This window comes from Watersipora subatra, chromosome 9 (genome assembly GCF_963576615.1).
Source record: "Watersipora subatra chromosome 9, tzWatSuba1.1, whole genome shotgun sequence".
In the NCBI taxonomy this organism is placed as follows: domain Eukaryota; kingdom Metazoa; phylum Bryozoa; class Gymnolaemata; order Cheilostomatida; family Watersiporidae; genus Watersipora; species Watersipora subatra.
The window spans coordinates 8,680,641-8,823,808 of NC_088716.1; the positions used below are offsets into that span (position 1 = coordinate 8,680,641).

General features: G+C 36.9%; 5 protein-coding genes and 1 long non-coding RNA gene across 7 annotated transcripts; 2 read left to right on the forward strand and 4 right to left on the reverse strand.

Annotated features, from left to right (window-relative positions):
• Positions 1–2,027: 2,027 nt before the first annotated feature.
• On the reverse strand, positions 2,028–2,489 carry LOC137404536 (uncharacterized). The gene is made up of 3 exons (XR_010979698.1): positions 2,434–2,489; positions 2,229–2,320; positions 2,028–2,096 (listed from the first exon to the last, which is right to left on the reverse strand). It is a non-coding gene; the product is annotated as an uncharacterized lncRNA (long non-coding RNA).
• A 12,322-nt stretch (positions 2,490–14,811) lies between these two features.
• Positions 14,812–27,776, forward strand: LOC137404508 (monocarboxylate transporter 4-like). The gene is made up of 6 exons (XM_068090735.1): positions 14,812–15,164; positions 19,580–19,747; positions 20,262–20,405; positions 23,137–23,940; positions 26,099–26,224; positions 27,264–27,776. Exons 1-6 carry the CDS (start codon positions 15,014–15,016, stop codon positions 27,431–27,433), a joined length of 1,563 nt encoding a protein of 520 aa, XP_067946836.1. The 5' UTR covers positions 14,812–15,013; the 3' UTR covers positions 27,434–27,776.
• A 126-nt stretch (positions 27,777–27,902) lies between these two features.
• Positions 27,903–61,024, reverse strand: LOC137404506 (uncharacterized). The gene is made up of 14 exons (XM_068090732.1): positions 60,810–61,024; positions 59,735–59,842; positions 57,948–58,093; positions 57,290–57,397; positions 53,419–53,567; positions 51,187–51,296; positions 40,555–40,735; positions 38,884–39,015; positions 38,222–38,324; positions 36,378–36,460; positions 35,927–36,083; positions 32,320–32,493; positions 29,895–30,130; positions 27,903–28,479 (listed from the first exon to the last, which is right to left on the reverse strand). The coding sequence occupies exons 1-14, from the start codon at positions 60,892–60,894 to the stop codon at positions 28,455–28,457; spliced, it is 1,797 nt and encodes a 598-aa protein (XP_067946833.1). The 5' UTR covers positions 60,895–61,024; the 3' UTR covers positions 27,903–28,454.
• Positions 61,025–71,441: 10,417 nt separating this feature from the next.
• Positions 71,442–80,242, reverse strand: LOC137404524 (vacuolar protein sorting-associated protein VTA1 homolog). Its single transcript, XM_068090754.1, has 7 exons — positions 80,136–80,242; positions 79,148–79,242; positions 78,134–78,261; positions 77,655–77,730; positions 75,054–75,165; positions 72,512–72,706; positions 71,442–71,743 (listed from the first exon to the last, which is right to left on the reverse strand). Exons 1-7 carry the CDS (start codon positions 80,239–80,241, stop codon positions 71,607–71,609), a joined length of 849 nt encoding a protein of 282 aa, XP_067946855.1. The 5' UTR covers position 80,242; the 3' UTR covers positions 71,442–71,606.
• Positions 80,243–85,845: 5,603 nt separating this feature from the next.
• Positions 85,846–92,442, reverse strand: LOC137404527 (STING ER exit protein-like). Its single transcript, XM_068090759.1, has 4 exons — positions 92,145–92,442; positions 90,791–90,972; positions 88,834–89,004; positions 85,846–86,378 (listed from the first exon to the last, which is right to left on the reverse strand). Exons 1-4 carry the CDS (start codon positions 92,386–92,388, stop codon positions 86,319–86,321), a joined length of 657 nt encoding a protein of 218 aa, XP_067946860.1. The 5' UTR covers positions 92,389–92,442; the 3' UTR covers positions 85,846–86,318.
• A 15,432-nt stretch (positions 92,443–107,874) lies between these two features.
• Positions 107,875–120,899, forward strand: LOC137404519 (baculoviral IAP repeat-containing protein 7-B-like). 2 transcript variants are annotated; one of them, XM_068090750.1, is made up of 9 exons: positions 107,875–107,925; positions 113,514–113,667; positions 115,267–115,554; positions 115,912–116,004; positions 116,512–116,749; positions 116,866–117,002; positions 119,418–119,490; positions 119,936–120,041; positions 120,241–120,899. In XM_068090750.1, the coding sequence occupies exons 2-9, from the start codon at positions 113,532–113,534 to the stop codon at positions 120,367–120,369; spliced, it is 1,200 nt and encodes a 399-aa protein (XP_067946851.1). In that variant the 5' UTR covers positions 107,875–107,925; positions 113,514–113,531; the 3' UTR covers positions 120,370–120,899. The 2 variants fall into 2 exon arrangements, with proteins under 2 accessions (XP_067946851.1, XP_067946852.1); XM_068090751.1 differs by having other exon boundaries at positions 119,939–120,041.
• Positions 120,900–143,168: the final 22,269 nt, after the last annotated feature.

The following is a 143,168-nucleotide window of genomic DNA, read 5'->3' on the forward strand; positions in this document are numbered from 1 at the left end:
TTCATTCTTCAAAATTATCTTGAAATACTATACAAAAAAGTTATTCAATTCTGTTTGATGACTCAATCCTTTTTGGAAATGAAGTGAATAAATATAAAGAATTATGCAAAGTCTAACTGTGATGTTTATCAATTCTTCCCATTGATATGTAGGAGTTCACTGAAGTAATGATTTGTAACTTGTTGATCATTGGCTTCTCCTCTCAAATATGGATAAAGTCTTGATTCGGTTAATATTATGTTTGAAGGTGTGTTCCAATCAAGTGAGGATAATAATGATAGTTGGACTTTGTCACTCCTTGGTCCGATTTGAGCAGATTCCAAACACGTTCCAATATCGAGTTCGGCAAAAGTCTCATGAAGTTCTTGTCGAGTCAATCCTTCATTTCCATATCGTACTTGCATTATTCTAATACAATGTTGACATCCTTGAGCTCCCTCGAAGCATCTACACTGACTTTCTAAATATGTTACGAAGCGTTTATAGATATAGAATCCGATAACATAGTAAAAAGTTTCTTCAGTAACTCTTCTGATGAATTTTTTTGTGTTTTTCTTTACAACCACTCTTGATAATTGTCCATCCTTAAGATGAGCTGGAATAAACTCCTCTAGAAATATAACCGACATTGTTTCTGTTTTCTTCGTTTTTGGTTCCTTCGCCATCAGAGCTAAATTGAAGAATGGTGGAGAATTCTAGAGGAGTAGACTTAATAACATCCCGAATCTTTTATTATTTTCATCCAACAGTTTTTTCATCTATAATTACATCATCAATTTCATGCTCGATTTCCTCTTCCAGTCTTTCTCCGATTAATGGAAATTGTGCTATATGAAGGAGTCTTCTGAAGAGCAGTTGTTTCGTTTCTTCACGTTGTGTAGGATGAGTCATGTAGTGCCGAATTCTATTCCAAAGCATGGTTTCAAAAATCTTTTCTTCCATCGTTTTAAAATCGATCGCGATAAATCTGTTAATCCATTCTAAATCAACCTCTTTTCCAATTTTACCTTCTCGAATGGTAGCTTCAAGATCAACCCATTCAAAGATCATCTTCAAATCTGAGGGTGTTATCGATATTTCTTTTACAGATATTGTTGATTCCAAACATTCCCTGCATTCCATCGCACTGCAGACACAGTTGGACTTTAATCTTTTCAATGACACAACTTTTCTAAAAGCAGCTGTTCCTAGAATGTAGTATAAACATTCCTCGGTGAGATGTGTACGAATTTGTTCATTTTCGTCAAGTTGAACCAAGATGTTATCCGGGATTATTTCTGCAACCTCGAATGGGACAAAATCTTTAATCAGAATGTTTTGAGCCATGTTACTATGAGAAAGTCTACATTCGAAATGATTTTACATTGGATAGTATATTGAATTTATATGAGCTTAGTTATATATTATTGATATTGTATATACGAAAAGAAGAGTCAATGAAGAAAATAAAATTTTATAGTAATAATACATCGTGGAGCAAAACTCTACTATCATATATACTTAGCAACAAAATCACTTCTAAAAATTATGCTAAAATATATTCTGTGCTCACTCCATCGTTACATACTCTTCTTTTTGAATAAAAATATGTTAATCCTGTTCTAAGTTGAGTGTATGAGAACACTCTATTGTCTTTTTTTACAAAACCTTTGTTTATCCCTTCCTTAGGAAATCTTGATTGTAATACTTTTAAAAAAGTGTCTTTTGTAAAACTATTCGTAGTTTTACTTAATCCTTTACTGCTATGCTTTGTAGAATGAGTTTCATCATTCCAGCAAAAGTAAGTCTTAGAATTTAAGGCTACTATTCCATGACCTGAAAATTCTACTTTGAATAAACCAGGAGTCCTTATATCATATTGATATACTTCTTTGCAACAATTTTGTAATTCCCACAACTTTGTAGGATCAGATTTACAGAGTTGGAAATCATCCGCGTGTCGTTCGCAATACATCCTAGGAAACCATTTTCCATATTCTTTGTAGTATATATCAGCGATCTCTTTTCTAACGATATTATCCATAGGTGCTGAAAGAGCCATGTAGGCACTATCTGTATCCATCGCCACATACTGGAAGTCCTTTCTGTCGAAGTATCTAAAATAAAAAAAATTTCAATCCTTAATTCTTGTTATCTTAGTATTATAATACTCTCATTTCAAAAATTTATCATTCAAATGTTTACCATTATACATATTTTTTCTAGAAGATACAAATAAGATTACTTACCTATCCATGAAGTCATAGTAGAACTCCAACATCCGAAGTTTAGCCAGTTGTAATATGGAGAATCCGATATGTACAGGTATATCCATCTTCATCTGAATAAATATATATATACAGTCTTATTAGATTCCTTTACATATATTACTCCAAGTAAATTTTTCATTATGATTCAATTATATCAATAAGATAATAAATATATACTACTAACCGAAGACTTGTGTTGAGTCAACTCATAGAAGCTATCATCGATTTCCTCCAAAGATTCAAATCTGTGTGATCGTATTCTCAAGGATGCTTCATAATCTCCTTGAATATACTTGACATTTCGATGTTTTAATTTCTCAGTGATTGTTTTCCCGTACGATGAATTTCCAATGAGTTTATTGGTTGTGGCTATCAACTCTTGGTCAGGATCTTTGTCACCAGCTCTTCTAGCATTTGAGACAGATTCTCCAAATGACTTGAAAACTCTTCTAGGGGTGTATTCTATGAGTTGATATATTTTGGTTATAATCATCCCATGATTAAGATACCATTTTGCTAAAGTGGTGAGTAGTAAAATTTTTTGTCCAAACATACTCCCCACCAAAGTTCGTTGTTCTTGAGGTAGCATTCCTTCCTTTTCAGCAAATTCTTTCATACTTTCACTAAGATGATTTCTATTCAAAGATGTATTCTTGAAAATGGGGCTCATTTCTGAAAACTTTTCGTATAAGTTTTCAGGAACAGATATATCGCATTCAATGAATCCATATATCTCCCCTTTTATAATCTGCTGAATAATCTCATCCTCGGTGGCAAAGGAATTGGAAGGATAAAACTCTTCGTTGAAGATACTAATAAAGTTCTTAATCTCGGTGTTATCCTCAATCATCTTGTCCCATTCACACTCCCAGATTCTTACTAAACGATATCCAAGTTCTTTAACATATTCTTCCTTCTTTTTCGTTTCCTCCAGAACTTCACTCATGGGTCGATTCTTATATGGATGTATACTTATTCCTTTGGTCTTGTTACAGTTATGTCCATGCCAGAAACATCCATGAAATTGAAACACTGTATTCGATTCTTCACAATATCCATCAACAGGAAGATTATGTTGTCCAATTCTAAATTCTTTATCATTGTTTTCATGTAAGATTTGAATATTGTCCTTCCAAGTCAAAAATTGTAACCATCCATGAGCAGCCTTGCTATTTTTTCGAGGATGAGTGTATGCAAATCCATTTTCGAATCGCCTTATTCTAGGGTTTCCAGTAGGCATTTCTTGCATCATACTCCACAAATATAATGCATTTGCATCAACTCCTAGAATAAGTTCACAAAGTTTGGATTCCTTTCCAAACTTTCTTTCTCGAGTCAGTGTTTTCTTCGACTCATGAAGTCTGTGAAAAATAATGCTAGGTCCACCTACGATATTGTCCTTGATGGTAAAGTAAATATCTTTATCGTTTTCCTTGATCAGACAGACAGGTTGACAAGTTTTGAAATGATGTGATGAGATTGTCTGATGATGAGAACTCATAGGATGAGGAGGTGAATCTGAAAGTTTCAACATCCATTTTACCGCCAATCCAGGAAGTGAAATGGCGTCTTTCAACATATCGATTCCCATGGTTCTGTAAACTTTTTTTTGTTTTTCTACAGCTTCAACAAATGGTACTACATCGAGATTGTTGTACCATACTAGAAAATCTTTTAACGTTTTCATCTTCTCTTGTTTCCAAATGTTTAAACAGATTTCATAATCAGCATCCGAAATATGTTCATCTCTCAAAGAACTGTAAAAGCATTCTTTAGGTGGTAGAAACGGTTGTTTCAACTTCTCAAGATCATCCATATATTCATAAGGATAGAATCCTTTTTGTTGAGAACATTTGAAAGCTTTGAGATACTTTGCATAGGAAAATCCTGGAGCAATGAAGTTGGAAATATCCAAGAATTTGAATCTTCTTGATTGAATACAGCTCATCTTGTTTGTTCTTTTCACTACAAAATCAAAATCTTCATCTTCTGTGTCTTGAAGACATCGAAGTAGAGGTCCTTTCATCACATTCAGGTCGTAGTTTTGTGAATTAAATCCTAGAATCGGGAATTTGTCGAAATTCACATGAGATGAATTTGTCGAAACGTTCAAATAAATGACGAAATCCCTCTCTTGAATGGTATACTCGAGGATTGGAAAATTTGCAGAATTTAAATCTTTCTTCAACTTTTCCTTGCTTTTCAGCTTTTGCCTTCATCATCTGTCTAATGTAGTAAAGTTTTTTTTCAAGGATATCCCGGGCTTCATCAGCAATTTGGGAAATATACTGAACAAAAAAAGATATACAAGAATCAGTATCTCCCTCACTTACAAAACACTTTGGATCCTTAAATCCGGGTACATTTGAACAAACTGATATACTCATCAATTCGTGTCTCGATGTGAATGTAACCGAATTGGAATTTGGTGGAAGGTCGGATTTTGGAAGATAACACTCGATATCATAGGTGATTAAAAAAGGATAATAAGTATCTTCCTCAGCCACGGATATTCCTATCTCTCGTTTCAGTTGTTCGAAAATTGTAGGTGTTGCCTTAAACTTTCCTCCTTCGAAGATGAAGTTTGTTACTGTTTCTTGACTACATTTATGTCTCTTGAAATTTCCTCTTTTTGTAAAGCTCACTTCACAGGAAGGACAACTAAACCCTTTAGTATAAGCATTAACATCCTTGATGAAACTGAAATGAGAGTTCTGCAAATCGAGGAAGAGTTCCTTTCCCTCTTTTTGGGTCGATGTCCAGATGACTGTTGAGGTTTCATCAGCATTCAGAGATAATACGGTTATACGGATGTCAAAACACTTCTCAAGAGAAATTAAGTCTCCTAACTCAATTCCAGGAAAATTCTTCATCAGATCTTTGGAGGATGAGGAAGGAGAAGAAATGTGTTTCGAGTACTTTTGAAATAGCATCTTCACAAATTGCTGTTTTGGTCTTTGTCTGGTGCAACTACATCGCTTTGAACACTCACACATCTCCTTCAATGCTAAACATCTGAAGAAACAGAGATTGTCTGTGTAAGGAGTGCAGCTCATAGTGATTACATGTCGATTGTTAAGAATGTGAGACGGAAGATCTGAAGCCACTCCTATTTGCCCCATTCCAATCAATTTATAGAAATAGAATGAAATATTGGTAATTACATTCAATTTCCAAGCGTTATTCGGGCGTTCTCGAATCGCTATAGCAGCAAGATCTTGTCTTGTCAATTCTTCAAAAAAATTCTGTAGTTCCTGTCTTGTTGTAATCAGTTTTGCTTTTTTGAAAATTGTAGCATTATTCGATGAAGCATGAAAATATCTTAATTCTCCTGAGGCTTTATGTTCAAGAATGCATCCCACACTACAATTTAATTTAGCTCTTGTTTGTAACCCATTCCAAGTTGTCAACATTTCGTTCCATATTCTTTCCGAATGGTTTGGAGTTGGAAGTTCTGCTTGAGGAATATTTCCATTCCATAAATTTACGTTTAACGTTTCAACAACTCTTCCTCGTCGTCTTTTTGTTTTCATAGCATTCCAATATCTTCTTATTAACTCATCCCATGCCTCATCATCATTAACAGGAATGATATCCTGATTAACTTGTTCTCTTTCATTTTCGATAGGAACGATGGGCTCGACTCTATCATTAATACCAACTAAATTGTCATCATCAGCGTCCACTTCATTTTCGTTTCTTTCGATTTGATTTGTAGGTTGATCAGATAAATATCTATTTTCTTCGATTTCATTTGTATTTTCTTCTTCTGATACATCTGATTCATCGGATTCATCATCAGCAAGATTTCGAGTAATAGGAGTTACTGTTATCTTAGATCGACTAAGATCTCCTCTTCCAATTTGAGTTGAAGCAGAACGAAATGAAGAATGATGAGAAACAATCTTTACTTTTTCGAAAATGAAAGGGGGATTGGAAACTTGTATAATAATCGAGGCATCATCATCATCATCATATTCGTGATATTGTTCCGAAGAATCATTAGTTGATGTTGTAAACGATTCTGAACTTTCATTCGATTGGAGATGAATGTGTTTAACATGTCTTTTGAGGATTGATTTTTTGTTAAATGAAGTCGAACATTCTAAGCAGATATATTTATTAGCTGAAACGGATGATACACTTCTTTCCCTACTTCTGCTTCTTTCTCTATTATCAATTGAAGTGGAAGGAGCAGAATTTTCCGATGAAATTAAATTATGCTCTCGTGAAAGCTTGAACATCTTTGAGGAAGATTTCCAGCTGCCAAGAATTAAAAATCTCATTTTACTATTCTCTCTACATTTATTCATTCATTAAAAATTTTTTCCACCAATTATTGTAAATAAACTCACCTCATCAGATTTGCTCCAGTCTCCTTCTGAATGGGAAGATGCCGGATACATTTCCTTGATGTATTCAAATTTCGGAGATATATAATCCAGTGAAAAAGAGATAATCCAAAGTTCTGAGAGAAGATTATACATAGATATCCAAATTGTAGAATTAATCCAAACTTTTGTGAGATATATAATCCAGTTAGTTCGGAGAAATATAATCCAGTGAAACAGAGATAATCCAAAATTCTGAGAGAAGATTATACATAGATATCCAAATTGTAGAATTAATCCAAACTTTTGTGCGATATATAATCCAATTAGTTCGGAGAAATATAATCCAAAGTTCTGAGAGAAGATTATACGTAGATATCCAAATTGTAGAATTAATCCAAACTTTTGTGAGATATATAATCCAGTTAGTTCGGAGAAATATAATCCAAAGTTCTGAGAGAAGATTATACGTAGATATCCAAATTGTAGAATTAATCCAAACTTTTGTGAGATATATAATCCAGTTAGGTAAAGAAATAGTTCGAAGATCTGAGAATTTCATGTATAATAACTCCAGGAAAAAAGTCTCGATAATGGTGAGCCCATCAAACTTAGCTGTATTTATACTAGTCAAGTTCAAGGAGGTGGAACCCGGACAAAAGTTATAAATCTCTTCTAATCCATCTTGTCTCACTCAACTTTCGTGAAAATTGAATTTCGCGAAAGTGAATTTCGCGAAATTGGATTTCGCGAAATTACACATTATATATATATTATATAGTCAACTTTCGCGAAATTGAATTTCGCGAAAAGTGAATTTCGCGAAATTCAATTTCGCGAAAGTTGACTATATAATATATATATAATGTGTAATTTCGCGAAATCCAATTTCGCGAAATATCTGCTAAGGATCTGCGAAATATCTGCTAATTTCGCGAAAGGAATCTGCTATCATAGGATTTTGCGAAATTACACATTATATATATTATATAGTCAACTTTCGCGAAATTGAATTTCACGAAATTGGATTTCGCGAAATTACACATTATATATTATATAGTCAACTTTCGCAAAATTGAATTTCGCGAAAGTGAATTTCGCGAAATTATACATTATATATATTATATAGTCAACTTTCGCGAAATTGAATTTCGCGAAAAGTGAATTTCGTGAAATTACACATATATATTATATAGTCAACTTTCGCGAAATTGAATTTCGCGATTTTCAATTTCGCGAAAAGTCTTCTGATATTATGGATGATGCAGCTAAATTTATCAAAACTCATTAATCATTTGATGAGGAGAATTGTATATAACCAGCAGAATTTTACTAAAACGATATCAGTTCTTCATTCAAACTCAGAGAATTAACACACTACACATCTATGGAGGATAATACTCAATCTGGAGTGATAAAACCTGGATCGAATAGTTCAGTGAAGATGACGAAAAAGAGAATTTTACCTGTAACTCTTTCTAACACGACTCCTTCAACGAAGAAGAAGAAATCCAACCAAATCGAAACGAATTTGGAGCAAAGGGCAAAAGATGTGGCAGACAAGTTAAGAACATTAAGTAAGGATACTTTAATGGAGGCAAAATCACTGCAGAAAATGACAGACCTTTCAGTAGGAATGATTATGGAGGTGACAAAAACGGAAGAAGCTCATTCGATCCATGGAGCGTGCTGTATCATTCACTTCAACTATGTGGAAAATGGGAATACTAAATCTACTGCTGTATTTGCTCCAAAACGATTTCTAGATGAATCGCTGTCTTATCCAAGTATTATGGTATATCTTGGATTAAAACCTAAGAGTAATGGACAGGGAAGTTACCATGACTTAAGACGAGTAACAGAAGGAACCTCAACTCCCTTGGACATGAAACGCACTCTAGCCAATCTGAGATCGAAGAGACTTGAAAGACTTATACAACTTTTCGAGACTCGTCATCTCAAGGAGTTCAAAGCACCATCTATTTTCTACTATCACAATGTTGGAACAAGTGAATACAAAGATGCTGAAGGCAAGGTGAATGTGGTACCAACTGTAGCATTTTCAACCAAAGTTGATGGAGAGGAAGTTCAAGGAACTTTAACGATGCCTTCGAGATATGCCCTTTCGTTGAAAGAAAATTATCCGGGTATCATTATATACAAGGGACTAGTAACATCTCACAATACTCGCGAATACTACGATGTAGTAGTCATGGGACATGAAGAAGCAAGCAGATTTTACGAGAGTTCACAATGCAAAAAGGAATCTGCTATCATAGATATTTCCGATGACGATGAGTGAATGATAAACAACTCGATACAAACTTCGTTATAAAGATTGTACATGAACATTTTCTTATGTATATATTCAATGTTTCATTTATACTATATTATCTTTATTGTGTCCTATCTACTTGAACATTTTCATATATTTCAAGTTAAACATAAACTATTTTATTTTTATTGAAACAAAATGATGATGGAAATAATGAATAATACATATAAATATATCTTTTAAAGTGAATAATTTTGTAATAAAACTGATCTTTCATTCAATATATTAATTTCTCCAACAAATTTCAATCTTACATACAAAAAAATACAAAAAAAAACCGAAAATAAATTCCTTAAAATTCTTAACCATTCAAGAGCTTCAACATTACAAAATCATCAAATCTTCAAAAAATAACTTTGTACATAAACACTTTCTCATATATATTCAATGTTTCAAATATATAACAATCTCCGGAAAATCAACCCCTCGGTGTCCCAGATATTAACCCCCTCACTCATCCGGTAATCTCTCGCTCTCCTCGATAATCCGCGAGATCCACTCCGGAAAACCAACCAGCCCTTGATGTCCCAGATATTCACCCCCCACTAATCCACCGATAATCCGCGACGATTCGGCCGACTAATTCGCAACGATCCCCCCGACTAATCCCGCGATAATCCACGTTTAATCGGATGACTCATCCCCCACTAATCGAATGACTCATCCACAGATAATCCGCCGATTACGCCGGGAGCGGATCCATACCCCCTCGAATTCAACCCCCTACTCTACACCACAATTTCTCCCCAAACCCCAACATCTCATTCAACTCCACCCAATTCAATCTACACCCCTAGCCAATTTAATTCGCAACCCCCTTTTTCTATCCCCCCGCTGGATCCGTCACTTTTTTGTGTAGATCTGCTCTCTACATACTACTACTAGTGCTCTGGCCATTCGTTCGTCATTAGCGAGCATCAGGTGTAATAACTATATGTACAATTATTCTTCAATTCGGCAAGGCGGTTGAGTGGCGCCGTAGTAGCATGCTTGGCTTTGACTCCAAATATCCGGACTGTTTTTTCTTATGCTCTTATCATGGCATAGGACAAGCGAACAGACATATATGGCTCTTATCATAGTAAAGATTTTCGATATGCATGCACTATCGTATGCTTTATTTGATTGATGTGCATTTCAGTATTGTTTTATTTTGTATAATCTGTATTGTTTCTGGCATCATGACTATATACACCATAGATATCTATGATCTGCACCTTCAAAATGATATAATGACATCTTAAAGATTCTAGTAAAATATTGAGAGGGAAATGCAGAGTAATCGAAGAACTCCAGAGTTAGGGAATGTTCCAGAATCAGTTAACAAAAAACTGTAGTTTTGCGATGAGAATGAGAAAAAATTGATGGGCTCACGTCAGTGCTTGATTCATACCGGGCTCGACAGAGACACACTTCAAGTCTAAGGGAATCTTTATGATGTCTCAACTAATATCATATTGATATTAAAGTACTGGTCGAATGTTAATTACCATGCTCTGTCAATGCTATTTTCCTGCTGCTTTGCTGAGAAAGAACAATAGCTAAGTAGCAAACAGTAACGGTAGAAAAGTTACATTTTGTAATTGAACTGTTTGATGTGCCTACCTTTTTTCTAATTTGAACATTTTTGCCTTTTATATGATAATTTTTGCCGAGTTTTGATTCACAGCTACTTGATTTAATAATAAATACCTGAACTCCTGGTGTTGCACAGGCAATCAAAATAATTACCCAATCAATTTCAGTAACTTAAGCTAGTAAATTAAGCTAGTCAAGCTAGTAATTTACTATAATAAGAGCCGTACCCTTCGTCTGAAGCCAGCTTGTTGCTCTAAGCGTAATAATCTCTCACGAAATCATGAACTTAAACATGCTAATACATGTATGTACACTATTATTCCATAGTATGGTAAGGACAGCATAGTGTAGTGGGTTAGATCGCCTGTCTTCAGACCTGGAGGTATCGAGTTCTAATCCAGTGAGGCGTATTTTCATAACTAAAACTTATGACAAAGTTTTAGTCACTATAAATAGACATACGGATGACAGACACTCACATTTCTATATACGGATGATGATAAAGATAATAGAATTAGCCATGTACATAGTCATCATATAGTAATGAGATATGAATTATTATTATAATATAATGATTTTAGGGTTGTTATATCTAGGGGAGTAGAAAAGCAGTATATATGATACAATTCCTCCCGCTAGCAAAATGAAATAGTACAAAGGCTAGATAAGCTTGTTTTTAGGGTATTTTCCATCTGCTCAATAAAAAAGCGTAAAATGCTTTGAGCAAAAACAGATTTATAATGTGCCCAAGGCAAAGTTTCTTATCTAGATTAAATTTTGCAAAATTTAGCTTCTAGGATGTAATAGCAACAGCTAAATGATAAAATGAGCATTTGAAATATTGAAGTGAATTTTTGTGTGTACTTCTCACTGATATAGCGGATTACTGCAATAGCAAATACTACCGTGTGGGTTATATTACAAGTTGTCTGATCTTACCAAGTTTGATTATATAAATATGGCTGTATTCGTGTACTACGTATTTTGGTCAATGACACAGTAACACCTGTGATTAGTTGTAGTAGGTACAAGAGTAGAACAAGCTGTGCAACAACCAAAGACCATGTGTAGACCAATGTGAGAACAATATGTTTTCTAACAAACTAATATTTGCCACAAAAAAGATAAATTTACGCTCAATAGTTTAATCCAACTGTCAACGGTCACAAACAATGAAAATAAATGGAAAAGATTGAGAAAACTGGTGTGACAGTTTAACGTACTCAAACCTTTCTGTATAGCAATGCAAATTCTTACAAAAACTCGCAGCTACAGCTATTGTGTTCATCAAATAAATGCCGAGTCACGTGTCATAAAAGCTTTCACTCTCCTTTAATGCCACGGCTTTTCATAAAGAATAAAAAAGCAAGCAATTTTCTAGTTACCCTAACCTTAGCTTTTTTATACCCAATATTCATCAAGAATAATGGTAACTTCATTGCTTATACTTGATAAACGAGTGCGGAACACAGGCTATCAAGAGCTTTGCAGGATTCCGTGAGAAGCTAACTCTCAGGAAAGGCAATGACCTGTGTTTGACAAACAGTGTTATATTCAAGCCTCGCTAATGTATATCTTGACCGCGTAATTTCACCCCAATATTTTCTCTTTGCCAATAGCGATAATTTTGTTTATTTTTAATATTTCATGTTCTGCTTTCCGTTGTTCTTGCATCAAAATACCTGAAATATACCTCTATGGATACCTCTACACATCTATGGATACCTCTATACCTCTACACATTTACAGATATAACCCAAGGAAAAAAGTACTTCATTGATCATTTACTTATCATTATTATTTGTATCCAGTACAATACATATAGCATCATTGTTCAATCAACGAATTACAAGAAAAATGAAAACTTGTGAGAAAATTGCTTTTCTATTTTGTTGACCAATTGACTTGTTATATAATGTTTCTGTATTTAATAGTTTGGCAAACGTTTCAAATGCATTACTGAGTGATTTTGGATATGAATTATGGGTAACTTTGGTTGGATTTGTTAGATATCATCTGGTACAAATAGATGATTTGGTTTTGCAACTGATTTGGTTTAAAAAGGGATGTGGATACTGCGATGCTATTTGTCACAACGGATGCTGTCTCTGTGCATTAGCTGCTTTAAAATATGCAGAGATCAGTCTGTTTTATATAAAATATTTCTAAATCACTTTGAAAAACTCTGATGAATTTAGTCAAGCATCTTGATTGAACCGCTGGTTCTGGGCAACCTTTTCCATCAGCTCAGTTTTTGATTTACTATTTTTATTATCTCTACTAAAACCTTTCACATAGAAGCTTTATTTAGCCCTCTAATTCTTTTCCGTCATAATATTACCCAACCTGATCAACCAACCCAAAAGCAGACAACTTACAGTAGACAACAGAATACCATTGAAGCAAAGACAACTCTTAAATCTCATTGCAAATGTACAAATATTAAACGGGGTCTACACAACTTCCATGTTGATGTTGATTAATGAGGGGGAATATTTAATAAGTAAAATGTAGTAAAAGAAATTTTCATTTGAGTCTAAAAGGATGAACAGAAAAGCTATATCATGCTAGCTTAGTCCATTTTTTCTCTTTATCGTTGTCTTAGAAATAATGCTTTCAATCTTGTGAGAAATCCGATCCATGCATCAATTTCCATATAATCTTCATTCAAGATGTTGAATGTGCTAGCGGTTCTGTTTTAATGTAAAAAAAACAAATACTAAAACTGTAAATGGGCTATGATACTTTTTGCCTAATAAAATATGGATGACATGATTAAACCTCCATCTCCAAAATATAGGTCACGTTGTAGTAAATTAATAACAATGTCACCTTCTTAAATATGAAAGCTTGTGTTATAAGAGGCGCTACAAAATTTGTATTGAACTGTTACCTTTTGATGTTGTTGTGGCTTAGTTAGGAAACAAGTGAACATATTGTAATTTAGATGTAGCCACAATCAGTGCTCCAAATATGTAATATGCAACATACATTATGCACTTGCAATTCTCAACAACAATTTTAACTAATAGGTAAGTTTATATATTTCCATCTTTTGTCTGTCTTTTGTTTTCTCACTTTTTAATTCTGGTTTTACAAACATCATCAAGCTGTGGGGGGGAGCAGCGTCGAAGGAAAACGCCGTTCAACTGACCAACATCAATTATTAAAAACACACTAACTATGGAGTTGTCTTCTCATTTACCAATGTCTAGTATCTAGTTTAGTTACTTCTATTTCATCAGCCACAAGTTGGTGATTAAGTTCAAGTCCGGTAGCTCAGTTGATTGCTGTAAGACTTGGTTGATGACTCAGGTTTTTACTGAACAATAAGGTTGTGGCTCTGATGGGAAATTATCTACTGGCGCACAAAACAGCCTTTCAAGCACTTCTCCTTTACGTTTTAGTAAAAATATAATCTTATACAATACACATAATAATGGCATTTCTAAATGGTGAGCTAGCAAAGCACATCTGTATGACACATCCTGAAGATTTGGTCTCTCTTAAACCTTCAAGTGGTTTTTCAAATAATTCCGATGAAAGATTATTATATTGCCAATATTTATTGTTCGTCATTTTTAATACTGAAGTAGAACGACAAATGGAAGGGAAGGCGATCGTTGTAGAGACCACAGCAACAAACACTCGACCAATTTATTATGTAGGTCTACACAGTGTAAAAGTTTATAAATTAAAAAGGACGAAAGCATAAGTAACATTCACTATACACATTGCATGCTTTTTACCGATATTCATAGACTTGACCAGCATTTTTATTGTTTTTACCTAAAAAAAATATTTTTGGATTGATGCATATGAGAGTTGTGAAAAGTTGGTTTAGTCTTGAGCGTATGATATCAATATTAACAATAGTTGTTGCTGTTCAATGCCAAGTTTATCACCTATTATCATTATCATCACCTATTATTTCGTTTGCTATTTATGAGTGACAGCTCATAATGAGTGATAATGAGTGATAATTCTCTCATTAATCTACCAATCACTGACTACGCTTGATCATTAATTTCTGTGCCAGTTGCTATTAACTTCTGTGACCTAACACATTCCTTTCAATACAGTATATGAGTATAAATATTCTGTTACCTGTATGGTTATGTCATTTTACACTTGTTATGCTGACCTGTGTTTTGTTTATAGTCAATTCAATATCAGATCCTCTAGATTGGAGTAAAAGCAATGACTCAAACAAGTTAAGTCTGACAAGTTAACTATGTTAGGTTATTTTCCTCCAATCAAATCAAGGATAGACAACGGATACGTCATAAACGGTCAGTAGACAGGGTGAAGACTGTTTGATAACAAACAGAAAACTCGATGTATATCTTTACAAGAAGAGAGTAGGAGAGAGGTAAGGATGCCAGACAATCACATATGAATCAGAGGCTGACGGAGACGGAGACGTAACGCTGTTATGACAGGCTCATGCTACGATACAGCATGTATATTTACTATCAAGGTACAAAACAAGAGACTCAACATCTAACGGTGCTTCCAAAATGTCGAACAACGATGAACAAGAGCTCGATGATTTACAGAGTAGCGATTCTAATACTAACCTTAATGGTAGTTTACATAAAGCGGCTTCTGAAACATTTACGAAAGATGATGCCAACACAGAGGAGACTATAAAATCTGTAGAACAAGGAGGTTGGTGAATTTTTTAACAAGACTGTTTGGCAGCGCTGACTGGCAGCGCAAGCTATTGCGTTCATTCAATAATATTTGTTTATTCATTTATTCATTAAGTTACCTGTGACTTTCTATGTTAACCTACATTTTTGTGTTATCCTGTATTGTAAGCACAGTCTTTGTTAACATGTAGGAGTATACTTTGCGGTATAATTTGCGGTAAAGGTATACTTTGTGTTAACATGTAGGATTAGACTTTGTGTTAACATGCAGGGTTATACTTTGTGTTAACATATAGGGTTATGCTTTCTTTTAACATGTAGGGTTAGACTTTGTGTTAATATGTAGGGTCATAGTTTGTGTTAACATGTAGAACTATACTTTGTGTTAATATGTAGGGTTCCATTTTGTGTTAACATGTAAGGAGCTACTCTGTGTTAACATGTAAGAGTGTACTCTATGTTAACATGTAGGACTATACTCTGGGTTAACATGTCTTACATGAGTCAAATAAGTTCACTTAGAGAAATCTCAAAAGCCATGTACACCTTTATTGCATATGATATTATTGCACATTTGATTACATATTGCAAGTATTAATATTCATGACTCTTCAAAATTATATATATACTGTATATATATATATATACAGTGAAACTCGGATAACTCAAACGTCAAGAGACTGAGCGAAAGTGTTCGAATTATCAGAGCGTTCAAGTTATCAGAGCACTGTCACAAGTCTATGTATTTACTTATTTATTAGTAGATACATGTACATATACAAACTATAATATAAATCAAAAGCACAAATGGCTTGTTTCAAATTAAATGCTTCCAATGTAAAGTTTAAAACGTTTTTATCAAAAAGTATAGAGATTTTTCTATTACTTGAGATTGGTTCGTTGTTTGAGGTGATGTTATTGCCAGGACGTTTTTTAGATTGACATTGGCAAAACTTGATCGTTGTTGAAATGCTCAAAAGAAAAGACATCTTTTTCTTTTGAGCGTTTTACCCAAGATCAATTTTGCCGATTTTTCTTGAAGTTTATGCAAAGATTACCTCACTTTATCTCGCTTCCGAAAGGCGATCGCTACGCGGATGTTTGGTATAAATCAAAGTTCACCAAACCTTTAGAAAAGTCGTTGACAAAAATATTTTGCCGATGGTGGTAATAACGACGCTTATGAATTATGAAAAGTTGAGGTTTACCTCTATGGCTTGGAATAAAGTGATTTTTTAAAGCGATAGCAACCGTTTCGGTAGCCGTTGGGCAAAAAACAGTTCGAATTAACAGTGTTGAGTTCGAGTTATATAGAGCCATTTATCATTGCGTGGGAACGGACCAAGCAAATCTATTCGAGTTAACCATGTGTTCGATATATCCGAGGGCGAGTTATCCATGTTTCACTGTATATATAGATATAAATCTCAGTGTTTGTCTGTCAGTCGTCTGTCTAGTTAAAGTGATAAAGTTTTAGCAACGAAAAATTACTGTTGTACTGGATTTGAACTCACGGCATTTAAATCGCATGTCTAAAAACGAGGGTGCATAACTACTATGCGAAGCTGTTCTTACCATTCTCATCGCTTTTACATGTATTGGCCATATACTGGCTGTTGGCCATATGCTGTATATCCTTTCGCGGTTGCACACACTAAACGTGCACTTTTAATTATTATTTTGTATTACCTTTCGCATTTGTTATTTTGTTGAATTTTTTAAAAGCTATATTCTTACTATTACCAATTTTTTTAATTTGTAATTTTCAAATGTGCCGTTTAAATTTCAAATGTGCCGTTACACTCATATTTCCGACTTCGGTAAATCTGTAGAAGCTAAATACTTTTCGCGTGGACAGTTGTATTATCTAGAGTAGGAATCACCTGTACACTCTCTTCATTCGGTCAGACAAAGTATCAGACAAAGAAAGTTCGATATCTCACTTTTACGTTTTGTACCAGTATCGAGAGGTACCAGTACCGTTAATCAAACTTTGAATTCAGAGAGCTTCTGTTGCAACAGTATTCTTTTTTATACACATATTTTCCATGCACTCATTGTTTATTTGTTCTCCTAATTTATTTGAGCTGCACAAAAACACTTTTCCCATGATATGACGTTTAAAAGTTAGAATGGTAAATGTTGTGTATGTTAAATAAAAATAAGATCTTTTACAAAGACTTTTTTATTACCTGTCCATCAAATCTTTGAATACTACGAGCTTCTGCTGCAACAGTAACATTTTTTATACGCACACTTCCACGTATAAGTTTCTAAATAAGTTTTCCGCACAAAGACATTTATATACGTTTATATATACATTTCATTACATTTATTTATATATAAGATATCTTTTTGAGAGCATCATTTAAGTAATCTCATTGTGTTCATCCATGGCCACTATATGATTACTATTTTCAGTGCAAAATAGTAGATGTTCCTATGAAAGGCTATATGAGCGTATAATTTGATTAGAATACCTCAACAGATATTTATATTTAATCAGTCTATAATCTGTCTATAATCTGTCTATAATCAGTCTATAATCAGTCTCTAATCTGTTTATAATCTGTCTCTAATATGTCTATAATCTGTCTCTAATCTGTCTATAATCTGTCTCTAATAGGTCTATAATCAGTCTCTAATCAGTTTATAATCAGTCTCTAATCTGTCTATAATCATTCTATAATCTGTCTCTAATCTGTCTATAATTCAACTGTATCTAAAGTTTCTAGTTTGTCTATAATGAACTGTAAAGGAAGGCAGGATTTTTTTATGTAAAAACACTTGTCTTGCAGTCATTTTAATGTAGTTTTTGACAACAAAGATGAGATTTTTAGCCAAATTTGTATAGCTAAACAATTTATTTTTGTGAAGGTAGATTTGCTTTATTATTATTTATTAGAATTTTGTATCATCTCCTGATATCAGTACTAGCAGTACTCTGATGTTTATAAGTGAGCAGCGTAAATGACAAGCCATATGGGCGTCATTTAGTTCAGTGACCAAATAGTTAAACTGTTGTTTGGAGATTTATACAATAGATAAACCTTGAGTGCAACTAGCAGTAAAACCATCACTCAGTCTTTGAAGACTTGTAGGTCACCTGTTTGCATACGTAAGCATTGAGTATGTCATAGGATCTGTTTAATACTGCAAATAAAGCTACCAAAAGGATCTTCATAAGTGCTGACTTCAATAGTCTTTTCTTATTTATCAAAATGAGTTTAGCAGAATAGAACTAGAAGCCCAATGGAGTTGTCGCTGTTCATAGGTATTATGACAAACTTTGATGTGGTTTAAAGTTATGTTATTCTTATGTTTATACGACCTTCAAATTTCCTGTAGTTCATCAAACGGTAGGTGCAGTCTTGGTGTATCTTTATGTTTTGACCGGATTACAAGATAAGAAAGCTCCGTGGGTGCTCCTCTTAGTTTGTTATGACACTAGATGGTAAACAGAAAGATGAAAGAATTATTTTCTATTGAAGTTTGCAGAAGTAACACAGAGACTTTCATTATCTTTTGAGTAATTATTTAAACACGCCTAAACTAGAGAGTGTTTTAGCATTTTGTATTTTTCATAGAGTTACTCCTGTAATCTGTTTATATTTAATAATAACTGTATATAATAGCTGTCTGGTTATTTTATGTGATGATGACAATTTCTATCAAACAAAGAGACTACATGACACCAGGTTTGGATTATAGTATGTTCTAGTTGGCTAATTATAACTTTTACTGTCGGCCATTTTGGTTCAATGCATTTACGATAATTAAAATACAATTTCAAGATAACATCAGATCAGAATAACAAGTAGAGCAAAAATAACTAGAATCTTTTATCTATTCTTTTATCTATCTATTCCCTTCTGACACTTTGGAAGATAGCTAGCTCAGCAGCTAGAATGCTGACTTGGAGAAGCTAGATTACATTACATTCATGAATGAATGGCACGAATAGTGAACAATCTAGCTTCTCCAAGTTATGGTGATAGCTAATGGTGTATTCCAAAGTTCCTCCAAAATGCCACGATTTAGAGATAAGGGGTGAAATATGATCGAAATTGCGACGTCAAAAAGTCACTGACCAAATACCACTTTTTGGTTTTTGAGGTAACACTTTATATGGTTTTAAAGTTTATATGTTTTTAAAATTTATGGTTCTAAAATATAGTTTTAAATTACATATTATGTTGTAGTGACACAAACACGGTAAAGGTGCTTTGGCCTCCGCAATATTTACAGATAGAAGCAGCTTATAAGTTTAACTGTAATTTTACCATTTATCTCATTTCATTATTAGTGTAATTTATTATTTTTGTGTTATTATATTATTACAATTATTATCATTGATGTGATACATTGTTGTTATTATATTATTAGTGTTGTGTTAGTATCTTTGTTATCATTATTATTGATGTGTTATAGCATGGAGATGGGTGATTGTCAGCAGCTGTTTCTTCCAGAATCTCTTAGTCGATGGAACTCTGTGCTCCTTTGGTACACTCTATGTTTACATCATTGATAAATTTGAAGCTACGAGTCTGCAAGCGTCTTACATACTCTCACTACAGCTGTGTTTACAAGCGCTGTTTAGTAAGTGTGGTCTTGCCTTTTTCAACCTGTGATACACTGTCACAACTTTTAATTTAACACTCTCTGACGCTTGCCACTAGTAGCTAGCACCTTGTGGCAAGTGTCAGATTTTAACCGTTCTCTGTTTTAGCACTAGCCAGTAGCTACTAACTAGTAGAAAAGTTACTTTACTTTATCTGCTAAGAAAACCAGAACACGCTTAATTGTTGATTTTTTTCAACCAATCATGTAGCTTCATATTTAAATTTTCCAATTTTTATCACATTATCAATTGCTGTATTCTGTCTGTGGTTTTTGCTATCAGTAATACATTACACATGGTATCTGGAGTGGCCAACAACAAGTTGAGAGACGGTATTGCACCAAAAAATTGATTCCAGTTAAAACTTTTATTCTGTTAGCACGCTATAAGAAGGCCTGACTAATATCTTTACCGGTTTTGCAAACAGATATTCACTAGAAAAATATTTTGAGAAGTTATGTACTAATATTAGGATATTTTTTGATTAAACAGGTCCTCTGGCCAGCGCCATGATTATAAACTATGGAGTTAGAGCGGTGATGATGGTAGGGGCGGGTCTCATGGCCCTCGGCACTCTTGCCAGTGGATTCGTGTCAGATATTAATCTACTCTACCTCACCATGGGTGCTTTAACAGGTACGTAGCCTCAGGTCTTATAAGATGACAGTTACACACACCATGTTTACTGACTTAGAAAACAATTATCTATCGATTGTAGATTAACACAAAGTAGTAGAGATTATATATTGTTTGTGAATACCGGCATAATCAAGATACTTTTTTTAGAAATTTAAATACTATTTTATTACTAATTAAAATATTAATCATAATCTATTTAAACTCGAGCAGTAGTTACTAATATGCAACAAGCTAGCTTAGGTTGTGCAGCAGGATGTATTATTACTCATCTGCTATGACATGCACTCTAAAACTCTCCCATTCACAATCGCAACAGTACAACAGATACGCTCTGGCATTCATTTTTGGCTTAAGCTGCATTTTCATCACCTGAAATCATTCTCAAATTCTTACTATAATAAAAGCAGGGTCAGTCTGTCTGTTATCCATCTGTTTGAGGTTAGGAAAAAAATTGGCATCGTACAGGATTTGAACACACAGCTTTCAGCATAGCTGCTTAGCATGCTACCATCTGATAGTCGATTGCAGAATAATTGCACATACAGTAATCACACTTGACTATATCTCATGGTACACAGTACTGCCAGGGTACCTGTACCTATAATATGCAAATGTATAACTACGGCTCTCATTCTGAATCCGGACAGTTGTAACAAGAAAAGCATCATGGCAGTTGTTGCCAGAGGCCATTCTGTTGGATTTTCTGTTGTTGGGCATAATGATGGTCCATGGTAATTTGCTGATTTTACCATCAGAGGGTTCGGGCAGCTTATCAGCTTAGCAGCTTACCAACTGCCTTATTTATTGCTCCCAGATTGCGAACATATACAACACTTATAACATTAAGCCTAGCTACTTTCATTCCATAGTTTGAGATTCTGTGTATTTATACCTTGTTCTACTTGTATTATATGTAACTATTATAAATAAATAGTAAATCAAGAACTGGAATTTCAAAATATATAGGACTTCATTTTCAAGATGTTAAATTCAGCAGCCAAAGTTTTAAATTAGACTTTTGTAACAATTTGTATTTATTTCTACCAATTTTATATTGACTGATGTGTTTTTTTTTACTAAATTTTAGACATAAGATAACAAAAGTATCTTTTCACTCATTTCTCCTAAGCAATGGTTTGACCTCTTGTCTGTAGTCTTTAATTAGCGGTTCCTGCAAAAAACACTCTATAGGGCTACATTCAGTAGCAGTCAAGACTACCAGCCCACGTGTCTGCATTTCCCTTTATTAGCAACTAGTACACTGGCAGCCTGTCAGTGATCATCATGTGTAATAAATCTATGCATTATTATTCGGAAATAGATCAAGTTGGTTAAGTGGTGCAGTTGGTAGTGTGCTTAGCTGCTACGCTGAATGTTTGAGTTCGAATCCTGAATGGCTCATGTTTTTATAATCAAACAGCTTTTATTATAGCTTTACCAGCCGAATGCCCGGCGTTGCACGGGTGTTAAAAATCAGCTTATAAACAGTAAGAGGTAATGTAGTTGCCCGGCACATTGCTAATGGCTAATTTGTGTAAGCTAGTATTGCTAAACTTACTAATAAGAGCCGTGAGAACAAGCATAAAATGACGTTGTGCCATAACGCAGTGCGGTATGCCGCATAACAACATATATCGCCCGATGAATCCATCAATCTCGCGTAGCTCAATGGTTTAGCATATCGTCTGGGGAATGGGAGGTTCTGAGATCAAATCTTTTGCGCTACAGATTTTTCATTCCAAGATTTTAATAGCTATAGCTGGACAGGAAGACATTTGAACAGATGACAAACTTTGAGATTTCTATACATAGATTAAGAATATTAAAGGCTACTGATCAACATGTACCAGGCTGCCAGTATCCGCTATCCTGTTGTTAGTTACAGAAGGCCAACACTTGGCATTGTTTGATATTTGAATTCCAATCAGCTCATCTACGCATCAGCATGCCAACCGTTTGGCCATATCAGCTGGTTGCTGTCTGTGTACATACAGAGACCAAATATATGAACTTTTAACCATTTGCCTCTACAGAAGCTATTGGCTCAATCGTAGGAAGTTTGGGCTAATCCGTTTCCAATTTGGCTGCAGTATTAAAGGATGGTGAACAAAGGTAAATAGATTGTGTATAATTGTCCTAGCAACTATCACGCATCAGCAAACAAGGGAGAACAGCTAATGTTTGAACTTCATACTACAAGGGCTTTAGAATAGGCCTATTACAAGGCTCCACCCAATTACAAACAGCGTGACAATATGTTTACCTCCTGTGTGAGGTCCAACTGCCACCCATGGCCTGTTACGAGTTGACACAGATACCTGCCAGGCATGTCAAAGACCATCATGCATTTTAGTAGTTGGAACTTTACACTTTCTTTTTCTCTTTTTATTTACTGTTAATGCTAGTTGCTAGTCACTTTTTACATTGAAATTATCTTGAAATTATGAAACTGTAAATATTTTAAAGTTGTTTATCTTAAAATCTATAAACTCTACAATGGTTCAATCTATGTAAATGAATTTAGGATTTATATCTATAAATAACCCAACTAGGTACATTTTAGGTGTTGACTGTAAAGGTTTTTTCACAACCCTTAATATGCCTGATTTCTTGCAAATAAAAGAACACTAAGTTTCTGTGAAACAAAGATAATTGGATAATTTATTTTATTCATATCATGGACTTACTGATCACTTGATTGATGCCGGAGTTGTGCTCTCTATTTTAGGCATTGGAATGAGCATGCTCAGTCAGACAGCAGCTGTGACTATCAGCTTTTATTTTGACAAACGACGTGGATTAGCAAATGGCATCGCTACTACTGGTTCAGGATTCGGGTTCTTCATTTTCCCACCTCTCGCTACATACTTACTCGAAGCATTTGGGCTATCTGGCGCTTGTGTTATATTAGCAGGCATTATGCTTCATGGCATCGTGTTTGGTGCCCTAGTGATTCCCAATTCTAATGACCCCCGCAGCCGAGCTAGAGCAAAGGGTCAACGTCGACTGCTAAGTATAGCGTCTCTTGTTCAGCTCACCCACACGCAGACGTTCCTTCTGACAATCACAGACCAGAGCAGCATGTACGTCGCCAATATGCGCCAATACGAGGAGTTCTTTGCAGCTGCACAAGATAAAAAATGCTGTGAAAAATTCTTGCATATTTTAAAAGAGATTGCAAAAGCTTCATTTGACATGAAGTTGGTGAAGGATGGAGCGTTCATGCTGTATCTTACAGGAACTGTCATGAGGCAGCTCGTGGGATATATTCCTGGAATGTTTATAGTCAGCAGAGCATTGCATTTTGGGATACGAAATGAAGAAACCGGGTTTTTGATGTCAACATTCGGGGTGACAAATATAGTGGGACGTTTATTGCTGGGATTCCTTGCTGACCTACCAATGGTGAAACGACGAAGGTGTTACCTCTATGGGATCATGGCAATCAGTGCAGGAGTTGTGACCTCTTACAACTTTGGACCATTATTCTATCACCAGATGCTCTATTGTGGATTCTTTGGCCTGTTTTATGGTGAGTTTAATTAGAAGACTACACAATGCTACAGATATTTTTAGTTTTCATTTGTCTTCCTTTGACAGGAAACCATAGAATACATTTGACAGGTAGTAATAAAACACCTTTGACCAGGAGCCACAAAACACATTTAACAGGAAGTAATAAAGCATTTGACAGGAAGTAATAAAACATTTGACAGGAAGCAATAAAACACATTTGACAGGAAGTAATAAAACGTTTGACAGGAAGTAATAAATCACCTGTGGCAGAAAGTAATAAAATATCTTTGACAGGAAGTAATAAAGACACCTTTGACAGGAAGTAATAAATCACCTTTGACAGGAAGTAATAAAATACCTTTGACAGGGAATGATAAAACAATTTTGACAGGAAGTAATAAATTGCCTGTGACAGAAAGTAATAAAATATCTTTGACAGGAAGTAATAAAAACACCTTTGACAGGAAGTAATAAATCACCTTTGACAGGAAGTAATAAAATACCTTTGACAGGAAATGATAAAAAACTTTTGACAGGGAGTAGTAAGTCACCTTTGAAAGGAAGTATTGAAGCACCTTCGGCAGGAAGTGTTAAAACACTTTTGACAGGAAGTAACAAAACACCTTTGACAGAAGGTGATAAAACTTTATTATCATGCTATGTGGTGGTAGACTGTAATTTCAAATAACGGCCAAAATAAATGGTCTTATTAAGGAATACTAACTTTATATTTTTAAATAAAGCATTAAAATAATTATAATACTTCGTAATAATATTTAGCTTTCAAAAAATTATACAATTTTCTACAACTTAAAGATTGGATAAGCGCTTATCCTTCAAGTACTGCCTCTTTCCAAAAGCTTAGTAATTTTATAATAATTAATATTAAGGCTATCATATTATATATACTGTATTTAATTTCTCTAATTTATCCAACTTGTATTATACATACAGTGTAATAATAATGTAATTGTTGTTTCAACATATAAACTATATGTTTATTAGAATCAAATAGTTACTGTTGAGTTCAATTATATTTATTTTTTTGCTTTTTCTTCTTATAGAATTATCATTGGTATGGTATAACTTATTAGTAGTATTATTTACTGTTTTTAAATGGCTGTCAGCCTCAACACAATAACTACAAGAGCTGTCGATTAGTAAGAGTTCTATAGTTAGTTTGTAAGTTGTTTTACCCTGTCACTTCGTCTATTAGACAATATCTACTACTACTTTACCCGGTAGTTTTATATATAGATCTGGAGTCATGATGACTCTTTGTGAAATAAAGGAGAAAAGGAGTTGTCAGAGCCATGTGATTCATACTGGAATTCATGTGAATCTCATAAAATTGTTACATGATAAAATGATAAATAACTCATTGGGTCAGCGCAGTTGTTTTTAAGTAGGGATAAAAGAAATTTGAAGTTCAAACAGCAAAATGACAGTAATTTTTTGAATGCTGTACTCAAGGTTGGCTTGCTGCCAAGTCATTGCTCAATTGTCATAAACAGGGCTACGTAAACGTCATAGAATAACTAGTTGAAATGGTAGGTGATTTTGTGAATGCAAAAACATATTTGGCCATAGCTTGAAAAACACCATCATGTAAGGTAAAGCAGCAATAGAAAACTGGGTTTACTTTATTAACATTATATTTTTATATACAAGTTATATAATGCCATGATTTGAATGCTTTTTGTACAAGTTTGTAGCCGGGATTCCAAAACCATTTGACAAATAAGCTCCTTATTTGAATGAGTGGGAAAGAGGCCGTTATTGTGGTTGGACAACTCCTTGTTCAAAGGCCTCATCTGGTGCTTGTTTAGTTTTTCATAATTAGCGGCTGACTCTGTTACTTACTACAAATTGTTACTTTAATCATTGATATATATGTCATTGCTAGCATAGTAATCCACTTAGCCTATAATTGGATTTCAAACTATGAAAAGTAGGGATTTATCACTACTGTTTCATTACATATTAAATTCTATTTAACATACTGTGATTAAGCCAATTATTGGGCTACACTTTGCTAATCACATTCCAATATCTGTTCAAAACTTTTTCTTACTAAAAGAGTTATCTTCCCTTGTTGAATTATTTCTTAACAACACGAGAACTAGAGATATTTATTGTTTGTTACTTGGAGGCTTGATTTCCACTCTATGCAGGTTGCACAATCAGCATGAAATGCACAGTGCTGACAGATATAATCGGCAGCGAAAAAATTTGTACTGGCTTTGGAATGATTATGTTTGCTGCTGGCTTTACAGTTTTCCTTGGACCAGCTTCAGCAGGTAAGTTATAAATTACTATATCATCATCCCACAACTAACCTACAAAAGTATCTCAGAACTCTCGATTCATATTCACTAAATATAAATAACTGTGTAAACTTAACTATGAATGATCGAATCCTACTGAATAACTCCCTCTCATTGATAAGTAACTGTACATCAGTTATTTTAGTTTAAACTCTATTGACAACTTCACATATAGCTTGTAGACTCTGATGCAATGATTCCGTTTCAAATATTTTTCTTTTGTTTTATAAAGTCAGGAAAAGAAAGTGATATTCGTCAACAACCCCTATAGACTGATACCATTTATATTAATAAATAGCGAATCAGAATGCTGTTTGAAAAAACCTGTAAAATGAGTTATCGCAAGTGAAATAAAGAGTTGTCTTCTCCGTCTATTTACCCGTCTCAGTTCAACAGACTGGAATATTCCATATTTCATAAAGCAGGGTGATATCAGTATCTCAAGTACATCGACAGCTTACAGCATTTACTAACCAATAAAATAATATAATTGTTTTGAAGAAGTTCGTAAAGGCGTCTCTGAATTTTGTGAGACCGTAATATTACATGACAGAAGTATTGATTTTCCTTACTGAATTCTTGTTTTTACCAATCACTGACCTTAAAAGTTGTTATTTGTTAATGAAATAAAGGGTTACATAATGGTGGCTAGGACAAAGCGGGTTTTTTTAAGTCTCTCAATAAGTTCTCCCGTTCTTAGTAAATACTAAAATGAATGTAATAAGTTGTAATATAGTGAATATTATAGTGAATATATATATAAGTTGTAATATAGTAAGAAATTTTAAACAAGCTTCTCCGTTGATGCCAATTTAATAAGTTTTTTTTCTCAAAAATGTTGTGTATGGATGTGACCAGTTAACAGCACCTGCTGGAGTAGTTAAGTCAGCAACTATGTAAAAAGATTGATTAAGCCACTCTGGAGTGGTTTAGAAATGCTGCCATATTAGTTTTCTAATGTAAGCTTGGCGCAATGACTGGAAGTACCAAACAGGTGCTACGGTATTTGCAGGCTGGATATTTGACAAGACAAGCAGTTACGACGTAGTGTTTGCCATTTGTGGATCAGTGCTGATAGCAAGTGGACTAGTAGTGATGCCCGCTCTTTGCGTTATGGCAAAGCAGAAGAGCCCAGGTTACCAAAAAGCTAAAGATGACTCACTAACAATAGACACTCATTAAGCTCAGTGGGCTGTAAGTTATTGGGCAGGTTAAGAGTATCTTCCATTCTCATAAAGAGAACCAAATCTAGGCCAGTTACTGGTTAAAAAGCAACAAAAAGGAGACATGCAAACGGAGCACCAATAAGAGATATCTGATGTCCAGGCTCAGTTTTACTTTGTTTCTAGAAATAAGGTCGAAAGAAATTTTTTATAAAATCTTATGGGAATATTTGAAGCCATCTTTTAAAAAGCATTTTATATTTGCGTATGACGGGTACATTTATATTGACAGCCATTTTATTTGATGAGTATTTGCTTTTATAACATCTTTACTCTGAATGTGTGATATACTATTACTTTAAATAACTAAACAAGGCCTGCTGTTCCCTAAAAACAGCCAACAGGAAGAGTTTTCCCTTTTACAAACTGTATTGTGATGCTTGTTACACTCTCTGATAGGTAATTTGCTTTTACATGAGAATATCGAGTATTATTATTATTTCCATATATTATATCTGAATAGAAATAAGCCACCTTTAAATAAAGAAAAATAGAAATACCAAATGCAGGACAGCTTACAGTAATAAATACAGTGCATCCATATTATAAATCTCTTTTAGAGGAGCTCCTGACAGAGGCACTGAATTGAATACTTGAGTAATGAGAAACAAGAAGTGATATGACAGCAATAAAAAACCAATTACAAGTGGAGACGATTAACAGTTCAAGAGAAGATGGATTAACATCTAACCAACCCTGCTTGTCTATGAGACTATACTGCAATATAACATAGAAAAATAACATGGTAATAGAAGGCTTATGGCAACTAGTGAGAAATCAATTCTAAAAAATATGTAAGAAACCCGAATAGTAGCCTGAAAGGCTCAGTAGTAAGGGGGCTAGGAACAGAGCTTCCAACTTTCTAACTCAGTAGTGAGGGGGCTAGGAACAGAGCTTCCAACTTCCTAACTGTAATCTTGAGTAGAAAGTGGGATGTGGTCGGCTCCAAGGTATATATGCGCCAGTATAAGTTAAGTGAATTAGGAGGGCAGCGGAGTTGTCACACTACAACAAACAGCCAATACCAAACCTAAAGTGAGGAATCAGACAGTACTTCATTTGCTTTAAACGAACCCAAAAATTCCCACTGTTCTAGATTATAAACAGAGCTTAACTTTGCGTGTGAAAACCTGAAGGAAAATATTACTGCTTCTCTCCTAACATTACCAATCCAAAGAGAGATAGCGACTCCTTATTCTAACAATTTCGAGCGGGGTAACAACTCCATATTTTAATAACCTCCTACAGCCTTCAGACCAATTGTTATTGTCATGCTACTGTCTATGTAGGCTACAAGCTTGACACTATGTAATAAAGTGAGGCTTGAACGGAAGTGTTGCAGAAAAAGTTTTATGAAGCAAATGATGGTTTAATGTAATTTGAGAGAATATGAGAAATCAACTCCTAAAGTAAATACAGTCAAACTTCTACATAAGAATTTATGTCATATGTTGGATCAAGAATTCCATGAGAATAAACTATAATTCATTTAATTTGGTCCCCAGCACACAAAACTTACGAAAACTCTCAGACAAATATCAGATGATTTTATGTAGTATTGAAATGAGTTATATAATATAATTATATGTAACACAACTTAATTAAGAAAGTAATAATAAATTAATAAGTGGTTGTTGTCCCTTATCTCTATGTAGAGGCACAGCCTTGGTGTGTAAGTAGAGGTGATAGAGACATAAAGACACGGATATACAGATACAGACAGACACTTATAGACGGACAGAGAAACACAGAGACAGCATAACTTACTCTCATTTTAGCTGCAGTAATTTTAAACTAACTGATTTTTACGTCATTTTTCGCACTTTCAATTATGGTTAAAATTTCATTTCGAATGTAATTGTTTAGCCAAGAAGAACTGTATATTGTTTAGCCATGAAACAGTAATGGAAAGGTTCCGAATGTCGTACGCCGGAAATAACCTTTTAGAATGGTAGAATCTTAGAAGTTATTTCCAGATTTTAAGATTATCTCCCATAAGAATTTTGGGAGATAACCTTTCAAGTTATCTCCTAAAATTTTTATGTTAAATGGAGGTTTGACTGTGTTTTCATTAAATCATTCTCTCAAATTACATTAAACCATCTATTGCTTCATAAAACTTTCTCTAGAGCACTTCCATTCAAACCTCACTTTATTACATGGTGTCACGCTTGTAGGCTACATAGACAGTAACATGACAATAACTTGGCATCTGAAAACTGTAGGAGAAACTAACTCCTAAATTAAGCCGAGTATACATCACTATGACAATTGGCTGAAAACTGTAGGAGAGACCAACTCCTAAAGTAGGCCAGGCAGACAGCTCCATGGCAATAACAAGTGGTATGTGTGTGGAGAGAGTAAATCAGTCAAAAACACCTAAAAATGCAGAACAAGAGATAGACAAAGATCCTACAAACCTAGTCTGAAGCGGAGATGCAGTGGGCCGCACTCTGTTGCAAGCAGCAAGATCAGGATAGCTCACATTCTGATGCAGCTTCAGCCAGGCTGTCTGTATGTCCATGAGGAGGAGCTTACACGGTTCATCTAGGAAAACTTGTCGCATAGACATGTGATCATTGCAGACGAGAAACCGATCCCTCAGCAGAAGCATAATGACGAGCGTGAAGTCTTGTAAGACTGTGCTGTCCCAACCCTACCAGATATAAGCATAGGCAACAAATCATCTATATATATTTTTCAAGGTATGTGTGTCATTCCAGCTACAGATATTAAAATCTTGGAATAAAGAATCCAAACCGCAGAAGATTTGATCTCAGACTTTCCAGTTTGCCAGTCGGACGCCTTACCAAGCCACACAGCTTGATAAATTCGCTAGGCGATATATGTTGCAATATGGGAGCAAATAAGCTATCGCTTTCAGGCACGACGCAAAGTGATGATGTAGCGGTAGCTCTTATTAGTAAGCTCACTCAAATTTTCCATTGGCAATGTGCCAGGCTAATAGCTAGTGGCAAGCAACTACATTACCTCTCATTGTTTATGAGCTGATTTTTAATACAAAGCCAACGCCGGGTAGCACAGCTAGTCTTTTATATAATAAAAGCTATGTCTGCCTAGAGACAAAGAATTACATCATACAGGATTCGAACCCACGACAATGAGCTTGATAGCCCGATAAGCTACCACCTATGCCAATCTTTCACCTTCAATGTTTTAAAATTATTTTATATATACATGTACTTATTCTCTGTGCATCAGACAATCGCTCACAGCACAGGACTACCGAGGTGTCAGTGTTAGTAATGAGTGAAAATGAACAAGTCAAAGAATATTCCAGAAATGCTATTTAGAGTTATAAACATGCAACAATCTAATCTATATATATATATGAATCTCAGTATTTGTCTGTCTGTCATTCGTGTGTCTAGTTATAACGATAAAGTTTTAGGTAAGAAAAATCCGCTTCACAAAATATTTGAACTCAGCACCTCTAGGTCTGCAGACAGACGAACTAACCCATGAGACTACATGTCCAACTGGGGGCAGGAATAAATAACTGCAAATATTCATTACATCAGTTAAACCAGGCACACCTGAAGCGCTTGGGGTAGATGCCCCGATTCTAATTTCACCAGCCGATTCAGATACCGATTCGATATACCGATTCTTATTGAAAAATAAATCCGATTCAGATCTTTTGAGTTGCATAGATAATTGTTAATTTTATTATGCAAATATAAATATAATGCAAAGAAAATATAAATATTCATGTATTATTTGTTTGTAGTTATGGAAAAAAGTCATACATGTATATACATTCATATACTGCCATACCGTGCATCTAGTAACAAAACAGTCCATGGTTCTTGAAATCTGTTATTAATAATGGTAATTACTGTTAGTGGTACAGCTTTATCTGTGATAATTAAGTCTTTCTTCTACTGCTGAACGAACTGCTGCGCCTGTACTGTTTAGAGCAAATAAATGTTTCGTTTAATTACCGGCTAATTTAAGGACAGGCTAAATACCGATAAGCCACTGAGGTTAATTTATGCGATACAAGGATACATCATATAGTGGCCTATAGTCAGGATCAAGAGACAGATAGATAACTTTATGGGTTTATGCATCGGCTGCTCAAATTACTTTCGTAATGCTAGTAAATAGAAACATTACACCGCATTCATGTTTCCCATGATTGTTCTTTTGTTCGTGATTGGCTGCAATAAATCATATCGCTGTAATTGGGAAATACCGCACTTTGTGATTACGTCCTGACTAAAGCCAAAATATTCCTCAGCTGTGTGGATGTTTATTAGGCTACAGACATGAAATAGATTGTGTGACAGGCTTGTAATTCATTAGGTTAAAAGAAGGAACTTGCAGCTGATGATTTGTTATTAGTGTAGCAGGCTAAAATGCGGTTTTCTGCTAAATAGTTGACCTGTAAAAAGTATCTGAAGTTTCCGATTTTTCAAGAAAAGATCGGCCGATACCGATTCAGATACTTAACACCCATATTGGCACCGATACCGATTCCGATATTAGAAATGGGGCAACTCTAGCTTGGGGTTATTAACTAGCTCGCTTGATCATTGCTTGATCATTACGCATAACATAACGTTTATTATGCTGCCTTTTGACATGGCTCTTACTATAGTAAGAATTTTACTAGCTTATGTTACTAGCTTCAAATTAATTGGGTAATTATCTTATTAACCATGCAGCGCCAGGATTTCACCTGGTCAATCCATACACTTTAAACAATCAAACTAACAGCAATAAGTTAGATTAACCAATTAGAAAGCATACACTAGCCAATCAAACTGTACAAAGATCAGAGTATGCGAGTGATATCAGTATAAGTCAGCCGGCACTCACCTGAAGAAAAAGTTGGTCCCACACAAACATCACTGATGTGGTGTCAAGGACACTGACAAATCCCTCGCCTATCCACTTTCTGATATACATACGCGGGTCAGCAAGTAGCTGCTGTGGATCAGAACTCTCTTGTTCAGGAGGCTTCTTGAGCATCTTTAGAGCCTCCTGTCTTTCCTATCAATATAGAAACATTGCATAAGAATACTGTTGTCACTCTATGAGCGTGGTCAGGAAAGCAAAAGGGGGAATAACTCCACACACATGCGCACGCACACACCATACAGTCATGATTTTAAGTTTTATTTCCTGGCATAAACTTGATCAACAAACTGGCTTGCTATGGAATAGTGAAATGGAAGATAAATGTTCAGCTGTGATAAGCAATTGCCATATCAAAAATATGAATCGGAATACTTTATCTTGTGAGTATAAAAATATATGCTATTCCATCCCTGGACTTATGGCTATGACACCATTTCTAATTTTGTGAACGATGTACACATGTTCTTTATCCTTTTTTATCTTAAAAAAGGTTGACTGTTGGCAGGCTTATGAGAAGTCATTGCAAAACTTGTGCGGCTCAATGATTCTACATACAAAATTGACAACTAAAATTATTGTACTATCATTCATAGCTTGACGCATTTTATAAACACCGTAATAAACCATTATGCACTGGTTCACTTATGCATAAACAAGGATGAATAACTGGGTGGAACTTGTTCAGTTTGATATGTCCTACAGTCAGGTATGTGTGGGAGTGTGTGTGTGGATGTACGGATGGGTGTGCAAGTGGGTGTGAGGGTGAGTGTGGAGGGTGAGTGTGAGGGGGTGCTGGTGTAATACCTCGAAGATCGGGTTTGGTGTTTTCTTTGCTTGCTGCAAGCAAAGGCTATGCGTGTTTTAAGATTATTGCTGTACAAGAAATGACTTTGTGATTTTGGCTAGACATGTCTGAGTCCAGTAGAAAGGGAACCTCGACAACTGGAAACATGCCCAGTTTGAAAGTTTAAAGATGTAGTTGCGTCAAAAAAGTCAATTAGGACCCATAAAAGGCTAAAACATCAGCTACAATTTGATGCCATTTTTGTCTTTGTAGACCAACCCTGTCCAGATATATATGCGTTTGAATGAGGCCCTCTTTTAAAAAGCTCACGTTCCAGCGAGTGCCTATTTCGTGACGTCACAAGCAAGGTATCTGAAACGAAACCACGAGCAATAAATATGAGGTCGATTCGTTAGCCAATCATGCGTGCGAAATTTTTATATAGGCCGTAATAAATGTTATCACTCGTAAAACGCGTTGTCTGTGATCTCGAAGATTCTCCTAATTAGAGAATTCATTATCATTACGCGTTACAGATTCAACGCGTTTCAACAATTACTAAGCTATACATAGTTTTAAAATGGCTTCAAGTTCGAGCGACCGCTACTCAGAGTTATCTGAGCAACTTTTAGTAAAAGATTAGAGTAGACAGCCTATGGCCAAAGCTGACAGGCGTCAGCAGCGTTTTGCTGCAGAAGAAGACAGAATGGAGGTAAATTAACTTAGAGTCTTCTATACTTGAGTAAATGTAATATTTTTTATAGTCATAAATACATATACTAATTAATAAAATGATAATTCTTTGCTATCTCCAATCATCGTTTCATAGCTTATCTGCCGTTTTACCTAGCTATAATATTTTTTTCGAATTTTCTTTGGTAAATTAGAGTCATGATTACAAATTATTTTCACTCGTAGGAAGTGGGTAAAATCGATTGATCATTGCAAATCTTTAATTTCCAGAACCAAAGCTTCGAATCGTTGGCTTGGCGTACTTGTGCCTTTATTAAATGTTTATTCGTTTTTAAAATTACACTCGCAATCTATTTAACTCCCGATTTGGAAGCTGTCAATAGATACGCTTTAGAATGACATATATTTATTGCATTTTTTTTTACTGATTACAGAATGTTTATGTCGTCCCACCAGCCGAAGAAGCTTTGTCAGTGTGGAAACTGCCATAAAGTGGAAAGGGAGACTTGAATGCATGCTGCATAAGCCATGATGTTTTGTTTGAGTTTGTTGCAGTAGATGAATTTGTCTTATTGTATCAGCTAATACTATCTGAGTGGCCACGACTTGATGAATATTTTTAATAAAAGTTTTATGCCGAGATGAAAATATTTTTGCTTGTAAAAATTATATAATAAAATAATATTGTTGAAGATAATGCAAAACATGATTTGCAGAATATTGTAGTGAATCGGATATGGTATATGGGTGTCCGCAGAACTGGAGAATGTGAGTTCAAATCCAGTTTGCAGCAGACTTCTCATCCTTAAAACTCTATCCCTGTCTATATTCTTTTCAAAGAGGTGGCTTGCTTATTTCACTTATCTAGTATTCGGTAAGAATACTACTAGTAAGAAACTAGTACGTAGGCAATAGGTAATAGGCGACATAATGTGGCGGGGCTTATGGGAGGCTGTATATCGTTTGTATGGGTAGCTGCAGAACTGTGCTGATACAAAGACCGCGTTCTACAAAAGTGACTTGACAGAATTACCGTAGACCGGTAGAATTGGTAGTCGGTACCCAAATGTTTACACAACATTTGGAGAAAGTGAGTAGAACAAATTTTCAATTTTCGTTATTTGAGGCCTTTGAAACATTCATAATAATGCATCTGTAGCAGGATTTAAAATTTTATTCTAGCCAACATGAGCAAATACAAAATAAGATATATGCCAATAGAGCCGCGTAAGACTAGACTTTTATCGCAAATACCCAATGTGAATACGAGAGATAGAGACAGGTTGCCTAACGCGTGACATCATTTTGGGCAAGTCTGGGCACGTTTTGGTGGCCTGAGCGTTTTTACGGCGATCAGATTTTTTCGGTTTTAATCTTCAAATATCTTGGCAATGCGATCGCGTAAAACAACAAACAACATATCAACTGATAGAGAAAAAAAATGCTTTCTTTTAAGATCAACTTAAATTTGACGCAACTACATCTTTAAGGTTTGATGCCATTCCTGCCACAGCCAGTGGCCTTATTTAAAAATGAGACTCTAACCTGCTGTTCAGAGGTCAGACAGCCTAGACCAATGCCACAACTGTTCTAGTAGTTTTTTCATGTCACATAGACATAGAAACACTATGTACATATGTTCTTATGCACATGTACAAATGAACATATGTACATGTACTTGAGAACATGTACTTTTTCCATGTCACATAGACATGGAAAAACTATGTACATATGTTCTTATGCACATGTACAAATGAACATATGTACATGTACTTGAGAACATGTACTTTGTCCATATCACATAGACATGGAAAAACTATGTACATATGCTCTTATGCACATGTACAAATGAACATATGTACATGTACTTGAGAACATGTACTTTTTCCATGTCACATAGACATGGAAAAACTATGTCTGATAGTTCTATGGCTGATTAACTTCTATGAAACACACTCGCACTGTATTTCAACCAATATTAATGAGTTGCGATCCAATATGCTGCACATCATCAGCATTATTACAGTACATAAGCATAAAGTCCTAAACATTAGAGAAGTGAATACGGGCTGCTGCAGACACCCCTACCTTTTGAACCTGCTCTAACAGGAAGTCCTTAGTCTTGAACTGTACATTCAGCTGGCAGATAGACATGAGGTGATCATGAAACTCTTTGTCATTGATGAGCAGCAGATGAATGACCATGTCAGAGACAGCGTGTACATTTGACCATTGGGTGAACAGACTGCAAATATGGTACTGCCCATGATAATACCTTGTCCTCCCGAACCTCTCACAGTTGTAAGGTAAAATATTGAAGATATCTTGTGTGACCCAGTGTTCAGTAACCCACCACATATCTTATACCTGATAGCAGAGGTTATGAACGGTGATAAATTAGGATACACTTCAAGGCCATGAATCGACCAATCACCAGATACTACAGTAAACTTGATCACTACGATTAGTAACTTATATATTTTACACTACCTTTGAAAAAAAATCCAAAAACTTGAAAACTAGATCAGTAAGAGATTACCTGGAGTTAAGTATGTCGAGGTACATAGCCAGCTCATATACATATTCTGCGCCAGATGTGACGGCGTTGCTAGAAAACGCGAGCTAAAAATAAATAAGTCAATGAATAAATTCACGGATAGTTACAGTAAAAGCAACACATCAACCATCCTCATCTATAGATAACACTGATTTGGAAATAAATTTTACTATTAAATATTTGCCATAAGCTACTTCTATGGTGAAATATACTTAACGTTTAGTGATTTCATATTTTGTATATCAACTTACAAATGCTATAGTCAAACAGCTATAGACAAAGACTTCCTAATATGTTGAAAACCAATCAGATTCAGCATCACAACTAACTGAATAACTGAGAGCATAGACAACCAACTCATAACACAATGCAGCAGGGCTGTTAAGGTAGTGAATCCTTTTAATTGATATGAACCTGGTGGGCTGTAGCCTAACTTCAGCTAATAATTTCCGAATCACGTTTCCATAAAATTTATATGAAATGACTCCCAAGTAAATAGATGTGGCCCTGAGATTCCTGCCTTCGAATCAAAAGTGTAATTTTAAACAGTATAAATATCACATCCAACCAAATATTAGGTTTTATGCTTCATCCCTACAGTAGTAAAAGATTAGTTGCTGGAACTCGTAGGAAAAATTCTTCCAGATCGAGAGCAGACAACTCTATTATGCATGTGTATTGCATTGTCATATGCGAAACAAGCTGAATGATAATAAAGTGAGAAATAAACAGACAAGATACAGCTAGATTGAAGTATTTTCACTTGATCTCAGAAATAAAATAAAAAATGAATGCTTTTGAAGAAAACCGAAAAGAAATGTTTGACAAGACGTTGGCAAAATTAAATGAACATGCAGTGGGATGACCATGGGTAAAGGACAACCATTAGTTTTTACGCTACTATAAAATACTTCATTAACTGGTGATTGGAAATTCCAGTCAGTGCATGTCAGGTTGTTAAACCATAACTATCACGAACAACTTTACTAGGTAAATCAGACACGCTGATTCCGATTTTGTACTCAAAATAAAGATTGGTCCACTAACTTTTAGAGTAATGAAGGATTTTTTACAGCGTTTTAATATCGGTCTCGAAAACAACACGATCGGCATAACAAGCTCCGCCCATAAATACGTGACGTAACCTAGCTTTTTAAGAACAGAAGTTACGTAGGGATGTTTAGACCGATTTAGAATAATAGAAATGGGTGTTTTAAAATGCATTAATATTTAAATTCAGCCTTAAAAATAATATCAGTCTTTTCTGAAAGGTAGATAAGCTATTTAACATTGCATATTTAAAAAAGCGCGATAACAACGCTAGCTTGTGATAAAACAGCGCTTTTTGAGCTCATCTTTCTTGGCGTTCAGCCCATTTAAACGTCATGTAACAAGCTACGAGCAATTTTAAATAGTTTATATACCTTTCATAAAAAACTGAAATTATTTTACAGGCTGGATTTAGATAACAATGTGTTTTAAGACACCAATCTCTATTATTCTAAATCGGACTAAACATTCCTAACTTCCGTTCCTGAAAAATCTAGGTTTCGTCACATATTTATGGGCAGAGCTTGTAATGCCGATTGTGTTGTTTTTGAAACGGATATTGAAACGCTTTAAAAAAGCCTAAATGACTTTGAAGGTTAGTGGACTAATCTTTATTTTGAGTACAAAATCGGAATGAACATGTCTGATTTACTTAATAAATACGATAAAAGTTGTTCGTGACAGTTATGGTTTAAATATTAATTTTTGCACAAGATATAATACGGACTTAAAAACCATCTAAATGGACACCTGTCAGGTCATGTCAAACTGCTCACCTGGAGCGGAAAGAGCCAGAGGATAAGGTAGGGCTCATAAGTCCTATCGTATGTGTAGAGGATGTTCAGTGCTTTCACAGCATCTTTCATCATGCTCTGGTTTCTATAAACAGACACAGCCCAACAGACTAAAGGTAAAGAGAAGCAACATCACTAGGATCACAAGCTACCCAATGAGAAACATGTTCATCAGGTGATTTGTGAAATTACAATGTCCTAAAACACTGATGATGGAAGTGCAATTGAACCCTTCACAAAGAAGGCACTTAAAGTTGTAAGGTCTATGTGAGGGTTAGAGTGAATAAGATGGAAAAACACTAGTAGTATGAGGAGTTGTCTATACATCACTAACAACCACAAACAACTCTCATTTTACAATTCTCAAATAATGAAAGTTAAAAATTTTCTTTTTTATGTTAATAAATAAAATAAGCAGTTATTTGTTCGCAATCGATCCAAGAGTTTAAAAAAAACCAGTATTTGTCGATAGACATGGGAAAAGCAATGGGTACGGCTTATCACTCGGCCACAACCGTATGACTGTAAAACCAGTAGACGCTATAATGCTATAGGATTGTTACGTACTCCATGAATTAGCAAGGCCATATATAATATGAGACAGACACAATACAGCTGCATGAATGTAAAGAGAAAGCACTGACCTGTAGGTGGCAAGAGCTGGTACAGTGCCATACAGCTCTAATGTAGAATTCTCTATTATCCTGTGAATAGGAGACTGGGTCGCTCGCTTTATCCTCAGCTCTCCTACATTCCTAGCAACCGTCTTGCCAAACCTGTCAATCAGATGACAAATGCAGGCAAGTTGTCTAAAATTGGCAAAATGCAAAATATGTCATAATTACCATAGATAAAACGAGTGATGTGTCTCAAATATTGTCAGTAACATACAGGCCAAAGATAAACTAGTCATTAATCTTTGAGATCAATGATCAGGCTTCCTACATTCAATCAAGCGGCACAAACCATTGCTACTACTGGTTCAGCCTTCACGGCTTCAGTACTTTCACAGGGTATTCATTCATAAAATCAAACAACATAAATTACAAAAACACTAAAATTACATAAATCTCTTTCATATCTACAAGCATCTGACCTCCTTCTCGCAGTGAACCCAGTTACCGTAACCACAAGCATGACTATTTAAACCAGATCAAGTACATACTACAGCGTAAGTACATTCTCTGGTCCAAAGTACTGGGACTGAAGTTGAAACACAAACTGAAAGTCAGTCAAGAAAACTTCAATTAATTCACTTATTATTAGAGATGCACAACGATTATAACAATTAATCGCGATTAATAACTGGCCTGAACCAGTTAATCTTCGATTAATCTTAGAATTCATCTAGCAAAAACCTGCATATTCGAAAACAAATAATACAGCTAAATACAAATTTAAATACATCAAGTTAATTATTTAATTAACGCGATCATTGTGCAGCCCTACTTATTATATATGAAGTTCATACAATAAAATTAATACAATAAGTTTAGAAAGTAGTTTAAGTTTTCTGGTGTAAAAAGTACAGCTTATACTTTAAAAAATCAGTTTCTATCTCATGGAATTTTACTTTTGGTGAGGCCCTAGTCCTAATCAACTGTGAAAAATGAGGGATCAATGTCTTTAGTTCACCGCATTGTATTACCTAAACCAACAGTCTAGACTGGTTTGCTTATTAAACTTTCTGTCAGATAGGAGACTTTACGGCTAAAAATATTCTTGAGACTGTTATTCACTCATACAGACTCTCACAAACAACAAACGTCCAACAGTGTGTGTTTTCCATAACTAGTTGTTAGTATAATTCTTATTTGTTCAGACTTTGAGAGATAAAAATATAAAAAATTAAAAATGAAAATATAAATAAAAAAGCTAAAATCCATAATCTCTCATACTCTTGCCTAGTGTGCATTCCATTTTAGTAGTAGTGATCATGGCTAGCAGTTTTTTATTACATTTTGTAAAATGTACAAGTACAAAGTACTAGTGATACCCTCATCATGCCTCTTGAACAAAATTGTCTAATAAATCTAAAAGAAAGGGTACAATGCTTACGATTTACGATTAATGTAAAGGCGATTACTGGGTATGAGTGTATTATTATTAATTTCTATGTCGTAAATTTTCATTTTTGTCATTCATTACTGCCGATGGTGAGAGACTACTGTATGCTCAACCGTAGCAAAAGAATGCTATATAAAATATGATGTGAAACTAGTGATAAGCTCCAGGTATCACCAGTCATATATCTGAACAATGCACACATCAATTACTAGTCAGCGCTGTGTCAAGAGATATAATAAACTTTATACCTTTCCCGCAGGATCCGCTCAACGTTGGCTCCACGTACAAGCCGGTCTTTCTCAGACTGATAAAGACATTCTGTCCAGATGTAGGTTCGGAGACTTCTAGGCAAAAGTCGCCCATGCAGACGTTTGGCCACAACTTTGAATCGGCCAGGACTACGTTCCAGCAGTTTTACCACAGACTCAGCTGCATGAGAAGAACTTTACTATTATAGAAGTCTTTCTGTCAGCATCAACTATTATAAGACATGATTCATCAACTCTGTTTTACGAACCCGTCCCTATAGTCTGTGTACATGATATTACAAACATTTGAGGAATACTTGCAAAGGGTAAGGTTACTTTTAAGAACGCTAGAATATCTGTCTAGTGAAAAGCTAGGAAACTACCAGCACCAACAACCATGGCCACATGCTGAAAATAAAGGGCTGGAGTGACAAAAACTGTTCATGATAGCCAATCAGTAAACAGAAAGTAGCAGGTTCATTTACTTTAGTCTATTATGAAGTGACAAGGATATTTTTTGTGCAAAATCATCTGCTTAATAGAAAACATAGCTTATGATCTTCCAATAGAAAATCATATATGGAATTTCTAAAATGTCTTGCTAGCCGGCTATGAAAATTCCCAAAATATAAACCAAACTGTTTAGGAATTGCTAAAATCTAAAGCTAGCTGGTTATAAAATTTCCAAAATTTGAATTTAACTGACTAGGAATTTTTAAAATGTACATCGAACCGCTTAAAATTTTCAAAATGTAAAGTTGCCTGGTTATGGAATTTCTAAAATGCAGAGCTAGCTGGTTATGACATTTTCAAAATTTAAATTCAGTCAATCCAAAGTATGAAGTTTTATGTACAAATAAAACTAGTAAACGACACACTTCTTTGATGAGACAATCATAACTGCTATCCATATGGTAACCATTACAGTACAACTATCCCAATGGTAACCATACAGTACAACTATCACTATGGTAACCATACAGTACATCTATCACTATGGTAACCATACAGTACATCTATTACTATGGTAACCATTACAGTACATCTATCACTATGGTAACAATTACAGTACATCTATCACTATGGTAACCATACAGTACATCTATTGCTATGGTAACCATACAGTACATCTATTGCTATGGTAACCATACAGTACATCTATCACTATGGTAACCATTACAGTACATCTATTACTATGGTAACCATTACAGTACAACTATCACCATGGTAACCATTACAGTACAACTATCACTATGGTAACCATTACAGTACATCTATTACTATGGTAACCATTACAGTACATCTATTACTATGGTAACCATTACAGTACAACTATCCCAATGGTAACCATTACAGTACAACTATCACTATGGTAACGATTACAGTACAACTATTACTATGGTAACCATTACAGTACAACTATCCCAATGGTAACCATTACAGTACAACTATCACTATGGTAACCATTACAGTACAACTATTACTATGGTAACCATTACAGTACAACTATCCCAATGGTAACCATTACAGTACATCTATTACTATGGTAACCATTACAGTACAACTATCCCAATGGTAACCATTACAGTACAACTATTACTATGGTAACCATTACAGTACAACTATTGCTATGGTAACCATACAGTACATCTATCACTATGGTAACCATTACAGTACAACTATTGCTATGGTAACCATACAGTACATCTATCACTATGGTAACCATTACAGTACAACTATTGCTATGGTAACCATACAGTACATCTATCACTATGGTAACCATTACAGTACAACTATTGCTATGGTAACCATACAGTACATCTATCACTATGGTAACCATTACAGTACAACTATTGCTATGGTAACCATACAGTACATCTATCACTATGGTAACCATTACAGTACAACTATTGCTATGGTAACCATTACAGTACAACTATTACTATGGTAACCATTACAGTACAACTATTGCTATGGAAACCATTACAGTACAACTATTGCTATGGAAACCATTACAGTACATCTATTACTATGGTAACCATTACAGTACAACTATTGCTATGGAAACCATTACAGTACAACTATCCCAATGGTAACCATTACAGTACAACTATCCCAATGGTAACCATTACAGTACAACTATTGCTATGGAAACCATTACAGTACAACTATTGCTATGGAAACCATTACAGTACAACTATCACTATGGTAACCATTACAGTACAACTATCCCAATGGTAACCATTACAGTACAACTATTACTATGGTAACCATTACAGTACAACTATCACTATGGTAACCATTACAGTACAACTATCCCAATGGTAACCATTACAGTACAACTATTACTATGGTAACCATTACAGTACAACTATCACTATGGTAACCATTACAGTACAACTATTGCTATGGTAACCATACAGTACATCTATCACTATGGTAACCATTACAGTACAACTATTGCTATGGTAACCATACAGTACATCTATCACTATGGTAACCATTACAGTACAACTATTGCTATGGTAACCATACAGTACATCTATCACTATGGTAACCATTACAGTACAACTATTACTATGGTAACCATTACAGTACAACTATTGCTATGGAAACCATTACAGTACAACTATTGCTATGGAAACCATTACAGTACAACTATCCCAATGGTAACCATTACAGTACAACTATCCCAATGGTAACCATTACAGTACAACTATTGCTATGGAAACCATTACAGTACAACTATTGCTATGGAAACCATTACAGTACAACTATCACTATGGTAACCATTACAGTACAACTATCCCAATGGTAACCATTACAGTACAACTATTACTATGGTAACCATTACAGTACATCTATTACTATGGTAACCATTACAGTACAACTATCACTATGGTAACCATTACAGTACAACTATCCCAATGGTAACCATTACAGTACATCTATCACTATGGTAACCATTACAGTACAACTATCACTATGGTAACCATTACAGTACAACTATTACTATGGTAACCATTACAGTACAACTATCACTATGGTAACCATTACAGTACAACTATCCCAATGGTAACCATTACAGTACAACTATTACTATGGTAACCATTACAGTACAACTATCACTATGGTAACCATTACAGTACAACTATCCCAATGGTAACCATTACAGTACAACTATTACTATGGTAACCATTACAGTACAACTATCACTATGGTAACCATTACAGTACAACTATCCCAATGGTAACCATTACAGTACAACTATTACTATGGTAACCATTACAGTACAACTATTACTATGGTAACCATTACAGTACAACTATCCCAATGGTAACCATACAGTACAACTATCACTATGGTAACCATTACAGTACAACTATCCCAATGGTAACCATACAGTACAACTATCCCAATGGTAACCATTACAGTACAACTATTACTATGGTAACCATTACAGTACAACTATTGCTATGGTAACCATACAGTACATCTATCACTATGGTAACCATTACAGTACAACTATTGCTATGGTAACCATACAGTACATCTATCACTATGGTAACCATTACAGTACAACTATTGCTATGGTAACCATACAGTACATCTATCACTATGGTAACCATTACAGTACAACTATTGCTATGGTAACCATTACAGTACAACTATTACTATGGTAACCATACAGTACAACTATCACTATGGTAACCATTACAGTACAACTATTGCTATGGAAACCATTACAGTACAACTATTGCTATGGAAACCATTACAGTACAACTATTACTATGGTAACCATTACAGTACATCTATTACTATGGTAACCATTACAGTACAACTATCACTATGGTAACCATTACAGTCAACTATCCCAATGGTAACCATTACAGTACAACTATTACTATGGTAACCATTACAGTACATCTATTACTATGGTAACCATTACAGTACAACTATCACTATGGTAACCATTACAGTACAACTATTGCTATGGAAACCATTACAGTACAACTATTGCTATGGAAACCATTACAGTACAACTATTACTATGGTAACCATTACAGTACATCTATTACTATGGTAACCATTACAGTACAACTATCACTATGGTAACCATTACAGTACAACTATCCCAATGGTAACCATTACAGTACAACTATTACTATGGTAACCATTACAGTACATCTATTACTATGGTAACCATTACAGTACAACTATCACTATGGTAACCATTACAGTACAACTATTGCTATGGAAACCATTACAGTACAACTATTGCTATGGAAACCATTACAGTACAACTATTGCTATGGAAACCATTACAGTACAACTATTACTATGGTAACCATTACAGTACATCTATTACTATGGTAACCATTACAGTACAACTATCACTATGGTAACCATTACAGTACAACTATCCCAATGGTAACCATTACAGTACAACTATTACTATGGTAACCATTACAGTACATCTATTACTATGGTAACCATTACAGTACAACTATCACTATGGTAACCATACAGTACAACTATTACTATGGTAACCATTACAGTACAACTATTACTATGGTAACCATTACAGTACATCTATTACTATGGTAACCATTACAGTACAACTATCCCAATGGTAACCATTACAGTACAACTATCACTATGGTAACCATTACAGTACATCTATTACTATGGTAACCATTACAGTACAACTATCCCAATGGTAACCATTACAGTACAACTATCACTATGGTAACCATACAGTACAACTATTACTATGGTAACCATTACAGTACAACTATTACTATGGTAACCATTACAGTACATCTATTACTATGGTAACCATTACAGTACAACTATCACTATGGTAACCATACAGTACAACTATTACTATGGTAACCATTACAGTACAACTATTACTATGGTAACCATACAGTACAACTATCACTATGGTAACCATTACAGTACAACTATCCCAATGGTAACCATTACAGTACAACTATTACTATGGTAACCATTACAGTACAACTATCACTATGGTAACCATACAGTACAACTATCACTATGGTAACCATTACAGTACAACTATCACTATGGTAACCATTACAGTACAACTATCCCAATGGTAACCATTACAGTACAACTATCACTATGGAAACCATTACAGTACAACTATCCCAATGGTAACCATTACAGTACAACTATTACTATGGTAACCATTACAGTACATCTATTACTATGGTAACCATTACAGTACAACTATCACTATGGTAACCATTACAGTACATCTATTACTATGGTAACCATTACAGTACAACTATCACTATGGTAACCATTACAGTACAACTATCACTATGGTAACCATACAGTACAACTATTACTATGGTAACCATTACAGTACAACTATCCCAATGGTAACCATTACAGTACAACTATTACTATGGTAACCATTACAGTACAACTATCACTATGGTAACCATACAGTACAACTATTACTATGGTAACCATTACAGTACAACTATCACTATGGTAACCATACAGTACAACTATTACTATGGTAACCATTACAGTACAACTATCACTATGGTAACCATACAGTACAACTATTACTATGGTAACCATTACAGTACAACTATCACTATGGTAACCATTACAGTACAACTATCACTATGGTAACCATACAGTACAACTATTACTATGGTAACCATTACAGTACAACTATCACTATGGTAACCATACAGTACAACTATTACTATGGTAACCATTACAGTACAACTATCACTATGGTAACCATACAGTACAACTATTACTATGGTAACCATTACAGTACAACTATCACTATGGTAACCATTACAGTACAACTATCACTATGGTAACCATTACAGTACATCTATTGCTATGGTAACCATTACAGTACAACTATCCCAATGGTAACCATTACAGTACAACTATTACTATGGTAACCATTACAGTACAACTATCCCAATGGTAACCATTACAGTACAACTATCCCAATGGTAACCATTACAGTACAACTATCACTATGGTAACCATACAGTACAACTATTACTATGGTAACCATTACAGTACAACTATCACTATGGTAACCATTACAGTACATCTATTGCTATGGTAACCATTACAGTACAACTATCCCAATGGTAACCATTACAGTACAACTATTACTATGGTAACCATTACAGTACAACTATCACTATGGTAACCATACAGTACAACTATTACTATGGTAACCATTACAGTACAACTATCACTATGGTAACCATACAGTACAACTATTACTATGGTAACCATTACAGTACAACTATCCCAATGGTAACCATTACAGTACAACTATTACTATGGTAACCATTACAGTACAACTATCACTATGGTAACCATACAGTACAACTATTACTATGGTAACCATTACAGTACAACTATCACTATGGAAACCATTACAGTACAACTATCCCAATGGTAACCATACAGTACAACTATCCCAATGGTAACCATTACAGTACAACTATCACTATGGAAACCATTACAGTACAACTATCCCAATGGTAACCATTACAGTACAACTATTACTATGGTAACCATTACAGTACAACTATCCCTATGGTAACCATACAGTACAACTATTACTATGGTAACCATTACAGTACAACTATCACTATGGTAACCATTACAGTACAACTATTACTATGGTAACCATTACAGTACAACTATCCCTATGGTAACCATACAGTACAACTATTACTATGGAAACCATTACAGTACAACTATTACTATGGTAACCATTACAGTACAACTATCACTATGGTAACCATTACAGTACAACTATTACTATGGTAACCATTACAGTACAACTATCCCAATGGTAACCATTACAGTACAACTATCCCAATGGTAACCATACAGTACAACTATTACTATGGAAACCATTACAGTACAACTATCACTATGGTAACCATTACAGTACAACTATTACTATGGTAACCATACAGTACAACTATCCCAATGGTAACCATTACAGTACAACTATCCCAATGGTAACCATTACAGTACAACTATTACTATGGTAACCATTACAGTACAACTATCACTATGGTAACCATTACAGTACAACTATCCCAATGGTAACCATACAGTACAACTATTACTATGGAAACCATTACAGTACAACTATCACTATGGTAACCATTACAGTACAACTATCCCAATGGTAACCATTACAGTACAACTATTACTATGGTAACCATTACAGTACAACTATCCCAATGGTAACCATTACAGTACAACTATCCCAATGGTAACCATTACAGTACTACTATTACTATGGTAACCATTACAGTACAACTATCACTATGGTAACCATTACAGTACAACTATTACTATGGTAACCATTACAGTACAACTATTGCTATGGTAACCATACAGTACAACTATTACTATGGTAACCATTACAGTACAACTATCACTATGGTAACCATACAGTACAACTATTACTATGGTAACCATACAGTACAACTATCCCAATGGTAACCATTACAGTACAACTATCCCAATGGTAACCATTACAGTACAACTATTACTATGGTAACCATTACAGTACAACTATCACTATGGTAACCATTACAGTACAACTATTACTATGGTAACCATTACAGTACAACTATTGCTATGGTAACCATACAGTACAACTATTACTATGGTAACCATTACAGTACAACTATCACTATGGTAACCATACAGTACAACTATTACTATGGTAACCATTACAGTACAACTATCCCAATGGTAACCATACAGTACAACTATTACTATGGTAACCATTACAGTACAACTATCCCAATGGTAACCATTACAGTACAACTATCACTATGGTAACCATACAGTACAACTATTACTATGGTAACCATTACAGTACAACTATCCCAATGGTAACCATTACAGTACAACTATCCCAATGGTAACCATTACAGTACAACTATTACTATGGTAACCATTACAGTACAACTATCACTATGGTAACCATACAGTACAACTATTACTATGGTAACCATTACAGTACAACTATCCCAATGGTAACCATACAGTACAACTATCACTATGGTAACCATTACAGTACAACTATCCCAATGGTAACCATTACAGTACAACTATTACTATGGTAACCATTACAGTACATCTATTACTATGGTAACCATTACAGTACAACTATCACTATGGTAACCATTACAGTACAACTATCCCAATGGTAACCATTACAGTACAACTATCACTATGGTAACCATTACAGTACATCTATCACTATGGTAACCATTACAGTACAACTATCACTATGGTAACCATTACAGTACATCTATTACTATGGTAACCATTACAGTACATCTATCACTATGGTAACCATTACAGTACAACTATCCCAATGGTAACCATTACAGTACAACTATCACTATGGTAACCATTACAGTACATCTATCACTATGGTAACCATTACAGTACAACTATCACTATGGTAACCATTACAGTACAACTATCCCAATGGTAACCATTACAGTACAACTATCACTATGGTAACCATTACAGTACATCTATCACTATGGTAACCATTACAGTACAACTATCACTATGGTAACCATTACAGTACAACTATCCCAATGGTAACCATTACAGTACAACTATCACTATGGTAACCATTACAGTACAACTATCACTATGGTAACCATACAGTACAACTATCCCAATGGTAACCATTACAGTACAACTATCCCAATGGTAACCATTACAGTACAACTATCACTATGGTAACCATTACAGTACAACTATCCCAATGGTAACCATTACAGTACAACTATTACTATGGTAACCATTACAGTACAACTATCCCAATGGTAACCATTACAGTACAACTATCCCAATGGTAACCATTACAGTACAACTATCACTATGGTAACCATTACAGTACAACTATCCCAATGGTAACCATTACAGTACAACTATCACTATGGTAACCATTACAGTACAACTATCCCAATGGTAACCATTACAGTACATCTATCACTATGGTAACCATTACAGTACAACTATTACTATGGTAACCATACAGTACAACTATCACTATGGTAACCATTACAGTACAACTATCACTATGGTAACCATTACAGTACAACTATCACTATGGTAACCATTACAGTACAACTATCCCAATGGTAACCATTACAGTACAACTATTACTATGGTAACCATTACAGTACAACTATTACTATGGTAACCATTACAGTACAACTATCCCAATGGTAACCATTACAGTACAACTATCACTATGGTAACCATTACAGTACATCTATCACTATGGTAACCATTACAGTACAACTATCACTATGGTAACCATTACAGTACAACTATCCCAATGGTAACCATTACAGTACAACTATCCCAATGGTAACCATTACAGTACAACTATTACTATGGTAACCATTACAGTACAACTATCACTATGGTAACCATTACAGTACAACTATCACTATGGTAACCATTACAGTACAACTATCCCAATGGTAACCATTACAGTACAACTATTACTATGGTAACCATTACAGTACAACTATCCCAATGGTAACCATTACAGTACAACTATCACTATGGTAACCATTACAGTACAACTATCCCAATGGTAACCATTACAGTACAACTATTGCTATGGAAACCATTACAGTACAACTATCACTATGGTAACCATTACAGTACAACTATCCCAATGGTAACCATTACAGTACAACTATTACTATGGTAACCATTACAGTACAACTATCCCAATGGTAACCATTACAGTACAACTATTACTATGGTAACCATTACAGTACAACTATCACTATGGTAACCATTACAGTACAACTATCCCAATGGTAACCATTACAGTACAACTATTGCTATGGAAACCATTACGGTACAACTATTGCTATGGAAACCATTACAGTACAACTATCACTATGGTAACCATTACAGTACAACTATCCCAATGGTAACCATTACAGTACAACTATCCCAATGGTAACCATTACAGTACAACTATCCCAATGGTAACCATTACAGTACAACTATCCCAATGGTAACCATTACAGTACAACTATCACTATGGTAACCATTACAGTACAACTATCCCAATGGTAACCATTACAGTACATCTATCACTATGGTAACCATTACGGTACATCTATCACTATGGTAACCATTACAGTACATCTATTACTATGGTAACCATTACAGTACATCTATTACTATGGTAACCATTACAGTACAACTATCACTATGGTAACCATTACAGTACAACTATCCCAATGGTAACCATACAGTACATCTATCACTATGGCAACCATTACAGTACAACTATTACTATGGTAACCATACAGTACAACTATTACTATGGTAACCATTACAGTACAACTATTACTATGGTAACCATTACAGTACATCTATCACTATGGTAACCATTACAGTACAACTATTACTATGGTAACCATACAGTACATCTATCACTATGGTAACCATTAGAGTACATTAGGCTGTACTGACTCTGTAGCTTACAATGATATGCCCAAGCAAAGCAGCGATAGCGAAGGCAGCACATACCAATTAGGTCAATGGATTTAGAGGTCATTGCAGGATGCTGAGGAACAACATCCAGGTTATACATGATTTCCTTCAGTCTGTCAGTTTTGACACTTCTGATAGTTGAAGCACTGGGAGAGCGAAATATAGAATTACTGGCCGCAACTGTCCATAGTGGACACGTGTGCGCACAATAAGGGTAACATATCCATACATTCTCACAACTCTTCAATACATGCAGTAACATTGGAATAGTGAGGACAACTCCGAAGGTACAAGTTGCTTAAAATAGAATTCTATATTCGGAGGAGTGAATGACAAAACAAGGTTGGAACACTAACGACCAGATTCGTAAAAAAACTAGCTGATGATCAGTCAGTAGGTGCTAGACACTGACACGGGCAGCAGGTGCCACTGACACGGGCAGCAGGTGCCACTGACACGGGCAACAGATGTCCCGGACACGAGCAGCAGGTGGCACTGACACGGTAATAAGGTGTCACTGTCACTGCCGGCAAGTGTCACGGGCACTGCCAGAAGATGTCACTGATGCGAGCAGCAGGAGTCACTGACAAGGGCAGCAGATGTCCCTGACACTAGCAGCAGGTGTAACGGACACTGCCAGCAGGTGTCACTGATGCGGGCAGCAGGTGTCACAAACACGGCTAGCATTAGTCAAGAAATTGTCATTAGTAAGGCTAATAAGACTAATACAACTGTCTAAGGCTGATGCAGGGACCAAACTGACCTAACAAGCCTGTTAACTTGCAGAATTGAAAGTTCATATCTATATTACTAAACTCCACCTGATCATTGTGTATGTACATTCATCCGCTCAAATGCTGTGTTTCTACAATTTTTGCCTGATTTTATCCAAACTTCACACAAAGTATGCTTCTTGCCTTCCGCCCGGCCTTTAAAATTATTTGGGTGCAGAACGCCCTCTGGTTCCTGGGAATCAGCACCTTAAGCACACTGCTGACTATCTGATTGATAGTGAAAGAAGTCCCAGGTAATGCCCGGCTTACTGCTCATAAATAAAGCAGTTAGTAGGCGTGTCTAGAACAGCAAACAACACTGCTGTTTTTGCTGTCGCACATTGCCACCTGAGATTGGCTATCAGACACAGCTGTGACCAGCAGTGAACTTGACTATATTTAGCTGGGAGGGTTAGTTATGTTTGTCAGTAATTTTTGTTTTAGATATTCGAACACAGGAATTGTATTACAACATTCAAGAAAATTTAAAGACTGGTTTTTCAAAATAAGCCTCGTTAGTTGGATATGAATTTTTAATTCAAAACCCTGTAAAAGTGCTAGAATTCAAACTATAAGCCAATTCTTAAATACAGTGGAATTCGTACATACAATTTATATAATGCAATGATTTTAATGCTATATGTAATCGTCTGCAGTACTCATTCAGAAGTTATCGTAGGATTTTAGATTGTAAAACTCGTTAAGTGTGAACATCTCCCATATATGTTGAAGCGGCGGACAGGAAGTTCTACTGTAGTGAAACTCTTGTGCCTCGACTCTTATCGCTACTTTAGCGGGACATGATTACATATTTAGTAAAATTCATATTTGACTGGGGCGCATATAAATTGTCATAATTTTTGAACCACATGGTCTATAACAAATGTTTTAATACCAAATTAATCAGCATAAAATCTTACATCATCTGATGCCATAAAAATGCTCCAAATGTGTTGCAGATTGAGCTTGGACACTTTTTTGGCCTTTGATGCTACAACCATGAGCATGTCCAAGTCGGTCGATCTATTAGTATATTACAGTTTGCAGCATTATTATTACTGCTAAATACAATAACTCCCAGTATTAATATTGTTCATTAAAAACCACTCATAGTCTACTGATCTAAAATGAGTAAAAACTTCGTAGGTGTAACGTGTCTGACATGACTGGTCATTGCTAAGAGGAAATTGAAGATAAAAATAAAAAATACAGATATTGGAAAGCGAAACTACGCCCAGGTAGTAAACAGATTTTCTATTGGCTCAATGCATGCAGATAGTTGTTTCCTTTTGTTTAAGTACAGATAGGATATGTCAGTTAATAAACTACTAACCAATCAGATATGTTTTGCATGAAGTGTGCTAAAGCTACACCACGCGGCTTTTGGTCATACGCAAACGCTTTATCGAGCTACACGGCTCATCGTAGCGAAAGCGTTAAAAGGCAACAGACTGTCTACTTCTCAGTTTGAATGAACATGACCATGAAGTCATACCTGCTACTCCTAGTGACAGACATTGCGGGTGAGGCGGCCTGTCGGGTAGCAGAGACGGTGCCCAATGCTGACTGCCGCAGTGCTTCAGGAGATGCCCTATTCTTCCTCTGGATGGCTTCCTGTTTCATTTCATCTATTGTCTGCTGCTCCTGAAGCAAGGATAGTGAAAGACTGCTGAATATGTAAAGTTCTACCTTCCTTACATGAAACAAGCATTTTAACAGAGCTGACTCGGTGTTTACCTATGTCAGCATCTCATCCCACGACCAAACACGAGCGAAGCGATTGTTTGGGAGATTTATGATAAATGCATATGTGCACACAACTCACGAAAATTATTCATCAACAACGTCGCAAACCCTTGTACCAAAATCTCATCAACAAATTTAACCATTTTTCAATAGAGTCGTTTAAGTATAATAACGATACAAAACACATAAACCTATTTAAATATGTTACCAAGTCTTTGAAAAGTGTAGACAAAATCCTAAACCTTACTCATCAGATCGGATTATACATAAATAGACAGATTAATTCGGCCTGAAATCGTTATTAAAACTTGACAAGCCTTATTTTTATCAAAATTAAAACCGGCAATCGAACCGCCGAGCGACAGAGAATAGAACTATTAAGTCATGCGCATTTCACGAAAAAAACGTGCACATTTCATCAGTCTATGGTATTGTCTAATTGCCGAAGGTTTCCGTAATTAACGTAGATGTACTGAAAAGTCATCACTTCTTTTTTGCCGATTTCAAAGTAACTGACATTTTGGACACTTATGAGTACTTTGGTATTCCAACTGATGTCCAAAGCAGTGAAAGTAAAAGAAATGACGATGATATTTTTTCTAACGATTTTTATGAGATTATTACAATATTTATTTAAAAGAATAATTATTCGACTTTATAAGATTTGATTATAAGAATAAGAATTCGAATTTACAAGATCAAAGTATATAGTGACCGATGTTGGGCAATATGTTACTGTTATTATTTTTTTTAAATAGTTTTGTTAAATAGATTTTCTAAAAATCTATATAAATATCACAACTTCTTGATATTGTTAACTATGCCGTTTTGATATGTAAACAAAATTGTGCATTGGTTTTCTATTATTACTGTATTACTATACTAATAATATTGGTTATTCTAATAATATCAGTGCATTTTACTTCTAATATTGCATTTCTCCTATTGCAGGGGGAAAGATATAAACATATCTTTTCCTTTCATTATTGTTGTTTGTTGTACATAATAACACCCACACCCCTACATTACAGCTACCATTGCAGTTATCCTATTGCACTGCAGTCCCATTTGACTGCTAATATTGCATTTCTCAACCATCAGTACCCTTTCTTTTTTCTAATATCACTTTGGTCGTGGGCTGTATGACAGGGGAATATCACTTTGGTCGTGGGCTGTATGACAGGGGAATTTCTAGTTTCAAATGTATTAATACGTATATAATGTAGAGAATATGTAGATATTGAAAGTGCTGACATATTTTGTGGGTTAGTAATTCAACATGCATAGAAAATCAATGCATAGACATAGTCTTGAGCTGAACATATCCTGTGCTTCCATACATATAACATCATATCTATGAGTATATATTCCTTCAAATAAATAGAAATAATCATCCTATCCAATGAATGAAAATCGCAAGTAGCAAAATTTCATAAATTCTGCTCAATTGTTGTGATAACATCCATGTAGATGTATAAACCAATGAAATGTCATGCACATTTTCTACGGTTGTCAGCCTGTTTGGTTATTTAATGCTTGACAATGTCAGCAATTATTTCATTATATTATTTATATTTAAAAGTTTAGAGGTTACCAGTTCCTAAAGGCTGGTTCACAGTCATACTTCGACTTACGAGCTTAATGCGTTCCGAGACTGAGCTCGTATGTCAATTTACTCGCATGTTGGTGCAATTTATTTATATATAGAACCATTAAATATATATTGATTGGTTTCCATACTCTAAAAAATCCAAATGAAACACTCAAAACAAGATATTGTAACAGAAAGAACATGTTGGTTATTGTCCTAATTTACCAAATGCTTTCAAACAGCAACAATTAAAAAATAATGCAAGGAAATGTGATTAATTAAAATGTAAAATTAAATACATACAATAGCAGCTAACGCTAGCATTTGCCAGAGAGGGAGATATAAGTTATCCTTCATTACAACAGCTGACTTTGATAAATTTGGATTTTATCAATGTCTTAAAAGACAAACGTAGAATCAAACCTAAAAGCAAACTTTCATTTTTAACTTAACGTAATTAAAAGTTCTTCGGCGTTCGTAGTTTGAAGTTTCTCGCTGGTGAGCAATTTTTCCTTTGTTTCGCTTTCACGACTAGCCGGCCGTTTTAAGATAATCCTATATAAAGACGTTTGCTTTTGTTTGCTTTTGTCGCCCTTTTAACATGTTGCGGATTAGGACGAACGCAGGTGTCGTCACAATAGGTTAATGCATGACCACTAGCCAACTTGTCCGAATGTCTATTTTTATAGTTTTGCTAGATAGCACTGGCCTTTTCCATATAGCATCGTTTCAGTTACGCTGTCACCGGCCAATTGTATATCCAATGCCTGAGCAGTCTCTCCATCAGCGGTCGTGAAGATCGCTGCGCCATTTAGAAACTATGGCCAGTCCTTTTGCGAACTAAATGCCCTGAATATAATCCTTCGGTTTGATAATTGTGGATGTATTTCTGTCCTATTGCTGAGCTAGTTCAATCACGCATACACATTTTGCATATTTTTCAATAATTTTCCGTTTAATATCAACTGTTATCATTCGCTTTTGCTTTGAATTATCTTTCATTTTACCGGCAAACTTTCGGTCAACGCAGAGTACTTTTAATTCTGCACTGAAAATCGCACAAAAAACACGGTACAAAAGTACAACCTGAGCAGTTAAGAAATACAGAGTGATGCTGTTCTCATAAAACACCTCTGGCATACTTGGCAACTGACTCACGTGCTCGTATCTCAAACATGGCTCGTATGTTAGTGCTAAAACTTGCTTAAAAGCTGGCTCGTATCTCAGGTTTCTCGTACGTTGAAGCGCTCGTAAGTTGAAGTATTACTGTATATCGCCATATCTCGGCGTTGATGCCACTTCGGTGATCATCAGTGATAACAGTATTCACACTATCGCTAACCCATCCGACTTGCATCAGCAAATACTCCGTGAGGTAATGCTCTCATTTTTTTTTAAATTTTTAAAGGAAACTTCTGGTTTCCGGATGTTTCAATCAAATACTAGTCCTGCAACAACTGCCATAAACGGAAATAAATAGATTAAACTTTCTGCGACAGCGAATCAGCATGGTACGCATTGTACAGGCGGCCATTGATGCTAGGCGACCAATTGGGAAAGGTTACAGATGCAAACTTTCTCGACGCATCCACGCACGTTGCTTCATCGATGCCATCGATTTATGGTGCTTATAGTCGAAAAAACAACTCCAACAAACAGAAATATAGAGTAAACCAATCTTAAGGATTCAGTTTTAAATTAGGTCACGGCTGTTAAATTATGTTAAATCATCATAACAAACAGAATGGCCTCGACTGAAATTCCAACACATGATCTTGAATACAAACAGATTAGAGCTCATTGCAGTTTTAATGTTTACAAATTATTATACAAGTTCTTATTAGTTGAATAACAATGTTTTTCAATGAATAAAAACTGTAATAATATAATGGAAAAACGATTTTTATTATAAGGAGTAAACCATATAGGTCTTCATAAAACAGCTCATAGACATTATAAAAACCAATTTATTATTGTTAAAACACTCCAACAAATGTGCCTGCCTGAAGTTAGGATCTGATAGAAGTACCTGGTGGTAGAGCTCTCTCTCCAGTCCGCTATAGAAGATGTCAGATGTGTGAGTGCGGAAAGTCTTCATATCCTCTGAGATCAGTTCATCATCAGCGACAGCGCCTACCTGTTGAGGAGAGGGAACGACTCCAATATCAGCAAATGACTAAGTACAAGTTTATAAGCACAAGGTATGAATATACTAGCTGTATTACCTGGCGTTGCCTGGGTAATAAAAATCAGCTTATAAACAATGAGAAGTAATAAGAGTCGCCTGCCACTTGCTATTAGCCTGGCACATTGTCAATGGAAACTTTTAGTAAGCTTACTAATGAGCTCACGTTGCTCTCTCTGCGTAGTACGCAAAGTCATTGGGTATTTGCTCCCATATAGCGACATATATGGGACCACCTTCCCACATCTAGGAATAATTGTGCACATAGTTATTACACATGACGGTCTCTCACAGCACACGGAACTGACTGCCAGGGTACTCATTTTAATGAAAAATTGATTAGTTTTAATTGAGTCTAGAAATTATTTTCTAGACTCAATTAATAGTCTAGTCTTATTTTATTCTACTATTATTTTATTTGTATTTTAATAACAAATAGTTGTTCACTTTCAAAAAGTGAACAACTTTCCAATGTTATCGAAACGAGCTGTTGCCAGCCTACCTTTTTAGCTGCCTTCAGGAGCTGAGCCTTGAGCCAAGTAGATGCCTCCATTGTGAGCTTCTTCTGCTCCTCTGCTGAGATGTCTGGTGGGTTGCTTGTCATCTCTGCCAGCGTGTCTGGGAAATACCTGACCATGAAGGCATCTCCTGCAACCATGAGAGATATCTATCATTTATTAGCTAGTTATAAGTAAACACAGTCACCAACTAGTGATAACTTTGGAAACTATGAAATCACTTGATATGAACACTATGGCCCGCACTATCCTGCAGCGTATTTGAACACTGTTTGTGAGCAATCCCTTGAAGGTCGAGTATGGCACCTGCTTAGCAGAGGCTGTGCCTGTTTAAGAGCATTGTTACCCAAGCAAAGGCTCTGTAATCTCGACTGGATATGTCTGAGTCGAGTGGCACGGGAATCTCGACGACTAGAGACATGCCCAGTTGTGGAGAGCAATTTTAAGATTAGATATCATTCCTGTCACCACCTGTGGTTTTACTGGGAATTGAACCGCAACCTGCTGTTTGCAGATCAGAGGTTCTATACCATTAGGCCGCGACTGCCCTTGTTTGTAGTTGCAGATGAAGACTATAATGTTGACATAGGGTGAATGCTGACCAAAAATAATTAAAAAAACTTGCAATAGCTAAGATCTCATCTGGCATTGAAGCAAAAATGTGCCAGCAACAAAGTCATACAGAGAGGAGAATTGTGGGAAAGTAACTCCGGCAATGCATCGTGGAGAGAGACAACTGCTCAGTAGTAAGGAAATACTGCAGCTATCACTCACAATGAAAAAGTTAACTGTGAAACAATGGTTTCTGTCATGACTTTAAATACAATTGCACACCGTTAAGGATCAAACTGTCTTTTTAACGCAAAAAATCATGAGCATGTCCGACCAACCCATCTCCCTTCCCTTTTTATATACAGTTGTTTGGTTAGAAAACTGAAAGTAACTACAGAGTCAAGATTTTGGTTACAGACCAATCCTGCGGCAGGAGTTTCTGTACACTATTTTACAACCAATAAACTTTTAGAGTGTTTACTTTGGCCTTCAATGTTACAGTTCATAACCTTTGGTAGATGGTAGGTGTCAGGGATAATATTATTATGAAGGGATCTTGTGAAATTGGCAAAGGTTATGTATGCGGCAGAAAGAAGAGATGACAACAGCATCTTCATAGCAAAAGTCAGCAATCACTGGAGAGGAAATATTCAAGTCAGTAAAAATTAACAGAGAATTTCTATTTAACCAGCAGCTGTTCACAGATACAATTAGTCCTACTATGAAGGTGGATAACAGTAGACGCCCCCTGCTAAATGAGACTGAGGAACCCAGGCCCCATACAAGAGTAATTAGAAGCAGACCAGGCTGTAGAAGAGTAACAGAGCCATGATTCCACTGATAACTGCATTCATAAACAATCAAAGTACAATGTCAGAGGTTCCCCTCCAGTGATTCCAACTTCCTATGTAAACAAGAGATATAGTACTCCATGATAGCAGAGAAATAGAGAGATAGCTACTCATAACACCTTGTAAATGAACTTTGCGCACAGGCTTGGATAGTTACTAACAATCGCTTTACACAAATAAAACCGCAATACTTTGATTTTCCATGTTGTTTGATTGCCCTAGATAACAATTCCTCTTATATCTCTGGTAATTCATCCTTCAATGGCATTAGCACACACAAGGAATGCAAAAAGAGGTCTAATAACAGGTAAGCTAAACCAAGTGCTGACGGAAGCAAATCTAGGGGCAGCAGGAGATGTCTGACTTACCTAGAATCCTAGCGAGTATAAATGCTCTTTGTGGTTGAGTCATCTGTCGGTGCAGATAATCTGCTAGGGCCTCACATATTTCACTGCTAAGCGTGTGCCACGGTGCCCCTAACAAACGCATAACAACACAGAAGTTACACGGCTATATCGACTGTGAAATGAATAAAATCCAAAGACACAAGCAGCAAGCCAATAGAAAAGTACTCTTTTATCTATCCGAGTTTGAATTACAAGGACATATTTTTTATTTCAAATTAGTTCTAAAAATGAAGTTAGAGCATTTGAATGTGATGGTTCTGCTCACTGATATCCACACTAAGCAAAATATAATATTTCAAGCTCTGTCAACAATACATGCGATCGCAGAAGAAAGTTTCCACTCTGACAGTAACAACAGGACTCTGAAAAGAAATACAAATTATGTGTCCAGTCTTATTATACTGAGAGCCGTGTCCACATATCCATTGCCACAGTTGCAAGTTGAGAAAAAATATTGCAGTGTATGGGATTTGAACCCACGACAATTTGCTTCACCACCCAGCATGACACCATCTGCACCAATCATCAGCCTTCCATGTTTTAGATTTATTGTACACACACTTATTCTCTCTGCTTTACTGGTACACCTGACCATCTCTCACAGCATACCAGACTGACAAGGTACTAGTTTTTCATAAACCTAGTAACATATTCATCGTTCTCTGCACAAAAAGAAATATATAACATAAAATTTAAAACATTTCATTTTTATCACGGTAAAGATGCCTTTTTTGATACTCATATTCACCTAGAGTCCTAGACAATGCTTAAACAGCAGCGCTCTCATTTATTGAAGGTAGGAATGCTCTATGATGCATTTATTGAATGTCTTCTCATATACAATATACTAGTACTCTACCTGTGATATGCTGCCGACTCACAAGACATGGGCTATATAACCTACTGAGACTAAGTGTTATTCTCACAGTACAATAGAGCAGAGACTCTGTCCAATGGTAGACCTCGAGAGTTTAAACCGCAAGACTTCACCAAATGTTTCAAATAACCAGGAAGAATTTGGACAAGTTCCACCTACCTGGCAGCAATGTTTCCTGATAACAGGAGTCCATCCAGTTACTAGAGTACGGCTTAGCGCGGGTGTCCTTGCTACGCCCCGTCATTATTTCTGTTATATTAATGTTTGTCAATTAGCTTATACTGTTAAAGTTGTGTTTTGGTTTTGTTGACAGCGAATGCATCTATCTTCATGTCATTCGAGCCGTAGCAGTACTTCATGTGAGAGTCTATGTACGAGTTCTGGAAAATATGACAAGCCATTTACCTTATTACTATTAATCCGATCAGTATAACAAGACAGCAGAGTAATTTATACTTACACTAAGTCAAAAGTCTAAAGCCTGGTTCCCATATACGCCGCAAACACCGGCAAAACCGGCAAGCTATCAGCGGCAAAATGTGAACCTACACGTCGAGTACCGCCGGTAGTCAACGCAAAATTTTAGCGCTGTTCAACTTTCGCGAAGAGCCACAGGCAAAACCATCCCAAAATGCCCAGTACAGATGAAGGTCAGCATTATCGAAACGGCATGGCGAGCGAACATTTTTTATGCGATTATTTGCGATGCAACTTTATGTGAACAGAAGTCGCCGTGCCTAGCGTCGCAAGTGTTTTGCTGCGTGAGATTACCGCCTGGGTCTCGCATTCGATATGGGAACCGGACTTATTTGGAATACTTAACTAAATTATCAATGAGAGTGAAATACTTTTAAGCATGTACAATTGGCTGGATGTATGAAACATTAAATTTTAGTATTAGAAGTAGCCATGAATGGGGCTGTAGCGACCAGCCTTAAATCCACCCATCTGCACCATTCCGACCCAATATTCTGCCAGAACTGAATGAAATTTTAGTTAGTACTAACATGATGCATATTCCACCTTGACCTTAGTCGAATGAGCAGCAAGTTACTAACATTTGTCTTTAAGAGAGATTGTAAGGATTTTGACATACGGAAAGCAGATTGTGATTGGTGGTATAAGAACCTAACATACTGTAGAGATGAATAGATAAGAAATAGATGGAATGAGTGATCATCACTCATTTTAAAGTTTATCAAGTACATCAACTTTGAAGTGAGATTTAGTGAGATGCTGGACAGAAGTTTCTGTAAACAATTGTTTGCCTCTTTATGTCTAAACGTTGTAGAGTTTCTTTTTATATGCTTGAGTGAAGACCTCAGTACAGACTCTTATATGATTTCTCTAAACATATGTATTTATGCAATATGATTTCGCAAATATGATTTCTCAGTTCCTCTAAACCTCCAACTACTGAAGGGGCAAGAAAGACTCTGATTGGGTTTTAAACGGAACACATCAAGGCTTTTAACCCGACAATCTCTATTTTTATTGTGTGGGTAAAGCAGATTTGGAATTGTTAGTTGAGTTACCGTGTCATGGAAGATTTTAATGGACATTCGCGTGTTACGGATAAACACAAGCGCCTTGTTAAAAAAGATGTGAAATTCTACGCCAGAGGTCATAGCGGTGCACTCCTGTCTCGCTTAGCAGCATGCTTTCGACATAGGAACAACCGAAAGGTGGAAAATGTTCAAAAAGGAATAGCTTGCGCAAAATTTTCTTGTAGATTATTTGCAAGAGATGTTTCCATTTTTCGTAAGCGTGAAATGTTCGGTAAACATAATTTAAGATAATGAAACTCATTTGACTTGCACATTTTTGTTATTTCCATCTTGTGAATGACTCAAAGTTGTGAATTAACCTCATCATGGAAACCTAGCGCATGACTATTCATTCAGTGTACCGAATTTAACTCAAATACCTTCAGCTTCACATAAAACAACCAAATGTCTTCCTTCGGATTAGCAATATCCAAGTGTTACTCACCTCGTGCCGAACACTCTCAGAGGAAGTTCTACACTTGGTAAGGCAGAGATCAAAGTGGTCAGTGATAAGAGAGTAGACACGGTTAATGTTGTGAGCCTTTTTCTCTAGAACCTTCCTTAACAGATAAACCTAGAGCAAAGACCAGAAAACAATGAGTCGTCTTTTCAACAGCCTGCGACTACTATTCGGAAAAAGAACTTTTATAACAAGCTGAAATCAATTGATGGTATGCCCCTGATATACACTTTGATATAAACAATGCACTGTCAGTCCACAAAGGATCCAAAAAAGAAGGCAATAGTTTGATGTGTTTGAATCTCTGAGTCTAGTTTTTTAGGATTAATAATTCTCATTTTAAGGAAGCTGGCTAAGCTGTATTTAGTACTTTCAAATGTTTAATAGAAGCTGCATAAACAATTTCCAGATATCATTTTAAAAATAAACCTTCACTCATACTGTTACTATACTCAGGCTGTACTATTACTACCTAATTCTTAACAAAATGCTGCCGTCAACCCAGCCTATGTGTGTATAAGGGACAGCATTCCCTTTGTCACGGAGCTGGCTGAACTACAGTGCAGTATTCTTTCACTCTACAGTCTTGCCAACAAAGAAAAATGTTTTTAGATGTTAATGATGAGCAGCAAATCCTAAAAGGGGTAAAAAAAATAATAATTTTTTTCGAAAAAAATCAGACCGTATTCGGTTTACATCCATTTTCTAAATTTTTATGATAAATTTGATTTTTTGGCTCAGTTTTGTTCAAGTAATTTGTCCACGTATTGCATTCCACATCAGAATGCTGGTGAACCCACTTTTTAGTATTAGTGACTTAAATATTTTAAATTTGACATGGTTTAAGTTTTAGTTGAGCGCCTTCGATGTTCGTGAATACTTTCTACATACTAACAAGTCATAACGATCTAATTACTTCTAAAGCTAGCAGTTGATGACACGAGATGACACAGCTGATGATACCAAATTCTAACATATAATTTCTACCTTGGATAACATAACCTTTATTGTCTGACGATATAAACAGCCACCGATACTAATACTAGTAAGCAAATAGAAGACGGGTCAATACTAACACTGATAGACTCTACTATAACAACAACTAACAACTAAGATGAGCCACTATTTCTAAAGTAGGGCCTACTACATCAAAATTCTTGCATCCGACAGTCATACTAATTGTTATTGTAAAGTGTAAAAGTTGTAAAATATTGTAAAGCATTAATTGACTATTTTAAAGTATCTATTATATGACTAACTATTTCTAAAGTTATAACAGGCAAACTACATGTATGTTAGTGGAGTAGAGCTACTAGCAGTTTCACACAAAATATGATTGAGAGACAAAGACATAAAAAGCACTATGAAAGATTTCAGCAAATCTTTCCTCGGTGTGATCAATGCTGTTGATTATGTGAAATACATGTATATATATATACCAGTTTGTCAGCTGGTTGCTTATTTTTGAATTAACAAAAGAAAGGTGGAAAATAATCCTTAATGCTTGCACTTGAGCTGATTGTAGTAAAGGGTTGATGTCATCATGTCATTTATTCAACAGAGTAATAAGGGAAAACTACACCAGCTACTGTTGCTACCTCATAATTATTCTTGCTTTCAAGTTTACTAAATAAAATCGTCAGTCCTAACTTCAAAGGGCCTTCTGCATGTATGGCGTTGTACTACACGTGCAGTTCATTATCTGCATCTGTTAATTATCTGCTAATTCATGATTGAGGACTATTTACAGATTTGTTACACACCCCCAAAACAAGCTTGTTTGCCAAGAAACATTGATTTTTTCTAAAGTTATTAAAACATCTTCATTTTTCCCCTTGAAAGAAAATCATGACGTAAATCATTTGATTTTTTCATGCCAACCCTGTATTTTACAATATCCACTTATCACACATAGGCTAGGTAAAACAATAAAAAGTTATCAAAACATACCTATAGGCTACTAGCCTAAAACTACAAATACACGCTGGTAGGTAGATGCTGCCTAGTTTGCAAAAGGCTAAACAGCAGTTGCATAAATTATACACTACCTCAAAATACATACACTTTAAATAAATAGCCACAATTAGAAAACACCATATACTATTTTTGCAAAGTACAACAACAATAGTTCTTAGCTGTGAGACCAATACTGAATCGGCAAGATGTTTTACTAACACAAGCATTTGATCGTGTACTCTCCTTTGCAAACGCATACTTTTTAAATGTATGTAAATTAACTCAAAATAATAATAATAAACTATGTCTTGAAAGCTAACTATATAGATCTGCAAAAGAATTAGGTGCACAATAGAATTGCCAGTGTAACTACCAACCTTTTGTGGATGCAGACAGCACGATACACACTGTTCGTATAAAGAGCAACAACCTGAAGGGCTACAGGTATCACATTTATAACGACGAGTAGATTGTGCATCTACTTTGCAGCATCCGTTTACTTGAAGATCAAATCTGTCGCATATATAACCGTTCTCGTCTGCTATGTACGCTCGTCCTTGAACCGAATTTCGACAACTATAAGATGAGGGGCTACTGATATTTGTTGAATTTGACGACTTCCTCGGCACAGCCGAATCACTTTTTTTCCCTTGCTTATTAGATTGTTTTTCGTCAAGTGCTTTATTCACGGTATGACCTACGGGAATATCAGTATCTAATGGCTTTACTGTTTTAAGAATTTCTTCTATTCGAACGTTAGACACGTCTATATCTTCATATTCCACCACCACTCTGTTTTTTAACTGCTTATATGTTGCAACAATGAAGTACGTTAAAGAACAAACAAATATGGCAAGAAGTACCCGCCGCTTTCTCAAAAATAAAGTTACACTCATTACAAATTCCTCCCATTGCTAGAAGAACTGTTCCATGATAACTAACTATCATAGCCGTATGGCAAAATATTGAGGACGAGTCGCCGTGGAACGTAGTAATCAATACTTTATTAGAGCGTTGTAATCGAACTGATTATTAACGTCGTGTTGCCATACGAAAAGATGTGAAGTCGACTTGTTTTCTAATATTTACCAAATGATGAAATTAGCAGCTCTCATCGATAGCTAAAACGGAAAGTTTCATTGGCGGAGATTATTACCCGTTTCACCATTGGCCAATAGAAAAGTGGTGACAGTTTTAATACTTTATAGCCTTCGATCTATGAATCTACAACGAAATGCTAAAACGTTCTCACACTCCCCGCCCAGCAGATTAAAAATCTACTAGACCATTTATGCCGCCTCGTGAGCCGAATTCGCATTTTTACCAATATTTTTCAATATTGCTAGTTTGTCAACATTTAAATTGAGTTTCACTGTTGGACTTGTGTAGAAATTTTTACGAAAAGAGCTTACCACCGTTAATTTGCTTCGCCAAAAGCGTGCAGCACTTACGATATCAGCTAAAGTTTCAGTTGTATGGAAATATGTTGTCATAATTACAACTTCAGACAACGCAGATGTAGATATACCATAACTGATCATGTGGATCACCATATGTACATGATTTAAGCACAAACTGATTTGCTTTTTGTTGTATCGTAAGCATATATGTTCTCATGATTGTGAATGTTGTAGACAACTTTAATCATACGATATAGATCTTTTACGTACCGTAAACCGGGGTTACTTTGAACGCAGGGGTAACTTTGAACACTTTTTGAAGTTGTGTTGGATTTATGTAATACAGTAGAATTACATCATGTCACAACATAAACATTGAATTCAAATATCATATTTTGATCTATGGATGTTCTGCATAATAATTAGAGAAAAAAATGTATTGGTGCTCAATTTTGAAAACCTTTGTGAAAGACTCTTTGGCAGCCACATTGGAGCAGACAAACTTCACACATCACAAAGGTAAGCTAAATTTAATTACAAATCTAAAACCTCAATGAGCTAAAACATTTCCACAGCTGATAATATATTCTAATTCATGTTCTTCACCCATATTTGCCTTTAAAAGCAGCAATTATAATGATTATGATTTGGACCAGACTAAAATTGATCAAGAAACCCAATACAGAGCCTTTACGGGGTTACTTTGAACGCTGTTTAAAGTACCCCCTTGTGTATATGTGAAATACTAGTATTTTATTTGTCGACAGCTGAAAATTGTATAAACTTATTAAAACCTACCCTAGATTGATACCAAGAACTTATTTGGTCATTTGCTTCTCATTTACAGTGTTCTGAAACAATCATTACCTTGGTGCGAACTTACAAAAGAGCGCCAGATGCTCGGAAATACAGACAGTTTGATGCCAAAACTCTCAAAAAAGCTTTAGATTCCATGAAAAGCGGATCAATGGCTTTAAGAGCTGCAAGCATTATGGGGATATCACTGGGGATTTTGTCTCATAAATCACGCCAAAAACACCCAAAATCTCCAGGGGCTCAACTCGTTTTTACCATCCAGGAGGAGCAAGCATTCACCAATCATATCATTAAAGTGTCAGAATGGGGTTTCCCATTTGATATGATGGACATCAGAGTACTTCTGCGTACATATCTCACTGTTACCGGAAGGGTCGTCAAATGATTCCAGGGCAACCTTCCGTCAACTGACGGAGTAACTGACGTAAAGTCATTCATCACAAAGACAAACTGCACAAGAACATGCCAAAACATCAAACATTCTAGAGCTAGAGTGAGTGCAGAAGAAGTCAGGCAATGTTTTAACAACTTGGAGAGTACTCTCAGAGAAGCTGGATTCCCTCCCCCTTCCAACATCTTCAATTATGACGAAACCAATTTGAGCGATGACCCAGGAGTGAAAAAATGTGTCTTTAAAGCACATAAATTACATAATTTTTTTATTATATATTTCAATACATCAGAGTCTTGGCTTTCGAATGAGCCTATATTCAATACACAAAGAATAATAGAACTATGAAAAACGGGGTGTCAAAAGTACGTCCTGCAAAAAAAAACACTTGGTTCAGGTACTCAAAATGTGACGACCTAATTCTCATTTAGCCTTAGGTCGTCGATCCCTTTCGCTGCCATAGAGGCTGCGTTTTTCTGTGACAATCGGTGCTGTTAAACCCGGAGAGCGCTAATAATAAACTAAGATTCTAGAAAATCAACAATGCCCGCGATTGTGCTAACGCCCGACCAATACAAACACATGTTCTGGGTTAATCAATTATGCTTCAATAAATGTGCTGTCGTTGATAAAGGTAATGAAATCACATCGATTAAATTATGACCTGCGGTTGCGTGGCCCTAGGACTAAACGTCAATTGCACTTTCGCGAGATCACGCAACGCTTGAAATTAATTAGTCTCAGTAGTCACCCGCAACATCACATTAAAAATAAAGAGCTAGTGCATAATATCATCTGGAAAATGTAGTATGGTTCTTGGAGTCTGAGGTACTTATCATAAAAATAATATGTACATGGAGAACTAATGACACTGATTCCTTTGTCATCTTCATTGGTTCTCTGGTGTTGTCCTACCTTCGCCTGCCACTAGCGTCATTATCGTAGTTGATAAATAAGCAGTAAGAGCACACAACAACGAATATGAGAATTGTGACGTCACAATTTTCGAGACTACGCCAGTAAACTTTTTCGCGGTAGAGCTCTGGGGAAATCCTATAAACACCAACCAATGTCTGTCTCACCATAGCAAACAATAGCTCATTCGAAAGCCAAGACTCTGATGTATTAAAATATACAATAAAAAATTTATGTGCTTTAAGAGGGGTGTGAAACATGCAGAGAGAGTAAAAGACAGCTCCAAAACCAACATTTCTCTTATGTACTGTGGAGATGCTAATGGGAACCTCCTGCCACCCTATGCAGTCTGCAAGGCCAAAGAGTTGTGGACAACTTATTATTTAGGACGATGGGGCCCATAAACGGGCCATAAACCTACTCGCCATTGATTGAATGAATTGCATTACACATTGTGTTTGATTCCAGGTAATAATAATAATGAAATAAAATGTTTTAATAACTTTTCACTCTAGTGTTTTGCATTAATTTGAACAATTTTGAGACCTATTCAAAGTAGCCCCGCGCCAGGGGCTACTTTGAACACATTATTTATCTCACCTTGCTTAACAAGCAAAGAATGTTGCTGATCAACTTAATGGCTTCTACCAACCACAGCCCCAATACTGGGCACAAATGATTGTGTGGGGCTTGCAGTACTTGCATGGTAGCAGCGGTTGAAGTGCAAATTTGTTCAAAGTAGCCCCGGTTTACGGTATTGATTATGCAAGCGAACTGTTATCCATAGTCAGTATAAGTTTTGATGCAGTTTATAACTTTGCTGTTCTATTATCGTAATAATATTCGATACTCATTTCTGTTTGCATGCACAAACTGCATTAATGCCACAAATATTTGGTTCACAGATAATTTCGGTTCACGGTTCACAGATAAGGTGTGTGTGCGCGCATTTTCACGCATACTTTTTCTCTCAGCTATCATCCGTTGACCACCTACTACCACTGTTGTATAATTTAGAGTTATCATATATCACTTGGAGTAGGACAACTTTAGGTTCTAGCCATTGAAGCTATTTTCTGTATGATTATATGCAGTTTTTCAGTTCGTGCTATTGTAAGTAAGTCTTTCTACGTTCATTTTAAAGCATTTATTCTTAACAAAACGAAGCCAAAACAACAATACTACACCCACCTCATCTGACGTACCGTTCGTAGTTTTTAGTCGTTATTTCTGTGCTCTTTCATCTTTTCATATGTACTTTTTCTATTTATTATGTTGTGATGTAGTTCTAACACGTACTTGTTACATGTTGTAACTATTACATGTATTAATAATTGATACAAATATTCTGTCCAGGGTTTGTGGCGGCTTGTAACAGATTAGAGTATTTATATGGTAAAATGTGTTTTTACTTAGAATATTTGCTACTACTATAATAGTTACAAAACCGCTTTTAAAAGGAATTTATGAAGTAGTGAAGTAGATGTTCTACTGTACTAGTTATTTGAATATGTTGTATACGGGTTGCTTCTTCTTAAAGGTCAGGCAGAAGTTCAATATTTGACTCTGAAACTCCTGAAAGTGCATACTACGGTATATTACATTTTTGTACTGTTTGTTTCTTTCAACAAACTCAATTTTTTAAACATTTTATATCGTTGCATAAATTTTAGTCATTTTTTTCTAGTTGATTCAGCTGTGTGGGCGTTTCGCTGTGCTTGAACATCCAGTTAGGTGTTCAAGACTATCGGTTAGGAGATCAAGTAACCACTGAACTAACTGCATTCAATGAACAGAGATTAACTTTGTAAGAATGATCATGTTTGAAATAACTGAGACAAAATGTGTTGGTATTGAATATACAGCAAATTTTGAGGTATAAATGGCATTCAGTGCACCAGAAACCATCTTCTACAGATGCTGATTTATGTTCAAAGTATTTTGTTTAAACCACAAAGCACTTCTGACACAATGCAGGGAAATCTATCTATTCAAAGTTTCTTTTCGTCCTCGTGTTATTGTAGAATAAAAAGTTTGTATCCTCAACCTGTATGTCCATCCATTTTCTAGATAATGGCATCACAGCTTGAGGGTTACATAAACCATACAGTAACAGTGTTCACCTGCGATGGTCGGGTAATAGTTGGCACATTTAAAGGATTTGACCAGACAATCAACTTGGTGTTGGATGACAGCCATGAGCGAGTTTACTCCACGTCAGGTGTTGAGCAGGTCACTTTGGGACTTTATATCATAAGAGGGGACAATGTCGCTCTTGTTGGAGAGGTTGATGAGGAGGTTGACAAGAAGATTGACTTTACTGAAATACGGGTGGAGCCCCTCGGCCCTGTCATACATTGACACCGAGCTGGAAAACCAAAGCTACCACATCTCTTCCTGTCATATAGAATCAGCACTTCTTATTTTTTAAGTGTCGTGACTGTTGTTGATTTAGATTTTATTATTTACATTTCCTGACAGATGTAGTCGATTATCCCATCCATTGTTATACTAAAGATGATAGACCGAGTTGTAGTTTCTGGTTTGCACCTAGCAGATCTGTACAATAATGTTTTGTACTGGTCTTTTGTTGTCTTTGCAGACAAATAGCATTCATGCAATGACTTATATGTGTTACTACCAATCTTGTATATTCATTCTGTACTTGTACATTCACTGTAGATGGCATCAGCCTCGATTACTATATATTTAACTTAAAAAAAGCGTTTACATGAACAAGTTGCTTTAATGTTTCCAATTAGGCTGAGCATAATAACGACTTCATAAAAGTTTCATAAACCAATTTTGCAGCTAAGGAAAGCGTGCAATGTTATGCAGGGAAAACCACAAATTGTCTTCAAAAAACAGTAATTAATAACTGAGGTGTGATGAGAAATGTAGTGTAGATTGATTATCTACACTTGATTGATATCTACTATTGAGTACAATGTCTTGCATCTTTGTTACCCAAAAACCTTTATATATGCATTCCTATCAACAACTAGTTTGACAGTCAAGCACTCAACAATGCTGTTTCTAAATAAATGAATTAGCTAAAATTGAAGTCACTTAAAAAATTGGCAGCATGATAATTTTTTGTGGAGTTCATACGCAAGACTTAACTAATGTTGAAGTATATGACTCATCTAGAACTTAACCATGAAGCATTTTTGCACTTGAGGTTTAAGGTGGAGCCGTGGGCTTGGCAACCTGTTAGCTGATGCTCTTTACCACCTTTGAGATAGACTGACCTGGTCGGAATGGATTTTAGTTACTAGCTCCATTGAGAACAAAGTTATTGTAAAATGTGAGAATACATAATATATTGGGAAATCTAATAAATAATATACAAAATGCGACAATGGAATAGCAGAGTGTTATTTACCAGCGCACACCGAGTTTATACAGGAACAAACAACAATCTTATCCAAAAAGCAGCAGAGATAATCTAACTATGAGGCGGAATGAGGCTCACTCATGGCCCAGGGTCAAAACATTAAGAGCTTTACGAAGGTATTCTACGGCCCCATCTTTATCTTCATAAGTTAGTGAGCTAGCGGCAAACTTGGTAAACTTTGTAGCCTTATCCCAATCCACGATAGTGTCACCTAAAAGAGCATAGGAGTTATGGCTGTTGGATAGCAACAGTGGTAGTGAATTGCTCTTCCATCAGTACTAGCTGTGACTAACGATTCAATAAGTCTGCAGAGTAAACGCTGTGAACTAACGACGGAAAGAAAATCAGACTACAAGCTAAATGATCAGAAAACTTGTTAGAAGGTGTCTGATGAAGCCTTACGTAAAATAGAGTAACTAAACGCTCTTAAAGCCAGCCAATCACATGCTACCTGATTATTTGGAGCCAGCTTGAACGCAAATCAGTTGAAAATGCAATTTTAGATGGTGTTTAAAATGTAAAAGGTGACATGCAGTACAGTAAAAAAAATCCTTTTCACAATTTTTGGCAAAAATTGAGAAAAGTGTGTTTTCAAGTCAAGCATGTTTTCAAGAGTAGTCAATCTTCACAATAATTGGGCTGTTGGGTTTTCCTTATTCAGCAGCTAAAGATAGAAAATTATGCTAGGGTAAGAGTATCAGACTATAGTTGACAATAACTAAAAACTTATTCATGATAAGATAACTCTCATCACTACCTAAGCCTTTTCTCATGAGCTTCAGAATAAATAAATGCATTGATCCGAGGAATGATTGGATAGCCTAGTTCCCAGCATGAAAGTTGGAGCATGATTAGGGAGGGTAGTTAATTTAGTTCATCTTGTTTCTATCTCACAGAATCTCATGCTCAGTGCAATAAAAAACGATTGTGACAGTAAAGTTTAAACATACATATAAATATATTGAAAGTCAGCACTTACTAGATGTGTCAGCGGCTGGCTGCTCATAACCAGCACTCGCTGCCGCGGCAGCTTGGCCGCCACCACTGGCTGCCGGAGGAGCTTGATAGCTGCTGCTGCTGCCTCCTGGCTCACCTCCTGAAGCGTTATCAACACCAGAAGCGCCTCCATGGTCTCGAGTAGCCATGTATGATGCTATGGAGAGGTTGCCTATATCTGCAACAAATACCCTTCATTAACTCCTGCAATGGTTTGAACAAGTTAACTAACCAAAATATAGTAAAACCTCCTACTAGGAGGTTTCAAGTATCGCAACTTCATTGTATCACAGGTGTTTGTGGCCTTAATTTGGATATGTATAGCTATACACCACCAGTCTTGTCTCTATGGCATGAATGGGAGCGCACAGTCTATTGATATGAAAGTTCTCTAGTAAATAGCTAGTCCATAACAGTAATAAAATATATTTCTAAAAGTATGTGTGTGGATATGTGTGCCCCTCCAGCTATAGCTATTAAAATCTTGATTTGAAATTCCACATTCTGATGCGATTTGAACTCGCGACGAATGCACCGACAAGTTTCTTATCGGACACTCTGCCACTGAGCTACAATGGCATAGTAATAATATTTGTTCTCCTATACCGAATACACTATGCGCGTGCTAATTATTTTAGCCTTAGGTCCATGCTTATTTGTCTTTTTTCGTTAGGGCTAATTTATTCAGCCCCACAATATCGACAATAATTTATCTCAAACTTAAAATTTGGCAATTTATGTACTACTTATATACAGTGGAGCCTCAGCTCTTGGACGCTTCGGTTCTCGACCAACTCGATTTTCAACCAAAGATTTTGAGATTTGTTCGTCTCGGATCTCGAACATAAATTCGAGAACATGCGCCATTAAAATTGGAACAGCTCCGGTAAGAGCATGGAAACATTCGTTAACAAACGGAGAAATAATTTACGCTTCATAAATACCGAATAGATTTGCTAGAGAGATAACCCCTCCAGTTGAGTTACCCTAAATGGTTTAGGAGGAGAATTTTCCTTCACAGATGTGAAGTAAACGTGCCATTGCTGCTTATATTTTTATTTATTATGTTATATTTCGATTCTTGATGTAACTGATCGGTTGCAATTTTTGCTGTTTCATTATCAATTTCTCTGTAATTTTTGTCATTGTATCTTAACCTTTAATGTTTTTGATGTCTTATGAGCAAAACATACGGAATGTTTACTTTTGTTTTCTTTTTCTATCATCATAAATAGAAAAACTTTTATCAAAATTAAACACGACCTGTATCTACCCATTTTTATTTATAGTATGCAGTATAGTTTATGGTGTAAAATGTCAAATACCAAAGTTGTTTACTTGCCTTGGAATGGATTAAAATTTACTTAAATTCAGTCTAATGGGAAAAATTGTTTAGGATCTCAAACAACTCGGTTTTCGACCCGAGATTCCACTGTACGTTATTAAAAGATCTACGTCGCTGAAAGTTATGAAATTTTACATTTACAGTGGTTTGAAAACCTTCACAGTTGTTTTATTTATTTTTAATTTAGTTGTCCTGCACAAAACTTTTTCTTCATGATATGAAGGTTGAAAGTTACAGTTGTTTGACAAAGTTTGAAAACCTTTACAGTTGTTTTTATTTTCTCTTTTAATTTATTTCTACTACACAAAACACTTCTCTCATGATATGTACATGTAGTTTAAAAGTTAGAATTGCAAATGTTGTTATATGTTAAATACAAACCAATTTTCTGTCCAAAGAATTTTTTATTACCCGGGCAACGCCGGGTGGCACAGCTAGTCAGTAATAAAATGGAATATTTTCCAACGGTAGCTCAAGACCACTTTTTAGCTATTGGATGAATTTGACCTTCTCCCTTACCTCACAGGTAGGGTAAGTTGGGTCACATGACAACAAGTTTACAAACGAGTATTTTGTCAGTGTGACCAAGGATTAACCGTTGTGCATTTTCCGTAGAACAGAACACAAACTAACCTATTCATAGAAAAGGTTTTACAATTCTAGATCTTCCACATTTGTCATATTTTGCATAAATGTGATTTTTTATCCAACTTGCCCTGCCTTCCCCTACTATGCTAGATGGTGCATGTAGAAGGACATGTACTTACATGCATAGTGACTAAAAAAATTTAGAGGCGTTTTCAGGTTTTTAAATTATGACGCATAATTTAAAAGATCCAGTTTCTATTTTGCGGAAATTACCATTTCATGGAGGTCTGAAACATATCCTCACCGAAGAGGGATTACCGTTTTCCTTGTACAGCACCAAATAAATAAAGCATTCTGCACACATCTGCGACGTACTACTGAGCTGAGACCACAAATAGGTAGGTTACGGAAATGCCTCAATGAAGCAACAATGAGTTGCCAAAGATATTTGGTCTCAAAACTCCGTCTCCTTCCTGACAACCTCTTAGCCTGACAACCAGTCTCTTAAACATCCAGCCGCTGGCTGTTTGATTGAAAATGAAATAAATTTCCAACAAAAATTTCAAGTAAAATATGTAGACTAAGGACCTACCCATTTCCTGGCCTTCATCATCAACTGGACCGGGTACAGGAGCCATCCCCGCCTTCAAACACTTGTTTATGTAAGCAGACTTGTAGCGAGCATATTTCTTATATTTTTGTATCTAAAAAAAACACATCTACTGTCAGATAATTCCCATCTATTCAAGAAGTGTCAACAGGTGGTCTACATTTTAGTAAAGTAACTATGTTGATCCATTTCACAGTAGCTACAAACCTCTACAAACTGTACAGTAAAATCCCTACTTACTGTAGTCAAATCTCTACTCACTGAACAGTAAAACCCCTACCTGTTGTACAGTCAATCCTTTACTAACTATACAGTCCAACCCCTACCTACTGTACAGTGAAACCCCTACTTGTTTTACAATTAAACCTCTACATACTGTACAGACAGATATTGCTCAAAAGTAGGGCAGATTGAACATACAGAGCAGATTTCTGGAATAAATTAACTTTGTATGTTGATATTAGACTGTGTACCATTTATTAAGTGCTTTTGTTTAGGTTAAACAGAGAGCTTAAATCATAATGTACACTCTCAATTTCAGCCACAGCTCAAGCTACAGGATGATTTAAACAAGTTACGACACCACAACTTACAAACTAAAGAATGCACAAACAAACATTGATGTTATCATTCCTCAGCTGACTGAAGATATCACTGACAAGTCTGGGAGTTGCCTGCACAATTTTGTAACTCACTGTAATTGGATTACAGAGGTATAAGATCTCTTATTCTATAAGTTATACTTCGACCAAATGCTTAAAAGATACTATATCGTTCCATAAAATCCCCATTATTCAATATATGTAACACATAGGCCAGCACTTGTTAATTTCAAGTGCTTCCTGAGCACATTTGACCAGCTTCTGCTAGCGAATGCACCTTAGTCAAGTTAAATACTGGATGTTTAGTATGCAGTCAAACCTCAACATGTGAAGCTTAACTTTTCTAATATTCCCTTTTTGCGTCAAAACTATTGTATGTGGGAGCAAATGAATTGAAGCGCAAATAAAATTTCATCGCGTTTCATTTTTAATAGGTCTACAGTGAAAACATTTATAATAAACAATACTTCACGTAAATATGCAGAGCATTAAAAAAGGAGATATATAAAAACTTAATGTAATCATCTACACCAGACCCTAGAAGCCCAATAAATAAAAGTAATAAGCAATAAATTAGATGTTTTTATTGTCACATCATAAGTTGAAATGTAGCCTTAGCGATACAAAACATGGATGGTGCGTAGGTAGAGATGGATGGTGCGTAGGTAGAGATGGATGGTGCGTAGGTAGAGGTGCGTAGGTAGAGATGGATGGTGCGTAGGTAGAGGTGCGTAGGTAGAGAATGAATGGTGCGTAGGTAGAGGTGCGTAGGTAGAGATGGATGGTGCGTAGGTAGAGGTGCGTAGGTAGAGAGATGGATGGTGCGTAGGTAAAGGTGCGTAGGTAGAGATGGATGATGCGTAGGTAGAGGTGCGTAGGTAGAGATGGATATTGCGTAGGTAGAGGTGCGTAGGTAGAGATTAATGGTGCGTAGGTAGAGGTGCGTAGGTAGAGATGGATGGTGCGTAGGTAGAGGTGCGTAGGTAGAAATGGGTGGTGCGTAGGTAGAGGTGCGTAGGTAGAGATGGATAGCGCGTAGGTAGAGATGGATAGTGTGTAGGTAGAGGTGCGTAGGTAGAGGTGGTGATGAAGATGAAGAGCTAATTTAAACTAAATGAACTTACATGGACACTTACATTTATTAATATTGATTTAATGTTACTTATATTTATCCTGTTTGGCTTCCTTTTATTTGGTTTAGTTATTCTTAACCCTTTTCCTGTCTTCTTCCTGACAGATGGCTTCAGTGGTTTTTTTAAATTGATACTAAAACGCTTGTTTTATGTTGTTATATAAATTTTCAAAATTAATTGTAAGAAAAACATTGTCTTCTTCATAAATTCACTGCTAATACCACTCGCACCAGTCTTCCTATGATCTATGATTTCAAAACTTAAATGGCAAGGTATCAAGCAGTTTAAAACTATTTTGACAATGTTCGACCAGGTTATGTGAAGGAGAGCTGAGTCTATATGTGCTGTTTTACAAAACTAATATTTTGAAAAACTTCGAGCATTGCTGAATCTGTACGTCATGTGTCAAAAAGTTGTAAGTACCTAGAAGTAACCAATAAGTCGAGGATTGACACTACAATATTGCACTTTAAAACTAGATTCAGTCTCCATAGATATGTGACAGTCCATAAACATGCGACGGGCCATAGACATGTGACAGTCCATAGACATGTGACAGTCCATAGACATGTGACAGATCATAAACTTGTGATAGGCTATAGACATGTGACAGTCCATAAACATGCGACGGGCCATAGACATGTGACAGTCCATAGACATGTGACAGTCCATAGACATGTGACAGATCATAAACTTGTGATAGGCTATAGACATGTGACAGTCCATGGATAAAACCTAGCATGAGCTTAATATAACATTAGCCCCAGCAAGCTGAGATAGGACACTCTGGAGGACAGGCTATGTCTAACCTAAGGGATCACTGAAATGTAAACATTGACCCTACTTACGTCTTCATTCAATGGTCCAAACACAGTAAGCACCTCAAATAGCAAAGAAGCATTGTAGAATGCTTTCACCACATTTCTACAAAACAATAGCATAAATGCGTGGAGTTGTCTTCTTTCATAAATGCTATCAACTGGCCCATGAGGTTGTACAAGAAAGAAGTCAACTTCTGGAAGAAAGCTCAACTGTTTTAAACTCTCGGAAGTCTTCAGGCTCAACATACTCATTCAGGAATTCACTGATGTCATAAGATTTAAACAGATTAAACACAGACACCATCATGAATCAGTGATTGAATTCATGGAGTTGTCTTCTTTTATGAATTCATGCATTAAAAATAAAAACAAATGCATTAAAACAAAATATTTGAAACTTCATTTCGAATTTTATTTATAAGTCTAGAGACATAACCCAAAAAACTACAATGTGGAGCAAGAACTTAAAAAGCAAGTTGAAAAGAGCAAACCAAAAAGGAACTTACTTATTGTGCCTAGCTGCCCTGTCCTCTGAGTCAGCGTGGGCAAATAGCTTGAGAGCATAGTGCTCGACGTGAGCCTGCGCAACTGTGTCCGACTTTATGGCCTCTTCACCTGCCATGGCTGCCTTCATCTATATAGAATAGAGCTGAGCTAGTAGACAGTAAGGACAACTGTTTCTGCTTTTTACTAATAAATTTTTTTTACAAAACTCGGCGCCTAGTCATGAATGGTAATACTAAATGCACTTTGTATTGAAAAACACTTGGGCCTAATAGAACATTCTTAAATGTGTAAGTCTATGTTATATGACAAATTACATACACAATAAAAGTATTAAACAAAGTAAACACACTGCTGTATAATAGCAAACATTATCCAAGTTTCATGCTACATTTTGCGTTGTCTTTATAAAAATTCTCAATTATATCTTATCATGAATGTTCCTAAACAAGGGCAAAAGAGTCTGTGTGGTTTTGACATAAAAAACTAGTTGAAAGTACCATCACTAGTGGGCCAGATATTTATGCAATCTGTAAGACATTAGGGAGGCTAGTGAGAGATAAACCTGAACAGTTCTAATGCATTATTTAGACTGAGGTAAATGTAAACAAAACACTCTTTAGGCCAGGATAAATATGACCAGCCCCTTAATATTCTACTCATTGTGGCACTTTGTAGCTTAGTTATTCTGTTCATCCATTCAGCTTTCTAATTGAACACCGCTGTAATGGATAGATGATTAAAGTGTGTCATATAGCATACACCAAGCCACATTCACCACACAAATTCATATATGAGTTTTGTTAACAAGAGCAAACAGGTTTAGTTAGCATACTTGTGGCAGAACCAAATTTATTCGATTTAATTGGCCAACTGTTGCCCTTTTTATGATGCATAATATCATCATAATATCGAAAATATTCTTGTTTGAAATGAAATTAACTAATAAAAAAACCACAGAGCAAAGTGGTTGCCATGTTGGGCTAAGGAATACCAGTGATCAGAATATGACTCACATGCTCTAACTGTTCCATGAGATACATCAGTACGGCTTTAGCTTCAGGGCTTGACCTGTCAAGCTCCATTCCAGTTTGCAGCACATACATGCGACCTGAGTAAACAAGAACTGAAACTCGACAGAAATAGGCTACAAGTTTGAAGAGTTAGAATTGAGAAATTTTTTATCGCTATATTTTAATCGCTATAACTACACTACAGGGATGAAAACTAAAGACTAACTGAAAGACCAACAAAAAGACTACAAAAAGACAAACAAACACTGAGAGTTATCTTATAGATTTTCTTTATGCGCAATGTGGATATATATAGGGCCTAGAATTATACAGATGGTGGTGGAACATTCCTATGCTTTTTGGGGAGATATTAAATTATTAAGTATGCCAAAATAGCTAAATACAAACAGCAAACAATCTGAACTTTGTATTTATCATAAAGTTGTAAAAAGACTTGCCAAAATGCTTATGTACTTCAACTCCTTGACAACAACCTATTAGGAACCATTTGAAGTGTATAAAAGTTTCTTTTATACACTTGATATAATGATGATGATGATGAGCAAAAGGAAGTTGACAAATGAACGCGCAACAATTGCAAAAGGCACAAAAATACAGCAGTTTGAGCATGTCTGAGTAATCTTAATATGTAACAAGATTGTAACATTTAGGTGGAGCATAAGAGTTTGATTTACAATCGAGTGTTTATAGCATAGCCTACTTCATTATTGGAATGTTAGGTCTCGCTCGCCGACGCTTTAGATTCTTTGGGTTTTTAATCAAACGACAAAGTGCTGCTAAATAAACATGATATTTCACGGCGTTCTCAATCAAATAATTTGCGTTCGGCGTGATTAGTTTCACGTTATATTACTACGATAACAGAGAATATTTCAATTGGTTAGTAATGAAACTAAAGCGTGTTAAACAAGCAAAAGCAAGCAAAATTCGATTAAATTTATAACAAACGAACTCAAGTAATTTTACTTACAATAGTATGATACAACTGGATACTTTTGTTCATGTTCTTGGGCAGTTTTTAAATAGTGTTGAAGCGATTTATAATGGGCAGGAAGTGGGGGCATGGAGGATGCCATCTTGTTTAGTGACATCATCTATTTTGTGGAAAACCTATTGCAATGCAGCGTCGCCACTTACAAAGAAAGACAACTTACAATTAAGCCATGAGCGCTCCCTGTTTTATCAATACGCCCGATATAGCGTTGGCGACATGGATGAAAAGAAAGGACGCATGCATAGTGCATATAAACGGAACAGAACGCCAAAAATGGAAGATTACCTTACCATCTAAGTATGCACTGATTTTAGATCATAAAATTCAATTGTAGTAAAAAGTCTGCCTAAATATAACTTGTCCAGCTGATTATACATCAGAGAGCACAGCTTAATTAGACCCAAATGCAGAGGTAGTTAGAACAGTGAAAGCATTAGCAAAAAGTATATTTCTTTATGGCAAAGGGGGGGGGTAAAGGTTTATTGGGATGATCCTGTTAGCAGCAAATTGTATAGTGCAAAATACAAAGGTTTACAACAAAAACATTATATTTAATTAGAGAGATGTGCAGAAAGGATGAGGAGAGAGACTTTATAACGCTCCTATCAAAAAGATGCCAAGTTTTACCTGTACAATTACCAAACAACAACAAAAAGCTCCACAAATGTATGTACGTGTGTTAATTCTCAACATTAATATCATTATGTAGCTTGAAAATAAGAGAACTTTGTATCTAGTGATGACTTTAATTCACTGATTTATAAGGCAACTCAAAAAGTTCAAATTTCCTCAAATTCTGATGTAACTGGCATGTGGTAGCAGCGAGGTAGTTGTCTACTCACAACCATTAGACTTCCTCGCAAACTAAAGCAAACCCAATGATTCTAGCAAAATAGCATACGGTAAATTTTATGGTGTCTACAAGCTTATATTATTAAATATAAAAAATTAGCAAGCATTCCTAGACCCAATCTTGCTTGATACATACATATTATACAATATATATTATACAATATATATTATACAATATATATTATACAATATATATTATACAATATATATTATACAATATATATTGTACAATATATATAAATATATATATTATACAATACATGTATATATTATATGTATTATACAATATATATTATATGTAATATACAATATATATATATTATACAATATATATATTATACAATATAAATATATATATATTATATAATATATATTATATATAGTATACAATATGCAACATATATATTATACAATATATACTATATATAGTATACAACATATAAATATATATTGTACAATATATTACATATATTATACAATATATAAATATATATTGTACAATATACAAAAAAGATATTATACAATATATATGTTATACAATATATATATCTATATATATTAAATATATATAAGTATAGATATATTATAGTAATATATCTATATACATATCTAGTCATTTTAACACCTTCAAAGTTGTTTTGTTTTTTCTCCTAGATTATTTAAACTGTGTACAAAACACTTTTCTCATGATATGAAAGTTAAAAGTTAGAATGGTAAATGTTGTGTAATATATACTACCTGAATGCCCGGTGTTGCCCGAGTAATAAAAAAGTCTTTGCACAGAAAATCCATTTTTAGTTAATATATAACAACAGTTACCATTCTAACTTTCAAACTTCATATCACGAAAAAAGTGTTTTGTACAATTCAAATAATTAAGAGGAAAAATAAAACAGCTGTAAAGGTTCTTAAATGAAAATGTGAGATAATTGCAAGTAATGGCTAAATAAAGTTTGTTTTGCTATGACTACAATGAAAAATTATTTGGTATACAATTATATGATTTTAATTCATGGCAGTGTTGGCAGCGTAAAGCGAAAATGTCGTAGAGTGGTGTAGAAAACCATAGTAAATATCTAATGCAAACACCCCTGGTAAAAATCATCAAAATTTTATATACGTATTAAAAGTTAGTAACAAAATAATATGTTAACCTTAGTAACTTTAGTTATCTACAGTAACTTTAGTGTATTTAGTGGATTTTTACCCTAATGGTACATACTGACAGACGTATAACATAAACGTTGAATTAAACTTAAATTAATTTAACTTACTAAACACATACTTAAAGCTAAATTTAAGTATGTGTTTCACTAAATTAAACTTCAACTTTGTCATACGCTAAAATGTTATCACTTATCTGCTTTCGATTTTGTTTTTACTCTAACTTATAATGAATAACACTGATCTAAGATAGCCGGCACCATTTATCTCTTTAAGGGGTTGTGGGAGGGATTTCGGGGAAGAGCATATCAGCAATTTTCTTATTTTTTCATAATTGATACATCGATTGACAAATTTTAAATTCATGAGAATCTTTTGTTGATTTCGTATGGCAGAAAGTGGAAAAATGTTGTCCTCATATGGCGAGGATGAAAAAAACATGGTGCTCCATAAAGTAAAGCAAAAAAATCTTATAACAGGGGCATCGCAAACCAAGGGCGCACTGTATTACATGTAATTAATAATACAACGCGCACGTTTAGCGTGTGCAATCACGAAAAGGATGTACAGTATATGGTAAGAGCATTGGGTGTGATGAAAATGGCTTAGCCTTGTAGTTACGGGTGATTACACGAGGAGAAACCCACCATCTGTTCCTGAGTTGAAGAATTTTGAAGACAGCTTGTTCAAGCTAATCAGCAATGTGAAATTTAGCAAGGTAAGCTCCAGCTTCATGGATAGATTAAAAACTGATATGAACAACTTAAAAGTTGATGGCAAACTTTTGGTCAAGGCAGACAAAACTTTTAATTTTTATAGAATAGATACACAACAATACCAAACCCTACTCCAAAACACTATTACCAATGACTATGAAAAACCTAACCAAGAGACTGTAAACAACATCATCAATAGAGAGAAGCACATTGCACGATCACTCCAACTACATGACAGAATAGACGTTATAGCCCAGAAGAACGTGTTTGTAACATTGAGAGATCACAAACAAAACTTTGAAAACAGACCTACTTGCCGCTTAATCAATCCAGCTAAGACTGAAACAGGAAGAATAAGTAAAACTATACTTGAGAAGATCAACAATAAAATCGTCGCAGCAACCAACATCAACCAATGGAAAAACACCAGAGCAGTCATAGAATGGTTTAATGGTGTGACGAACAAGAACTCGCACCATTTTATCACTTTTGATGTGGTAAGTTTTTACCCATCAATAACCGAAAACCTGCTCAACAAATCATTGGACTTTGCTGAAACATACACCAACATTACTGAAGAACAACGGAGTATAATCATTAACACTAAAAAATCACTATTATTCCATAATCAACAACCCTGGAGGAACAAATTGCATAACAACACCTTCGACGTGACAATGGGCTCTTACGATGGAGCTGAAACTTGTGAATTAGTTGGCAGTTACTTACTAAACCTGCTGACTAACAAATATGGCAACAACATCGGCCTTTACATAGATGACAGCTTGGCAGTATGCATTGGAACAGCATGACAAATTGACAATACCAAGAAAGAGATATACCATATATTTAAAGAGCATAAACTTAATGTGGCCATTGAAGCAAATATGAAAGTAGTTAACTACTTGGACAGCACACTAGACCTCAGTACAGGAACATACCACCCATATTCAAAACCCGACAACATACCCGTATACGTGCACCAACAATCTAACCACCCACCGTGCATCCTAAAAGCTATACCTGAGAACATCAACAATAGACTATCAGAACTGTCCGCTGATGAAGCTTCATTCAACAAGCACATCAAACCATACCAAGAAGCAATAAACAAAAGTGGATACAGCCACCAACTGATATATAGAAAGAATAACAGCAACAATAAGCAAAAGACAAGAAAACGAAACATTACTTGGTATAACCCTCCGTCTAATAAAGAAGTCAGAACCAACATGGGGAGACAATTTCTCAAACTAATAGCAACATACTTTCCTCCAACGAGCAACTTACACAAGACCTTTAACAAAAACACTGTGAAGATTAGTTATAGTTGCATGAAAAGCGTTAAAGGTATCATTAACAACTGTAATAGCAAGAAAATACCATCAACCAAGAGTGGGAACAATATAAACCCAGGTTGTAATTGCAGACAACCTACCGAGTGTCCATTAAATGGTCAATGCCTTACGTATATATATACATATATATATGTATATATATATGTATATATATATGTATATATATATATATATGTATATATATACATATATATGTATATATATGTATATATATACATATATATGTATATATATGTATATATATGTATATATATGTATATATATATACATATATATACATATATATACATATATACTATATAACATATATATATATGCATATAGGTATATATATATACTATATAACATATATATATATATATATATATATATAGTGTATATCAAATATATACCAAATGTTTATATATAAATATATAATTAAGTAAATAGAAGTTTAAGTTTAGTTTAAAACAATTTTATTACTAGTAGCTTCATATTGCAAAGCAATAATCATCAAATAAAATTGCTAACAGTAAAAGCGTCGTGTATATATAGGTCGGGTATATATAGGTTGAAATAAAAGCAGTACTTAATTTTACATCGCTCTAATTTATTGTTGAGCACTTTTATGCAATAGATTCCAAATACTGCCTCTATTATATAACATATATATATTCAGTGTAAAATCCGTCAAAAGCCAGTTCAATATTATAACTTTGAATCCGTTAGGGATGTGGCTGGCTCCTTTACCATGAAGCAAATTAAATTCAATCACTTGTAAACTGTTTTTATGACAAATGAATTCTTCATTATTGTGTTGTGTTCTAGCTCAGAGTAGCAGAGTTTTACCCAATAGGTGGGATAACTACCCAAAACAAAAAAGGACTGACAACTCCAACACAGTAAACAAGGCAAAATCTTACAGTGGACTTCTATCATCGATCCAAGGGGTACGTTCTGATTTCGCACTCACATACGTAGATGTGGTGACCTTCTGATAAAAACATTCTGGGGATCCATTTACAAGCATTTATACAACTATAGAATTACTTTATATATTATATACATAAAATATATATATACTTCTATACTTTTTTATATACTTTATATATTTGCAGACATTCAGACTACTATAAAACTGCTGCTCACCAAGAACAAACTAATGTGAATTTCAACTAATAAATATTAAACTAAAACTGGGACTTTTATCAAGATAATCCTGAGATGTTCCTTTGTGGTTTGCTCTGTTGAAGTTATTGCTTCACATTTTAGTTTCTGTTTATGTCACCTTCTGCTATACTTCTTGGGTGGCCTCAACGCTTTCGATCGGAAAAATAAAACTTTCAAGTATCAAAACTACTCAATGATAATAATAATAATACTTTCTATATTAAAATGTTACTAATTTATATAATTTCTAAAACAAAAAATTCACAGACAACCTTGAAGCTAGATAAGCAATTGTAAGTTTACTTAATTGTTAATTATTTCATGTCAAACAGACATGTTTTTTTTAAATCATGACATACTTTTAATTTTGTATACTAATACTTGTACTTTAATGTTTTCTGAACAAAAGAAGAAAAAGTATATGCGTGAACAATACAGTGTTTTCAGCACTAAACTGTATTTTTATAGACAAGTCGAACGGGAAGTCTACCAAAAATTGACAAGTCCAAAAAACCAGAGAAAGCATTAGTAAAGTCAGTTATAATGTCAAGAAAAGCTGTGCCACTACAGAAGATGGCTTGCTTCCAACTATAACGTGACGATATACCTAGTTGGCATCTAAACAAGTGTATATGAATACATGTTATTCTTTGGTTTTTATCCTTTTAGCATGCATGAATCGACATCAGGGGGAGATAACCTTATTATGAACATTCTACCTCATAATCTTATTTACAACAACCACCGATGGTGTGTGATTTTAAAATATATTGTCTTTTATCTAAAACCATAATAAATGTAATCATATTTTGTCTCTTTCCAATATATACAGTAGCTCAACCTGTTCGGGCATGTCATATTTTCAATGGCAACCAGTCTTTAAAGCAGGTCAACCTGTTTAAGCGTGTCATATTTTCATATCACTTATCAATTAGGGTTCCCTTTGACCTCTTCTCCAGTGTGTTCTGTTGTGGTTCAGACTGTAATAATAAAGAGTCGGTGTGATGAGTGGTGCCTATGAATATAAGAATGGTACATCTTGGCTGCCAAGATGCTGCCAAGAAATAAACACACTTTGGTTGTTTGTTTGTTATGCTGTGTAGTGACAGCATAACAAACAGAGGTTAGCAACCATGAAATCATAAACATTAAATGCACAATCGATTGATCATGAGCTAACAGCAAGTTCTTTAGAAGTCATATTATGGAACTGCAGCATAAAATGGCCAATAATAAATACATGTTACAAACTAAAAAGAAAAATAATACAATAAAACTTTCCAACTAGGCTCAAAGACCATGTTCAGTCAAATATCATTACAGCTCTTATCAGTACAGGTAGCAATACAAAGAGATGGTCACTTGGAGAAGGGTGCTGAAGAATTCATTCCACAACCTAAACACTGTGTCTTACCCTCTCCTAACATACAGTACACCAAGTATATAGAGGACAACTATGGTGCGAGTCTGTAGAATATACTCTAATATAAAAAGCTTTTTAGCTGAAATCCTCTAACAAAGTTTCAGTAAAAATTTCTGTAAATTCTACTTGACAAAAAACTAACTGCCAAGTACAACTTGTGAATGTTTGATATTAGTTACACCAAAGTGTGATAGTAATAATCTCTCCATGACTCCTTAAAGATCTGTTGACTATAATAGAAGACATAATTGCGGGAGTAGGAGTCATCAAACTAACTGCTAGTAAACAAGTAGCACTTGCAAATCTCTTATTGATAAGATATGAAGATTTTTACAGATAAGTAAAACCAATTTTAGTAAAATGTATTTATATTCCAACCTGTTTTCAAGCTTGTTAAGCCATCAAGCGATAGAAAAATAAACTTTTTCTCCCTCTGTACAACTGTACACGCAAGAAACAGGTTGGAGCGCAAATAAATTCTTAATAAAACCCATTCATTTAGTCTATAACTGGCTTCATACTTGTTCAAACTTTAAATTCAACGAGCTTCTACTGCAAAACAGTAATCTTTTTAATGCAAACACTTCCATGTACTCATTGTTTATTTGTTCTCTTAATTTATTTAAACTGCACAAAAACACTTTTCTCCTGATATGAAGTTTAAAAGCTTGAATGGTAAATATTATATATGTTAAATAAAAATAAAATTTTTGTGCAAAGACATTTTTGTTACCTGGGCATTTATTAGTAGATGTATATTTATATATTTACGGTCCCGCGCATCCGAAGACGACTTTGAGATGAACCACACTTCTTCATTGACCTCAATTATTGCTGATAGATTGCTAGTTATTTGAACACCAACATTAATAGAATGTCACCTTGACCTTCATCATAATTGATCTTTATGAACCCACAATAGAAAATTCTCCATAAGATAGTACTAATAATGATCAGATTACATCATTACGTCAACGTTGTTACCATGACTTTAATGACGGTGGGCCTGCGGATATTGATCATCCCGATCATCAGAACTACTCTCTGATTCGAAGTCACAAAGGTCTAAATCTGACCCATTGTCTTTAGATTCATCCATAAGGCTGGTTTACAACTTAACATGAAACTATATAAAACATTTTGATGAATGGTAATAACACTATTAATGCCACTGTAATGACGTATCGAAGTGCATTTTCTAACTCTAAAGTTTTTCGGTCTTTTTTTTCAATCTTTTGAAAGTGTCACCATCGAAATAAGTATTAACTATATTAGTCTAATATATTCTACTCAAAATAGTTCTTTGTTTAACTCGTTCTGATATTTTAAAGTATACGAAAAACCATTTAGCAAAAATGCTGACGGTATTTTGGAGTTCCAATAACTTGGAGTCATCTACACATTATTGTTTGCAGCGCTGAGTACTTTTATGTGGCATTTCCTTGAAAGCTGGCAAAATCAAAGTTGTTTAGCAAATCTAAATATTTATCCAAAAACATATTTTAGTTAGACAGAAGAAGCTCAGAAGACGCCAATGACATTAATGTCGCCCTGCCTGTGGAAGAGTGCAAAATATAGGTGACATAGCATCGATTTGCTCGTAAAAAGGTTAAATTTATCTTCTCAAAATTCTGATCAGCTTGTCAAAAAATACAGTGCCTCCTATATTAGAGGTGAGGTTTTTCTAATAGAGATGATGAACAAATAGAAACATCATCTCCATTAGAGGTGATGTTTCTATTTGAACATCATCTCTAATAGCATGCAACTATAGGAAAAGGGTAGAAAAATACAGCCCTATGGCGTTCAAATAGATGTTTTACAGTATTTTTCAAGCCAGGTAGTTACCTAAATGTTTGCTCCATTGTGCACTTATCATGTGTAACTAACTATTAATTGAGATCAAGAAAGAGCCAATGGCATGACACAACAATCGCTTATAAAATGGTTGAGGCTTATGTACATAATGAATGAAAATTATCAGGTATTAAATAAATCAGGAGTAGACAGACCTCTCGCTTTAGTAGCCCTTTCCTCGCCATCTGCTTGGCGATAACTTTGGCATTGGCAGCGTATGAGTCAGCAATTAGCTTGTCATCAAGCTCGTCCTCTTCCTCCTCCACAGTTGACACAGTGACAGAAGAGAATTTACCCATATCCTTTGTTTTTCGTTTGACCACCACCTGTGAATGGGACTGCAAATTATTTCAGAGAAAACAAATCTAAATTAACAGTGCTGAAGCTTTATCACCTGTGCTTGGTTGGCACACCTATGTCAACCAGGCACAATTTTACTAACCAAGCACAGGTGTGCCAAGCAAGCACAGGTGTGCCAACTAAGAACAGGTGTGCCAACCAAGCACAGGTGTGCCAACCAAACGCAAGTGTGCCAACCAAGCACAGGTGTGCCAATCGAGCACAGGTGTGCCAACCAAGCACAGGTGCGCCAACCAAGCACAGGTGTGCTAATCAAACACAGGTGTGCCAACCAGGCATGAAAAAAATATTTTAAACTCTAATATTATCCCTCACTTGTTACCATTACATTTTAAAAACAAAAATTTTGAAAAATTCATCCAGGTGAGAACTTTGCTTTTGACGCATTATGAATCCGCTTTTACTAGATGCATTTCCTGTTGGAGAAGACATTGCAGGGGTATACAAACATTCTGAGAACAAGCTTAGAGAACACTTGTCTTATTTTACTTGATCGGCGTGAGAAATTATGTCATATATATTGTGACTTTACTGTTCTAGATATAATGGACTGTTCTGCCCATATATCTATAAATATGGACAGATTTACAAATCAAGTGAACAACAGTATAATAATGATTTACAGGGTATTATTATATGATATTCATATATATTTTGTAGATTATAATAATAATTATTATAATAATTATAATAATATAATTATAATAATATAATTATAATAATATAATAATTATAATTATTATTATAACAATAGTTCCACTATTATTATAATCATCATCAGATCAAGCAGCTGTAAATAGCAAATTAACCAAAAATTTATGATATTAAAAGCAGGGCTGTTCAAACTAACAAAACACAATGAATCCAATTATTATATTGAGATACACATTTGAAATTTTGCAATACATTTTTGTCAACAAAACATCTGCAGCTTGAAAATATTATTGACAGAGCGCAGTAAATAACATCAGGTTGAGTGTTTTAATACCCGCATCATATTACCCTTTGATGATAATTTCACGAGGACTAAGGTGCTTGAGATAACATATATACCTACTTCTGTTCTAAAACTGATAGACTATTCACCAAAAGGTTGTTAAAAAAATCTCTGTTAACAATTAGGGTTGTTTGTTTATCAAGTCCAAATCTCCAATTACTTAGTTTTTTTTCTCAAATCAAATCACCTTTGCATTTACCAAATCAAACCAACCTGATTCGGGCCACTACAAAGGAGTTGGGTTTCACATACTGGAGTATTCAAATATTGAAATCACCACCAGTTTGGAGACAGCTTTGATGGTATAAGTGAACAGAACAATCTTATATGTCAAGTAAAACAAAGTAAAATGTTAAAAAACATCATCAACAAAGGCTGCAGATAAACCAAAGGCTAAAGGATGCCATTAAACTCAGCCATATATGTAAACATCAAAATTTTTGATGTTCAAGTGTTTGTTTACATTTGCTCATTCTATCTTGACCAACCTTTTACATCAATCTTGGTAATAACACAATAATCAATCTTGGCCTTAAAACCAATCTCGCACCGCCCGCCTCCTCACCTATTTCACTTGAGTTTTTCAATTCTCAATAGAAAATTAACCCTTAATAATTGCCTTAGCTACACAGAGTGATGGTTGTGTGAATTATGTTACAACAGGAGACAATCTACTTAGCTTTTGGTAACATGTGAAGCACAAACTGGGAGAGACTGAGCACTATGAGTGCTGGAAAGTTCCTCCTACCACTTACCCTATCCTGTCTTTTGGCCTTGACCTGGTCATATACACTCGACTTGCCATCTCCTTTGATCGTTAAGGCTCCTGGTAGTATGAATTTTATCGGACATTTTTTAATTGTTACAGGATCTTGATGTTGATAGAAAATTGGGAGTCCACACTTCTTGCATTTCATTCTGTACTGCTTTTCAATGCCTGTATTAAGGGAAATTTTATCATATCCAACTTTCTAACAGAATGCAACTAACAAGATGGCAATACGAGTAGATCACCTAAGTTTTCTCATCTATTTTATAACCATTGTGCGGGCAGCGCATGATCTGCGTCTATGAGGATATCTATTCCAAGCTAATCATACATTGAACAAAATTATTTAAAGTTGGTTTAAGTCAATTATCTTTTTTGCATGACTGTCGGAGTGTGGGGATTCATACAAATAATAAAATAGAATATTTTTTCACGTCCATTTAAAAAAATTATGACTAGGTATATTATTCTTGACAATGCAAGAACGCGTACACTAGTACACAAGTAAAGTTTGCAAAATAATTGTACTAGTTTTTCTTGAGAAAATATTGACAAGAATGGCTGTATAATTCACTAATTATTAATATGACAGGACAAATAAGTTACTGCCTTACCTTGTCTAAGTTGGCACACAAGCAGGTTCACCAAACAAAGGGTGCATGTTTTCAAAGGGTTTGTTTATATTTTTTATTGCTATCGCAAAGCGGTTTTTAGAAATTTTATTTATGGTAGCTATTTAAAATACCTTCCGTTATTTGTGATAGCAGTGCATGGAACCTGAATATTATTGAAGGTTTAGTAATTCAATACCAATGTGCAAATACAAACAACACCAAATATTTTAAAATGCAGAATTTATAAAAATAATGGTTCTGTGTAAAATTAATTTAGGCGCAGAGTCACATTTTAAATACAGTATGAACATAAATGGCACAACCAAGTCATCAGGCATCCATTTTAACAGTAGTCATTCTGAAAACAGTCACTTTTGTCTACACCTACAGCAGTTTCATCATTACATTAAAAATGAAGAAAAAAAGTTGGGTCTCATTTGGTTGGGTAGGGTTGACAGGGTTAATCAGGCTTCAGGATATGATTGACAGTTTTTTTGCAGTTTCCACTAAACGGGCAGAGTGTGTACCTAGTACTCATTTGTGTCTAATTTAAAGTAAACAACATGATCTTTCAGATTTGCACTCCCCTTATTGCGTCCATAGCATAAGAATAAATCCCAGTGCGATGTTCTATGAAAGCGTGAACAGACCTTATTGTTACGTTTTCGGTTGAATGTTATATTAGTATAGTATAAACGGTTTATGACAACAATCATTTCTTCTTACCTTCTTCTCTTCGTATATGAACAGGCTCATCATTGTCCGCTGTCATCCTATGAGCGTGTCTCTGACTGTCAATGCATTTAGAGTTATCTCTAGGCCTGGTCGGAAGTTTTTCCATTGGACAATCCAATATTAAGCTCATTTGTCCACAGATACAGTAATATATGTATAGAGGCTTTTCTTGTTTAACTTGAACATCATTGTCTTCTGTGGCAACCAAAGGTTTCTTTGCTACCTTCTTGGACATTTCAATAGTTATTTACTACTACGCCATAAACGGTTTTACATCAGAGTCGCCCAAAAAATTCAATACTTTGCTCGCTAGGTTTATGGTGCTTTAGTCGAAATACGCATTTGCCGATACAAAAAATGGAAAAATCTACGAATAACGGCTTCCGGAGAGGTGCGTGCATGAACGGCCTGCCCACCTTTTGGGAAAAATCTAGTTCCTATCCAAAAAGTCCTAGGTGAAAGCCACGGTATACGGCATATACGGTAGAATAATTTCCGTTCCCATCCTAAAAGTCTCATTTCCCATTAACTTGCTATAACCCGCGAAATTCGTTCTCGTTGCCATCTGCTAGAACCTTGGTGAGCAAATAATAACTAATGATCATTTATTGAGAATGCTCGGAATACACAGTGCATCATCTTCATTGTTAATTAAGAGTAGTATATTATTAACGTTGAGTGGTGTATTGTTGACATAGAGTGGTGTATTGCTGACATAGAGTGGTGTATTGTTGACATAGAGTGGTGTATTGTTGACCTTCAGTGGTGTATTGCTAACTTTCAGTGGTGTATTGTCGGCTTTGAGTGGTGTATCGTTAACTTTGAGTGGTACTGTATATTGTTAACTTTGAGTGGTGTATTGTTAACCTTGAGTGGTGTACTGTTGACCTTGAGTGATGTATTGTTGACTTTGAGTTTTGTATTGTTAACTTTGAGTAGTGTATTCTAGGTCTAGGTCTAGGTAAAACTCGAGCCTTTAGACCCCGCTCGCGGGTAAAAGAAGGCCTTCAAATGTCTGTCAAAAATTCGATAAAATTTCATGGCTTTCCTCGCAGGTTGCGGGAAGTCCTGGGCATAAAACTATATTGATAAAAACTCGAATTTGACTCAATGGCGGGGGGGGGGTTCCCCGTTAGTTGTTGACCTTGTATTATGATCATGAGTTGTATCCTGTAAATGCTTAAAACTATCAACAAAAGAACTGTGCTTGCTATCCGTTAAAATTTCTAGCATCAATGTCATGCGAGCACTCTTACGCCTTGCCTCCAACAGCTCTAGATCCAAAAACTGCCTTGCTTCCGTAACACTCTGTTTTCCCCTCAAATCTGAAATAAAACGCACAGCCCTTCGCTGCACATTCTCCAACGATGTTATCTGCCTAACTAAATGAGGGTCCCATACCTCACCTGCATATTCCATTATAGGTCTACACAAGGTGAGGTATGCAACCCTCTTCACCTTTCTGGGGGCCTTAAAAAGCACATGCCTCATCATACCCAACCTCCGAGAAGCCTTTGCCGTCACCGAATCAATCTGCAAGTCCCAACTAAAATCACTAGTAATTTCAACTCCAAGATATTTAAAAGCTGATACATTCTCTAACGCTATTCCTCCTAAAAAGTAATCCATAGAACTATCAAGACCGTTCTTACCAAACCTGACTATTTGACACTTATCAGTGTTAAACACCATGCCCCAATGCTCAGCCCACCTTTCCAACAAAAACAAATCTTCCTGGAATTTCTGGGAACTATCTAAGCTGTTAACCGGGCAATAAAGAAGGGCATCGTCCGCAAAAAGTCTTATTGTCGATGTCTCTATAATGCTACAAATGTCATTAATGTAAACTAGAAAAAGAGAGGGCCCCAGCACGGAACCCTGAGGAACACCAGAAGTTACTGCAAGAGAACCAGACGTTGCTCCCTCCACAACCACTCTCTGCATTCGGTCTGCCAAAAAATGTGCTATCCATCTAACTACTGCTGAGTCAATACCAATAAATAACAGCTTTTCAATTAAGAGACCGTGAGGTACTCGATCGAAAGCTTTCGAAAAATCCAGCACTGCAGCGTGTACCGAGTCATTTCCATCCACCATTTTCATAATGTCATCTACTGTTGTGACAAGTTGGGTAGTGCATGAGAGACCCTGTCTAAATCCATGTTGGTTTGGGTTGAGCGTTACATTAAGATGCTGATTAATATTGCTTAGTACTATATGTTCTAAAAGTTTGCATGCAATACATGTAAGTGAAACTGGTCTAAAATTACTGGGGCTGTCTCTCGAGCCTTTTTTAAAAATTGGTACTACGTTTGCCGCCTTCCAGATATCAGGCAGCTGGCCAGTATTAAGAGAATGTTGAAAGATAAGAGCTAAAATCTGACTAGTGACCACCACATCAAGACTGAGGTCCTCTTTCCTCAGCTGGTCAGGGCCTGGGGCCTTTCCGGTCTTCAGACCAATTAACAATTTCCTCACCCCCTCACTAGTAATTGTAATCGGACAGTTCCCTTCAGCCCAAAGCGGGTCTGAGTATGAACTGCTCCCAGAAAAAACACTCTGAAAATACTTGTTAAAAATCTCTGAAGTCTCAAAAGCTGATTTACCCTTAAAAATAACAGAGCCATGGCAGCTCTTCCCACTCTTCCTTCTATAAAATGAATAGAAAGGCTTGCTATCTCCCAAACTCAGTGGTTTGAATAATATTCTATCATAGTGGTCGTATTCCATTTTCCTAAAGAGCTTTTTGTTTTGGCGCCTAGCCTGTTTGTACTGTTGTAGGTCTGTGTCCAGGCCACTTTTCTTGAATTTATCATACAATTTTCTTTGCGATCTTACACACTTCCTGGCAGAATCATTAAACCATACGGGCTCGTCTTTGTTTCTGATCTTTTTTGTGCATTTAGGTACATAGTTACTGACTGCTTCTTTCAAGTCCGTTTCAAAGATTTGCCATGTTGTGTTTATGTTTTCTTCATTTTGAATAGCGCTTGACACTTTAGAAAGTGTTTTCTCTAGAGCCAGAGTGATAGCTTCAAAATTTGCCTTAGCGTATATTTTAAAAGAATCATTATGCTTACTATTTGGCCTAAATTCCCTGATTTTTATATTTATGCCTACCATGTAATGGTCACTTAGTCCAGGATTGATCACATTCAAGTCTGTAAAAAGGCTGTCATTATTAGTAAGGATTAGGTCGAGTGTATTGCCAAGTTGGTGTGTAGGCTCAGTCACGAGTTGGGTCAGGTGATGGGACAGCAGACTGCTCAAAAAAGATTTGTGAAGTGTTTTGTTGTGAGATCCAGAACGTACTTGACCTATAATCCAGTCTATGTCAGGCAAGTTAAAATCGCCTGAAACAAATATAGTAGATTTAGGAAATCTTGACACTACTTGTCCCAGTAGATCGTCAAGTGGATCAATTGTTTGTCTGATAAAAGATGGTGGGATGTATAGGCACAAAATTATCAAATCTAGGCCACTATCAACGCATTCTATTTTTACACAAACCACTTCTATTGGAAAATATGTACCCTCTAAGTGGATCTGGTGGTGATTAATACATGGTGAAAGGGCAATCATAACTCCTCCGCCATGGCAATCTCGATCACATCTATAAATACACTTTTGCGATGAGCTCAAAATCATTTCATTATTGAAAGACGAATCAATATGTGTCTCTGTAATGCATAGTATATCATATTCCGATGCTAAAACTTCTATTTCATTCAGTTTACCCTTCACTGACCTTGCGTTTGCTAAAAGAAGGCTTATTGGTCTACTTTCACTATTTTTTTTTTGATTATTTTGTAACGATTTGTAGAATTTTCTGCTCTGATTTTCTTTAACGTCTGGTATAACTGAAAATCCTCCTCTCTTTCCTCTTTCGACATATCTAGCTTTGCAAAAATACCCCCCTTCTTAAAGCTGTTGATTCTTCTCACTATTTCCCATTTGTCTTCCCTAGACTCTGTGCATATTTTGATAGGTCTTGGTTTCTTATCTTTCAAGTCAGATTCTTCACTTATCCCACCTAGCCTATACACGTTCTTCTTTTCAATTACTTTTGAGAGGTGACATTCTGAAAAGAGCTTGTTTATTTCTTCAACAGTTTCCTGTTTGGTGTTGAACTCTTGGAGTCCAAAAAGAATCAGGTTTTTGTCTCTAGCTTCTTTCTGTTCGTTTTCATTTTTCACAAGTGTTTGTTTTGCAGCACTAACAAGAACTTTTGTGTTCCTGTTATTGTTAACTTTGAGTGGTGTATTGTTCACTTTGAGTGATGTATTGTTCACTTTGAGTGGTGTATTGTTCACTTTGAGTGGTGTATCGTCGACTTTCAGTGGTGTATCGTTGACATATGATGATGGAGTGGTGTATTGTGGACTCGGAGTGGTGTATTGTTGACTGAGTGGTATATTGATAAGTAGTTTATATTTATATAAGCATTTCGCCCCCAGCCTAAGCTGAGTACTTTATTATTATTACTGCACAGGTTTATTAAGACTAAAAGCTAAAGGTTGACTTGCAACAAAATGCAATGTAACAGTAATTATACCCTGCACAACATTACCCACTAACTTTAAACGACTGCAGCTGTACCTTTTTGTCAGCATCACTCTTTAGAACAAGATTGCATAGGTCAGTACATATACAATAGGCTTTGATGTTTGTTAGTAGTAGTCTGAGCCAAATACCGGTATTATTTCCTAAACTACTGTTACAATTCTCATTCTGTTTGTTTACAGCTGAAAGACCTGTGGCTAGTCCATTACCGTGTACACGGTACGAGCGTTCAGCAATTTAGATGGTCTTCAATATATATAAAAAAACATGAGCTGAGACACACGGTGATATATGTGGTCATAAAGCAAGACAAGAGCTTCACTGCCTGTACGCTCTTAACGCTGTGAAACTGGTTACTTACAGGCTTAAATATGTATATATATTTAAATATATAATATATAAAGATATATATATATATAATGTTCAATCAGACCTGTCGGAGCTAGAATTGAGCCTCGAATGACAGATTTTATTGCATGTATAACAAACATGATTGATCAGCCTTCTGTTTTTGTTTAATGATATTACACTAGGTTTTCAGTTTAGTTACTAATAGCATATGAATCATTGAATCCTTGAAAGATTATGCAGTATATTGATATATACATATATATATATACATGTATATATAAACTTTGCTTCTGTTTGGAGCGCTATAATTTTTTCCATTTCCTTAATCTTCAGAAAGTCTTGCAAGGAAGTCGAGGCGTTTCATTTCGAAGATAATACTATGCAAACATGGCTGAGACATCAACAGAAGGAAGAAGCAGCAATACAAAGACAAAGTGCAAGTGAGTGACAGCGGTATCTTTGTGTATGAGGCTGACGTACTGCACTCATGGTAGATGTCAATAGCAATGCTACTTTTCTACATGTCTCAGACTCGTCTGCTTTTTTCTTACCCAAATTATAATTTGTTGTTTCAGCGTAATCTTTGTATTTGCTTCACTCAGTGAGTTCATGCTTAGTTGGGTCATATAAAATATCTATCCAACTGTGTTGTAGAAGGAGATTAATTCTGATCATCCATCAGTGAGGAAGCGGCGAAATCTGGTTCAGGACACGATAAAAATGGATTGCCCTGCTAGATTGACAATAAAGAGAATAGTCAGATATCCTGATTTCAAGGTTGGTGTTTCAAAGTTGTCCAACATTCATGTCAATACATTTATGTCAACAAATGTCAATACCGCACCAATGCCAGTATAAATTTTTCTCATGACTATTCACTACCCTAGATAGCGGTGCCAACATTGAAATAAGTTACATGTTGTCACACCAACATTCTAGGTATTGTCCTATGTCAACTATATAAACGTCCAATTTTTCCAAACTTGCTAGTGATATTGAGCACTTATTCTGTCTCCTTGGTCTGATCAGTGTCATTTATGCAGTTATCGATGATAACATTTATACCAGCAAAAACATTATTTGTTTCTAAGTTGAAGTCGATGTCTGAAAACACTTCCGTGAAAACACAGAAGACTAAGATGCTGAGGAGTGTGAAGGATGCCTGGCCATTGAGGCTAGAGGAGTACTTTTTACTCAGTCTACCCAAAGTGAAATGCCATCAAAATCACCCAGTTGGCAAAGTATGTTAAAAATATCATCTTTTCTATTAATGTCTTTGGATATATTTGTATAATTGGCTGTCATAAAAAATGGAATAACCATGCAACTGTACATCTTATCACAGAAGCTGAGCAAAGTGTGATTGCTACTTTTCACCATGTAATTAAATCGGTGAAAAGAGACAGACGTACCCCATTACACATTGTGCCCACAGTCTGAACATGTTATAAATAAATTTGCGCATTACTGAAGTTATTTTCTATCTGACACCCACACTTGTATGTCTTTTTAGCAAGCAGGTATGCTTCAAAATGTCGATGATGGAATCAAGTGTCACATTCATCTTATGGTGTCCGAAGGAGTTAATTTTCTACCTGAGATGAGGCCACACATACTGGAATATCTTAAAACCATGTTCAAGGATGCCCTTCCTGACAGATCTGATAGAAGATATTGACCTACAGATCGTGACATTGCCAATCACATGCATTCTGCATTCTCTTCCATGATGTTAGTATTGAATTTCAGTAGTATTCATTCCACAGCTGAGATTATCATTGGGTGTTTGCATTGAATTTTCATGACAATGCTTAAAAACCACATAATCGATCATTTTTTTGTATTTGCTAACGATCGAATTAATTTGTGCTGAAAATAGCCAGGCTTTATATATGTATGTAAATTTTTACCAGTTGCCATCATTGTTATAGGGGTAGCGGCAGTGACCAAGATTACTGTGCCACACTAGTAGAAGGCTGATCAAAGAGACATCTTGAAGGTCGATTTTATTTCAGACCATATGTACGAGATGCACAGCGCTTTCTGTTTGTGCACCAGACCAGCGATCAGCGTCATCGACTGAAGCGCTATGGTGACGAGCTATGTTGCTTGGATGCAACATATAAGACAACAAAGTTTGCTGTATATCGATTGGATGCGCCTGGCGGAGGGATGGTACTATGTGACAGTTGCAATGAACGGTTTCATCGTCGGTGCATCATTATCAAACCTACAGATTTGGAACCTTTCACTGGAGCTGTGGATAATGAATAGCAATGTAGAAGGTGTGATCCTCTAGGTTAGGCTTTTACTTATTCACATACATGATGCAAGATTCACGCTATGGCATATGTATAGATATGTATAAACTTGTTCTACATGTATATGCTCATGATGAAGTTTTAAATATGCTTGTGTCAACAGCCATTGTTTCCGTTCATATTTTGTAACGTCTCATTTATATGTTGAGAGAGATGCTTTTTCCTGTTTCCATTATGGCCAATTAGCACCACAAGCCATCAGAGTGGAATGTTTTTATGTGTTTCTAGTATGTACATGTTGAGAGGTATTTGAATACTTGTTTATAGATTTATTGATATTTCAATTTATAATATATTCTGAACTTTTTATGAGTGAGGTAGTGAATAAAGCCTTTCTTTTGATATCAAAGATAATGTGGATATAACACAGATCTTGTGTCAGTTACGCAGGCCTAACATGCACAAACAATAGAGACAATGTTGAGTTGTAGACACTGTACAGTAAAAACATTTAGCTGTTGATAATGATATCGTGGGTCCCAGGTGCTCACTAAACCTGTTGTTTGGCTATGGGCCACAATGACTCCTCTGTAACTTTTGAGGAGCACAATTCTGACTTATTGTCAATCTGTCAGTGCAATCATCTTTATCGCGTCCTGAACCAGATTTCGCCGTTTCCTCACTGATGGATGATCAGAATTAATCTCTTTCTACAACACAGTTGGATAGATATTTTATGACCCAACTAAGCATGAAATCACTAAGTGAAGCAGATACAAAGATTACACTGAAACCACAAATTATAATTTGGCTAAGAAAAAAGCAGATGAGTCTGATACATGTAGAAAAGTAGCATTGCTATTGACATCTACCATGAGTGCAGTACGTCAGCCCTATACACAAAGATATCGCTGTCACTCACTTGCACTTTGTCTTTGTATCGTAGCTTCTTCCTTCTGTTGATATCTCAGCCATGGTTGCATAGCATTATCTTCGAACCAACAATCGTAGTCGGAATCTTTCTGACGAAACGCCTGGACTTCTTTTCAAGACTTTCTAAAGATTAATGAAATAGAAAAAATTATAGCACACCAAACAGAAGAAAAGTTTACATATATATACGAATATATATACGTATACATATACGTATATATATTGCGTAATCTTTCGATGCTTCAAAATGCGCATGATGGATTCATACGCTATTAGTAACTAAACCGAAAAACCTAGTGTAATATCACTAAACAAAAACAGAAAGCTTGTTATACATGCAATAAAATTTGTCACTCCAGACTCCCTGCTAGCCCAGGCAAGCCTAATTGAACATTATATATGCTGTATTTATATATAAATATATAACATAAATATATTTATATATATACACATTCAAGCCTGTAAGTAACCAGTTTCAGAACGTTAAGAGCGTACAGGCATTGAGTGGAGCAGTGAAGCTCTTGTCTTGCTTTGCGACCACATACTTCATCGTGTGTCTCAGCTCATATTCTTCTATATATGCTTGCAGACCATCTAAAATACTGAGCGCATGTAGCCTACTGTGCACATGGTAATGGAGTAACCACCGTCTTCACGCTGTAAACAAACAGAATGGGTACTGTAACAATAGTTTAGGAAATAATACCAGTATTTGGCTCAGACTACTACTAACAAACATCAAAGCCTATTGCATATCTACTGACCAATGCAATCTTGTTCTAAAGAGTGATGCTGACAAGTGAAGAAGGTACAGCTGCAGTCGTTTAAAGTAAGTGGGTAATGTTGTGCAGGGTATAATTACTGTTACATTGCACTCACTTTTGCCTGAGCCTATACTGATTGATTGACTGAGATTTATGTTAACTGTTGTATATGCGTGCGTCTGCCTCGTGCCCATTCGTATTGCAGGACCTTAGGTTACGTATGCCAGCCCGGCATTGAGAGGTCACGCCACAAGTTCGTGGACCTATAGGAGTCGGCCATGTAGACGACTACAGCGATATATATATATATAGGACAAAGAGCAGACGAGGTTTTTTCCCTTGTGGATTTCTTGGTGAGTGCACGTATTTAACATGGCGCAGTCGGCAGGATCGCCGATGCGTGGTTGTTAAAAGTGATTTGTGTTGTGATCATTGTGTTCAGTGTTTTACAGGTTCTATACCTCGTGGTAAGTGTTTTGTGTGTGGTTTCTGTGTTTACCGTGTTGTGGTGTTTAGTGAAATATTGTGTTTACGGTGCAGTGGTGCTCAGTTAGTGGTGATAAACTTGGTGGTGCTTTTAACACTGGTGTAGTGTTCGTGTCGTGTTACGTGTCAATTATGGCGTTTAATTTTAATGAGTTTCCTTCGTTAAAATTGGATAGTGGTGACGTTCACGGTTCTTGGAAAAGATGGTTTGACAGTTTTAAAATTGTCGGAGAAATGGTTAGCATGAGATTAGGTAAAGATCAAGACGGCAACCATAAATATAGTGGCCGTACGAAACTTCTTGCGTTATTACACGCAATAGGTAGTGATGGTAGAGATGCTTTAAGCTCTGTTGGTTTTAATATGTTTGGTGAAAACTCTACCTACGATGAGGCAATGGCTCATTTAGTTACTATTTATGGTACTGATGAAACGGTTTATGTTAAAACGATGAAATTCGTTACTATTTCACAAACGGCTTGTGAAAAGGAAAGCGATTATTTACTACGAGTTGAAAAACTCAGTAGAAATGTTAATTTTGGTGGTAATGATGATGTAAGGAAAGAATTTGCTCTTGCAATAGCTGTTAATGGCTTGCGAGAAGGTTCTTTACGTAGGCAACTAATGCAACAAACGGAGTTGAATTGGAAAATTCTAACGGATACTTTGAGGGCCAGAAAACTCGCGCGAGAATCTGACGCCATATTGGAAGACGCTAGATGTAAAACTAGCGAACTTAGTGTTTCGGAAATTTCGACAAAAGCTCCTAGAAATAAATTTAAAGTAAGAGGAGCCAGTCGTTATTCAAGTTCTGATTCAAGTGCTTGCGAAAATGGTGAAATTAACAGAATTTCACAAAGGCAACGTAAAAGCCATTACGATGAAAGGTCTAAGAATAAATACTCTAGAAAATGGAGTAGAAATTCCGGTTACGAATCTCCTAGATATAATCGTAGGAGCAGGTATAGAGACTCTAGCAGGTCTTCAAGAGACTCTAGCGTTGATAGGTATAACCGCAACTGGCGTGTTAAGTCTAAAGATGGACAGTCACCTAAGAGTGATGATGAATGTTATAACTGCGGAAGTGGAGATCATAGGCTACGTAGTTGCCCTGCAGCTAGATGTTTTGTATGCAATAGGAAAGGTCATACTAGTATTGACTGTAAGAAAGATGGCGCCGATATTACTCGGAAAAGTGAATATAGACACCGCTACAACAGAAGTAGTAGCAGAGAAAGTGATCGGAGTAGGGGCAAAAGCCCTAATAAAAGGGATAGAGATAGTACACGTTCTTACTCCCCAAGTAGAAGTGTAAGGTTTTCATCTGCAGGTCCTAAATGACTAGATGATAAAATAGTTAGGACCTTGAAGGTAAATGGTAGTGAAGTTGATTTCACATTTGATACAGGTGCTGATGTTTCCACTTTGACTGTTAAAACATCAAGTAAACTCGGTTTGAATTTGAAAGAGCCAGATCGACACCTTAGTGGTGCTGATGGCTCAAGTCTAAAAGTTCTTGGATTCAGTAGAGTAAATATAGAGAGCTCGTATCGTACTACTGATGCTCCTGTGTATGTGCTGAAAGGTTCTAGATGCAACCTTTTAGGAATGACAGAACTTAAAAATCTTAATTTACTCGCTGTCATTAATGGTATGTGTTCGGATAATTTTGATCCTATTCAGAAATTTCCTAAAGTGTTTGAAGGCTTGGGTACTATGCCTGGTATGTTTTCCATCACCTTGAGAGGTGAGGCGGAACCCGTCAGGTTGTATTCCCCAAGATCAATTGCAGCTGGGTTAAGATATCAGGCTAAGAAAGAGCTTGATAAAATGCTCACTGATAAGGTTATAGAAAAAGTAGAAATACCTACGGATTGGTGTTCGGGTCTAACAATAGCTCCGAAATCTGGCGGTAAAATCAGAATGTGTGTGGATTTAACCAATTTAAATAAAGGAGTTAAAAGGGAAATTTACCCTTTACCTAAGATCTCAGATATGTTATGCAAACTGTCTAAAGGCACTATGTTTTCTAAACTTGATGCCAACTCTGGTTTTTGGCAGGTGAAATTGGACCCTAAAAGTAAATTACTGACCACGTTTGTAACACCGTGGGGACGATTTTGCTTTAGGCGAATGCCCTTTGGAATTTCCTCAGCTCCAGAATACTTTCAAAGAGCAATGGAAAAAATATTGGATGGTTTGAAAGGCCTGGGGCCTGACCATTGGGGGCCTGACCAACAACAGGCTTTTGAAGACGTAAAAAAAGAAATGTCTAAAAAACCAGTTTTATGTACGTTTGATCTAAGAGCTAAACATCGGGTATCTGCGGATGCCAGTAAAAATGCTCTTGGAGCCGTTTTACTGCAACTAGCTGGCGAAAATAAATGGCAACCAGTTGAGTATGCATCACGGAAAATGTCAGAAACGGAAACTCGATATGCTATGGTTGAAAAAGAAGCCTTAGCAATTACATGGGCTTGTGAAAAGTTTGACTACTACTTAGTAGGACGGAAATTTGAAATAGAGTCAGATCACAAACCTTTGATCTCGATTCTAGGTGAAAAAGATCTCTCCTGCTTGCCAGCGAGAGTACAACGTTTTAAGTTAAGGTTAATGCGGTATGATTACAATATTTTTCATACAGCAGGTAAGGATATGTATTTAGCTGATTCTTTGAGTCGTCCTAACAGCAATACATATAGTGAGACGAAGTCTAAGAGTGACTCGATAGAAGCTTATGTGCACAACATAGTCTCTTCCAGCACACATACAGATGTGAGGGAGGAGGCCGTGGTCAGCGCTATGGCTAATGACGAGTGCGGTAGTCTGTGTATGGAATATTTGATAAACGGATGGCCAGATAAACATGACTGTTTACAAGGTGAAATGTCTAAGCTATATACAGCCAGAAATAGCTTATGTGTATACGGAGGCATGTTGTTGTATAATTCTAGGATATATATACCTAAATCTTTAAGACCTCAATACCTAGAATTATGCCATGAGGGACACCAAGGCGTCACTAAATGTCGTAGGAGAGCCCAACGCCATTTTTGGTGGCCGGGTTGTTCTGGTGATATTGAAGACTTCATAAGTAAATGTAATGTTTGTATTATGCATTCGCAAATAAAACATCAGCCTATGCATGAGTCAACGTTGCCTTCTAGACCATGGGAGGTTATCGGTTCAGATTTGTTTGTTCTAGAGAACAGTGTGTTTATGGTGGCAGTTGACTATTACTCCAAGTGGATAGAGGCGTTACCCGTGGCCTCACAAACACCCGGAGCAATAATTACTGTTATGAGAGAATTATTTTCTCGGTTTGGCATACCTAACATAGTTAGATCAGATAACGGAAGGTGCTTTGATAGCAAGGAATTTAGGGGGTTCGCTGAGGATCAAGGGTTTAGTTTAATTACCAGCAGTCCTAGATACCCTTGTTCTAATGGTATGGCAGAAAGCGCTGTAAAAATTGTTAAGTCTTTATGGAAAAAAACTACTGACAAATATGCAGCATTAATGGCTTATCGTACTACCCCATTACCATCGGGGTTCACACCTAGTGAACTTATGTTTGGCAGGGCAGTAAGGTCTAAATTGGGCATACCGTATGAAAGTGACATTGATTATAGTCAGTTCGAGGAATTGGAGAATTCTCGCATGAAGAATTTAAAACGTAAATGGGACAAGAAATATAGAGTTTCTTTGTTAAGTAAACTGAACCCAGGTCAGACAGTTTTCGTTAGGGCACCTACAGACTCAGGGTCGAGAGGTGTTGTACTGAGAGAGGATAACTCTCCAGATAGTTATTGGGTGCGGGTCGGACAAAGTGAGATCCGTAGAAATAGAAAACACCTCTTTGTACTCCACCCTGAAGGGGAGAGTATGGAAAGTGATGATTTGGAAGACCTACCAACTCTAGTTAAGGAGTCAGTAGGACAAAGTATGAATGTGACATCCCCCCCTGATATGTGGGAGGATGACACTACAGCTGGCTCAACCAGCCAGAATGTGAGTGATGGTGTTGTGGTTACGAGAAGTGGTAGACGAGTGAGATGCAGTCGTAATCCCGACTACGTTTATTAACACTCAACCTGTACATTATGGTTTCAGATACTTTACCCAATTACATACATAGACTGATGTCTGTTGCCTCTGGTGGAGGAGGACCCGGAGACGGGGATCGGCCTGGCGACAGGAAAGGAGCGGACAGACACCCCGCTAAGACTACCGGCCAAGCTGGTAAGGAGGCCACACAAAAGCCTAAAGGGAAGGCCAGACAGATCTGCGGCAAAGAGGGCAAGCTGTTCTGTTGGTTCTGCGGATGTAAGAGGGACCACTACGCAATAGATTGCCCTAGCAACTATTGCAGGAAGTGTGGAGAAAAGGGCCATTGGGCAAAGGAGTGCAAGGAGTCAGTGTGCAGCTACTGTGGGGAAGTAGGGCACCTGATGACTAAGTGTACGGCTGGAGGAGCCTCTTTCACCAGGAAAGGAAGGAAGCTTCCGGAGGAGAGTAGAGCTAGTACCAGCTCTGAGGATATGGCTCCCAAGCCTAAGATGCCCACCCGCAGCATTAGCTACGCGGCCGCAGCAGGTGGTAAGGTAGTTAGGCGACCGGTGGTCGATAAGGTCCAGTCATTTTTGGCTGATATTCAGTTTGACTTTTTGTCACAGGACGAGGTTGTTGCCAGGAAAGCTGACATCACCAGAAGGAGGAAGGAGGCCCTAGCTGCCTACCAAAGGACTCTTGCCCAGCTTCAAGAGGAGGAGGACGACCTGGTTCGCCAGCTTGATGCTGATCGCCAGATGTCCGAGGCTCTGGATAGCTTGAAAAAGCTTACCCAGAAGGTTTCAGGTACCGCTGCCAGGGTTGGTAAGAGTGGTGGGTGTGCTAAGGGCAACGAGGCACTTGCAAGTGGCAACACGGGCAAAGGCCAAGATGCACCGATTAGCAAAACGGTTGACGAGGGTGGCGCTGGTGACAAGGTCGGTGGGGCTAATGAGACCGATGAACCGAGTATCAGATCGCAGAGATCCTGGGCCGGTGAGGTTGAGGCTGCAGAGGACACTGAGCAGAAGAAACAGGAGATGCCTGTGACTGCCAGTGAGGGTGAACTGGTCGAAACGCCAGTTCACAGGGACTCTCACATTAGTGAGAGTACGGAGGCTTTGCCTACAGAGGCACTGTCTATGGAGCCAAGCTTCGGCAAGGCTGAGTTTGTAGGTAATGGAGACTCCAGTGAGGAAGAGTCTGACAGGGATGGCAATGATGGAGAGACGGTGTCCATGGATGTCGCCGAGACCGGAGAAGGCTAACTCCTGAACTGTGAGTACCGGGTTTTAGGTAATGATGAGTTTCTGTGAGGTCACCAATGAAGACCTGATAGGCGCCGATAACCTCGGTGAAGATTCCTGAACCAGGAAAACCGGTGTATGTGTAAGGAAGGGTTCCAATACCTCCCAAAGGAACATGCGCAAATCAAAGGTACGTTCCTTTTATCTGCAATGCATCTTCCTTAAATGTGTCCAGGTTTTTGTGCTCGTTGGTTGTGTACGGCATTACGCCTGTCTAACCAACTTGAAAAGAAAGGGCATGTTGTATATGCGTGCGTCTGCCTCGTGCCCATTCGTATTGCAGGACCTTAGGTTACGTATGCCAGCCCGGCATTGAGAGGTCACGCCACAAGTTCGTGGACCTATAGGAGTCGGCCATGTAGACGACTACAGCGATATATATATATAGGACAAAGAGCAGACGAGGTTTTTTCCCTTGTGGATTTCTTGGTGAGTGCACGTATTTAACATTAACCTTTAGTCCTAATAAGTCTACACAGTCACGATCAAAAGTTTGTCACCACAATCAGTCTGCCACACAACAAGCGATAATATTAACAAGGAAAAAGAGGGAGGTTGTTTGGGATGTTGACGTAAATGTTTCGTAATACAATAATTCTTAAGATAAATAAGCCTAGTAAACAATAAGACCACTCAGGAGGAACTAGCTATCACAGAAGGAGAGCACCAAGCTCAATAACAATTGTTGCTGAACTTTCTGCTCTCCCTTTGTGGATGGTCTAGCCTGTATGCAAGCCAGACTTGGTGTTGGTTTATTATTTTACAACAAGGCTCCACTCACTAACTACTTATCTCACCTCAGGCTAGTAGCAAAATGAAGATGATACACTATTCTGAATAAATTACGGTTATTTATTATTTCTTATATCAATTACACGCAGGATTGGAGTGAGAGAGATTAAGCGGGTTGTTGCGAGACTTTTAGGATAGGAAATTATTCTACCGTATATACCGTATACTACGTACCGCGATAGCAGGACTTTTTGGATAGGAACTAGATTTTTCCCACCTTTGGACTATTGTTGAACTATTACACGATGTAAATAACTATTAAGAGGTATTTACAACGCTAGATATAACGCCTCGCTGTTTTCTCTTTTGCATTCAGTTTTGCTGCTATTTCCTAATATTATTTGATAGTATCAATGCCTGTAATATGTTGGTTATAAGTTGCTCAAGTAAGGAATATTGCTTGGAGAATTGAAACGCAGTTTATTGTTCGCAGGTCTAGACCAGAAAGGAAAGTTTCAGTACAAGACACGTAGTTATGAACAAAGCTGATAAAGCAAAGCTGGTAAAGCTAACTCATAATATTATACAAAGCTGATAAAGCTAACACATAATATTATAATGAAAGCCACGTGATTAGTAGAGTTAGAAGGTGCGGATGCATAGAATATACATAGCATGTTACCTCCTTCCCCTAGTCGCGATAACGAACTGGTTTAACAACTGCACGCCCTGATCTAGTCACTGTCACAGGAGTGTCAGTTGCGGCGGCGGAGTTGGCGGGTGTCGAGCGAGCTGGCGGGTCACCTGGCTTGTCATCTGGGGTGGTAGACATAGTAGGTGGTGGCGGAACCACATTATCAGTGAGATCAGGAGTCGGTACGTGTAACAGGTGGCGACGGTTACGTCTGTATGTTTTGCCGTTCTGCTGCACAACATACGATCGGGGGTTGGCTGTTCCGACAATAGTGGCGGTGGTGTCACAGAAGCCTTTGTCGGTCTGCATACGCACGGTATCACCTGGTGTGAGTGTCGGGAGTGTAACAGCAGAGTGATCAGCGTATGATTTCTGACGAGCACGCTCTTGTGACAGCTTATGTTGTACTGCCTCAGAGTCCATGATTGTGGGTCGTAGGAGCGTCTCGGCTGTCGGTATCGGTGTGCGAGTTCGGCGAGATATCTTTCTCTTGAGCTGGCGAGCCCATATCCTTTTTCGGCGTTTTGCGTTGGTTAAGTAGAGCCATGTAGATGTCTCCACCCTCCTTGAACGTCTTCTCAAGCAGGCGTTTGGCTGTCTGAACAGATTTCTTTGCCAGTCCATTGCTGGATGCGTGGTAGGGGCTAGATCTTACGTGTTCGATATTCCACGCTCGCACGAACTTTCTGAACTCCTCTGAGCTATACGGCTGACCACAATCTGATATTAGAGTCACTGGTCTACCAAATCTTGCGAAATTGGCTTTCAGTTTCTTAATCACGGTCGCTGCAGAGGTGTCGCGAAGTGTATCGATTTCATACCAGCCTGAGAATGAGTCTACAGTCACCAAATACGTAATCGATCTCCAGTAGAACATGTCAGTGGCTACGGTGCTCCACGGTTGTGACGGTACAGGATACGATAGTAACGGTTCTCTCGGCTGGTGATTTCTGGATGTCTGGCATATACTGCAGAGAGCTAGTGCTTTGTCGATGTCACTACTCATGCCTGGCCAGAATACTATATCGTTGGCACGAATACTATATTCGATGCCAATATGTCCTCGATGGAGCTGCTGGATATAGTCGTCTTTTAGCGATTGAGGTATGATAGCACGCTCACCTCTGTAGACTACACCATTCTCAACAGCGAGTTCATCACGAAATGCAAAATACGGCTTGATATCTTCGGCTACACTGGCCTCCTTTCTGGGCCATCCAGTCAGTATGAGTTCACTTATCTTGCTGAGTACGGAATCACTGGTTGTGGCTTGCTGTAGCTCTAAATACTTCTGGTCGGTTATCGACATTATGGCAAGTATGTCAAAGTCTATATGTTCGTTATTGTCACCGTCTAGTAGATAGGCGCGAGACATTGTATCAGTGAGGTATAGGGTTTTGCCCTTCTTGTATACGATGTTTAGACGATACGGCTTCAGCTGTAGTAACATACTCTGAAGTCTCCTAGGTGCTGCGGATAACGGCTTATTCATAATCGATATGAGCGGCTGATGGTCGGTTTCTACGGTAAAGTCTCTGAACACATAGTCTCTGAATCGGCTGCACACGAATCTTACGGCCAGCAGTTCTTTTTCTATCTGAGAGTAGCGTTTCTCGGTATCCGTCATAGCTCGAGAAGCGAAACTGATGACTCTGTTGTCTTGAAGGCAGGCTGCCCCCAGCCCAGGTTGCGAGGCATCGCAGGTAAGTGTCACTGGCTTATTGATGTCGTAGTAGGTAAGAGTCGTTGCGTTAGCGATCTCGTCTTTAATGGCTTTCAGCGCTTGTGCCTGCTGTGACTCCCAGGTCCACGCTGTGTTTTTACGGAGTAGGTCATTTAGTGCGGAGGTCTTCTCGCTCAGGTGCGGTATAAACTTGGCGAGATACTTGACCATGCCCATGAATCTCTGTAGTTCTTCTACATTAGTTGGGCTTGGCATGTCGGTGATTGCCTTGACCTTAGCAGGGTCAGGTTTCAGTCCCTGATCAGTTAGTATGTGCCTTACATATCCTACTTCTGTCGTGTTATACTTGCATTTATGCGGCGACAGTTTAAGGTTTATCTCCTGCAGTCGTGTTATTATTCTCCTGACGTTGGAGTCGTGTTCATCCTCAATCTTACCAGCTATAAGAATGTCATCCATTATTATTTGGCACGGATAGTCGGTCAGCAGCTGTTCTATAGCGCGCTGATATACGTCTGAGGACGAGCAGAGTCCCATCGGCATACACAGATATCGGTATTTGCCAAACGGTGTACCAAACGTGGTAAGGTATGACAAGCTCTCTTCTAGTGGTATATGGTAGAAAGCTTCTTTCGCGTTAAGTGGGTGATGAGGTCGTTTGATAGCTTTGTTCAGGTCACCCAAGTCGATACAGATACGTACGTCGTTACTGTCCTTGGCGGTTACAACGAGTGCGGATACCCAGTCGGTAGGTTCGGTTACCTTGGTGATAATGCCGCGAACCTCTAGTCGGTTTAGAGCTGCTTCTACTTTGTCACGTAGAGGCGCTGGTACAGAGCGGACAGGTCGAATGATTGGTGCTACTTCTGGATCTATCGTTATCTTGTAGTTACATGGCAATGTACCTAGTTTGCCATCAAATAACTCTGGATAGTCTTCTAGTAGCTTGGCTGCAGCCTGCGACTTTCGCTCTACTTCGAATACCTCCTGACTAAGTGTTACAAGTCCTAATCGTATACTATCACTAAGTCCTAGGAGGCATCTGGCGTCACTATCGACTACTTCGAATCGCAATTTCGCCTGAGGGTGCGGTATAACTACGGATCCTACTGTCGCTGTCTGAGCACCTCCAAAGCCTAGTAGCGTGCTAGTACGTAATCGGTCGATTTTATTGTGTAGTCCTATGCGGCGTACTTGATCAAGCGAGATTACATTTACTTTTGCACCTGTGTCAATCTTAACCTCTGGCGTGGTGTCATTGACAGTAAAATGAGTTCGTATATCTCCACGATTGTTACACGGCAGTGGTACTGTTTCGATGCGGAACTCTTCGTGATACGATTCTGTGAGTTCATCTACAGTTCCTGGCTGCTTTGCACCTGACCTGCACAGTTTGGATAGTGATTGAGTTTACCACAATTGTTACATTTACGACCATACGCTGGACACTGTTTCGGTGGGTGCCATTTCCCTCAGTTACGGCATGACGAAGTGCTATGACTACTTGTAGTTCGCGTGGAGTGAGTTGGGTGGATGATTTAGCGTAATTACTACTACAGTTAGTGTTACTGTTATTCAGGTGTTGCGTATACAACTTGCGTTTTACTACGTCTACGATCGGTTTACTGAACTCGGCTGCGTTCTGCTCTTAAGACTTGTATATCTGACAAGTTTGTATAGCTTTGGCTAGTGTTAGGTCATTGTTTCTGAGTAGTTGCTTACGTACATTATCATTACGGTTACCGGATACAATTCTGTCACGTAACAACTCAACTTGCAAGTCTCCAAAATCACATTGCACGGCTTTAGTTCTAATGTCTGCTAAGAAAGCTTGGAACGGCTCACCTTCCTTTTGGCTGCGCACATTAAATCGATGGCGTTCTGGAATGACATTGGTGATCGGCCTGCAGATCTCTCTGAACTTCCGCTTTAAAGTTGCTACCTGATCCCTTGTTTCTTGAGGTACAGCTACAATCCCATGCTCCGCATCTTCTGTTATAGCTTCATTGTACGTAAACGACCGTTCTCTCTCTATCGCTTCTGGCCTTGCTAGGTTAAGCAGCATATACGCCCTGGCAGCCTCTGGTTTGTCACTATATATGGCATTGAAATAAATGTCATATTCTTGCTCAAATATCCTCCAGTTTTCAGACACATTTCCCTCGAACGATAGCGGCTGTGGCCTCCTTAGTCCACTGTCCATGATTGACTAGTAGGCAGACTCCTGACACCATGTAATATGTTGGTTATAAGTTGCTCAAGTAATTAATATTGCTTGGAGAATTGAAACGCAGTTTATTGTTCGCAGGTCTAGACCAGAAAGGAAAGTTTCAGTACAAGACACGTAGTTATGGACAAAGCTGATAAAGCAAAGCTGATAAAGCTAACACATAGTATAATACAAAGCTGATAAAGCTAACTCATAATATTATACAAAGCTGATAAAGCTGACGCATAATATTCTAATGAGAGCCATGTGATTAGTAGAGTTAGAAGGCGCGGATGCATAGAATATACATAGAATGTTACAATGCCGTTATCTAAACCCGACTTACATTGGATCGACGCTCTCAACTCCTTTTCTATTGCACACAAAAAGCCAGTTGTTGCTGCAAACTGAAGCAAACAAATCGATGAGTGCAGTGAGCGTTTACGCAATATTTTTATAAAATAATATGCCTTCAAATTGTTGTAGCTTATTTTGTTCTAAATGAGCTATCTACCTTCAGTATTAGTATGAGTCCAAATCTCCTTATATATGGATAGTCTTCACATCAGTTGTGTTTGTCGTTAAGTGCAGAGGACTCTGGTTAGCTGGTGCTATAGTGTTATTCACTGTCTATGTGAGTGTTGATGCCGATAAGTGGGAGGTAGTCTAGTGATGGTCAGGTTATGGTTCTACGACAAGGCTAATCCAATGCTATAGTTCATGTAACGATGCCTCATATATATACGCTACTATACGTACACCTCCAACCAACCCTCTAAAGTCTGGATTGGGTTTAGAATAGCAGTCTAGACGTAAGATAATATGATACAATATACATGTTGATCTTTCAACTATTAGTATACAATTAACCGATGCTGCTTTCTTAGTTGCTAGACATAGAATGAATATAACTATAATTAAGCTACTTCTACATAAATGAAGTAAATACATACATTGTACTTCTACTTGTATATAAATGGATGGACTGAATAGGAGTTGTGTTCCTACTATAGTGTTGCTATGGACTGAGTAGATAATTCCCAACTCCACAATCAAATGATAAGAATATTGCACACGTATGCAGCATGTAAGCAATGGTTGTTGATGCATACTTGTTTCCGTTAGTGGGAGATAATACATGCTGTAGGAATGTATTGTAACTGCTAAGTTTCCTACCTATCAACTAATCTCTTGACATTTACGCTTGTGGGGACATCGCTAATATACAGCTATTTCAAAAACATGATTTTCAGCTATAACAAAATTTAAAATGAAGTAAAAAGTTTGAAAATGCTTTCAACAGATGTGCATTTATTACTACTTCAGCCATCACAAATCATCCAGATGCCTGTGAGAAGCTTCGATGCATTAGATGCGGACCGTCGCAGGCAAGCCGCTGAGTATGTACCTGGATATGACTGGATACCAGGAAGGTTTGGCCCACCTCCTGGTATTCCAAAAGATAGGAAAGAACAGTTTGGTGAGTAAAGTGAAGATAAATTAGGAAATAAAAGTTAAATTTCTAAAGATGTACTTACACAAAATTTTAATAGATTTTATCAAAAAGTATCAATATGTTTTTGTCATTTGCAATTTTCTTTATGCTCGAGATGATTTGACTGTCAGGAAGTTTCAAGATTAAAATTGACCAAACTTGATAGCAGTTAGAACATGTGTGAAATTACATCATAAGTTGCTATAGTTCATATCGGCTATTGCATTCAAGTGGCAGTGTTACACATCTCTATTCTGTCAGTCTCTTTACAATTATAGATGTCATAATCGCACTTTCGCTTGATCTGAGCGTTTTAACCACCATCAAGTTTTGTCAATTTTAATCTATAAACATTCTGGCAGTCAGATCACCTCAAGCATCAAAAACAATCACGAATGATAGAAAAATAACGCTGCTTTCTGATAAAATTTACTAAAATTTTGTTTGTGTTCATCTTTAAAGGAAAGGAAATTTAGGGTGAAGAAAAGTTAAAAGGATGACATTTTTAAGTTACCTCAAAGATTGCTGCCGACTGCTATTTACTTTAGCTTTTAGACTAAAGGCTTTTAGTTATAGTAACCATAAACACGAGGTAATGCTTAAAATAACCAGTAGAGTCATAGTTAATAACAAGCAGATAAGAAAGTATTTCATCTGTCATCCTTTTTTCTGCTAGAAGTCCATGTGCTGCCAGAGGCAACAATGATACTTCTAAACTAGTTTCCATCACAGATACTAAATCTAGCAAAATTAGTACTGTTTGGTTATAATTATGGTATAGGTGTGAATGCATTCGTGTGAAACAAGCGAACACTTCTTGAACAGTATTTGATGAAATAAAAAAAGCAATCATCTTTCATGAAAGTTCTACCAACTTCTGATACCATTTGATTAAGATGCTAGCATTCATCTTACAATAATCTAACCAAATATGTCTGTTAGGATAAACCTTTTCATCAGCTACCAAAAGACTACTAAAAACTAGACTTGATTTCGTGTGTCAATTAATCTGTTTTGGCTATAATTATTTTCATAGAGTCAAGAAACAGTTTAAGTGTCTCTATAGAGTGAATGTCTGTGAAACACAACATGTATATTTCTATGTGTCTGTTATAAAAGGTTAATGTTTACCAGAGGTTACCAGGTTACCTGTTTATTTCTTTTGCACTAACAATCTAGTCGTGTACACTAATCTTCAAATAGCTTATGATATTGCAAGAAGCTTTGTTGTGGTAAATCCGGTTACATACATTCTGCCATTCTGAATTAGACCTTTAAAAGTTTTATAAACAATTTTTGCCAGTCAGAACTTAAACTTACCATCTGTCACCAAGAGGGTTGATCTTTAAAAGATCGTGTGAACATTGAAATTGTGTGTGTGTGTGCGCGCGCGCGCGCGTGTGTGTGTGTCTTGTGTATGTTGACCCCATCAAGTCTTCCAGGTCCCAGTTTCTTGTCTATATTATCTTTTGTATAATGTTTATAGATTTCTATTCCATCACGTTTTGTTTCTCCATTCCACAAGTACTACTAGCTTGTAATCAACATGAGCGTACAAGTCTTTCTTGTTCTCTTTTAATATAGATCGCATGTCAGACAAGGAATTCTTCGATGCTTTCCGTAAACTGAGTCAGGAAGAGAAAGAGTCTCTCATGATCTCAGAGAGAGAAAGGCAGCGAACCTTTGCTGCTCACTGGCCAATAGAAACAATAGTCAAGGCTCATGACTGTGCTAAGGAGGGGTTTTACTACACCGGTGTAGCGGACAGAGTGCAGTGCGCTTTCTGTGGTGGAGCCATCAGGAACTGGGAGAGAGGAGATGTGCCCAAGTATCAGCATAAAAACTTCTTCAACTACTGCAAGATGGTTCAAAGTGAGTTACGCGTGATGAATAATGTATTTCTACCAGCAACTTTGGATAGTTTGATAAGATGATCCCAGTTAGTTAAATTTATTCCTACTCCAGGAAACTTTGAGGAAGTACTATTGATACAATTAATAAAAAGTTCAATGTACACAGTTTTTTTATGTCGGTAGTAAAACGTTTTGTCTCCTTAGTTTGTCTAATGGTGTTCTAAACATAACCAAAATGTGTAAATAAGTAGTGAATAATAGTAGACATTTGTAACCCAAATAAATATCAGCTTCTTGTTATTAACATATGACTGCAGTACAATCTACCTACCAATACTCTCAGACATAGCATAGCATGTTGATTATTATGTTGTAGACAAGCCATGTCAGAATATCCCTATAAGTAACTGTGGACTTCCTAAAGACCTCATGACAAGTCAACTGAGTAGCTCTGTCAGGGATGATCAAAGTGAGTATTAGTTGACCACCAGCTCCGTTGAAGCTCATTGCTTTGACATAACATAAAAGAGATCGTCGTTATTGCAAATCAGTTTTGTTTTGGTAACGTTAGTTAGTCTTTGGCCCTCTCATTATTTGTAATGCTATATATAAACCTGGTGTTTACTGGTATGATAAGTAGAGATTGTTTGCACAGTGCATAATGTTTTATCGAACATCAACATCTCTCAAAATGGCAGTTTTACATCTGGTACTATATAGTCTTACAAAGAAGGCATATTATAGATTCATACTATATAGTCTATACAGCTTGTTGTCTATCAGGATATGTGTAGGGTCAGGTGGTTGATGGAGCAACTTAACAGGTTGATACAGACATTTCCTTACATACTTAACTTTTTAATTGATTTATCTAATCACTTACCCTGGAAATACTCTATCTGTGTCATGTGAAACACACTATTAAGCATCACGTGACACCAGCTGTATCCGTCTCTACTCCGTTTTATCTAACCAGCTACTGTTGGTGACTTGAATATCAACACGGTCAAACCCAAGGATCCAGCTATGGGTGTCTGCAGTAAGAGAATGGATACATACCGACGATACCCTAGTGATAACCCAATAGCTGCAGACAAGCTTTGTGAAGCTGGCTTTCTGTATGAAGGCATCGGAGACAAAGTGAAGTGTTTTTGGTGTGGTGGAGGCCTTGAGATGTGGAAAAGGGAAGCTGATCCGTGGGCAGCTCATGCAAGGTATGTGTACAATTTCTCAGTTACTCCCCTGGTAATTTTCATTACAATTTTGGCTAACTCCTTTTACAAAACAAATTGTATTGCAGTATTTAGTAGCACTTATGTTTGTTTTTAAGGTGGTATCCAGGCTGTACTTTTGTTCAACAAACAAAGGGATTGGCTTTCATCAAAACTGCCCGGCAACAGATGACTCCCGATAATATCGCTACTGCAGAAACTCTGCTTTACAACAAGGGAGATGTTTCTTTTCTTGGTGAGTTGTGTATCAGTTTATTTCAACATCTGGTCTTACATCAGCATTTAGAGATTTAGTAGCAAAAGAATATATTATTCTCATGTAAATATCAGCTTTATTAACTCATAAGGCCAGAAGTAAACGCAGGGACTACTAATATTAAAATATTGCTGATGCATTGCTGGGCTCTTTTGACATGTTTGCCGGAAGATTGAGTGTAACCCTATTTACGTAAAAACTACTATAATATTTGTCTTAAGATAACAAATTACAGGTTCATTTCTGATAATATCTGGTGTTCAGTTGGTTTGCATATTCAAACTCGATAAAATAAAAACCTTTCATTTGATTTACGAAATCAATTAATATTATTCTTTTTTATATGAGACGTCCAAAACAGCCCTGAATTTATACCTACTACTGTTACAAATACTGCAAGAAATTAAACAAAACTGTCTGTCGTGATGGTCATAGTAGCTAAAAAAAGGAAGATTTGACTCAAAACTAGTTTCTTACAAGAATCTCTTGCAATCTATATGTAGGAAGTAGTATGTGTGCCTGTGTGTTGTGTGCATGAGTTGTCTTTCCACACCATCTTTATGCTGTCTAGACTTCCAAGGGATAGGGCTGTCTAGAATCGCTGGTAAATTGCCATGTAGATTATCGAAGAAAACTTTGTTATTGACCTGCACTAAGACTCATTTGTAACCTTGTCGATCATAAATCATTTCATGAGGAAATAACTCCTGATTAAAGAGAAGTCTTTCCTTAATGATTTATCCAAAATGGTTAAATGGTTTCTGTCATACTAGAATGTGTAACTCACTTCATTGTGATAGTATACGAGGAACTTGAGGAACTAAGTACAATCATCATGACATACTAGCTTAGTGCATTCCTAGACTGAGCTCTTGTGTCAACTTTTTCGTATTTCAATTCAAATTTTTCTACATAAAATAACTACATGTATGTGCAAACTAATTCATTCCCTCTGAAAAATCACCACAAAAAAGTTATTACAATGCAAAAGATGTTTTTTAATTGTTTTATTTCACTGCGTAAGGTCCAAACATACTAGGCGATTTTATCGCATGAGGATTTTACCGCGTCATGAGGAGCGTGGAGATATCACTGGCGTGTGCCTTAACACATTTGAGCGATTCACCAGCAAATGATAATCGTGGGCTCCCAAACTGCTTATATAATTTTAAATCATTAGTTTCTTTGGAGTTGTTAATAAATCTAAGTCAAAATGGCGCCGTCTAGGCAACGACGTAAACAACTTCCGCTTTTATTAGTAGGCCTATCTCACTTTCATGGATTGTACACTACAAGAAAACAATGGTTCTTGTATTTTTACCAGTAATATTTTACAACTTTTATATGTGGTTTACTCTATAGCAGTTTTTTATTTTTTATTTTTTTAATATTTACCATTGTCACTATGGTCAACCTGCACAACGATTGACTCCAAATGTTTTCAAGTGGTTTTTTGTAACTTTTGTGTGTTATGCCGTACAGGACTGGGAGTGCTTATATTAAGTTTATGAACAATTCAGTCTTCATTCTGATAATGTTTCAATCGTAACTAACTAGCAAAATGTTGCTGCTGTGCGTTGGTGAACATCGATAAGAAATGATTACCCGCCATAAAATTGCATTCTGGGAAAAACCAACCAATCGAAATATATCTCGCTAGCGATAAAGTTGTGATAGAGAATGTCTAGCCTTATCGCTTTGCATGTGTGAGTTTTAGATATCACCAAGTGTGTTTGCACCTTTACACTTACAGACTAACAAATACCTATTCAGTGGTTAGGATCTGTAATATAATGTCACATTATTATGTACAGTATTGTATGGAGTTGTCACCTCCGAGATAAACGGTAGCTGCTAACAGCGGTGTGAGAGAAACTTGGCAGCGACACATTTGGTACATTACACCTGTGTGACACTGCTTAGCACAGCGTAAACTTTAAATTAATTTGAATAGACTTGGCTTACTATACATGTACACACACACTTAGAGTAAGTTTTAATCTTACGTTACTTAATTCTAATATTTTTTCCATTTTCAATTGTCTTTTTCTCTTTTTCTATGTGTTAGGCTCTTTTTGCCATGCTTTTAGCCAGCCTTTTATACAACTTTTTCAAACTGATCTGGTGAAACTGGCCAAAGGATGTGGTTGTCATAAGCAGCCTTCCACATACTTGGCCACCTATCGACCGCATCGAGAACTGTCACGTAGGCTCGAATCTCAAATTTGTCTTGTATCTCAAGACAAAGATTTTCCCAGAATTTTCTTCGCATCTCAAATTTCCCATATGTTGTGACACTCGTATGTCGAGGTATGACTGTATGCTGGTGGGGATACAGTAATGCAAGAACTGAACTAGTAAACTTACCGAAGCCTTTACTCTGATTCTTTGCAGAGGAACTTTCAAGGAGTGAGGATGACCAATCAGTTACAACAGGTGTCACTGATTCAATCACCCAACCAGGAAGGTGGGTAATTCATCTTAAACTGTTCTTATTGGTTGACATTAGATAATTATCACTAATAACATTGTCTCCCCCTGTATAACACAATATTATGTTCTTATAGGAGGGTTAACGTGGTTGAGCTGATCACGAACACTAATGATTTAAATGGTGGGTGACTCATCTTTAAAGGTTGACTTGCAACAAAATTCACATTACAGTTAGTTGGTATCAGTTATTTGGCGATCAACTTTTCGTTTTTGAGCTTTTAAGAGCTTGTTATCACATTTCCACATATTTTGCACCTACAACACAGCAGAGTAAGACATGGTGAATCATTTGATACCAAATAACTGTAATGTGAATTTTGTTGCAAGTCAACCTTTAACTGTTCCTATTGGTTGTCATTAGATGACTCTCGCCAATAACATTGTCTTACCCTGTATAATACAACCTTATGTTCTTATAGGAGGATTAACGTGGTTGAGCTGATCACGAACCCTAATGATCTATCTGAGCAGGAATGTAAGGACCTGGTTGATGCTCTCAGATGTAAAAAGTGCAGAAAGAACATGGTGAGCTATTCTTACTATTCTATCATTGGCTATATATTTATTATTAGGGCTTCAATGAGTCAATAGTTTACATTTATCATTGATTTCATTATTGACCAGTTTGATTTATTGATTTAGCTGTTTGTCATTGGACATGTACTCGCCTCTGGCTAATATACTTTCAGTCTATTCTGGACTAATGGATGTTTGTTTGTTGTAGTCTGGAGCCGTTGTCCTTCCTTGTGGATGTTACTGCCTCTGTCAGGACTGCAGCAAAGGAAATCTCCCTGCAAAATGCCCTGCATGTGCAAGCTCGGTGAAGGGTGCCTGCAGGACCTTCCTCGCCTAATTATGACATAGTTTGAACTGGCTATGTAAAGATGCCACAGAAATCCTAAAATTCTCAAGATTCTAAGTAAAATGTCACTTTTAGATTTTCAATGAGCCAGAGTTGGCGCGAAATCATCTTTTAGCAAGGTCACGTTGACGTCGTGAGATGGCTTATTTTGTCTAGTCAACATCTAGATTCTGGGTTTGTTTATTAATATCTGTAGGTGATGATAGTATTTATTGATAAACAAAAAGTGAAAAAGAATTAATCTGGAATAACAGCAACTGTTGTGCATTGACGATAACCTAGAACCTTCCATATTCTTGTGATGAGAAACATCAAGTATACTAAAGTTTTCCTTAAGATTGACTTGAGTTTTTCAAGCAGTCCTTTTTGCTGAGATCAGTTTTTAAATGTTTTATGAAATGAACCCATTGCCTTGTACTCTTTGCATAATATATAGTTTATTTTTTTATTTCGTTACAAGTTTTACCGCAGGATAATCTCATATTTCACTTATATTTTTTTATTTAATGTATTTATTTGTATTTTGAACCTTTTACTGCAGGATAATCTCATATTTCACTTATATTTTTTTATTTAATTTATTTATTTGTATTTTGAACCTTGATATTTAGTGTCAGTTTTTTTGTATAGTTGTTTATAGTTAATTATAAGTACAGTCAATATAGCTGTACAGCAATGATCACTCACAATACAACGACATACACAACTGCAACCAATCACAGTACAGACATTCAACCTATCAACTTCAATAAGTTACATATGTATTTAAAACTATAACCAATAACTGAGTAGAGGCATGTGGGAAGAATTTAGTAGCTTGTTTTCAACTTCATATTCATCTTGTTATGGTTAGAGACATATTTATTACTGCTTTGCTTCAGCTATGCATGGTGTTGTAAAGGTTTTGTGCCACCCTTACTTTCCTCCACTAGTACAAGACTCGGTGCATGAGTTTATACATATATTTTCTGCTTCGTTCATACGAGTACAAGAATAGTCCAGCACACGCAATGAACAGGCCCAAAACAGCTCTGCTCTCTAACACAAATGTTCAGGCTTATACAGTGGGTAGGCCCCCCCCCCTCTCGTTCTGCTTGGCTCTGACTGGCTTAACTCTCACCTCGTTATTCTGCCTGACTGAGGACAGCCCGGCTCGGCTTAGCTCAGCCCTGGGTTCAGCTCTCAGTGGATCACATTACACAACACTCTCCCTTCCATTGGTGACCATGGTCTCCAATCTAGACCTTGGGAGAGCTTATGGTAGCCACCCGGCAGACCTCCTACTCTCAGGTTTCTGTCCAGGTCCTCGTCATCTGCTTCGGAAACAGCTTCTCCGGGGCAGCTCGTGCTGGCCTCGGCAGTCGCCTTCTCCCACTCCTGATCTCCCTTGGGTTTAGATGGTTATGTTACTGGTTGTAGATCTGACTGACTGCCATTTGAAGTGATAGCTATGTCAAAATGTGGTTCTGTATTTTCTGTTGATGAATGTCTAGAGCAGAGCTGATCCAGATGTCTCTTCCAAGTTGGTCTTCTGAGATGAACTTGTACTTACACGGTTCTGCTGCCAAATACCTTGACTACAACAGCTGCTACCCATTCAGGTTGTTGGTCTCTTCTTGACCATAGTATAGAGCGTAGCAAGGTGTTCCAACTGTGTAATGATCTATGATCATGGTAGACTGTTTACCTTGCATATGTTTGCTCTGTGCCATGTGAGCTGGAGATGTTGGTTACAATTTTGGTCCTGATCTGATCTGATTTCCATGATTAGAGGTTTTTCTATATTCTATGGTGTAATCATACCGGTTTAGAGTAAGTGCCCCTTCTGCCAACCTGTTTGCTACCATAGCTTCTGTTGCTTTATTAGGTCCGAATAGTGTTAGCAGAAGCTTGTGATCAGTCACCAAGTCTACACTGAATAAGGTTTGCTAAAAAGTCAAAGTATAATGAGCTTCTCAAGTTGCAAAGAATCTCAAACCTAAAAAAATTAATGTGAGAAAATAGCAAACTCATTTACTTCATGCTTCAAGAACATAATCAAGTGATTGTCAACCAAGGAATAGAAGCAGACGCTCCGTTGAAACATTTTGCATTCTTTTCGGCCAATCAACCGTTTTCCAAAACAATGCAGCTCATTGGTTGACTATCATTTGTTGGTGTCTGTATCAATGAGTGATAGCTGTAGATACTAGATTATAATATGTTATTGTAAAGCGCCTTACTCTATATCTTACATCTAAGAAACTACAAGGTACTGCCTGCTTTTCCTTAGATATTGTTGTCATATGCAACAGATTTTTGCAACTACAGATACCTGTTGAATCCGGTAAACCACTGCTCACAGTCACAACACCCACCCAGCTTATGCAAATTGAACACAAAGCTAGTGAAAAATCTTGTCACACACAAAAGAGTTGGCATTCCAAGTATGACTGATCGAAAAGATGATGGAGATAATTTGAAGCAATTATCAGAGCCTGTGTCATAGATCACTTTGTACATGAGCATCACTTAATAATTTGCTGAGCCTCAAAGTTCCTTCACACATGATTGTATGATTTGTTGTTTTTTGTTATTGATTTTGATTGCTATTTGTTGTTGATTGATTATTGCAAATAAGGAAGTTCAGAAAGAATTTTTTGGAATGTTATTACTGCAGGTTGCTAGAAACAGGTGTGTTAAAAAATGATGCAGCTGTGCTAACACTATTGCAAGGGAGTTGTATAGCTAAAGAGATCTGTTACCACGTTTTCTTTCCGCCTTGCAGAAAAGAATATTGTTGTATATCGTACGCCCAAATAGTTTCTACCACAATTGAAAATCAGTAAATTGAGCTTGCGATATTGTATAGATCTGTATAGAGCTAAACTGAATCTTTCAAAAGCCCTTTACAGTAGTGCATGTTTCATGTCTTGTACTGGGTTGAAGACTGAAATGTATTGCTTATGTTTTATTCAGAAAGCTGTTGTAACTTTTTATAGGTCTGTTGCAAATGTAGTGAATAGCTATAGCTGACTAGATGCAATAGTTAGATTTTTATACCACTAACCTAATTGCTTAAAATTAACTTGTGCGTACTTTTACTGTAGGATTAAAAACTCCCTTCATAGACAGATAGTGAGGTATCGCCTTCAGAAATACTTCAGTTAATTTTATTTTAACAAATAATTTTAGTGCTAATAGATATAATTACAAGGACTAACGTCTAAAGCCAAAAATTTATGTAGGTGAAACAGATGTTATAATTGAGGTATATGTGACTACCTGCTGCATGGATGACCTGTATTTAGGTGTTTTGTATGTAATTGGAAAGGTCATGCTAGTATCCACTGTAAAGAGAATTACATGTATAGTTCTAAGTTCTCTCAGAAATGAGATTCTAGCTTGTATATTGAGCATGTGAATGTATGAGCCAACATGAAAAACTAATTCAGTGTGCTATTGTTGCAAAGGAACTAAACTATTATATTGAACAACCTGAAAACTTTCCTGAATTATATTATGTCCGAAGTCATGCTTACAACACCGGTAGATGATAACTCCCAATTTACATCACATGCTTTTATCTAGAAACTGCCATATTGATGACACAAAATAATAGGAAAGAGTTATTTGAATTGAATCCTCATCTGAATTTACATTTCAGACAAACATGTGTTGCCGTTATAAAACAGGTGTATTATGAATGGGATATCGGAAATTCGTACACCATCGTGCTGCGTAAAGGATTGGGCTATTTCCAGGCACGTTATTACGGTCAGTCAGGAGCAGATGTTTTAGCCAGATTTTATTGTATAGGTTTAATCATAGATGTTAACTATTGATTTGACTTGTTAACAACCATTGGGTCACCTTAAAATAGCACCCACTCTATTCTTCTCACAACTTTCTAACATGTCCTCTAATGTTGTTCTATTCCTTCTGTTAAGACATTACAATGTACTACACAAACAACTAGGAATGTGTTTTAATGGTAAATTTGCTATATTTGGCTATAGAGCTTTTTAACATGCTTTTATGAAACTGTCATGAGTTGCCCTGTTGAGATGTCATGATGTAGCTTAGTTGCACTCAATGCCCTGTTGTTTTTACTCGCTGCTTGCTATTTCTGTGTCTTGCATATACGAGTTGATCACTCTTGCTGGATATAAAAAGGGCAGTTTATCTTTAGCCATCATAGCGTTTAGTCGAATAAAGAGATTCCACATGCCAATGACACAAGTCTACGATTTTATAACAAAAACTAATGCTAATTTGCTATTAAAGCCAAATTGCTATCAAGCCTCTGAATAATAAGTGGGATATATTTTTATCATTTCAGTGTGCACTCAGTCCAACATACTAATAAATACAAGTATCTGAGAGAATACAACTCCTTCAATATTCAGACTCTGACATATCAAGTGCTCATGTGACTTCTTATGTTAGAAAAAAATATCAGACGATCAATGGCTATTGAATACCGTATACATGTACACATCTAACAAAATCAGGAACTAAATCGCCTTGTTTCAGCTTCACTTTTTCATTGGTAAAATATAGAGGAATTATAGCAACAAGGTATATTTTATTAAATTCCAAAGACTTTAGCAATGGTGCCAATGGTGAGCCTTTAACCTCAGGTTAGGTTTCTTAAATCAATAGTTACTGTACAAAGTATTTCCATACTTCCATACCATCTGAAGCAATGACAAAATTACTGGTGTCTCTATTTGTTGAAAGTTTTGTTGCTAAATCTACTTCGACTCATGACTAGGAAAAACAAATAATCGCTGATGAAATGCCAACATATTGACACTTTATGCCGAGTGATTGCTTATTTCACCGAAAAGCAGCATTTGTAGAAATGATGTATCTTCACTGTAATTGATTACAGCAGTATATTTGGTGTATATATTATACAACTGTGATTGGGGACAATCATTGACCATTCACTGTGATTAGCTACAGCTGTCTATCTTCACTGTGATTGCTTACATCAGTATATCTTTACTGTAATAGGTTAAATCTTCACTGTGATTGGTTAGATCAACATTTCTTCATTGTTATCTGTTACGGTAGTATATCTTCACTGTGACTGGTTACAGTCATATATCTTCACTGTGATTACTGCAGTAGTCTGTCTTCACTGTGATCTGTTACGGTAGTATATCTTCACTGTGATTGGTTACAGTAGTACATCTTAACAGTGATTGGTTACAGTAGTACATCTTAACAGTGATTGGTTACAGTCATATAGGGTATATTCTCTGTGATTAGCTACGGTAGTCTGTCTGCATTGTGATTGGCTACATCGGTAAATCTTCACTGTGATTGGTTACAGCAATATTTCTTACCTGTGATTGGTTACAGTCATATATTTTCGCTGTGATTAGTTACAGCAGTCTATCTTCACTGATTTGTTACAGCAGTATGGCTTCATTGTGATTAGTTACTGTAGTATATCTTCACTGTGATTGGTTACAGTAGTACACCTTAACAGTGATTGGTTACAGTAGTACATCTTAACAGTGATTGGTTACAGTAGTATATCTTTGCTGTGATTAGTTACTGTAGTATATCTTCACTGTGATTAGTTACAGTAGTATATCTTTGCTGTGATTGGTTACAACAGTGTTACTGTACTAAGATTGATTCCAGCCACATAACTGTGCTACGATTGGTTGAAAATGTGTGGCATTGTGTAAAAACTACAGGAAATGCAGACAATGTGACTGGTATACTATCATATACACAGAGAAGCAGCAGATAACGACAGGCATTGTAGCGTATTTTGAGCCGTTTTATTTTAGTATATAAGCCATAGAATAAAACAATATTAAGAAATTATATCTTTTGTATATTTATTAATGTGAACTTTAAGATTATAAACGTTTGGGCGTCTGTACAGCTAGAAGCAAGAACAAGCATATTTTTTTCATTTTTAAGCTGAGCAGGGTTCTTAGTTATTGTCAAGTTAAGAAAATAACATTTTTCTTGATCTTTAACACGCTTTTAACCAACAAAACCAGTTTCGACATGAATCAAGCATGAAATTGGGATGGTGACTGACGATTTAAGCCATCTCACAACACTAACAAGACCCTGCGACGAGATGGGTTCGGTGAGTTGTCGGGAGGTGAATATAGGTCAACAGACTAACAGGTTAACATTTTAGCATTGTTATCACATTGTTAGCATGCAAAATGCGCATTGAAAGTGAGCAAAGCAATAAAATGAACCTTTTAATTGAAGCGTTGAGAACACTGTTACGGTTATCATAATAGCAACAAACACAAATTTGTGTACTTTGGACTACAGCTGGGCACACTGGAGCTATCAATAAGTCACTGCACTCAGCATTATCTATATGAGCCTTTAATTAGTTCAGAGAATTAGGCGAGGAAGGTCCTGCAGGCTCCCTTTACAAGGCTGCTACATGCTGGGCATTTTGCAGAGAGATTTTCTTTGCTGCAGTCCTAACAGAGGCAATAACATCCACAAGGAAGGACAACTGCTCCAGACTACAACAAACACCCATTGGTCCAGAATAGACTATAACTATATTATATTACACATATAAAATATTACACGTACGGTTATCACCAATCAAATCAATAAATCAAACTGGTCAATAATGAAATCAATGTGAAACGTAAACTACCATAAAATCTGTATTTGAACGCCACCTTTAATTTAAGGCCACCTCTATTTGAACGCCACTATAGGAGAAGGGTTGAAAAATAGAGCACCACTCCTTATTTGAAAGCCACCTTTATTTGAAGGCCACCTATATTTGAGCGACACTTTGACATTCATCACGGTAATTAGTAATCAAAGGTTTTCACATATTTTCACATAGTATCGTCTCAGTTATGCTGTCGCCGGCCAATTGTTTGTCTTTTATTCAAATCATGAGCAGTCTCTCCATCTCATCCTGAAGATCGCTATGCCGATTAGAAACTATGGTTAGTCCTTTTGCAGGCTTGATGTCCTTAATGTTATCCTTCTGTTTGATAATTGTGCATATTGTGGATGTATTTCTGTCATAATGGCGAGCCAGCTCACTCAGGCGTACACCTTTCCAATATTTTTCAATAATCTCATGTTTAATCTCAATTGTTATCATTCGCTTTTTCTTTGCATTATCCTTCATTGTATCGGTTGGCTTTCGGTCTACGCACAATACTTTTAATTCACTTAATTTTGCACTGATAAACGCGCACAAAAAAAACACGTTGCAAAATTATAACCTGAGCAGTTGAAAATACAGAGTGAGGCTGTTCTCATGAGACACCTCCGACATACTTCTTTGTTCTTCTTTGCTTCAACCACATGAGAGTACGCACCTTTATACAACATGGCGCAGTTGACAAAATACTGATTTTTTTTCTTTTTGTGTTATCATTAGCGAACATTTTTCTGGTTACGGGTTAAGTTTAACGGTTGATTAGACCCTTTCATGGGCGTGCAGGTGGGGTGACGTGAGGTAGGGTGGTTGTGAGGTGTTGTAGCGGTGAAGCATCGGTGTTGGTGAGGTGTAAATATTTATTACGTGTTTGGAGGTGGCAATTACATTAAACTTATACGAGTGGAGTAGAGTGGATTTGTGGCGAGAGATATATTGTGCTGTGTAGAGATGGAGATCGGTTTTCCGAAGCTGGTGTTCAGTGAGCACGGTGATGGCTCATGGGAGCGATTTATAGAGGAGATGAATTTGTGTATTGAGAGTGCTGTTGAGAGGAAAGGTTACGAAGGTGAAGGTGACGATAGACGCCCTATTATGAGAGGTAGAGCTAGGTTAGTGCCACTATTGAGAACTATTGGGCACAGTGGTAGAGAGGTATTGAGGGGTGCTGGGTTTAACGTAGACGGTGTAAATTCTACTTATGAAAGGGCAGTGGAGGTTTTGCAGGATTATTATGGTAGACAAGAGAGTATGTTCGTAAAGGGGCATAAGTTTCTGATGGCTAAGCAGGCACTTGGAAAAAATGATAGAGAATATTTACAACGGGTAGAGAGTTTGAGCAGATATGCAGAGGTGGCTAACAATAATGATAGGGTAAGGTTTGCCCTTATAGTGGCGGTTATTGAGTTGAGAGATAGAGAAGTAAGCAGAGATTTAATGAAGAATGCCAATCTTACTTGGGCGTTATTGCATGAGGCATTGAAGGCTCGTAAAATGGCCCACAACTCGAATAGATTTTTGAGAAATGAGGGTAGAAGTACTGATTTTAAAAAGTGAGGTTAAAAGAGAAGTAGCAAAGGTATCAGAGTTTGATAGCCGAGTGCAGTACAGGAGTAATGATAGAGATAGAAGCTATGATTCAGCAGGTAGATTTTCCCCTAGGGGTAGCCCTAGGAGTAGTAGAGGGTATTATGGTAGTTAGGAGCATGATATTAGTAGATATGGGACAAGAGGCCGGAAGTATAACAAGGACAGTGACAGTAGGAAGTATAGAGATAACAGCAGGGAGAGGCATGTCTCTAGATATAGAGCAAACAGTAGAGAAGACAGTGAAGATAGAGTATGCTACAATTGCAAGCGTAGTGGCCATGAGATGAGGAGTTGTCCCTCCATTAAATGTTTTTCATGTGGACAGCGAGGACATGTATCCCGTTATTGTAGGGATAGGAGAGATGTAGGTTATGACAGCCGAGGTAGTAGCAGGAGGTCAGGAGACAGTCGGGATAATAGCTATGAGCGATATGGTAGCAGGGATCGTAGTAGGGAGAGGTACAGGGGCCGAGAAAGCCCCCGCGAGATTAGAGACAAATTTAGCAGGTACAGGGACAACAGTATAGATAGGTTTGAGGGAGAGAAGTATAAGGAGAGGCGTGACGAGCCGGTATGAAGGGTACCGAGATAGTAGTAAGGGCAGGAGTGTTAGGTTTTCTGGTTCTAGGGATAAGTATGAGGATGACAGTTGACTAGGAAGGAGAATTGTACAGGTTTTAAAGGTCAATGGGAAGAACGTTGAATTCACATTTGATACTGGGGCAGAGGTGTCGACTGTAACCGAGGGGACGGCTGAAAGGCTGAACCTATGGCTAGAGGAACCATCTACTGTCTTGGCGGGAATAGATGGTCATAAACTAAGAGTAGTCGGTAAAGCAGGTGTTCAGTTGGAAAGTAAAAATAGATTTATGGAGACAGAGGTATACGTGATGAAGGGATCTAGGACAAACTTGTTGGGTATAACCGAGTTGAGGCAGCTGAATTTGTTGGCTGTAGTCAACGCGGTGAGCAACAGCGAGTTTGACCCAGTAAAGGAGTTCGGGGAAGTTTTTAAAGGTCTAGGCACTATGCCAGGTATTTTTAAGATTAAGTTGAAGGAAGGTATAGAGCCAGTGAGGCTGTACTCGCCTCGACCTATAGCAGCAGGTTTAAGAGAGCAGGCTAAGCAGGAGTTAGATAACATGTTGAAAAATAAAGTGATTGAGCAGGTTGAAGAACCTACTGAGTAGTGCTCAGGGCTAACTATAGCGCCTAAGGCAGAGGGGAAGATAAGGATGTGTGTACAGTTAACTGGACTGAACAGATCTGTCAAGCGAGAGGTTTACCCTTTGCCTAAGATTTCAGATCTGCTCAGTGAATTGTCTAAGGGAACGATGTTTTCGAAGTTAGATGCGAATTCAGGGTTTTGGCAAGTTCAGGTGGAGGAGGGATCAAAGTCATTGACGACCTTTATCACTCCTTGGGATAGGTTCAATCGGATGCCATTTGGTATCTCCTCAGCTCCTGAATTTTTTCAGAGAGCAATGGAAAAAGTTATTGGGAACATGAAGGGAGTAGTATGCTTAATAGACGATGTCTTAGTATATGAAAGGGATGCAGATGAACATTGGTCAAGATTGAGGGAGGTGCTAAGAAAAATCAGGTGTTCAGGCATGACGTTAAGGAAGGATAAGTGCAAGTTTGGAAAAAGTGAAATTAAGTTTCTGGGCCATTTGGTTAGTGCCGCTGGCATTAAGCCAGACCCATGTAAAGTAGAGGCAGTTCTAGGCTTGAAGTCGCCGGTTAATAAAACGGAGGCTAGGAGGTTTACATGGATTGTAAACTATTTGAGCAAGTTCAGTAGAGAGTTAGCAGGGTTATGCACGCCTATCTACAAGGTGTCAGGGAGTAGATCACAGTGGTATTGGGGTCCAGATCAGGAACAGGCTTTCGAGAAGGTTAAGATAGCTTTATCTAGAGCACCAGTTTTGTGTGCCTTTGATTTGAGTAGGAGGCATAGGGTGTCTGCAGATGCCAGTAGAAACGCAGTAGGGGCAGTATTGCTACAATTGACTGAGGGTATTGTGTGGCAGCCAGTGGAATATGCGTCGAGAAAAATGTCTGAGGCAGAGTAAAGGTACGCGATGATAGAGGCATTGGCAATTACATAGGCATGTGAGAAGTTTGACTACTATTTAGTAGGCAGGAAGTTTGAGGTTGAGACTGACCATAAGCCACTTATTTCACTGTTAGGTGAGAAGGACTTGTCAGCCTTACCAGTCAGGGTTCAGAGGTTTAAAATGAGGTTAATGAAGTATGACTACACAATATTTCATACACCCGGGGAGCAAATGTATCTGGCTGACTCTTTGAGCCGACCTAATGGCAAATTAGACAGCGAAAGTGAAATGGGTAGGAGCGAGGATGTAAATACTGCTGTAGTTAGCAGTGTGACTACTGACAATTTTACGGACAGTTTAACGATAGAATTAAGGTTGGAAATGTTGAAAGATGATGAGGCTGCTGAATGTTCGAAATTTGTTACGGAAGGTTGGCCAAGAGGTGGCAAAAGGTTGGGCAGTGAGCTTCTAAAGCTTTATAGTGCAAGGGAATGGCTTACTGTACGGGATGGTCTACTTTTCTTTAGAGACAGGGTATACATACCTAGGTCTATGAGAAAGTTGTATTTAGAGAAGTGTCATGTTGGGCACCAGGGAATTGATAAATGCCGTCGGAGAGCTAGGTGCCACTTCTGGTGGCCAGGAGTTAGCGTAAACATCTATGAGTTCATAGGGCAATGTGATACCTGTGTCATCCATGGGACAGTCAAGCACCAACCCATGGTTGAATATGAGTTGCCAACAAAGCCTTGGGAAGTACTCGGTAGTGATGTGTTCGTATTAGATGACGAGTTATATTTGTTGATAGTTGATTACTATTCCAGGTGGATTGAGGCACTGCACATCAATGCTCAAACATATAGGGAGGTAATAACGGTTATGAAGAAAGTGTTTGCTAGATTCGGTATCCCTTGCATTCTGCAGTCAGATAACGGGCCTTGTTAGGATAGTAAAGAGTTTAGAAAGTTTGCAGATTTGTACGGTATCAGGGTAATTACTAGTAGCCCTCGATATCCGCAGAGTAATGGTTTGGCAGAAAGTGCAGTTAAAACAGTGAAAAGTCTGTGGAAAAAAGAGCGGGATAAGGATATGGCATTGTTAGTGTATAGAACAACCCCTTTGTCAACTGGGTACTCACCCGGGAAACTAATGTTTGGCAGAGCGGTTAAATCGAATTTGGGTGTGAGCAGTAAAGGGGAAGTAAATTACGAGGAGTTCGAAAGTAGAGAAAGGGAAAGGAAGTTGAAATTGAAAAGTATTTGGGATATCCAGCATAGGGTATCAAAATTGCCGGAATTAGAACCAGGACAGGTCGTCTACGTGAAAGCACCTACTGACACAGGAGCAGCAGGTACGGTGGTAAAAAGGGACAGTACACCAGAGAGTTATTGGATACTGGTTGGTTCGGGTGAGATCAGGAGAAATAGGAAACATCTGTTTCCTCTTAATAACAATCTCTCTTGGGGTTCCTCTAACGATACTAACACCGGTAGTCAGGGTGCTAACCATAACATCCCTAATGATTTTTGTGAGTTGTTTGAGGATAGTGAGGAAGGTGAAACACAGTACTGGGTAGACAAAAAGCCTAGGCCTAGTGGAGGTTGGGAAAGAATAGGTGGTTTAAATGATGAATCGGAGGAACCACCCGGTGCCACGGTTAGAAGTGGCCTAGCCAGTGGGGATCCCGATGTGAGTAGTCGAGATACCCAAACCTCGCAGGGTACTAGAAAAGGGGCAATAGCCAAAGGCACAGTTACAAGGAGTGGTCGGGTCAGTAAACCCCGGCTAAATAAAGATAGTTTTTACTATTAACCGTTATTAAAAGATGGTTGCCATGTCGCAGATTGTTGTAAAGAAATTTCAACCAAAACTACAATCTCGATGGAAAGCAGTTCAGGTGGCGATGCTAGTGGTGACGGACGATCGGAGAAGAGCAGTGAGGAGAGAGTGGGGGAGAGGAAGGACGGTAGTGAGGCTAAGAAGCCTGTAGTATATGGCTGTAGTGGTAAGCTTTGGTGCATGATCTGTAGAGTTAAGCAAGATCACTTGGCAGTGAATTGCCCGGGTAATGCTTGCAGGAGGTGCGGGAGAAGTGGACACTGGCAGAAGGACTGCAAGGTACCCATCTGTCAGTGGTGTGGTGAGACCGGGCACGCGGTTAGTGGATGCCCCCGCCGAGGTCCAGGTAGTCCAGTGAGCACGGAGGCAGGGAAAAGGAAGGGCAGTGAGGAAGTACCAGCGCCTCAGAGGAAGATGAGGAGTTATGCTGAGGTGAGTGGCGGTGCTAGGCAAGCTGCTGTACCGGTACCCATTATGGGGAAGGTAAGCTCTTTTTTAGCAGACGTGTCCAGTGATGGGGTGATAGATAGGGAAGGTTGCCGGAAGAGGGTCGCTAGTATTGAGCGCGAGGAGGTGGAGGTGCGTAGGAAGTTTGAGGTAGAGTTGGCAAGACTGGCTGCCGAGCGCAGGGCAGCGGTCAGTGAGTTTGAGAATGCGGAGGCATTCAGGGCGGCCATTGAGCAGTTGGTCGAGGTTCAGAGGAGGATTACGGGTAGTAGGCTTGCACCGAAGGAGGGTCAGGCTGAGGTAAATAGGTCTGGGCCTATACCAATTCCCAGCTCTGTGGCGCCATCCCCTGAGCAGCTGATTACAGCCCAGGGGGAGACATCCCACAGGATGCCTGTTAGGCCCGTCTCCATTGGGGGAGAGCGTGGTCAAGACGGAATCTGAGGTTGAGGAGTCGTTACCGGCCCAAACCATCAGTTTCCAAGCCAGTTGAGGGTAGTGGTGGAGGCAGTGTTGTTGGTGACAGAGGTCACAGTGATGGTGACGGAGGTCACGGTGGTGGTGACGGAGGTCACGGTGGTGGTGACGGAGGTCACGGTGGTGGTGACGGAGGTCACGGTGGTGGTGACGGAGGTCACGGTGGTGGTGACGGAGGTGGAGGGGATCGGGAGAGTGACGAGAGTGGTGCCGCCGAGTACGACGGCGGCCCCGGGTTGCTCGAGAACGATGGTACACAGGAAGAGTTGATGGACCAGGACCAGGGTTAAAGAGTAAGGTAAACTCCACCAGCAAGGTGAGTTCCTGAATGAGTTCAAGTGCATTTGTGGTTAGTGGCCCACACAGAAAAAAAGAAAAGAAAAAGGGCATGTTGTATAATCGGGTTGTTGGGCGGCGAGCTATGCTACTGTCCGAGGTCATGGTAGTTACAGGTAGTTACGAGAGGTTACGAGAAGTTACGAGTGGTCAAGGACGCGGTAGTTTCAAGGCGAGTACATAAGCATGGGGAGATCCAGATGGAGTTCTTCTTTGCTTCAACCACATGTGAGTACGCACCTTTATACAACAGGATGCGGCGTATCCCTAAGAAGAAACTATGGGGGTACTCTCTGGAAAGCGTATCCCCTAACATTAGTTTGCTCATATACTATTAAAATGCGATAAAATCGCTATGAAGTCAACCTTCAGCAATATTCACATAACTTTTTTTCAATCTTTCAACCCGAGTGTCTGTTAAATCGAGAACAGTAAGCACTATCGGAAGGGATGACACTACGTCCGCGCTACTAATCATTGAGCAAGTTCCTTGCGTCAACGGATCAACTATGCTACTTTGTGAAAAGCATAAATTCCTTCAACTTTTCTTTAACCAACACAATCAATAGGCGTCCTTGTCATCTGGCCAAAGACATCATCAAATAGCATGAGATTATTCCATGTGCAGGCATTCTTTTTGGTTTTTTGCTAACCGAAGTAAACTTTCTCAGATAGTTGATTCAAATTGTTTCTTCATTATCATTTTTATTTGAACAATGATGAATCGTCATGGACCAATTGATAGTTACTTCAAAGGTGAGTGAGAGTATGTGATGATTGATTTACCTTACTAACATTAGAAATGATTGGATCATACCTTTTACACTAGAAACTTATAAATCCCTTACTTATCATGACCTGAACTAGAAATGATAGCTGATTACAACCCTGCCACTAAAAATGATGGAATTATGGCAAATAAATGGTAGGATCATTTACCTTCATTGTGATGCCGACTTGAATCTCTCAGTTTATTTAAAGGTGTACCCCAAATAGCTTTCAAGTGGAAGGGGTAGCATTTTCACATCAGGCGGACAGGCTATTATGAAACCACAATTAATCACAAAGCTTTTTCCAGAATATCTGATGAGGAGTGTATGTGTATCACACAGTTCCAAATATTTAATATCATGCAAGGCAATGCTTGTAAATTAATGTATTATGTATAACTGACCGACTCATTACCTAAACTATGCTAATACTACATCAAGCTTAAGCTTTATCTTAGATGATTAAAAATGATCAAAGTCTGAAGCCATTAAATTATTAAATTTAAATTTTGGGCCTGCGGGTTTCTTAGCTATTAGGGGCACACCTTTAATGGGTGATATTGTTGAAATTTAAGGTGATCTCTGTTTGCTAGGTTTCCTTTTGTGTCTATGTTAAAAGATGAGGCTGTTGCGCCTACTTAAAAATTAAACCATTCTCATTTTTCTTGAGTAGTTGATTTTCTTGGAAAACTTGAAATTTCCCTTCTTATTTTTTTGTTGCACTGATTGTTTCTTCCAAACTCATTTCATTTCCATTGTAATGAATATATCTGTGAAGATAAGCACTCAAGCTAAATTTACTGTGTAATAAAATAATACCAATTATACTGTCCCAAAAAATTTGTTCTCTCACTGAAAAGCTGTGGAAATTAGGTATAAAACAGACTATCTTGAAAAAATTTTGCTGGGGTGTCCCCGCACCCCCCTCTACCGAGAGGACGCTCCGGCGCCCCTCTCGGACTCTCCCCACGCCGCTACGCGGCTTGGGCGGGTCACCGGCTCGAGAGCATGGCGCCTTATAGTGCCTCGTGCTTCGTGTTCGCAACTCGAGTTGTGCAACTCAAGTTGTGAACACGCAACGCGACTTTGTAAAGGTAAGGTGCAATATGTCAGTATTACGGTAGCATAACCGTAAATCTGGTTATATTAACAATGGTACATCAATAGGCAGCTGTTAGCTAATAGAAATTAAACTATGTATGTATGTACTGTAAAACTATAGCTAATGGCAAATTATAGTGTGCTGAGTTTGCAACTTGAGTTGTACAACTCCAGTTGTACAACTCGAGTTGCGAACACGCAACGCGAGGCACTGTAAAGCGCCATACCAGTCATCTTGCCTACCTGTCACCATAGAGTATTCCCATAACAACCCTTACACTTCAAACACTGTTGGCAGGTCTGTCTGCGCATCAAAACATAACATAAATTTCCAGGTTATGTGATGCACTCGAATTTTTGTTGACTGTTGATGTTGAAAACATGATGTCAAAATTGTTAAAAAGCTCATGTAGTTTGATATACTTGAGCTATCCGTTTCTGTTTCCGGCTTCCATTCTGACTAGCTGCTTTTTCAAAACTGCTCCTCAGGTCAAAGCGAAATAATCAACAAAACATAACAAAACCACTACCATACAGCATATTATCTATTGCAGGCACTCACCGAATTATCTACAGGTGTTAGTACGTCGATTTCGTGCCCTTTAAGGGGCCACTTGGGCGACATAGACCCGGCAAGAAACGTCCATTTTGCGCCGTTTACTTCCTTGTTTTTCTTTGCTGGCTTGGAGATAATATCGTTTGTCTCTGTTGCTTTGTTTGCTTACTCAAACAATTGTCTTTTTCCTTCTTTGTTGAGTTTGCCTGACTTTCCTTTCAAGCCATCAGCACAAATATCCTTTGATCATATACCTTCCTTTTGTTTTTTGATCGCTCCATTTTTTTTTCTCGCAACAAACTACTTCTTAGTGAAGAGGCTATTCACAACGGCCCAATAGGTGGTCTAGAAACAATGTCTGACGTGGGCACGCCAAATGCTCAAGGTAGCAGCTGCATAATATGCAGCACAAAAACAACAAAGAAAAAACCTGGTGTTACCTATGCAACATGCACCTACCATGCCCATATGTCATGTCTTTCGGGCTGGGAACATGTTACCCAAACCTTTCTTGCCTTGCCTGGAAATCATGTTCTATTACCCCGATTGTCTTCCCAAACTAAAAGAATACGTCTATGCCCCTTCCATGACAGACATGCTAGCTAGCCTAGATTCTAAGGTAGAAACTATTAAAACAATTGTCTCAGAAACTGTTAAAACTTTTAGATCTTATGCTGAAGCTGTGGGCAGTGTCTCTGCCACTACAACAGCTGCCAGCGAAGCAACTAAAAAAGAACTTAAAACCATAACTAATACACTTTTGGAATAGAATAAAATCAAAGAAAAAGAGAGCCTGAAACCCTTTGCAATCTCCCACAATATTAATGAAGTTGAAGGAGAACCCCTTGAAAAGATCATTTTTGATTTAGTTTTAGAACTGGGCATTCCAGAGTCCAACATTGTCCACGTCAGCCATGTTGGTAAGCAGCACGAGAATAAAACTCACCTCATCAGAATAGGTTTTAAATCTGAAATTAATAAATATAACTTTTTTATGAAAGCTAAACTCAAACAAACCTAACCCCCAACGTTTTTGCTATCAATGATATGACCAAGGCAGAGCGCGCAGAAGCATTTGCTCTGCGCCAAAAGAGAAGAGAGCTATCGGTATCTCATCCAAAAATCAAATATAAAATAAAAAATAATAAAATGTTTAAGGTCTCAGGGAATGAATTAATTCAATGTTAAAATCTATTAAATGCATTACCTGGAATGCCAATGGTCTAAGAAATAGAACACACGAGCTTAACCTATTAATCTACACCTATTCCCCTGACATCATAGCCATAACAGAAACCAAACTGGATACCAGTGTGCAAGATGGCGCATTAACAAATCTTTACACAATCTACCGCCTAGACCGGACTAAAGGCTCAGGCTTAGGGGGTGGTGTCCTTAAAGCCATCAAAGACAGTTCCTTATAAACGTGTTATGTGTAGATGAACTTGTGGATTCAGAAATTCTTACTCTCAAAATAAATATACATAATTTTACCTTCCATTTTTCTTGTTTTTACCATCAACCTTGTGTAAAAAACATTGATGGCCTACTCGACTGGGTTGAATCTCTTGCCAGCCCATTTCATGTCGTTACCGGTGACTTTAACTTACCTGAGATACAGTGGCCTGGTAAGACCTTGAAATCCAGTCGAGACAGGAAAATGCATACTGATTTTCTTCACCTCCTTCAAACACATGGTCTTTCCCAACCTGTTGATTTTCCAACACATATTAAAGAAAACACTCTAGACCTTGTGTTATCCTCCATGGAAATTAATAATGCCCATGGCCCGCCAAGCACATCTGACCATTTTTATGTGCACTTTGATGTGAGCATACCTGATAGTCCCAAACAGGCAAACCTCTCCAAACTATCGCCCGTTTTTAAATTTAAATATAACCAAACTATTAACACTGAACTAACAATCCAATCCCAAGCCTTTGACAGACAAATAACTAATCTCATATCAATCAAATCCAACATTAACGACATTTGGCAATCCTTTAAAACTGGAATTATGGCAGCAGCTCTGGCCTCTATCCCTCATTTTCCCCTTAAAAAATGTAAACAGAAAGTTTGGATTAAACACACCAGCATTAAAAAGATTCATAAAAGGAATAGATTGTTTAAAACGTTTAAAAAGTACCCGACCGCCGACAATAAACAGATGCTCCAGCTTCAGATTAAAAAATGTAAAAAACTTATTAGACAAGACTATAATAACTTTCTAAATATCCTTATCTGTCATGAATTGACGGAAGCCAACAATAAACCTCTTTTTAAATTCATATCTTCAAAAAGAGGATCCAGTAACACAGTCAAAACCTTGCACGACAACACTGGCAAGCCATCTGATAATATAGCCAACACTTTTGCTGACACTTTTTCTTCCATTTTCACAGTTGATAATAGTGCTTATCCCATTCCCCCAACAAACGAAACTGTAACAAACTCCACCAAACAAAAACCAAGGCAATAACTGTTTCCAACGATGGTGTCTTAAAACTTTTAAAACAACTTAATCCTTCTAAGGCTGCTGGCCCAGATGAACTGAGCACCTCGTTGCTGAAACACCTAGCTTCCTATATTGCACCCACCTTTACCAAGATAATGCAACACTCTTTATCCAGCCATACTGTCCCTAAGGATTGGAAAACGACTACTGTCATACCCATTTTTAAAAATAAGGGTAGCAGGCTCCTGCCAACTAACTATCGTCCAATCTCTCTGACATGTGTACTTTCAAAAACCACAGAACACATAGTCGCACACTCCATCCGCAACCTTTTAGACTCCATTGATTTTTTTCATGACTGCCAACATTGTTTTCGTTCGAGGAGAAGCTGCGAAAGTCAGTTAATCCTCACAACTCATGAACTCATTGAATCATTTGATACTGGAATCCAAACTGATGCCATTATCCTTGATTTTTCTAAGGTCTGACAAAGTGTCCTACAGCAAACACTTATTCAAACTTACCCAAACTAATCTAGACAGAACAATTATCGCCTGGGTCGAGGATTGGTTGAAGGATCGCACACAAACCATTTTTATAAATGAAACACACTCCAAACCATGTTCAGTTTCCTCTGGTGTGCCCCAGGGATCTGTTTTAGGCCCCCTCCTCTTTTTGATTTTTATAAATGATATGCCAGCGGCTATCAAGACCTCTAGACTCAGACTTTTCGCTGATGATGCTCTGTTATTTTTCCAGATTGAGTCAGCCAGCGACTGTGCAAATCTTCAAGCAGATCTTGACTTGCTCATAGACTGGGCTGATAAATGGCAGATGGAATTTAACATCACAAAATGTGAGACAACTTTTTTTTTAGGTGTCATGAGATCCCCTTTTCTCACAAATATCTCATAAAAGGCCAGCAACTAACTTATATCAATCACTTTAAATACCTCGGAGTCATTATAGACGATAAACTCAACTTTAACCTTCACATAGAAAAGACTATAACCAAATCTTTATCCACAATCTACATGCTCATGAGGTCCCTCAAAAGTTGCTCACCCAAAACAAAAACCCTTTCTTTTAAAAGCATCTGCCGCCCAGTTCTTGAATATTCATCCACTGTCCGGTCTCCATATTTATCCAAGCACATAGACTCCCTCGAGTCTGTAAACAGAAAAGCTTTTAGGTGGGTGTTTAAGCTTAAAAAATGAGAGGATTTCTGACCTCATGTCTGAGTGGTCATGGGCCACACTTGCAGGGCGTCGGAGGACGGCCAACCAAAATCTAAAAAACGAACTAACAAGGGAAGAAATTGCAATACCAACCCATTTTTTCTCAAATGCCCACTTACACAATACACGCCACAAAAGCACTAAAGGTGCAATCAACACCAATGTTAAAAGACACTCCTTTTTTGTGCGAACCCTTAACAGCTAGCCCCTTTTTTTCTTTTTCTATTTTTGCGCAACCCTACTAAGAACCTTCAATATTTATTAAAAGTTCTTGCCCCTGCCTAATCCCTACCCTCCACTTTAAGAACAACATTGCCCCAACCAAACTTAAAAAACACAATAAAAAAAGAAGGAAAAAATAAGATAAGATAAGATAAAGAGAAAGAATAGGAAGGAAGAAACTCAAACTAAGAGTAATCTACTCATGTTACCTAATAAAGATATCGCTCTAATGCCCCATTATGGGGCGAATGCGATTAATTGATTTGACTTGACTTGGTCAAGCGCTGAAGGGCGTCACAAACAACAACATTGATTGTACTTATTTTCTCGTTTCCCTTTCTTTCAACCAATACAATGCAATTACAAACAATAGATTCATCTAATATTGATAAATATAAAGTTATGCCAAAGCAAGAATTTGCATTTGTGTTGGTTCCTGCGACCAACACGTAGAGGCGACTGGGTCGGCTTACTCTACCAGTCTGCATTCACCCTTCACAGGGGCTGTGTACTGGTTTCCCGTGACCAACACGCAGAGGCGACTAGGTCGGCTTACTCCACCGGTCAACATTAACCACCTTACACAAGAGATTTGCACCAAAGAGGTTTTATACTAGGTGGACAAGGTCGACCGGAGGTCGACGAGGTCGACAGGGGTCGACAGTGTTCTTATGAGTCTATCCCCACAGCACAGTCCATAGACTAGGTCTTTGGAGATAGCTATATGCCGGGGTGGTTCTGGTAGCGCTTAAGGTAGCAGAAAGAGTATGATTCAATTGCACTGCATGTATTGAACGAAAATAAAGAGCCGAGGCCCTGCCTTAAGTACATCAAATTATGCAAATTAGATGCTAAGACCAGCCTCCCTTAGGGGCGTGGCTACAAAAGGATAAAAAGGGAACATAACTCCAGTTAGAAACTGTACAAGAAGGATAGAAACTTTGTGTTCCACCACACATTACATTATTGCGAAAAAATTGCGTAAAATCTTGGTTAGAGCAGGTATAGTATTAACCATTATTATACCAATTACCTCCCCTCAGAGGGAAGTAATTGATTATACATCCTTGGTTAAAGTTACAATATAATTATAATAATATAATAGATGAATAAAATGATGAATAAAAATCATATTATTAATTTAACTACTATACTGAATTCAAATGACACTTTAATTATGAGTTATTTTCAATTATATGTAGGCCTTTCTATATAAAAAAATAAATAATACATATAATTTAAATTTGGTTTATGGTGATTTCGCCGAAATTCTATTAGTCGAAATACGCATTTGCCGATAGGCCATTTGTCGAAATTGAAGCCTTTTGCGAAAAGAGTAGTTTTGGTCGAAAATTTAGGCTATTGGTCGAAAACTCTAAAGACTAAATAAAGTCACAGGCTAGAACATATCAAGCGAGCAAATTATTGAATTTTTTGGGCGATTTTGATGTAAAACCGTTTATGGCGTAGTAGTAAATAACCATTGAAATGTTGTTATATAGTTTTTCAGGTAATTTGACTTACTTGAATACCACACTAACATCAATGATTAATAACCAAAAGTTCTACTTCAATCTAGACTATGCTTGTTGTGGTTAATTAGGCTAGGTAAGCCTAATTGTTTATTCAATGGTTGCTAATAGTATGAGTATGAAACTTGACCCAGATCTTTGTGCAAGCCTCAACTGTGCTAACTCTCAGATGTTTGGTATAGCAATCAAAATATCTTTTATTATTATGAACCAAAGCCTAATACACAAGTAGCAAAATTCTAAAATATAAGATAGATAGAAAGCAATAGAACTAAGTAAAGATAATCTCTTACGCCAACAGCTCGCTGTAAATGCCCTTAAGCTCGTCTTGTACGTCTAAAAGTGTCACTGTCAAAAGAGGATGAGCTACTAAAAATTGTTAGCTTTTATAGGTATTCAGGATAGCCTGAGGACGGTACGTATGATGTTCGTATTATATCTTTGTGTTGTAGGAGTAAGTCCATTGGAGGAAACTCTGTCTCTGAGCCGTCATCTGATTAGCGCTATATTTGTGTCTTGAAACTGGGATTGCATAACATTGATTGGCGCTGTGTTATGTAATGGAAAAGTGCTGACTCAGGGTAAGCTCAGTTATCTTTGGTTGTGCTTGGTCATGGTTGGTAGATGTAATTGTATCCCAAATTCCTTTGGCGGTGTTGACGTGGTGTTGACGCAGCAGTTTCCAAGATTGATGTTTTCTAATTCTGACATTTTAAAATTAGAGAATCTTTTAATGTCTCTTTACATTCCCTGCTGGTATCTTGTTTTTGAAGTATTTCCATACAACAATGTCCAAGAAGGTAGCAAAGAAACCTTTGGTTGCCACAAAAAACAATGATGTTCAAATTAAACAAGAAAAGCCTCTATACAAATATTACTGTATCTGTGGACAAATGAGTTTAATATTGGATTGTCCATTGGAAAAACTTCCGACTAGGCCTAGAGATAACTCTAAATGCATAGACAGTCAGAGACACTCTCATAGGATGACAGCGGACAATGATGAGCCTGTTCATATACGAAGAGAAGAAGGTAAGAAGAGATGATTGTTGTCATAAACCGTTTATACTATACTAATATAACATTCAACCGAAAACGTAACAATAAGGTCTGTTCACGCTTTCATAGAACATCGCACTGAAATTTATTCTTATACTATGGACGCAATAAGGGCAGTGCAAATCTGATAGATCATATTGTTTACTTTAAATTAGACACAAATGGGTACTAGGTACACACTCTGCCCGTTTAGTGGAAACTGCAAAAAACTGTCAATCATATCCTGAAGCCTGATTAACGATTACGATTTTTTCACTATACGATGCCAACCTTGGAACGGATTAACATCGTATCTCGAGGGTGCACTGTACTGTAACTGCAATTGGCTTGTTTGTACTTGAGAGTTGTGCTCTCTTAAAAAAATAACAATTTTCGGAAAAATGTTTGAAAACTTCGACCAATAGTCTTCAATTTCGACAAAAAGTCTATGAATTCGACAAA

Bases quoted from the DNA above. Each gene is read 5' to 3' on its own strand.
- LOC137404508 (XM_068090735.1), top strand. From the start codon at position 15,014: ATGTCGAACAACGATGAACAAGAGCTCGATGATTTACAGAGTAGCGAT. The intron at 19,748-20,261 runs GTAAGTGTGGTC...TTGATTAAACAG, and splicing joins GTGTTTACAAGCGCTGTTTA to GTCCTCTGGCCAGCGCCATG. The intron at 26,225-27,263 runs GTAAGTTATAAA...CGGTATTTGCAG, and splicing joins CCTTGGACCAGCTTCAGCAG to GCTGGATATTTGACAAGACA.
- LOC137404524 (XM_068090754.1), bottom strand. From the start codon at position 80,241: ATGGCATCCTCCATGCCCCCACTTCCTGCCCATTATAAATCGCTTCAA. The intron at 79,243-80,135 runs GTAAGTAAAATT...TTGTTTACTCAG, and splicing joins TCCAGTTGTATCATACTATT to GTCGCATGTATGTGCTGCAA. The intron at 72,707-75,053 runs GTAGGTCCTTAG...TATTTGTTGCAG, and splicing joins TGATGAAGGCCAGGAAATGG to ATATAGGCAACCTCTCCATA.
- LOC137404519 (XM_068090750.1), top strand. From the start codon at position 113,532: ATGCCTGTGAGAAGCTTCGATGCATTAGATGCGGACCGTCGCAGGCAA. The intron at 115,555-115,911 runs GTGAGTTACGCG...ATTATGTTGTAG, and splicing joins CTACTGCAAGATGGTTCAAA to ACAAGCCATGTCAGAATATC. The intron at 120,042-120,240 runs GTGAGCTATTCT...TGTTTGTTGTAG, and splicing joins AAAAGTGCAGAAAGAACATG to TCTGGAGCCGTTGTCCTTCC.
- LOC137404527 (XM_068090759.1), bottom strand. From the start codon at position 92,388: ATGTCCAAGAAGGTAGCAAAGAAACCTTTGGTTGCCACAGAAGACAAT. The intron at 90,973-92,144 runs GTAAGAAGAAAT...CCCTTAATACAG, and splicing joins TCATATACGAAGAGAAGAAG to GCATTGAAAAGCAGTACAGA. The intron at 89,005-90,790 runs GTAAGTGGTAGG...TCCCATTCACAG, and splicing joins AGGCCAAAAGACAGGATAGG to GTGGTGGTCAAACGAAAAAC.
- LOC137404506 (XM_068090732.1), bottom strand. From the start codon at position 60,894: ATGACGGGGCGTAGCAAGGACACCCGCGCTAAGCCGTACTCTAGTAAC. The intron at 36,461-38,221 runs GTGAGCAGTTTG...ATTTATTTTTAG, and splicing joins TCTGGCTCTTTCCGCTCCAG to CTCGCGTTTTCTAGCAACGC. The intron at 28,480-29,894 runs GTTTGTAGGATC...TGTTTGTTGTAG, and splicing joins GCATCTCCGCTTCAGACTAG to TGTGACAACTCCGCTGCCCT.